Genomic DNA, 144179 nt, shown 5'->3' with positions numbered 1-144179 from the left:
CCAGGCGGCGGCGGCGGCGTGCTCCTGCAGTCGCCCGAGGTGGTCGAACAGAGAGGAAGAGCGAATGTTGAGGGTTAGGCTCGTGCGTGGGCTTCTATTGGGCTCTTGCCGTATCCCAGCCGTGTCCACAACGTGTCCCAGCGTATTGGATTTACTTTCTCTTTATTTTAAATGAAAAACTATGATACTTCCAAGATACGCGTATCGAAGCCGTATCATGCGTATCGGAGTATCGGACGCGTATGGTACGCTGATACAGCGATTTTTGAAGTATCGGTGCTTCATAGGTAGCCACACTCGATTCAACTCAAGTTGGAGAAACTGACACCCGCCAGCCACCTGTGTGCAAAGCACGCCGGTAGAACCAGTCTCGCGTAAGCGTACGCGTAATGTCGGTCCGGGCCGCTTTATCCAACAATACCGCCGAACTAAAGTATGACATGCTGGTAAGCAGTATGACTTGTATCGCCCACAACTCACTTGTGTTCTACTCGTGCATATGACATCTACGCATAAAACCTGGCTCTGATACCACTGTTTGGGAAGTAGTAATTTCAAAAAAAATCCTACGCACACGCAGGAGCATGGTGATGCATAGCAACGAGAGGGGAGAGTGTTGTCTACGTACCCTCGTAGACCGTAAGAGGAAGCATTTATCAATGCTGTTGATGTAGTTGTACACCTTCACGATCCGTCCCGATCAAGTACCGAACGTATGACACCTTCACGTTCAGCACACGTTCAACTCGATAACGTCCTCGCCTTCTCGATCCAGCAAGAGGGGTGAAGTAGTAGATGAGTTCTGGCAGCACGACGGCGTGGTGACGGTGTTGGTGAAGAACAATCTCCGCAGGGCTTCGCCTAAGCACTACGAAAACTATGACGGAGGATAAACTAGAGGGGACGGGTAGCCGGCACACGGCTTGGTGTTTCTTGATGTGTCTTGGGTGCTAGCCCTGCCCCTCTATTTATATGTTGAGCCTTGGGGTCGAAACTTGGAGTAAAAGCCTCCACAAAGTCGGTTTCACCCGAAAGGCAAGAGTCCTTCTCGGACTCCAGGGCCAGACGCCAGGGTTCCCGGCGTCTGGACCCATACGCCAGGGACCCTGGCGTCTGGCCCCTGGACTCCGCAAAACTTCCTTTTGCGCTTTTCAAAAACCTTGTGGGCTTTCCCCTTTGGCCCAAATAAAGTGTTCTCATACCCAAAAATTTCGGGAAACATCCGGAACCCCTTCCGGTGAATTCCGGAACCCTTCTGAAGACCAAACACTATTATCCCATATATCAAACTTTATCTCCGGACCATTCCGGAGTTCCTCGTCATGTCCGTGATCTTATCCAGAACTCCCAACAACATTCAGTTACCAACATACATAACTCATAAATACTATATCGTCAACGAACGTTAAGTGTGCGGACCCTACGGGTTAGAGAACTATGTAGACATGACCGAGACATTTCTCTGGTTAATAACCAATAGCGGAACCTGGATGCCCATATTGGCTCCTACATATTCTACGAAGATCTTTATCGGTCGAACCGCATAACAACATACGTTGTTCCCTTTTTCATCGGTATGTTACTTGCCCGAGATTCGATCGTCGGTATCTCAATCCCTAGTTCAATCTCGGTACCGGCAAGTCTCTTTACTCGTTCTGTAACACATCATCCCACAACTAACTAATTAGTTGCAATGCTTGCAAGGCTTAAGTGATGTGTATTACCAAGTGGGCCCAGAGATACCTCTCCGACAATCGGAGTGACAAATCCTAATCTCGAAATACGCCAACCCAACTAGTACCTTCGGAGACACCTGTAGAGCACCTTTATAATCACCCAGTTACGTTGTCATGTTGCTCCTTTCGGAGTGACAAATCCTAATCTCGAAATCCTGTCTTTGAGATCTGCTCCTTTCGGACGCCATCATGCGAATGTTCTCGCAAACGTAGAATGCACACAGATCAGTCCCCTACGCCTGCTTCAGGGCCTTTATTACGAGAATGGAATTTAATTTGATCAGATAATAGTTAATCAAGCATGATAATTAAAGAGATGGCAGCTAGCTAGCTAGCTAGTACTACTTAATTACTTACCTTGGGTCGAAACCATTTCAGCTGTCGTTTCCATTCGCCTTCCGTGACGCTGATGAACCTTGCCCAAGCCCTGCCCGCCGACAAAGAAAATAAATAAAGAGGTTATTAAATAGTTCATATCATGAAATGACGAACTAAATAGGCCGAGATATATAGTTAATAATGATTGAAATTACCTGTTGACTATCCCAAACAAGATGTTATAGTCACTATTTGCTTTGAGTAGTGAGTCCAGTATTTGAACTGTTCCGGCGTCAACTTTAATGATACACAAGATCCAGTGAAATCTGCATGCACACACGTTTGCATGTCTTAATTAAGCGGGCATATGTAAGCAAAAACATGTAGCTAGCTAGTAGGCAAAAATAGAGAATTTGTAGTAAAAGAAAGTGTGACTCACTGGAAGTTGTAAGGAAGTAGTATATCTTCATTGTATTTGAGGCGCTTCAAGAACTCTAGCATGCTATCCTCTACCTGCTTTTCATAATGCTTGTTTATTTTCCATGTGTATTATTAACGGTGTTTGGGTCAATGAACCCAATGCCATAGTGTCCACCTTTTCTCATTTCATACATCTTCATCCTGCATAATACCACAGAAAAGAATATAGTGAGGATAATTACAGGTAATGATTGATCAAAAGGATCACTACAGCTAGCTTGAGACTTAAATTACAGAAAGAAATCACTTACAGACAATAGCAACTGACGATAGATTTGTCGAGTGCGTCTTGATTGTATAACTGAAACCGTTCAGAATACTCAACGGTCACAGCATTCTCATGGTAGTAATGATCCTTCTTGAGTTGCACCATGAGGGACTCTCGATCGGATCTCTTGGTAATGTCCATGTACCATTGATGCAATTCATACATTCTCGTTGGGAGCTTCTTGACCTCTTCTGGCTTGACCAAAGGTTGGCCCCGGGCATATTTCCGTTTTATTGCCTCCTCTATAAGCACAGGCATGTCCTCGATCTCGAGGAGTTGTCCAACAGTGATTTTGAGAGTTTCAGCCTGCATTATATGCTCCTGGGTTATAACCACATCGCCCACCTCGGGAACGTAAACTATTTGCCCACAATAATATTGGGCGCGCGTACTGCCACGTGTTGTTCGCGGCACAACAAGCGGGGGGATCGATTGCGCCGCCTGTTCTCCCAGCTGGGCAACGGTTTTTCCGCATTTTTTGACAGCTGCTTGTTGTTTGCTCGAGCTCGAGCTCACCTTCTTCTGTAGACGTTGTCGATGTAACTTCCTGATTGGCGCTCATAGTCTGTGTCAACAGGCTTAGGAGCTGGTGGTTGAGCCATACGAATGAAGTGGTCAACTACTTCCACAGGCACTTTCTCCCTTGGCGGCGGTGGCGGTTTCGGTCCAAAATGGGTGTCGATTTCTGCTCGCACTATGGCATTGATTTGCTCCTCGGTCCTGTTGTAAGCCCTCTCAGGAAGAGGAGTAGTGAGGTTTGGACCATATTTATATCGCTTGCCTCCGCCTGTACTTCCTGTACTATGACCTCGACTCGTACCGCTACGCACCATAGCTGCGGGGTGTCTCTTCTGCGATTGCTGAGGCGGCGGAGACGGCTGACGGGGCTGATGAGTTGGACGAGGAGGAGTGGCCTGAAGCTGTGCCGGACTTGCAATGGCCTGAGGTTGTGCCGGACTTGGAGGAGGAGTGGACGTCTGACGCTGTGTCGGACTTGGAGGAGGAGTGGCCTGACACTTTGCCGGACTTGGAGGAGGAGGAGTGGCCTCACGCGTTGGTGGACTTGGAGGAGCGGGAGTCTGCTGACTCGGTGGCGGACTTCGACGAGGAGTCGGGTGACGCGGTGTCGGTGGCCTTCGAAAGATGATGCAATCCTTTCTCCATAGGATGATATGATGTTTGGCATCTCTGAGTGTGTGCTCCTCGTCACCTCCAGGAATGTCAAGCTCTAGCCCCGAATATTGGTCCACCACCTCATCAACCACGACACGAGCATAGGCTGCCGGAATCGGGTTGCAATGGAAGGTTGCATCGGGGGAATTTGTATAAGCAACGCCGTCCGCCACCTTCAAGGATATGTTCTTAATTTTGAAGTGTAGCTCGCAGTTAGTGTTCTCCGCGATATCATCCACGGGGTATCTATCCAGCATTGCGTCAAACGGGGCGGAACCCATACTGCTTCTCGGCATGGATGGGGCGGTGGTATCCAATGCTGGATCATCCGCTAGCTGCTGCAGCTGCTGAGACCCCCTTTGCTGGCTAAGTGAGTCGATCTGCTCTTGCTGCCACTGTAATTTGATTGCCAAGTCCACGTGCGCTAATTCTAGGCCTTGAAGGCGTTCATAGTCGAGCTTCCTCTGCTCCTCCTCCTGTTGGGTTTCGTAGTAAATTCAAAAAATTTCCTACGCACACGCAAGATCATGTGACGCATAGCAACGAGGGGGGGAGTGTGATCTACATACCTAGTAGATCAACAACGGAAGCGTTTGGTTGATGTAGTCGTACGTCTTCACGATCCGACCGATCAAGCACCGAAACTACGGCACCTCCGAGTTCGAGCACACGTTCAGCTCAATGACGATCCCCGGACTCCGATCCAACAAAGTGTCGGGGAAGAGTTCCGTCAGCACGACGGCGTGGTGACGATCTTGATGTACTACAGTAGCAGGGCTTCGCCTAAACTCCGCTACAGTATTATCGAGGATTATGGTGGCTGGGGGCACCGCACACGGCTAAGGAATAGATCACGTGGATCAACTTCTCTCTCTGGGGTGCCCCTTGCCTCAGTATATAAAGGAGCCAAGGAGAGGGGGCGGCCGGCCAAGGTGGGCGCGCCAAGGGGGAGTCCTACTCCCATCGGGAGTAGGACTCCTAGTTGGACAAGGAGAGAGGGGAAAGAGGTGGAAGAGAGGAAGGAAAGGGGGGGCGCCGCCCCCCTTCCCTTGTCCTATTCGGACTAGGAAGGGGAGGGGCGCGCGGCCACCTCTTGCCTCCTTCTCTCTTCTCCCTCAAGGCCCATGTAGGCCCAATAAACCCCCGGGGGGGGGGGGGTTCCGGTAACCCCCCGGTACTCTGGAAAAATGCCGATTTCACCCGGAACGATTCCGATGTCCAAATATAGGCTTCCAATATATCAATCTTTACGTCTCGACCATTTCAAGACTCCTCGTCATGTCCGGGATCACATCCGGGACTCCGAATAACCTTCGGTACATCAAAATGCATAAACTCATAATATAACTGTCATCGTAACCTTAAGCGTGCGGACCCTACGGGTTCGAGAACAATGTAGACATGACCGAGACACGTCTCCGGTTAATAACCAATAGCGGGACCTGGATGCCCATATTGGCTCCTACATATTCTACGAAGATCTTTATCGGTCAGACCGCATAACAACATACGTTGTTCCCTTTGTCATCGGTATGTTACTTGCCCGAGATTCGATCGTCGGTATTCCAATACCTAGTTCAATCTTGTTGCCAGCAAGTCTCTTTACTCGTTCCGTAATACATCATCTCACAACTAACATATTAGTTGTAATGCTTGCAAGGCTTATGTGATGTGCATTACCGAGAGGGCCCAGAGATACCTCTCCGACAATCGGAGTGACAAATCCTAATCTCGAAATACGCCAACCCAACATCTACCTTTGGAGACACCTGTAGTACTCCTTTATAATCACCCAGTTACGTTGTGATGTTTGGTAGTACCCAAAGTGTTCCTCCGGTAAACGGGAGTTGCATAATCTCATAGTCATAGGAACATGTATAAGTCATGGAGAAAGCAATAGCAACATAGTAAACGATCGGGTGCTAAGCTAATGGAATGGGTCATGTCAATCAGATCATTCAACTAATGATGTGATCCCATTAATCAAATAACAACTACTTTGTCTATGGTTAGGAAACATAACCATCTTTGATTAATGAGCTAGTCAAGTAGAGGCATACTAGTGACACTCTGTTTGTCTATGTATTCACACATGTATTATGTTTCCGGTTAATACAATTCTAGCATGAATAATAAACATTTATCATGATTATAAGGAAATAAATAATAACTTTATTATTGCCTCTAGGGCATATTTCCTTCAGTCTCCCACTTGCACTAGAGTCAATAATCTAGATTACACAGTAATGATTCTAACACCCATGGAGCCTTGGTGCTGATCATGTTTTGCTCGTGGAAGAGGCTTAGTCAATGGGTCTGCAATATTCAGATCCGTATGTATCTTGCAAATCTCTATGTCTCCCACCTGGACTAGATCCCGGATGGAATTGAAGCGTCTCTTGATGTGCTTGGTTCTCTTGTGAAATCTGGATTCCTTTGCCAAGGCAATTGCACCAGTATTGTCACAAAAGATTTTCATTGGACCCGATGCACTAGGTATGACACCTAGATCGGATATGAACTCCTTCATCCAGACTCCTTCATTTGCTGCTTCCGAAGCAGCTATGTTCTCCGCTTCACTTGTAGATCCCGCTACAACGCTTTGTTTGGAACTGCACCAACTGACAGCTCCACCGTTTAATGTAAACACGTATCCGGTTTGCGATTTAGAATCGTCCGGATCAGTGTCAAAGCTTGCATCAACGTAACCTTTTACGATGAGCTCTTTGTCACCTCCATATATGAGAAGCATATCCTTAGTCCTTTTTAGGTATTTCAGGATGTTCTTGACCGCTGTCCAGTGATCCATTCCTGGATTACTTTGGTACCTCCCTGCTAGACTTATAGCAAGGCACACATCAGGTCTGGTACACAGCATTGCATACATGATAGATCCTATGGCTGATGCATAGGGAACATCTTTCATATTCTCTCTATCTTCTGCAGTGGTCGGGCATTGAGTCTTACTCAACTTCACACCTTGTAACACAGGAAAGAACCCTTTCTTTGCTTGATCCATTTTGAACTTCTTCAAAATTTTGTCAAGGTATGTGGTTTGTGAAAGTCCAATTAAGCGTTTTGATCTATCTCTATAGATCTTAATGCCTAATATGTAAGAAGCTTCACCGAGGTCTTTCATTGAAAAACTTTTATTCAAGTATCCCTTTATGCTATCCAGAAATTCTACATCATTTCCAATTAGTAATATGTCATCCACATATAATATCAGAAATGCTACAGAGCTCCCACTCACTTTCTTGTAAATACAGGCTTCTCCAAAAGTCTGTGTAAAACCAAATGCTTTGATCACACTATCAAAACGTTTATTCCAACTCCGAGAGGCTTGCACCAGTCCATAAATGGATCGCTGGAGCTTGCACACTTTGTTAGCTCCCTTTGGATCGACAAAACCTTCTGGTTGCATCATATACAACTCTTCTTCCAGAAATCCATTCAGGAATGCAGTTTTGACATCCATCTGCCAAATTTCATAATCATAAAATGCGGCAATTGCTAACATGATTCGGACAGACTTAAGCATCGCTACAGGTGAGAAGGTCTCATCGTAGTCAATCCCTTGAACTTGCCGAAAACCTTTTGCGACAAGTCGAGCTTTGTAGACAGTAATATTACCGTCAGCGTCAGTCTTCTTCTTGAAGATCCATTTATTCTCAATTGCTTGCCGATCATCGGGCAAGTCAACCAAAGTCCATACTTTGTTCTCATACATGGATCCCATCTCAGATTTCATGGCTTCAAGCCACTTTGCAGAATCTGGGCTCACCATCGCTTCTTCATAGTTTGTAGGTTCATCATGATCTAGTAGCATGACTTCCAGAACGGGATTACCATACCACTCTGGTGCGGATCTTACTCTGGTTGATCTACGAGGTTCAGTAGTATCTTGTTCTGAAGTTTCATGATCATTATCATTAGCTTCCTCACTAACTGGTGTAGGTGTCACAGAAACAGTTTTCTGTGATGTACTACTTTCCAATAAGGGAGCAGGTACAGTTACCTCGTCAAGTTCTACTTTCCTCCCACTTACTTCTTTCGAGAGAAACTCCTTCTCTAGAAAATTTCCGAACTTAGCAACAAAAGTCTTGCCTTCGGATCTGTGATAGAAGGTGTATCCAATAGTCTCCTTTGGATATCCTATGAAGACACATTTATCCGATTTGGGTTCGAGCTTATCAGGTTGAAGTTTTTTCACATAAGCATCGCAGCCCCAAACTTTTAGAAACGACAACTTTGGTTTCTTGCCAAACCATAGTTCATAAGGCGTCGTCTCAACGGATTTTGATGGTGCCCTATTTAACGTGAATGCGGCCGTCTCTAGAGCGTATCCCCAAAACGATAGCGGTAAATCAGTAAGAGACATCATTGATCGCACCATATCTAGTAAAGTACGATTACGACGTTCGGACACACCATTACGCTGTGGTGTTCCGGGTGGCGTGAGTTGCGAAACTATTCCACAATTTTTCAAATGTACACCAAAGTCGTAACTCAAATATTCTCCTCCACGATCAGATCGTAGAAACTTTATTTTCTTGTTACGATGATTTTCAACTTCACTCTGAAATTCTTTGAACTTTTCAAATGTTTCAGACTTATGTTTCATTAAGTAGATATACCCATATCTGCTCAAATCATCTGTGAAGGTGAGAAAATAACGATATCCGCCACGAGCCTCAATATTCATCGGACCACATACATCTGTATGTATGATTTCCAACAAATCTGTTGCTCTCTCCATAGAACCAGAGAACGGTGTTTTGGTCATCTTGCCCATGAGGCACGGTTCGCAAGTACCAAGTGATTCATAATCAAGTGGTTCCAAAAGTCCATCAGTATGGAGTTTCTTCATGCGCTTTACACCGATATGACCTAAACGGCAGTGCCACAAATAAGTTGCACTATCATTATCAACTCTGCATCTTTTGGCTTCAACATTATGAATATGTGTGTTACTACTATCGAGATTCAACAAGAATAGACCACTCTTCAAGGGTGCATGACCATAAAAGATATTACTCATATAAATAGAACAACCATTATTCTCTGATTTAAATGAATAACCGTCTCGCATCAAACAAGATCCAGATATAATGTTCATGCTTAACACTGGCACCAAATAACAATTATTTAGGTCTAATATTAATCCCGAAGGTAGATGTAGAGGTAGCGTGCCGACTGCGATCACATCGACTTTGGAACCGTTTCCCACGCGCATCGTTACCTCGTCCTTAGCTAATCTTCGCTTAATCCGTAGTCCCTGTTTCGAGTTGCAAATATTAGCAACAGAACCAGTATCAAATACCCAGGTGCTACTGCGAGCATTAGTAAGGTACACATCAATAACATGTATATCACATATACCTTTGTTCACCTTGCCATCCTTCTTATCCGCCAAATACTTGGGGCAGTTCCGCTTCCAGTGACCAGTCTGCTTGCAATAGAAGCACTCAGTTTCAGGCTTAGGTCCAGGTTTGGGTTTTTTTCTCTTGAGTAGCAACTTGCTTGCCGTTCTTTTTGAAGTTCCCCTTCTTCTTTCCTTTGCCCTTTTTCTTGAAACTAGTGGTCTTGTTGACCATCAACACCTGATGCTCCTTCTTGATTTCTACCTCCGCAGCTTTCAGCATCGCGAAGAGCTCGGGAATAGTCTTATTCATCCCTTGCATATTATAGTTCATCACGAAGCTCTTGTAGCTTGGTGGCAGTGATTGGAGAATTCTGTCAATGACGCAATCATCTGGAAGATTAACTCCCAATTGAATCAAGTGATTATTATACCCAGACATTTTGAGTATATGCTCACTAACATAACTGTTCTCCTCCATCTTGCAGCTATAGAACTTATTGGAGACTTCATATCTCTCAATCCAGGCATTTGCTTGAAATATTAAATTCAACTCCTGGAACATCTCATATGCTCCATGACGTTCAAAACATCGTTGAAGTCCCGATTCTAAGCCATAAAGCATGGCACACTGAACTATCGAGTAGTCATCAGCTTTGCTCTGCCAGACGTTCATAACATCCGGCGTTGCTCCAGCAGCAGGCCTGGCACCCAGCGGTGCTTCTAGGACGTAATTCTTCTGTGCAGCAATGAGAATAATCCTCAAGTTATGGACCCAGTCCGTGTAATTGCTACTATCATCTTTCAACTTTGCTTTCTCAAGGAACGCATTAAAATTCAACGGAACAACAACACGAGCCATGTATCTACAATCAAACATACACAAGCAAGATACTACCAGGTACTAAGTTTCATGATAAATTTAAGTTCAGTTAATTTACTTAAAGAACTCCCACTTAGATAGACATCCCTCTAATCCTCTAAGTGATTACGTGATCCAAATCAACTAAACCATGTCCGATCATCACGTGAGATGGAGTAGTTTCATTGGTGAACATCATTATGTTGATCATATCTACTATATGATTCACGCTCGACCTTTCGGTCTCCGTGTTCCGAGGCCATATCTGTATATGCTTGGCTCGTCAAGTATAACCTGAGTATTCCGCGTGTGCAACTGTTTTGCACCCGTTGTATTTGAACGTAGAACCTATCACACCCGATCATCACGTGGTGTCTCAGCACGAAGAACTTTCGCAACGGTGCATACTCAGGGAGAACACTACTTGATAATTTAGTGAGAGATCATCTTATAATGCTACCGTCAATCAAAGCAAGATAAGATGCATAAAAGATAAACATTACATGCAATCAATATAAGTGATATGATATGGCCATCATCATCTTGTGCTTGTGATCTCCATCTCCGAAGCACCGTCGTGATCACCATCGTCATCGGCGTGACACCTTGATCTCCATCGTAGCATCGTTGTCGTCTCGCCAAGCTTGTGCTTCTACGACTATCGCTACCGTTTAGTGATAAAGTAAAGCATTACATTGCGATTGCATTGCATACAATAAAGCGACAACCATATGGCTCCTGCCGGTTGCCGATAACTCGGTTACAAAACATGATCATCTGATACAATAAAATTCAGCATCATGTCTTGACCATATCACATCACAACATGCCCTGCAAAAACAAGTTAGACGTCCTCTACTTTGTTGTTGCAAGTTTTACGTGGCTGCTACGGGCTTAAGTAAGAACCAATCTCACCTACGCATCAAAACCACAACGATAGTTTGTCAATTTGACTCTGTTTTAACCTTCGCAAGGACCGGGCGTAGCCATACTTGGTTCAACTAAAGTTGGAGAAACTGTCACCCACAAGCCACCTTTGTGCAAAGCACGTCGGGAGAACCGGTCTCGCGTAAGCGTACGCGTAATGTTGGTCTAGGCCGCTTCATCCAACAATACCGCCGAACCAAAATATGACATGCTGGTAGGTAGTATGACTTATATCGCCCACAACTCACTTGTGTTCTACTCGTGCATATAACATCAACATATAAAACCTAGGCTCTGATACCACTGTTGGGTTTCGTAGTAATTTCAAAAAATTTCCTACGCACACGCAAGATCATGTGATGCATAGCAACGAGGGGGGGAGTGTGATCTACATACCTAGTAGATCAACAACGGAAGCGTTTGGTTGATGTAGTCGTACGTCTTCACGATTCGACCGATCAAGCACCGAAACTACGGCACCTCCGAGTTCGAGCACACGTTCAGCTCAATGACGATCCCCGGACTCCGATCCAACAAAGTGTCGGGGAAGAGTTCCGTCAGCACGACGGCGTGGTGACGATCTTGATGTACTACAGTAGTAGGGCTTCGCCTAAACTCCGCTACAGTATTATCGAGGATTATGGTGGCTGGGGGCACCGCACACGGCTAAGGAATAGATCACGTGGATCAACTTCTCTCTCTGGGGTGCCCCTTGCCTCAGTATATAAAGGAGCCAAGGAGAGGGGGCGGCCGGCCAAGGTGGGCGCGCCAAGGGGGAGTCCTACTTCCATCGGGAGTAGGACTCCTAGGTGGACAAGGAGAGAGGGGAAAGAGGTGGAAGAGAGGAAGGAAAGGGGGGGCGCCGCCCCCCTTCCCTTGTCCTATTCGGACTAGGAAGGGGAGGGGCGCGCGGCCACCTCTTGCCTCCTTCTCTCTTCTCCCTCAAGGCCCATGTAGGCCCAATAAACCCCCGGGGGGGGGGGGTTCCGGTAACCCCCCAGTACTCTGGAAAAATGCCGATTTCACCCGGAACGATTCCGATGTCCAAATATAGGCTTCCAATATATCAATCTTTACGTCTCGACCATTTCAAGACTCCTCGTCATGTCCGTGATCACATCCGGGACTCCGAACAACCTTCGGTACATCAAAATGCATAAACTCATAATATAACTGTCATCGTAACCTTAAGCGTGCGGACCCTACGGGTTCGAGAACAATGTAGACATGACCGAGACACGTCTCCGGTTAATAACCAATAGCGGGACCTGGATGCCCATATTGGCTCCTACATATTCTACGAAGATCTTTATCGGTCAGACCGCATAACAACATACGTTGTTCCCTTTGTCATCGGTATGTTACTTGCCCGAGATTCGATCGTCGGTATTCCAATACCTAGTTCAATCTTGTTGCCAGCAAGTCTCTTTACTCGTTCCGTAATACATCATCTCACAACTAACATATTAGTTGTAATGCTTGCAAGGCTTATGTGATGTGCATTACCGAGAGGGCCCAGAGATACCTCTCCGACAATCGGAGTGACAAATCCTAATCTCGAAATACGCCAACCCAACATCTACCTTTGGAGACACCTGTAGTACTCCTTTATAATCACCCAGTTACGTTGTGACGTTTGGTAGTACCCAAAGTGTTCCTCCGGTAAACGGGAGTTGCATAATCTCATAGTCATAGGAACATGTATAAGTCATGGAGAAAGCAATAGCAACATACTAAACAATCGGGTGCTAAGCTAATGGAATGGGTCATGTCAATCAGATCATTCAACTAATGATGTGATCCCATTAATCAAATAACAACTACTTTGTCTATGGTTAGGAAACATAACCATCTTTGATTAATGAGCTAGTCAAGTAGAGGCATACTAGTGACACTCTGTTTGTCTATGTATTCACACATGTATTATGTTTCCGGTTAATACAATTCTAGCATGAATAATAAACAATTATCATGATTATAAGTAAATAAATAATAACTTTATTATTGCCTCTAGGGCATATTTCCTTCACCTCCATGTTCCTCTTCTTCTCCTCCGCAATCTTCTTTCTCGCACGGGTTCTGTAGTCGGCGTTCTAGTCCGAAAACCCCTCATACCACGGAATAGCGCCCATGCCTCGTGTTCTTCCCGGGTGTTCAGGATTTCCCAGGGCACGCGTAAGCTCATCATTCTCTCTCTTGGGATCGAACAACCCGGATCGAGCCTCTTCTATTGCAACAAGTAGCTTATCTTCGGCTCCGTCCAGACATGCCTTCTTGGAAACTTTGCCTGTCTTCGGGTCCAACTCCCCCCCATGCGCATAGAACCAAGTCCTGCACCTGGGGGGCCAGCTCAATGTTTCTGGAGTGACACTTGCATCTAGCATCTCTTTCTTAGACTTATCCCACTTAGGCATTCCCACCGCATAGCCACCTGGCCCCAGCTTATGGAACTTATCCTTTTTGCGGCATTGGCCTTGTTTATTCTTGACCGTTCCTTAGATAATTCTGAATCCTTGAATTTCACGAAATCGTCCCAATGAGCACTTTGATTCTCTAGTGTTCCCTCGAATACTGGAGTCTTCCTTCCTCCCTTGACGTACTTGTCCCATTCACGATTCTTGTGGTTCTTGAATGCAACCGCCATCTTCCTAAGAGCAGCGTCCTTGACTTTCTGCACATCTGCTTATGTGAAATGATCTGGTAGGGTGAAATGTTCCATGAGAGTATCCCAAAGCAGACTTTTTTGTCTGTCGTCGACAAAAGTAAGATCTGGACGTGGCTTTGCTGGCTTTCTCCATTCTTGAAGGGAGATCGGGAGTTGGTCCTTCACAAGAACTGCGCACTGACGAATGAACTTGTCCGCAATCTTCTTAGGCGCTAATGGTTCGCCATTAGGTTTGATTGCCTCGATATTATACTTTACGCCCTCCTTCAACTTTTTGTTCGGGCCTCGTTTCGTCCTGTTGCCTGAAGATTTGCTCGATCCGGATGGCTGAAAGAAGAAAGATCGATTCGTTAATATATCTTCAACTCATTTAAAACATGTGATGATCACCAGATGCCTACTTATATAAATATATATACCTCTCCGGTGTTGTCATAATCGTAGTTCATGACTTCATCAATTCGGTCGTCGCGATCGAATATCATATCACCCTCTCTGGTGTTGTTTATAAATTCGGAGCCGTCATAATCTTCTTCATTCTGATCATCATATGGCCCGCGTATTATATCAAACATGGTCTGTTCTCCCTCTCTGTTGGTATTGTCTGCCATAGCTTTTATTTAACTATGCAAAAAGAAATATAAAACAATTTAGTATTCAAATTACATCGTCTCAAATAATAGATATAATCTCGAATACATCGTCTCGAATAATAGATATAATCTCGAATACATCGTCTCGAATAATAGATATAATCTCGAATACAACGTCTCGAATAATAGATATAATCTCGAATACATCGTCTCGAATAATATATAATCTCGAATACATCATCTTGAATATTATATATCGAGTACATCACTGGCTAGGTAGCTAATAAAGATCGAATACTACAGAAGAATCTAGGACACTCGCGGTTCCTGCGGCGCGGGCGGTGGACACCCAAAGAGAAGGAACCCTCACAGGATCATAGCTGAAGTGAGATCCCTGAAGAAACTGCCAGGTATTGGAGAACCTGCCGCCCTCTAACGCAACCATGTAGCGATGGACGTGCTCGTCCTCCTCCCTGACACGGCGACGTACCACCTCCAGCGGGGCCGGCTCCCTCCGCACCGAAACTGGCCCACGCGAACGCCACCAAATGAGATCAGGGTCGACGACGGGACCCGGGGCCGGGTTCCTCATCAAGCGGCGCGCCCCTCCAGGCAGCACCTGGGCCAGTCGGACGTCGTCGCGGATGGGTCGACGGCGAGGATGCGGGCCGGGCATCGTCGAGAACAAATACTAGCTATATGCCCGCAAAAAGTAACATTTTTTTAATGATTGGATTTTGATAACTAAAATTTCTAACATTTCTATAACATTTCTAATATTTATAGAACTAAAAAAAAAATTTCTAACTCTTTTATAACTATTTCTATAACTAAAAAACAGAAAAATTTCTAACAATTCTAACTTTTTTATAACTATTTCTATAACTAAAAAACAGAAAAATTTCTAACAATTCTAACATTTCTAACTATTCTAACAATTCTAACATTTCTAACTATTTCTAAAAAACAGAAAAATTTCTAACAATTCTAACTTTTTTATAACTATTTCTATAACTAAAAAACAGAAAAATTTCTAACAATTCTAACATTTCTAACTGTTCTAACAATTCTAACATTTCTAACAATTCTAACTATTTCTAAAAAACAGAAAAATTTCTAACAATTTCTAAAAAACAGAAAAAATTCTAACTATTTGTATAACTAAAAAACAAAAAATGTATGTGTGACTGTGTGTGCGCTCACCGGCGAGGCGAGAGGCGACGGGGGGGGCGGCGATGGGGACGGCGACGGGCGCGGCGACGACGGGGATGACGACGACGGGGACAGGGACGGGGCGGCGATGACGGGGACGGGGACGTACGGGCCGGGGCAGCAACGACGAGGGGGACGTACGGGGCGGCGACGACGGGGACGGGGACAACGCGGGACGGGCCGGGACGGGGCGGCGGTGACGACGGGGACGACGGGGACGGGGACGATGGGGCGGCGACGACGGGGACGGGGCGGCGACGGGGGCGGCGACGAGGGATGGAGACGTACGGGGGGCGCGGCGGGCGACGGTGCAGAGGAGAAGCAGATGAGAAACTGAAATTTCGTAAGTGTTGTTTATATAGGAGGGGCCTTTAGTACCGGTTGGAGCCACCAACCGGTACTAAAGGCCTGTTTTGGCCAGGCCAAGCGGCGGGAAGCGACGCCCTTTAGTACCGGGTGGTGGCTCCAACCGGTACTAAAGGCCCCCCCTTTAGTACCGGTTGGTGCCACGACCCGGTACTAAAGGGGGTGCGCTGGCGCAGGTGCGGTGCGGCAAGTTTAGTCCCACCTCGCTAGCCGAGGGGCGACCGCACTGGTTTATAAACCCCCGTGCGGTAGCTCTCTCGAGCTCCTCTCCAAAGCAGGCCTACTGGGCCTACATGTTCTGTGCTGCCCTGTTGGCCTACTGGGCCTTTGCGGGCCTGCATCCTGGCCCAACAACAGGTTGGGTTTCTAGTCATATGTCGGCCGCTTTGGCCTAGTAGGCGGGCTTTTTTTTAATTTTTTTTGCTTTATTTATTTTTGAGTTTTTTTGTGTATTTAGAGTTTCTTTGTGAATATTTTTGCTTTAGGTACAAAAAATTACAAACTTTCTGTTAGTGCATGCGCGGTATCCCTTGTTTGTCTGTCCTGAAAGGTTATTGAGAGCAGGCCAATCATTGATGGTCACGAACAGCAACGCCTTTAGGTCAAATTCTTCCCCCATGTGCTCATCCCACGCACGTACACCTGTTCCATTCCACAGTTGTAAGAGTTCTTCAACTAATGGCCTTAGGTACAAATCAATGTCGTTGCCGGGTTGCTTAGGGCCTTGGATGAGCACTGGCATCATAATGAACTTCCACTTCATGCACAACCAAGGAGGAAGGTTATACAAACATAGAGTCACAGGCCAGGTGCTATGGTTGCTACTCTGCTCCCAAAAAGGATTAATGCCATCTGCGCTTAGACCAAACCATACGCTCCTTGCGTCATCTGCAAACTCCTTCCCGTACTTTCTTTCGATTTTTCTCCACTGCGACCCGTCAGCGGGTACTCTCAACTTTCCGTATTTCTTACGGTCTTCTCTGTGCCATCGCATCGCCTTGGCATGCTCTTTGTTTTGGAACAAATGTTTCAACCGTGGTATTATAGGAGCATACCACATCACCTTGGCAGGAATCTTCTTCCTGGGGCGCTCGCCCTCGACATCACCAGGGTCATCGCGGCTGATCTTATAGCGCAATGCACCACATACCGGGCAAGCGTTCAAATACTCGTACTCACCGCGGTAGAGGATGCAATCATTAGGGCATGCATGTATCTTCTGCACCTCTAACCCTAGAGGGCAGACAGCCTTCTTTGCTTCGTACGTACTCTCGGGCAATTCGTTGTCCTTTGGAAGCATATCCTTTATCATTACCAGCAACTTTCCAAATCCCTTGTCAGATACACCATTCTCTGCCTTCCATTGCAGCAATTCCAGTGTGGTGCCCAGCTTTTTCTTGTCACCTACGCAATTCGGGTACAACAATTTTTTGTGATCCTCTAACATGCACTGCAACTTCTTCTTCTCCAAATCACTTGCGCAGTTTCTCTTTGCATCGGCAATGGCCCGACCTAGATCATCAACGGGCTCATCTGATGCCTCTTCTTCAGCTTCTTCCCGCATTGCCGGCTCAGCTTCTTCCCCCATTGTTGTATCATCGTATTCAGGGAACCCATGGCCAGGATAGCTGTCGTTGTCCTCTTCTTCTTCATTGTCTTCCATCATAACCCCTCTTTCTCCGTGCTTGGTCCAAACATTATAGTGGGGCATGAAACCGGACTTAAACAGGTGGACGTGAATGGTTCTTGACGTAGAGTAATTGTGACCATTCTTACAGCGAGCACATGGACAAGGCATAAAACCATCCGCCCGCTTGTTTGCCTCAGCCGCAAGCAGAAAAGTATGCACGCCCTCAACGAACTGGGGAGAGCATCGGTCATCGTACATCCATTGCCGGCTCATCTTCATTACACAACACCGAATAGACCAAATTAATACAAGTTCATACATAAAGTTCATACAACACTTAAATGCAACAAACAAATAACTCTCTAGCTAAAGCATTTAAATGCAACAACAAATACAATCAAGATCGCAACTAAGGTAACAATGGATCCAACAGCATAATGATACCAAGCCTCACTATCGATGGCATATTTTCTAATCTTTCTAATCTTCAAGCGCATTTTCTCCATCTTGATCTTGTGATCATCGACGACATCGGCAACATGCAACTCCAATTCCATCTTCTCCCCCTCAATTCTTTTCAATTTTTCTTTCAAGTACTTGTTTTCTCTTTCAACTAAATTTAACCTCTCGAAAATAGGGTCGGTTGGAATTTCCGGTTCACATACCTCCTAGAAAAAATTTCTATGTCAACTTGATGGGCATAATTTGTCATAAACATGAAATGCAACTAGTTTTAAAAGAGAATATATATACCACATCCGAATCATAACAAGGACGAGGGCCGACGGGGACGGATATCAAAACCATGGCACTATATGTATAACAAACAACGTACGGGTAAGATAATTATACGAGTAACTATATATCCAAATCACACAAACATCAATTTTTATATAAAATTTCATGAACAAGAGGCTCACCACAAGGTGGTGCCGGCGACGGGACGGTGCGGGCGATCGACGGTGGTTACGACGGAGATTTAGAAGGCACTAAGTAAACCACACCTACATATGCAAACTAAGTGTTATTTTTGACCTCAAATTGCATATAAATCAAATACTAGCACATATATATATATATCCTCCCAAATTACTAAACTCACAAATTAATCACTATATAAAGCATTGCAAGAGCTAATCTAGCAATGAGAGATGAAAGGACAAAGTTGCTAACCTTTGTGATCATTTGAATGGATGGGGGCCTTCAAATCTTGAGAAATTTTGGGCAAAATGTGTGATGAGCTCGAGAGGAAGAGGGGAAGAACAGAGAGGAGAGGGGAAAGGGGAAGAACAGAGCGAGCTCGGGTGGACGAAGGGTTTATGTAGGACGACCTTTAGTACCGGTTCGTGTCAAGAACCGGTACTAAAGGGGCTGGAGGGGCCCCAGTCTGACAACATCCTGCCACCACTCTCATTAGTACCGGTTCGTGGCACGAACCGGTGCTAAAGGTTCGCCACGAACCGGTACTAATGAAAGCGGCCTGGCTAGCCGTTGGAACCGGCACTAATGTATACATTAGTGCCGGCTCAAATACAAACCGGCACTAATGTGCTTCACGTTTGACCCTTTTTCTACTAGTGTAGCACACAAAGTGTTCCTCCGGTAAACGGGAGTTGCATAATTTCATAGTCATAGGAACATGTATAAGTCATGAAGAAAGCAATATCAACAAACTAAACGATCAAATGCTAAGCTAACGGAATGGGTCAAGTCAATCACATCATTCTCCTAATAATGTGATCCCGTTAATCAAATGACAACTCTTTGTCTATGGCTAGGAAACATAACCATCTTTGATTAACGAGCTAGTCAAGTAGAGGCATACTAGTGACACTCTGTTTGTCTATGTATTCACACATGTATCATGTTTCCGTTTAATACAATTCTAGCATGAATAATAAACATTTATCATGATATAAGGAAATAAATAATAACTTTATTATTGCCTCTAGGGCATATTTCCTTCACAGAACAGTACCTAAGTGGTGATTTATTTTCTTATACTAACGGAGCTTACGAGTTTTCTGTTAAGTTTTGTGTTGTGAAGTTTTCAAGTTTTGGGTAAAGATTCGATGGATTATGGAACAAGGAGTGGCAAGAGCCTAAGCTTGGGGATGCCCAAGGCACCCCAAGGTAATATTCAAGGACAACCAAAAGCCTAAGCTTGGGGATGCCCCGGAAGGCATCCCCTCTTTCGTCTTCGTTCATCGGTAACTTTACTTGGAGCTATATTTTTATTCACCACATGATATGTGTTTTGCTAGGAGAGTCATTTCATTTTATTTTGTTTTGCTTGCTGTTTGAATAATATCCCAAGATCTGAAATTCTTAAATGTTAGAGAGTCTTCACATAGTTGCATAATTATTCGACTACTCATTGATCTTCACTTATATTTTTTGGAGTAGTTTGTTGTTGCTCTAGTGCTTCACTTATATCCTTTTAGAGCATGTTGGTTGTTTTATTTTATAAAAATAATTGATCTCTCATGCTTCACTAATATTATTTTGAGAGTCTTTTAGAACAGCATGGTAGTTTGCTTTGGTTATGAATTTAGTCCTAATATGATGGGCATCCAAGAGGGATATAATAAAAACTTTCATATGAAGTGCATTGAATACTAAGAGAAGTTTGACACTTGATAATTGTTTTGAGATATGGAGATGGTGATATTAGATTCATGCTAGTCGAGTAGTTGTGAATTCGAGAAATACTTGTGTTGAAGTTTGTGATTCCCGTAGAATGCACACATGGTGAACCGTTATGTGACGAAGTCGGAGAATGATTTATTTATTGATTGTCTTCCTTATGAGTGGCGGTCAGGGACGAGCGATGGTCTTTTCCTACCAATCTATCCCCCTAGGAGCATGTGCGTAGTACTTTATTTCGATAACTAATAGATTTTTGCTATAAGTATGTGAGTTCTTTATGACTAATGTTGAGTCCATGGATTATATGCACTCTCACCCTTCCACCATTGCTAGCCTCTCTAGTACCGCGCAACTTTCGCCGGTACCATAAACCCACCATTTACCTTCCTCAAAACAGCCACCATACCTACCTATCATGGCATTTCCATAGCCATTCCGAGATATATTGCCATGCAACTTTCCACCGTTCCATTTACTATGATACGCTCCATAATTGTCATATTGCTTTGCATGATCATGTAGTTGACATTGTATTTGTGGCAAAGCCACCATTCATAATTCTTTCATACATGTCACTCATGCATCATTGCTATCCTGGTACACTGCCGGAGGCATTCATATAGAGTCATACTTTGTTCTAGTATCGAGTTGTAATCTTTGAAGTTGTAAATAAATAGAAGTGTGATGATCATCATTAATAGAGCATTGTCCCAAAAAAGGCAAAAAAAAGAGAAAGGCCAAAAAAAGAAAGAAAAGAAAGGCCAAATAAAAAAAGGGCAATGCTACTATCCTTTTTCCACACTTGTGCTTCAAAGTAGCACCATGATCTTCATGACAGAGAGTCTCCTATGATATCACTTTCATATACTAGTGGGAAATTTTCATTATAGAACTTGGCTTGTATATTCCAACAATGGGCCTCCTCAAGTGCCCTAGGTCTTCGTGAGCAAACAAGTTGGATGCACACCCACTTAGTTTCTTTTGTTGAGCTTTCATACATTTATAGCTCTAGTGCATCCGTTGCATGGCAATCCCTACTCACTCACATTGATATCTATTAATGGGCATCTCCATAGCCCGTTGATACGCCTAGCTGATGTGAGACTATCTTCTCCTTTTTGTCTTCTCCACAACCACCATTCTATTCCACCTATAGTGCTATGTCCATGGCTCACGTTCATGTATTGCGTGAAGATTGAAAAAGTTTGAGAACATCAAAAGTATGAAACAATTGCTTGGCTTGTCATCGGGGTTGTGCATGATTTAAATACTTTGTGTGGTGAAGATGGAGCATAGCCAGACTATATGATTTTGTAGGGATAGCTTTCTTTAGCCATGTTATTTTGAGAAGACATGATTGCTTAGTTAGTATGCTTGAAGTATTATTATTTTTATGTCAATATTAAAATTTTGTCTTGAATCTTATGGATCTGAACATTCATGCCAAAATGAAGATAATTGCTTAGAGAAATATGTTAGGTAGCATTCCACATCAAAAATTCTGTTTTTATCATTTACCTACTCGAGGACGAGCAGGAATTAAGCTTGGGGATGCTGATACGTCTCCAAGGTATCTATAATTTTTGATTGTTCCATGCTATTATATTATCTGTTTTGGATGTTTATGGGCTTTATTATGCACTTTTATATTATTTTTGGGACTAACCTATTAACCCAGAGCCCAGTGCTAGTTTTGGTTTTTTCCTTGTTTTAGAGTATCGCAGAAAAGGAAAATCAAACGGAGTCCAATTGACCTGAAACTTCATGGAACTTATTTTTGGAACAGAAGCAATCCAGAAGACTTGGGGTGTACGTAAGGGAAGCAACGAGGAAGGCACGAGGCAGGGTGCGCGCCCACCCCCTGGGCGCGCCCTCCACCCTCGTGGGCCCCTCGTGCCCCCCCTGACGTATTTCTTCCTCCTATATATACCAATATACCCTAAAACCATCGAGGAGCACAATAGATCGGGAGTTCCGCCGCCAGAAGCCTGCGTAGCCACAGAAAACCAATCTAGACCCATTCCGGCACCCTTCCGGAGGGGGGAATCCCTCTCCGGTGGCCACCTTCATCATCCCGGCGCTCTCCATGGCGAGGAGGGAGTAGTTCTCCCTCGGGGCTGAGGGTATGTACCAGTAGCTATGTGTTTGATCTCTCTCTCTCTCTTGTGTTCTTGAGGTGATACGATCTTGATGTATCGCGAGCTTTGCTATTATAATTGGATTGTATGATGTTTCTCCCCCTCTACTCTCTTGTAATGGATTGAGTTTTCCCTTTGAAGTTATCCTATCGGATTGTGTCTTTAAGGATTTGAGAACACTTGATGTATGTCTTGCACGTGCTTATCTGTGGTGACAATGGGATATCATGTGATCCACTTGATGTATGTTTTGGTGATCAACTTGCGGGTTCCTCCCATGAACCTATGCATAGGGGTTGGCACACGTTTTCGCCTTGACTCTCCGGTAGAAACTTTGGGGCACTCTTTGAAGTACTTTGTGTTGGTTTGAATAGATGAAACTGAGATTGTGTGATGCATATCGTATAATCATACCCACGGTTACTTGAGGTGACATTGGAGTATCTAGGTGACATTAGGGTTTTGGTTGATTTGTGTCTTAAGGTGTTATTCTAGTACGAACTCTATGATAGATGAACGGAAAGAATAGCTTCATGTTATTTTACTATGGACTCTTGAATAGATTGATCAGAAAGGATAACTTTGAGGTGGTTTCGTACCCTACCATAATCTCTTCGTTTGTTCTCCGCTATTAGTGACTTGGGAGTGACTCTTTGTTGCATGTTGAGGGATAGTTATATGATCCAATTATGTTATTATTGTTGAGGGAACTTGCACTAGTGAAAATATGAACCCTAGGTCTTGTTTCAACGCATTGCAATACCGTTTATGCTCACTTTTATCATTCGTTACCTTGCTGTTTTTATATTTTCAGATTACAAAAACCATTCTGTACTATCCATATTGCACTTGTATCACCATCTCTTCACCAAACTAGTGCACCTATACAATTTACCATTGTATTGGGTGTGTTGGGGACACAAGAGAGTCTTTGTTATTTGGTTGCAGGGTTGCTTGAGAGAGACCATCTTCATCCTACGCCTCCTACGGATTGATAAACCTTAGGTCATCCACTTGAGGGAAATTTGCTACTGTCCTACAAACCTATGTACTTGGAGGCCCAACAACGTCTACAAGAAAAAGGTTGTGTAGTAGACATCAGCCCGACACCCACCACATCGGTCATCTCTGGCGCCATGGACGACCAGCTCCACCTCTAGCCTACCAAGCGCGGTGTCGCTGTGAAATCCGGCAAATCTCGGGGTAGGGGGTCCCGAGCTGTGGATCTCGGATTTGTGGTAACAGGAACAAGGGAGATGATGTTTACCCAGGTTCGGGGCCTCTTGATGGAGGTAAAACCCTACATCCTGGTCTTATTTATATTGATGGAGATGTATCGAGTACAAGCTTGATCTACCTCGAGACCGTAAGTTGTGTTCTAACTCTAGGGCTAGGTGAATGCAGTTGTGATTCGGTCCCCTCTATGGGCTAAATCCCTTGGCTTATATACATGCCAGGTGGGGCATCTAGGGTTACATAGTCGGTATCCAGGGGATCGCATGGAGGCGGCAGGAGATGTCTTGGAGTATATGTCAAGTCTTCGACAGAGGTAGTCTTGGTCGCATTCACGCGTGCAGCTTCCGGAGTCCACCTTGATAGGAATGAGGGTCCACTGGCCCATCCCGAGGACTACGGGCCGATTAGGTTAGTACCCCTTAGTCTAGAACACCGTCAGTAGCCCCCGAACTGGTCTTCTACGCCAAGGATGACCTCCTTGGTGTAAATAACTTCCGACCCGGAGTCCTTGGCTCGACAAACGAGTTCGCCTTCTCTGGTAATTCAAGATTCCTTCCCTTTAAAGGATACTATAAACCATTTTTCAAAGGAATGGCGTTCTTCGATCACTGCTTAGCCGAACTCGCCCAACTCCCGAAGGCGTGGGGTTACTTAGCCTCGAAGGCCGGTCGCATATGTGTGAATAGTGCTTTTCTAGCCTGACAACCTTATCGAAGCGGCACTACCCACGACTGGTCAAGCAGTTACTGCTCATCCAAATCGTGGCCCGTGGCAATCTTTTTATTTGCGTGTCCCATCAAAGTGAAGACCGTGCCCGTTTTTCTAGGGATATAATTAAGATTTTGTTTCTCCTCCGTTTGAAAATAACTGACGTGATTTCAGTTAAAATTGTTTTTGTCTCGATATTACACTACTAGAGTAAATGCTTGTGCAACAGCGCGGAACAGTTCGAGGTGCCGACTTGACGCTCCTGCCATTCGGCGTCGGCCGTAGGATGTTCCTGGGGATGGTGTTGGGCCTTGCCAGCCTAGGGCTCCCGCTTGCCAGCCTGCTTTTCCACTTCGACTGCGACCGGCCAGGTCCAAGCAGCTCGGTGAATTTCGACATGACCAAAGCATTCGGCCTCACCACATGACGGAGGGACCGACCATTCAAGTGCCCATTCTCGGAGTCTGGTCGACTCAGCAACAACGGAGATCATTAGGTCAGTTGCTCTGTTTGTAGCCAGTGCCATGTGTTAGTTGAAAGTGACCATGGGCCTGAATACTGACATCCAAACGTGGTCTTAGTGAATTATTTCACTTCGAGCAAAGTCCCGTCTTGCTCTTGCACACAATGTCCACGTGATATGTCCTGTTCAAAGATCACTATTTTTCTTTTTTGCCAAACCAAGTCAGTTTAGTACTCATATTATCCATAATGACTTTGTCTCTCAACGTCATCCATTGTTACATGGATGAGAATGGGGGCGCACACCCCAGTACAACTCTGTTAAGCATGAGCTGCACTCCGTGGCCCCATCGAACCATGGTGGCTGGTAGGTGTATAAAGATTGAACAACAAAGAGAAGGAGGCATCTTCTGTGATATTCCAACATTCTGTTAAACTATGTAAAAACACATTGTTCGATGTATGGTACAATAATTTTTCGCATATACTAATAATTAGGAAGACATCCTCAAGGCAAATAAACTCATGGTTTATTCGGTCGAGATGATGGATAGTCTAATTAACACGGTGGAAGTACTGGCAATTCGAGTGAGAAGATGCTAACAACTGGGTAAGTCTGGTTCTACTTGCCCAACTCGCTTTTTCTCATCGAGGATGGAGGGTTAGCCCTTTTATGCTGGCTGGCTGTGTCTGTGTAGAAATTGAAGGTCAATGCTTTATAAAAAAGTTTAGGAAATTTATTGTTTGTTTAAAGCTTTCCCAGTTGAATAGGCTAGCCTACCGAAGGACAAACAAATCCAGAAATTTAATTGTTTTTAAAGTTCTCGTTGTCTCTAGCCTACCGAGGAGGACCATTCACAACTAATTCATCTTTTGTTTTAAGATCTCACATACTCGTACCTACCCAAGGACAAAGAAGCTCGAAAAACCCATCATTTGTTTAAAGTTCTCTTCTCTCTAACGTATAAAGGTGAAAAAAGCACAACAAACCAAGCCTTTGTTTTAATATCTCATAAGCTGTTACCTACCATGAATCAAGCTCATAACCAAGGAAATCTTAGCTATTTACCAAACAAAGAACCAGTGAATTCATGTCACTACCACTACCATGTATCCACGTCTTTTATAAGAAACGAGGCTTCCCTAAGCTATGCATGAACATATTGTTCATCATCTCATTTCCTTATAGTGGACCTATTCATTTAAAAAATCGTGCTTTTTGATGTATGCACACCACGGGTTTGAGGCACAAGGAACTACCAGTGGTAGCTACACACTAGGGATTTGAAATGATAGGTGTAGGCATATGAGGCGCCAGGAACTACCGATGATCAGCGAATTACAAGAATCGCTACACGATATAGCTCGCGTGCCTATCCCTCCTACTTTACCACATTGGTTATTTTCCTGGCGGTCGTTGTTCAGTGATAAATCGATGAGCTGGATCAAGTTGGTGCATCATTTAATGACCGTCAGTCACGGCGATGAGAAAGAAAGGTATCAGTGAAATCTAGGTATGTAGACTTGATGAATGTTAACTATAGCTTTCTCAGAGTAGCATAACCAAAGGGCCTCTTGCAGCTTAGGCAGGCGGTTGTCAAATTCAAACAATCTGCTTTTGAGGTTAGTTGTTCATGTGTGTCACGTATTTGTTAAGTGCAAATAAATGCACAATCTTTGTTGGAAAAAAGCACTATAGTCAAATGCAAGATGTACACTTCATCCAAATAGACTCATGCAAGAATCGGTCGATCACCTACTAAGATACAACCGTGCCTCTATAGTCTATGGCAACTATACAAAGAGACATAGTGAAAGCAGAAGCGGCGTCCTCCTTCCTTGTGTCTGTCACACAAACAAAATCATAGTTGTTCATGATCATGTTACAGTCAGAAACGCTTTACATAACAACAACTTGCAATAGATCTCTCTACTTGATTCAGACACTGTAAACATGTTATGTTTCATCACAAGAATTTTTGATTAACCACGACACGTCTGCCAAGCGGCGGTGCATCACTGTTGCGTACGAGCTTTAGTAGCACTTGGTTGCCTTATTTGCAGAAGTCAAAGCGTATTTAATGATTCTTGACATTGGTCCGGTAACCCTCCTCAAAGTCCTTGGGGAGCATATATAGCATGCGATTTTTGCGGACAACATGCATGCCAGCTTACACGCAAAATAGCAGCGATCTGAAAAGAAATTACGCTATGAATAAAAGAATATTAAAAAGGAGGCACAAAATGAGGGTGCCTAAGGGCATCTCCAATGCAGACACTCAAACAGCCCGCAATCGTCTGAACCGCGTGGTCCGGGCGTATTTTGTCATCCAACGCGGTCTTGTATCGGGTGGCCTGGCCTCGAGGAGGTGCTCCAGCTCTCAATGGCGGGGGAGGGGGAGGGTGGACTATGTCTACCCTCCACCGCCACCGTCACTGACTGCACCCCTGACGCCCAAGCACGAGCCCACGGAGCCCATGACAGCACCACTCGCCCCAACGGAGAGGTACCAGTGGGATTTGCGTCGTGCGGGAGTGGGTTAACACGCCGCCCATCTGGCTGGGCGCGATCGAGGAGCAGGAGACGACCTACTTCCAACAATGGAAGGCCCGCTGGCAAAGGAGCGGGCCGAAGCGAAGCGACACTTGCAGCTGGAGCGTAAGTAGGAGGAGCACGTGCCACACAGCAGACGCCGGAGCAGGAGGCGCTGGCCAAGTACCAACAGGCCTTCCGGTGGGCTCCGCCACCGTCACCCTTCTTCGACCTAGCCGGCCCGACGATGAGGGCGACGCCTAGGGCTGCGGGCTGGGGTGGCTGGAAGGTGGATTTTTTAGTTTTTATTAATGTTTAATTATGTGTGAAGTGGACTCTGGCCGTCGTCGATTTAAATTTTAACATTTAATTATGTTTTAAATTTAAATATTTTATGGGTGCTTCATTTCCTTAAGACCACACGGACTATGCGTCTATTATGTTGGGTGCACGGTCGACCCAAATAAAAAACCGGACATGTGCTTCTGGTCGGCTAACCATTACGAACAAAAGAGCAGACAAATTTCGCGTCCGTCTGAGTCGGCGTGTTAGAATTGCCCTTACATAAATCCTGTAAGACTTAATAGTCATATGCGTAGCATTGCTCATTTGCATGTGTTAGTTGAACGTCAACACCGTGAAAGGGTCTTCAAATCAGTTCTCAATTCTAAGAACATGTAAACAATAGAATTCACAAAAAAAGGGGGAGGGGGGGCTATGTCTACCCTCCACCGCCACCGTCACTGACTACACCCATGATGCCCAAGCACGCTCGTCCCAACGGAGAGGTACTAGTGGGATTTGCGTCGTGCGGGAGTGGGTCAACACGCCGCCCATCTGGCTGGGCGCGATCGAGGAGCAGGAGATGGCCTACTTCCAACAGTGGAAGGCCCGCTGGCAAAGGAGCGGGCTGAAGCGAAGCGACACTTGTAGCTGGAGCGTAAGTAGGAGGAGCGCGTGCCACACAGCAAACGCCGGAGCAGGAGGCGCTGGCCAAGTACCAACAGGCCTTCCGGCGGGCTCCGCCACCGTCGCCCTTCTTCGACCTAGCCGGCCCCGACGATGAGGGCGACGCCTAGGGCTGCGGGCTGGGGTGGCTAGAAGGTGGATTTTTTAGTTTTTATTAATGTTTATTTATGTGTGAAGAGGACATTGGCCGTCGTTGATTTAAATTTTAACATTTAATTATGTTTTAAATTTAAATATTTTATGGGTGCTTCATTTCCTTAAGACCACACGGACTATGCGTCTGTCGTGTTGGGTGCACGGTCGACCCAAATAAAAAACCGGACATGTGCTTCTGGTCGGCTAAGCATTAAGAACAAAAGAGCAGACAAATTTCGCGTCCGTCTGAGTCGGCGTGTTGGAATTGCCCTTACATAAATCCTGTAGGACTTAACAGTCATAGGTGTAGCATTGCTCATTTGCATGTGTTAGTTGAACGTCAACACCGTGAAAGGGTCTTCAAATCAGTTCTCAATTCTAAGAACATCTGAACAATAGAATTCACAAAAAAAAAACCTCAACTTCAATTCTAAATATGAAGCCTGAATACTGACATTCAAACGAGGACTTAGCGAATTATTTCACTTCGAGCAAAGTCCCGTCTTTCATACAATGTCCAACATGACATGTCCTGTTCACACATCGCTCGTTCTCTTTTCTGCAAAACAGTCATATTATCCACAATGACTTGACTATCATCGTAATTCACGGTTAAATAGATCAGAGTCGGGGCGCACACCCCGAGTACGACTCTGTTAAAAAAAAGCGTGAGCTGCACGCCGTGGCCCCATCGAACCATGGTAGCTGGTAGGTGTATCGAGATTGAACAACAACGAGAAGGAGGCATCTTCTGAGGTATTTTCTAAAGTTGAACAACATTCTGTTAAACTATGTAGAAACACATTGTTCGATGTATGGTACAATATTTTTTCGCATATAGTAATAAAAAAGAAGACATCCCCAAGGCAAGTAAACTCGTGACTTATTTATTGGTCGAGACAATGGATAGAATAATTAACACTCTGGGAGCACTGTCGATTCGAGTCAGAAGATGTTGATAACTGGGCAAGTTCGGTTGTACTTACTCATCTCGCTTTTTCTCACCTATGATGGAGGGATTTAATTTCTTTACAATTCTTATTGTCTCTAGTCTACGAGTAAAATACATAAAACCACCATTTTAGCATCATAACTCTCATAAAATCACCACTTTATAAAAATGGCACTTTGCACTGCACCGAAAAATGACAGTGGCGAAAAACACTGAACGAAAAAATGAGTGTGTTTTGACGTGGCCGATCACTCGCGGGCCGACAACGGTGACGGCGAGGCGCTAATGGGCATTGATGGCTGTCTTTTTCTTTGCTCGGGCGAAGCTGCTGGGCTAGGCGCGTGCGATCGTTTGCTGGGCTGGGCTGGGCACGTCCGATCATTTGCTGGGCTGGGCTGCTGGGCCAGGCTCTGCTCGTTCGATTCTTCTAAAAAAACGCAGCGCTAGTTTGATCGATTGACTGTGCCGTTAGTTTTCTCTAGAAAACCCCAGTCTTCACACATATACAGTGCATTCGTTCACATTCACCCTCCTTGCATAGATAACCACCACTCTCCATCGCTCTTCTCCATCCAACTTCCTCCTTTCCACCCAAACCAAAGAAAACCTCCATTGCGCCATGGCATTTGGCATCGGATAGGACGAGGCGCTATAGGAGATCTTCGACGGCGACAACACCAAGCTCTCCTACGCGTGCGAGGTTAGCACCTGGTACGCCAGCGTTGCCATCCTCAAGAATCATGCACGCGCAGTGAGGGCGGCCCCCAACCATGAGTATGCCCGATTGCCAGACCTCCACCGCCCATTGATCGAGAACCTGGTCTGGGCGATGGGGGAGGCCAGGGATTTCTCGGATCCATTCCAAAGGGCACGTTGGTACATGTACCAGAACCGTGACCAACTCCGCGTGGACTACGCGCTCGACAGGGTGGTGCCAGTGCTACCCCTCGCTCCTCTGATGGAGATGGAGCCGCCATAGATGGAGCAGAAGGTGCATGTGGAGGCGCCCCAGATGGAGCAGCAACAGGTGGAGGTGGAGACAGACTCAAGCAACATGAGGAGGAAGAATAAGCAGCTCCGCATCATGGGGCCAGTCTGTCGATCACTCCGTCTTCTGAAGCTGTGGCAAGAGTGAGTTTGATGCGAGTAGCACTTAGGTCTTACTTAATTTCTACAGCAAGATCTGAACCATATATTGGGTTCAGTTAGTTTCTGAACTTAGTGTCTGAAGAACTTAGTTTTTGAACTTAATTTCTGCAGCAGGCAGATCACTGGGTGTGCTTTCTGAATGTCTATGGTCATGGTTTCTTACTTAGCTACTATGCTATCTATCTATTTATCTATCTGAATGTCTATGGTCATGGTTTCTGAACTTGGCTACTATGATATCTATCCATTTATCCGAATGTTTGTGGTCATGGTTTCTAGATGTTTGTTCTCATAGTAGCTGAATCTTTGTGATCATTATGGTGTTGTAGGTGTCAATGCAAAGAACTATAGTTGTGTTGTAGGTGCCAATGCAAAGATAAAATGTCAAAAAAATCTAAGTCGCAAACTTTTTCCAGTCAGCTTACTATAGTTCTTTCCTACCAGTATAGTTTGATTGAATAAAATCTGAACATTGCAAGTCTGAATATTGCAAGTTCTCTCCTAGCTAGGGACACTTGCTGCCTTTAATCAACATAGTTTGAACATTAAATTGAGCACACCTACTGACACTTCACATCAGTCAAATCACTTAAACCCATGTACGCTAATTCACTCCTTCCGTGGTCAACTTGTCCACTGCACCACTCAACCCAAAATTAACTCATGTACGAACTGCAGAACACTCTGCAAATTTCAGTAGTCGCATTTAGTGTTAGTTTCATTCAGTCCACAAGAATAATTCAACTACATCTATCAATCAGTGAAGTAACTACCCCTAGAATAATTAACCATTTGCAAACTCTAAAATTCTGGAATGAGAGGCCATGAAAATTCAGTGACAACAGTAAAGATTCAGTTCTTGTTGTGATTTGATTCAGTTTACTGCATTCATTCAGTTAACTGAATTTTGCTGTGATCTGATTCAGTTAACTGAATCTTGTTGTGAACCTAGTTGTTAATTGCATTCATTTAGCTAATTGAATCTTGCGGTGATCTGATTCAGTTCATTGCATTCATATCCAGTTAACTGAATCTTGTTGTTATTTGATTAAGTTAACTGCATTCATTCAGTTAATTGAATCTTGTTGTGAACCTAGTTGTTAACTGCGTTCATTTAGCTAACTAAATCTGTTGTGAACCGATTCAGTTAACCGCATGCATTCACTTAACACCTAGGCTCAGTGATAGGCAACAATAATCCACTAAAGACCTAGGTTCAGTGACATGCAACAATGATTCACTCAACTCCTAGGTTCAGTGACAGGAAACAATGATTCACTTAACACCTAGATTCTGTCAACAACTAGGTTCGGTCACAAACATTAAGATTCAATTAATACCTAGGTTCAGTGACAGGCAGCAAGATTCAGTTAATTGCATAATTTCACAACAAGATTCAGTTAACAACAAAATCTTCTAGAATTCCAGCAAAACCTTGTTTCCAGATCTGGAACCCTAGAATTCCACAAAAAAATTGGTACTAGAGAGAGGGAGACAACTCACCAAGGGATGGATCAGCACCACTTAACAATAGCTCAACGAATTTTGCTCCAAATGTAGCGACGATAAAACCTCTGTAATGGATGAATATGTTGTGGCCGCACAATCTTCCTCCTCAACGCGGTTGCTCCCTGCCACGCCGACCAGCCAAGGTGAGTGGCTATGTTCACCATGCCTTGATCCACCACTCCCTCACTGATGGATCAGGAGCCACCACCACCGCCATGCCAGCGAGAGAGAGAAGAGGGATAGAGGGAGATGAATGGGAGTGAGGGATGGGAGTGAGTGATGGGAGTGAGGGCCTGCCCAATCGCTTCAGACACGAGAGTTAATGGACATTAGTGGTGCTCCGTCCACCGCTGTCGGCTTGCTCACAATCGGCCACGTCAAAACACGCTCACAAAACGGATTAGTGCTTTTTGCCACTGTCATTTTTTCAGTGGGGTGCAAAGTGTCACATTTTGTAAAGTGGTGGTTTTCCGAGAGCTATGACACTAAAGTGGTGGTTTTATGCATTTTACTCCTAGCCTACCGACAACAACATCCACAACATATTCATCTTTTGTTTTAAGATCACACTTCTTACCCACCCAAGGACAAATAAGCTAAAAAAACTCTCGTTTCTCATTATCTCTGACCTATGAAGGATAAAAGGGCACAACAAATCAAGTGTTTGGTTTAATATCACATGGGCTTTTACCTACCAAGGATCAAGCTCATAACCAAGGAAATCTTACCTATTGACCAAACAAAGAAGCAATGACTTCATGTCACTACCACTACCATGTACCCCAAGTCTTCTATAAAACGAGCCTTCCCTAAGCCAAACATGAACAAATTGTTTATCATCTCATTTCCTTATAATGGAATTACAAACTAGGGATTTGAAAGGATAGGTGTAGGCATATGAGGCACCAGGAACTACCGACAATCCACAAATAGCAAGAATCACTACACGACATAGCTCGTGTGCATTTCCCTCCTACTCTACCACATTGGTTATTTTCCTGGCTGTCACTAACCAGTGATAAGTTGATTAGTTGGATCTAGTTGGTGCATCATTTAGTAACCATCAGTCAAAGGCAAAAACTAGAAGTGTATCAGTGAAATCTAGATTTGTCGACTTGATGAATGTTAACTATTGCTCTCTCAAAGTAGCATGACCATATGGAATCCTACGGCAGAGGGAGGCGGTTGTCAAATACATGTAACCCAGTTTTGAGGTTAGTCTAAATAAATGCATGGTCTTTGGTGGAAAAAAGCATTGTAGTCAAATGCATGATCTACACTTCATCTAAATCTACTCATGTAAGAATCAGCAGATCACCTGCTAAGATTCAACTGTGCCTCTATAGTCTATGGAAACTATACAAGGAAACATAGTGAAAGTATAAGCGACCTCTTCCTTCCTTGTGTCTATCACACAAACAAAACCATAGTGTTTTTCATGCTCATGTTGCAGTCAGCAATACTTAATGTAACAACTTGTAAAAGATGTCTCTCTACTTGATCCAGATTCTTTAAACATGTTATGATTCATCATAAGAATGTTTAATTAACCACAACACATCGACCAACCCAACACTAATACTGTGGAAATGCATCACTATAGCATATGAGCTTTCTCCTCTATCTCCTCCATCACTTGGCACCACGTGTGTTAGTTGTTGGGGTGCCATGATATCCCCAGTTTGGCATCTCGCATTGCAATTGGTTGTGGACGTGAGCTGCACACCGTGGCCAGCCGAACCGTGGTAGCTGGTAGGTGTATCAGGATTGAACAACAAAGGGAATGAGACATCTTTCGAGATCCTCTTGAAAGTTGAACAACATTCAGTTAAATTCATAGTATGAACACATTGTTCGGTGCATGGTATAATAATTTTCCATGTATAATATATAGTTAAGAAGACACCCTCGAGGCAAGAAATCTTATGACTTACTTATCGACCGAGAATTAACATGGTGGAAGCATTGTTGATTCGAGTCAAGATGCTGACAACTGGGCAAGCTTGCTTCTACTTACTCGACTCACCTTTCTCGTTGGGACAGAGGGTTAGCCCATTTATATTGGCTACCCACGTCTGTCTAGAAATTGAAAATAAATACTTTATAATCTTTTTAGGAATATTTCTCAAAGTTATTGTAGTCAAATGGATTGGCCCACCCAAGGTCAAACAAGCTTAGGAAATTTAATTGTTGTTTAAAGTTTCACTGTCTCTAATATACTATTGAGATACAAGGACAAAAAAACCATCTTTTTGTAGATCTAATAGGCTCACCTACCCAAGGACAAATAAGGTGAAAAAACATCAATTGTTTAAACTTCTAACCGTCTCTAACCTACCAAGGAGAAAAGAGCACAACAAATCAAGTGTTGTTTTGGAATGTCAAGTCCATGTATATCTTCAACATGCGGTAAATTATTTACATCCTTGGCTTTACTAGTTTCATAGCTTCTTGCATATCTTCATGACCGAGGAATATAATATCCCACTTCTTTGGAGTTGACTTAGGTGGTGGTATGGGAAGTGTCTAATCATCGACATTCTAGTAAGTTAATCGATAATTGCTGAGCTTTCTCTACAACCAGCACAACTATCTAGGTAGTCCATAGATTCAACAGTTAGTCCATTATAAAAGATATCAAGAATTTCATTCTTTTTGACAGGATAATCTGGCAAAGCATTAAGTAATGTGACAAGCCTCCCCCAAACTTGAGAGAGACCTTCTTCTTCAAGTTTCTTAAAGTTGTATATATCCTGCAAGGCAACTTGTTTCATATGAGCAGGATAATATTTTTTATTAAAGTAATGGATCATATCCTGGGGACTACGTACACAGTCAGGAGCAAGATTATTAAACCACACTTTAGCATCACCCTTTAATGAGAAAGAAAATAACTTTAGGATATAATAGTATCGAATCTTTTCCGCTTGAGCAAACAGGGTGGCAATATCATTCAATTTAGTCAAGCGTGCAATAACCTTTTCAGACTCATAACCATGAAAAGTAATCCCTCCGTAAAGAAATATAAGAGCGTTTAAATCACTGCTTTAGTGATCTAAATGATCTTATATTTCTTTATAGAGGGAGTATCAGACTCTACTAAAGTAATAAGTTTAGGATCAATAGATAATTCATAATCGTTATAAATGACAAAAATAGGAAATGTAGCAAACTTAGGATCAAATTTCACCATCTTATTCATAGCTTTCTCCTTAAGTATAGCAATCAAGCCCTCTATACCACTATTAGTATCATAAGCCATAAACCCCCTAGTTATCCCCTCATCAAACACATAATCAAGATTAGGCACATCATATATTCTTTCTCTAATAGGAGCACTAGGAGTAACAGGCGATTCATAATTTTTAGAAGTTTCCATTTCTTTATCTTTAGCAATATGAGCATCAAGTAAATCACCAAGTGGCGCAGTATTATCAAGCAAGCTAGAAGGATCATCACAAGTATCATGCATAAGTGAAGAAGTGCCTACTATGTGTGACATATCATAATGTAAAGCATGTGGTGCTGGTGTCACAAGTTGACCCAAAACAAAAGGCGAATCAAGCGTAGAGCTAGTTGACAGTTTCTTACCTCCTCTACTCTTAGAGGGTATGATCTTAGTTTTAGAATCTCTAAGGTTCTTCATAGAAAATATAAATTACAACAGATAATTGAGTCCCAAGTGAACTTAATAAATAGAGCTATGCTCTTCGGCAACGGCACCAAAAAATAGTCTTGATGACCTACAAGTATAGGAGATCGCAACAGTCTTCAAGAGTATTATTTTACTCAAATTTATTGATTCGAAACAAGAATATATATATATAAGCTTCAGCATTTGAGTTATCAATTCAACCATACATGAGAGATCACATCCTTGCAACAATTTATTTTTAGCACAATAATATGATAATAGTGATAGTAGACTAACAGTAACAACATCAACAATGGTAACAAGTTTGTAGCAAGCAGGGCAATACTAACTTTATCAAAGGCAATAGCAGAAAAGCATAGGCATGAAGTAGCGATGGGATGTTCATATGAGATTCAATATGCAATGGTTACAACCTAGAGCGATACAAACCTAGAGCATGTATTTCATATATAGTCATATGTGCTTGCGATAATAACTTGCATAGCTTCTTTTTTCCTACCCTCCCATGGCATCGGGGTCCTAATGGAAACTAAGGGTAATTAAGACACTCCTTTTAATAGAGAACTGACACAGAGCATTAACACATAGTGAACACATGAACTCCTCAAATTACAGTCTTCCCAGGAGAGTATCCTAATTATTGTCACCTTGGGATCTACTGCTTCAGAACAATAACAGATGCACACAACTTGCAGATATGATCAAGAACTCACATATATTCATGGAAACATAATAGGTTCAAATCTGAGGGTTCCTAGTGACAAGTATTAAGCATATCAAAGTCATAGCAACATCAATCTTAAAACATAGTGGATATTAAGAATTAAGGACTAACAAATTGACACAATTACATAAGAAATCTTATCCAACCCAATCTACCTCCAGTATGCATACAATGGGATTACTCTTGCATTATTGTGAACATCATGAAATTGTTCATGGAGAAGAGTTAGTGATTACGACGACGACGATTCCCTCTCTTTGGAGCCATAAAAGGACTCCAGATTAGGGATCCCGACGAAGAACAGGAGGTGGCGACGACTCCATATCGTAAAACGTGATGAAACTTTTTATCTAATTTTTTCATGAGGAGGTGAATATATAGCATCGGAATTAGGTCAAGAGGATGCTCAGGGCCCCACATGGATACCTGGCATGGCCTGGGGGGTGCCCGCTCCACCTATCCATGCGGCCACCCTTGCCCCTCTCCGGTACTTTTTTCCTCCAGTATTTTTTATTATTTTCTAAAAATTCCCGTATAATTCCAAGAATTTTTATTTCTGCACAAACAACATGATAGTTCTGCTGAAAATATCGTTGGACCAGTTTATTTTCACTCAAATCATGCAAATTAGAGTCTAAAACAAAAACAAAAGTGTTTGAAAAAGTAGATATGTTGAAGACGTATCAGTGGTCGGGGTGGATGTGCACGTCAGTGTCAACGCACGGTCGTGGTGCCGCTCAGGGGAGGCAAGGAGAGGTGACGAAAACATGGATTTTGGGTAGGGTTGCGACGAAGGGGCCGCATGGAAGAGGAGGCTGAGAGGGTATTTGGGGAGAAATGAAAGAGGGCGCTGCAATTTTCTGCCGTAAAATAGCACACAATGAAAAGACTTTGGTGCTCGAACGGACTACCAACACCAATAATTTGTTGCAAATTAATGACGTTGGGACCATAGACGCCACTAGAACTTATGTCGTACTCCATCTGCCAGGGCCCACCAACTAGCGACGTTGTCAAATAGTTGCACGTCTACGGTACCTGTAAGTCGGTAGCGCTGGCGAAATTTGCGATGTCGCAGCTATTTCGCGAAAATAGCACCGACGTCCGAAAAGTGTGCGGCGCCGCTAACTAACTATCCCTATAAGGGTTTTTCTACAATTGATTACAAGCTCCATGTATATAAGATGTATGATTTGATGTTAAAAAAGCGGTGTGTGACTATTAATAAACGATTAGCTTTCTTAAGAAAAGGAAACTGGACGAGCAGAGGAGCCAGAGCCAGAATATGCCCAAATGCACCGAGTTGCAAGAGTTTTAGCGCTTCTGTGCAAGCCCAATTTGACCCATAAGTACAAAGGTATACTAAGGTACTAACCCTGTCCCCTAGCACAATAGAAATTAAGCCCAACCGGTGCTCCAGGAGGGGTCTGAAATCAGTAGTAGAGGGGTGAGTGTATGCGTGTTTATATCATTATATGAACACTTAGTCTATACTGTGTTAAAAAAAACTAGTACAGGGGTAGGAGCTCCTATACGGCGCCTTCCGCGCACTGGAACGAACCGGCGCTCACGTGCGCCTGAGTAGGCCGCGCCGAGCAACGCGCTTTGCTTCCCCTGTTCAGTTCGCTCGCTCGGCCATAGACCTTTTTCTTCATTTTTTTTGCTGTTGGCCTGGTAGAAATAAACTGGAAGGTTTTCTAATACTTATAGAAAAAATTGTGCAATCAAAAAAGTTTCACAAAAATTATATAAAAAGAGTTCATCCATTTGAAGAAAAACAAATTAAAAAACCATCAATTTAGAAAAAGGTTCAAAATTGAGAAAAGTTCAGCGCTATTAGAAAAAAGTTCATCGATTTTGAAAAAGAGTTTACAAAATTTGAAAACAGTTTATTTATTTTTGAAAAAAAGTTCGCAAATTTTTGAAAAATTTCGTCAAGTTGGAAAAAGTTCACAAAAAATTGAATGAAGTTCATCGATTTTGACAAAAAGTTCACAAAAAATGAAAAAAAATCATGGATTTTGGAAAATTGAACAAATTTGAAATAATATTCTTCAATTTTGAAAAATTTCATAATTTTTTTAAAAGGTCACAAATTCGAATGAAGTTCATCAAATTTGAGAAGAATTTCATTGACTTTGAAAAAGTTCATCAATTCTTCAAAAAGTTCATAAATTTTAAAAAAGTTCATTGATTTTGATAAAACAGTTTTCAATTTTTAAAAAAGTTCACGGATTTTCAAAAAGTTCACAAATTTAAGAAAACGAAAAAGAAAAAGAAAAAGAAAAGAGAAAAAAGAAAAAGAAAAGAAAGTTGAAATAGAATAAAAGGGGGTTGTTATTATAAAAGGGCGTTGTGGCCTGGTGATTAGTCAACTTAATTGAGTACAAGAGGTACCTGATTTGACTCACCATTCCCGCGTTTTTGCAGTTCTAACAGAAAAAAAATGCTAAAACGGGCCGGCCCAGCTCAGAGTGGGGGTGTGCGCCGGTTTGCGACAAATGGCGCACTTCATGTATGCCACTTGACGCAACATGGAAGATTTTTTTTCCTTTTTTCATAGTTTTTTTTAATATATTTTATCTCTTGAATCGTGCTTCGAATCGTCTTCATCGTTGGATTTCTCGCGCCAAGATTTTCGAAAGTAGATCCAACGTTAATAGATTTTGACCAACTTTTTTTACAACAAAACTTGGAAAAAATGGAGCTGGGCATAAATCAAAATTTTACTCCACTGGATGCAGATTTTTTTTTTCTAGAAAAAGAAAATTTCCCTCATTTTTTTCTCCAAAACCTAGCGAATACCAGGCGTAAATCGAGCAATCGGAAAACCCCAAAAAAACTCATCTAAACCCGAAAATGCATACAACAGTACAAAAAAAGAAATACGGAGGGAGCACCCAACACGTAACACATGGCCGCAGCTGGACCAAGCAGCTGACACGCTATCAGCCCATAAATGAGACCTTTGCAGGCTTCCGTAAGGGAATCCTTTAGTTAGTTGCGCTCGAAGAGGTTTCATGTCCGTTAGCAACTAACCAACGAGTACCTCTTGCGGCAGGCTCGCAAGGGTCATTTTTGGTGGGCTGACCGCCGCTACATGTCGCGTCTTGGGCACTTCTTCGGGAATTTTGTTTACTTTTTTGGACGCATTTTTTGGGTTTTAGATGATTTTTTTCTAGTTTTTCCGGCTATTCAGATTTTGCTCGGTTTTCCCTAGGTCTGGGACTGGGAAAAAGTTGAAAAATTATTACTTTTGTGTAAAATACACTTTTTTGGCTATTGTGAGAGGTAAAATTTTTCTTTTCGTGAAGACAAAGATTTGCTTTCACAAGCCATGTCTCTCGAAAAGAAAAAAACGTAGGATCAGGGCCCGTTGCGACAAGTGGCATACCATACATTGCGTCACTTGTCACAACTTGAAAAAGGTGGGAGTGTCTTTTGCAAATGGTAGTACACCTTAATAATTAGTGATTTCGCTCGAGTTCGAACCGCAGTTGAACAAATATATTTTGCTGCTACCCGTCGACCAGAAAATTGCGGATCAGGCCCAGCTCGGAAGACCCAACGAAGAAAAGCCCCGACGTAGAAAAGCTCGCTGCATGCCCAACTCCCCACGCAGTTAGGCCAACTACATCATGCGATCCTAAACGGACATCCATTTTATCCTGTTTTTGTCCTTTTGGATAGCCTGTTCTGGGATGCGGTGGCCGTGCGCCCACCGCGCGGACGCATCCCGGCCGTATCTTATCCGCGTATTATTTCTTTGCAAGTCCTTAACTTTATTTCATCATTCATTTTTGATACATGGAAAATGCATCATCACATTTTGACTAGTAAAGTAAGGCCAAAGAAAATAAGAACCACAAGAATACATTTTAGAAGATACCCAATTTCCATAACTGCTTCCTTGAGTTGGGTTAGGGCCTTCTCGATGCACTCGTTGTTGATCTGTGGAGGAGGGTCGATCTGGCATCCTCCTTTCTTCTTCAAGCCAGAAGGCTCGATCTGGCATCCTCCTTTCTTCTTCAAGCCGGAAGTCGATGTTGCTTCCTCCTCACACCTAGTCTCGTGTCTAGCCTCTAATCTAGCATCAAGAGTGGAGGGGGTGCGGCCGGAGGAAGGGAGGGGGGCGGATAGAAAAAGGCCCGTCTTGTGCCATTGACGGGCGGGCCAGGGGAGGACACGCGCAGACGACCCGCGTGTCCGCATGGTGTCCGTTTCACCCCAAAAGCGGCGCAAACTTGGACCACGGATGGGTCGAAAACGGAAACAAAGCGGACAAAAGTTCATTTGCTCCCGCGCGCTGGGCCGCCTTTTTTGCCCCTTTTACCCCAAACGGACGGGGCCGGACAGGATAGGGTCGCGCGGTGGAGTTGGCCTTATTTCTTTTACTGTACGTAGTTATATATGTTTGCATGGCATGTGCAAGAAAATCTGGCGTTAATTGATCCTAGGGATTCCATCCATGGAGATGGTCCGCCGCGTCTCCCGATCGTTTCGGAACTCCGAGATGGGATCCATGGCCACCGCCCTGTCGTCGGAAGACGTCCTGGTCCTCATCCTGTCGCGCGTCACGGATCCCCTCGACCTGCTCTGCTGTGCTGCCACATGCCCGCGATGGTTCCGCATCATCGCCGCTCCGCCCTTCACTCTCTGGCCGGAGCCGGACAGCAAGGCTTCCACCTTCCTCGGCGTTTTTTCTCAGAAGAGGTCCAACGAGGATGAGTCAGAGTACTTCCCCCCGCACTTTTCCAGGCTTGCAGCTGGAAAAGGTGGGACGGCGTCCTTTCCCTTCTTCCCCGACGACGGCGACGACCGGCCCTTCAACTACGCCATGCCTCTCACGTCCCGGCGGGGGCTTCTCCTCCTGCGGATGGACGACGACACCGGCGCCAATGAGCTCCGCCTGGCGGTATGCCACCCTCTCATAGGTACCAGATGCCTTGTTCCGCCGCCTCCCTTCCGCCCCGATCCCGATCTGGACGACCTGACCGGCTACGCACTTCTCACCCCCAGAGACCTCCGTCACCATCAGCATCAGCAGCAGCCGGCGTTCCAAGTGCTTCTCACCACCGCCGTCGTGGTCGACGACGAGGACGACACCTTGCTGCTGTACGCTTACTCCTACTCCTCGTGGACAGGGGCCTGGAGCCGGAGCGAGCCGATCCAAGTCGCCGGCAGCGTGACCATGTCCGGAGACTGCGCCGGCACGGTGGTCTCCGCCGCTGGGGACGGGGATGGCAGCGTCACCACCATACACTGGCTCTACAGGGACGGCATAAACTTCTACACACTTGACGTGACCGCCTCCCACATGGGGATGGCGCATGCCTGCTTGACCGGAATACGGGCCGGCGTCGTACAAATTAACCCTACGATGACATGGGGCCGGCCACTCCTATGCGTCGCCGCCGGAGAAGGACCAGGGACAGGGAGACTCTCACTCTTGACGATTTTCTCCAGTTTTGAAAAGCTAGAGCTTTGGAGCCGCGAGCACGGCGAGTGGGTGTGGACTAAGGCGTGTTGTCGGCAGAATCAAACACAGCTTGTTATGTTTGCGGAGAGCAGAGGCGCCATGCTGGTGGAGCAGGGCAATCGAATTGATGGCTCTTGACCTCCAGACCATGCACATGGAAACGGTGATGACAAGCAGCAGCAGCAGGCGGCCATGGAGATTCAACGCCTCGGTGCTCTATGAGATGGATTGGCCCTCCTACATTGCGCATGCTCCGCTGGCTTCCTTTCTTCTGCATCTAGCTAGCGGAAATAGAGGAAGTACGTGACGTGAGTGAGGGATATCAATAGACGAACAATCTTGCTAAGTCTTAGTCGACTGAGACTCGATACTACTATATCCATGAGATCTTATATTAAGATTCATGTAAAATATTCTTTTCAGTTTTTTTTCTCTTTTGCATGTTATGTTATTTGACTAACACCTAATATAATACATGCATGTGTTATCTATTCCCAACATATTGTAGTATATATACATGATTTTGGAACAGAAGAGAAGTGAAACTGAAACCTGGAGGGGAATCAAATACGTACCTTATTATGGGCTTCGATTATATTATATATATATGTGGAGTAACAGTCCAACTTAAATCATTATCATTAAACTCACTTGTTGATGATACCTAGCTCATGTATTGTATCGATTGTTTTTTGCTTCTTTGTTCCGGTGTATACGGAATCGTGGTCTTTTCTAATCTCCCGAAAGAAAGTGCGATTTTTATACAGTTTTGCTAAAGCACATCTAGATGTGCCATAAGTATTGCACATCTAAGTCATATGTCATTGATCTTACATTAAGATTCGTGTGAATATTTTCTTTCTCTTTTAATTTTTTCTCTTTATACTTGATTCACTCACTTAGATGTGCAATAAATAGGGCACATCTAGATGTGCCTTAGATACACCCATTTTTATACTTCATGGTAATTCAATTTTTTTTTTGAAGAAAAGGGCCCAGCCCCGATTCGATTGCAAAGCAAAGAAATCAACCAGTACATTACCGAAGAGCTACAACACCTACAGACTACAGCAAAATAAAAACATCAGGAGAAATAAAGCTCCTAGTTGTTAGCTATTACAAGGGAGACAGGCACAAACAGACTAGGAAATAAACCGGCCACAGCCCTTGACTAGCTATCAACATCAGAGCCACATGCTCAACTAAAACTCAGAACTCCTCAGCCTGGATCCGGCCACATCAGCGGTAACGGCGCTTTGATCTGGATCTCCAGCTCCCGCACCATGTCCTGGATTTGCTTCTTAACAGGGTCTGCAGACAGCGGTTCCCATCGTGCAGCGTACAAGGCAATCTTGCGCCACAGCCCCTGTATATTGATCCATTTGGCACGGTTAAAAAGCAAATCGTTTCTGGTATTCCAGATGGCCCAGAGACCGGCTGCATGCACAATATTAGTAACACTCAGTTTGGTCCCTCTAGACCAGCAGTTCGCAAAGGAAATCATGTTGGTTGTTCCTCTATAACCAGTAATTTTAGAGATGTTTCTCTAGAATTCAGTCGCAACATCGCAGCCAAAAAATAGATGGTGACAAGATTCACTGCATGAACAAAAGGGGCAAGAAATGTCAGGGACATTTTGCCTTTTGCCCAAGTTGTCCCTAGTTAAAATCTTGTTGTTAATCACCAACCAAAGAAAGATATGGATCCTGGCAGGGATCTTAATTTTCCACACAGCAGGAGTGTTATTAGGTAACACACCCCTAAAGTTAACTACGTTATACAAGGATTTAACAGAGTAAACCCCGCTGGAATTAAGATTCCAGATGAGAGAGTCATCAGTCTCAGAGAAAGTAATGGATTTAGCAATCTCTAAAAGCTCAAACCACAGAGACATAAGCTCACTGGAGAAACATCTCCTAAAAGAAATCTTAAGGTTAAGACCGTCCCACACTTGATCTAAGGTGCAATCATGTTCATTAGCAATATTATATAAGTCCCAGTAAAGAGTTGCTAGGGGGGCCGAGCCAAACCAATGGTCCTCCCAAAACCTAACTTTCTTACCATTGCCAACCTTCCAGGAGTAACCAAACTTAGTAGCTTGGGCAGCCCAAAGAACACCCTTCCAAAAAGGGGAAGCACCTAGAGAAGGACAACTAAAAATGTTCGGGGACTGGGTGTTGTACTTAGCATCAATGATGCTTTTCCAAATCTTCCCCTCATCTCTATTATATCTGCTGACCCAAGAAGCAAGCAGACATAAATTCATATCAGACAGGTCAGTAATCCCCAGCCCACCATGCACTTTCTTCATAGCCAAGGACCCCTAGCTAGCCAGGTGGTATTTGTGATGCCCTTCATAATCATCCCAAAATCAATGGGCTAGTTGGGAATTAATGAGCTTAATAGCCCACTTAGGGAATTTAATATAACCCATTAGATACGCAGGGATGCTGGCTAGGCAAGCTTGGACCAGAACCAGCCTTTTACCAAAGGATAGCAGCCTCCCTCTCTAGCCAGCAGCCCTTTTAATAATAGTGTCTACTAAAGGCTGGAGGTCCTCTCTTCTAATTTTAGGGTAATGGAGAGGAGCGCCAAGATACTTAATAGGAAAAGCACCAAGTTTACAGCCTAAAGACTGAGCAAAACTAGTAGCCTCATCTCTATCAATGTTAATAGGCACCAGATCACATTTATGAAAATTGATCCTCATACCAGATAGTTGCTCAAAACAAGAGAGGAGCCACTTCAAATTATTAGCATGTTCTAAATTATTGTCTAAAAACAAAAGGGTATCATCAGCATACTGCATGCTAATGACCCCAGCTGGGTTAGAAGGAGGAAAAACTCCAGCAATCATGCCCTGATCAGCTGCTTTGACTAGTATTCTAGTGAATACATCAGCTGCAAGGTTGAAAAGCAAAGGGGAGGCAGGGTCACCCTGCCTCACACCTTTGCCAGTGATAAAAAACTCACTATTAGTGTCATTGATCCTGATCCCAACAGAACCATTATGAAGAAGAGAGCCTAATTTATACATCCATTTAGGGCCAAAACCTCTTCTCTTAAGCATGTCTAATAGGAATTCTCTATTCACCATATCATAAGCTTTCTCACAATCAAGCTTAAAACAAAAACCCTGGAGGTGGTTGCTAGCTACAGCATGCACCACCTCATGGGCAGCAACAATACTCTCCAAAATAAATCTGCCTTTTATAAAAGCAGTTTGATTAGGAGAGATCAAGTCATTGCAAACTGGGCCTAGCTTATTAGCAGCACACTTAGCAAAAATCTTGAAACTACAATTAATCATAGCAAGGGGTCTGACCTGTCCAAAGAAACAACATTTGGTTCTTTAGGGACAAGGGTCAGCAGGGAGAAGTTGAGTCTAAATAAGTCCAACTCCCCTTTCTCCCAATCTCTAAAAAGTGCAAGCAAATCACTTTTAATGAGATCCCAGAAATGTTGATAAAACAAAAAGGGAAAACCATCAGGACCAGGAGCAGCTTCAGCATAGGAGCCAAAAACTGCATTCTTAATCTCTTCTTCAGAAAAAGGTTTTTCTAAGTACTCAATATGATCAGCAGTGGCCATGCTAGCCTGGTCCCAAAAATCATCAACTAACTTAAGATTCATAGCAGGAGAGAAGCCAAAAAGTTTCTTATAATAATCTACTGCATTAGCAACAATACCTTCAGTGTCTTCAACTGGGCCATCAGCAGTTTCTAGAACAGCAATATGCTTTTTCCTCCTCTTCTGATTGGCCAGGGCCTGAAAGTAGTCAGAGTTCAGATCCCCCTCTTTTATGTCTCTCTCCCTAGCTCTCTGTCTGGCCTTGATTTCCTCTTTCTTCCAAATCTCATTTAAATCACCTGCAATCACTTTCACTCTAGCTTTAGAATTAGGGGAAAGAGGTTGAGTTTCTACAAGAATGTCTAGACAATTATATTCAGCAACTAAAGCTTGCTTAGTTTTGTTTTGGGAGGCCTCATAATTAAGGCTCCACCCTTTGGTGGCTTTCCTAGTATTCCTGATCTTGAATTGCCAAATATCAATAGCAGAAGAGCATTGACATTTAGCATTCCAAGCCTTGTGTACAATCTCATCAAATCCAGGAACTTCTAGCCACCATTTTTCAAATCTAAAGATTTTATTCTTGGGAATAGCTATAGCATCAGAATAAAAAATAAGGGGGGTGTGATCGCTCCCAATTCTAGGAAGAGTTTTAACCTGACTAGCAGGAAAAAGTCTTTCCCAATTAGCAGAAACAAAAATTCTATCTAAAGCAGCCATGACTAGATTGTCGTGGTTATTGGCCCAAGTAAATTTTCTGCCAGCATTCTTAATCTCAATGAGGCCAAATTTATTTATCCAGTCATTAAAAAGACCAGCCCAGTGCTGGATAACTAGGCCGGTGTTCTTATCCTCAACAGCTCTAACCAAATTAAAGTCTCCACCCACAATAGTAGGTCCATTCCAGTTATTTAGAAGGTTATGGAGTTCATTAATAAAATCAAGCCTAAAGTTATCATAAGCAGAACCATAAACTGAGATTAGCCTCCAAACAGTGCTATTACACTTGTTCTTCAGCAAGCAGGAAATACTGAAAGTAAAAATATCACAAGCTAAGATCTCAAATTTATCTTCCTTGACTCCCACTAACAAACCTCCAGCAGTGTTATTAGCAGGCAACCAATTCCAGATAAAGCCATTTCTAGAGTCTAAGGCCTCTAGCTGATTAATACTAAACTCAGCCTTCTTAGTTTCAGATAAACAAATAAAGTCAGGGCAGTGAGATCTAATAATCTCTTGCACCTTGGAAATCTTTTGAGGGCCATTAAGACCTCTCACATTCCAAAAAAGTCCTATCATCTAAACCTAGTAGATTTTTTAGCTTGATACTTTTTAGACCTCTGATTTTTAACCTCCATCCATAAGGAGGCAACATCAGCCTCTTCCTCCATATTTGGATCAGAGTGATGGTCAGATTCAGTATCAAGAGGAGCATCAGAAGTATACAAATTACAGAAATCTTTCTTGGTGACTTCAATGTCTCCAGGAAGAAACATATCAGGATTATCCTGTTTAAATTTGTTTAATCTATCAAACTCTATTTTCTTAATAGCATCAACATTATTGCTAACTTGAGAGGGATTATCTCCCATAACAATGCCAGCATTGAGTGCTTTAGAAACTAGAGTTTCATTGTCCAGGCAAGCAAAAGAATTATGGAAGATTTTGGGGTTATTACCTCTGGGAATCTCCAAGTTCTTCTTCTGCTTAATCTCTTGAGCTTTGACCAAGGTTGGCTTCCCATCTCTCTTGATCCTGTTACTCATCCTAGTGGATATAATAGGGCCCCATTTGTCACCACCAGCTTTAAGGCTAGCAGCAAGAGTAGGGCAGGGAATTAACCCTCCAAGAGAACCAGGGATACAGTCCTTGCTGGACACTCCATCCTTAATAGCAGTTTCAAACTCAGGGAGAAGAATTGTCCCAAAATTCTCCATTGGGTTTTTCTTAACAGCTTGCAGGTAGCTTTTAGTCTGGAGAGCATCTTGGATCTTCAAGAAAACTGATCTCTCCAAAGGGCTGTTGTTATTCACATCCATCTTAGACAGATCAGTAGGAGAAATATCAGCCATATTGTGGGTTCTGTTTCTAGACCCACTAGGAGCAGAGGCAGGTCTTGGTCTGAAGTTGGAGTTCTTCCTGCTGTTGTCAAGATCATGTTCCATCTCTTCTCCCAATAGGTCATCATTACTGAACTCATCTTCTCCACCCTGTTTTTTGCTGTTGTCATTCTCATCATTCTTGTGGTCAGGGGGATCAGAAGGGTTATCAGAATCCACAGCAGTTTCCTCATCAACTTTAAAAGTGAGAAGATACAGTTCTTGCTGAATTTCAAACAGTCTGTCTCTAGGGATCAAACTAGAATCTCTAACAGCAACCTGAACTCTCACCACTTCATAAAAACTTCTGAAAATGCCGTGCCAGTCAATATTAGTAATGACACCCAAAGTAGCAGCAACTTGGGCAATCACAGACCAAGAGCACCAGGCAAGAGGCAGGCCTACAATATCCACCCAGACCTCAGTCAGGGAATCAAAGGCAGGCAGTTCTCCATGCCAATTCTTGAAAGATATGGAAACACCTTTCTTCTTGAGGTTAATGGAGTCATAAGCAACTAAGTCTGTGATTTTTTTGTTTGGAGGGAATCTGACAAGATATTGAGAAGCATCATAAGCTCTGATCTGCCAAGGCCAATTGGTTTTCCACATACTGGTGAAGCAAGCACCTAGCTCCTCAGCAGAAATTTCACCTTCTTCAATAACCACCAGACCCACATTTCCAAAGTTTAGCCAGTCACTGTTGCTTTTTTCTCCAGCCTCAAGATGAAAGAAGCCCAGGCCATTCCCAGCACTACCCCAGAATTGAGCAGCTGGGTAGGGTTTGTACCATAAGGGGCAGGCATCCATATGGTGACCAGGGACAGCACACATAAAGCAAGTTTTTGGAACCTGACACATACCAACATAGTGCCCAGGCAGTCCATAGTTGAAACAAATAGCCCCAATATATTTAGGGTCGACATTGAAAGCATCAGGCTCAACAGTAGTCAGAACAGCCTGAGGAGCAACAGGTCCAGCATCTGTTTTCTTCTTTCCAGCAGCGTTTCTCTGTTTCTTCTTGCTCTTACTCTAACCAGTTTGCCCATTTCCAGAACCAGGCCCACTACTAGCAGCTACAGGTTGATGGAACTGAGGATATTGCATATGAGCACATTGGTTGGGGGCAATGAAAGGGAATTGAACCTGTTGCTGATTCGGCCAAGGGTTAGTAGAATACTGATGGAATCCAGGGGGAGGATATCCTGGGAACATCGATCCCATCTGCGGATACATCATCTGCGAGCTAGAGGCCAAAGGGAAGATGGGAGGCTTAGCATAGATGGATATAGGAGGATTTTGCTGCTGTTGTTGCTGTTGGGCCAAAGGGGGGCGAACCGGGGGGATAACAGGGGGGACAGCGGTGACCTGGGAAGGGGGACGCAGCTTGTTCCGCCCCCGGCTACCATTGACTCTCCCACCTCCTCTAGCCCCCTGCCCCGCTCCAGCTCCAGCCATCTTGCGAGTCACCTCCGCGTAGGTCTCCCTTCCTTCTCTCTTCGACCAAAAATCAGCAGAGAAACTAAACTTAGTGGGGGCTTGGTGTTTGTCAGCGGCACCAACAGGGAAGCAATCGTCCGCCGTGAAGCACCTACTCCAGAACTTATCCTTCCTCACCCAGACTAAGGAAAAGGGAGGAGGGGGGCGACGCGGCCGCCGACGAACCCTAGCCGCCCCTGGATTAGGCACGCGATTGGGAGGAAGGAGAGAATTGGGGAAAGTGTTCCTTTTATCACCAAAGCGGCGGGCGCTGGTGTCATTCTCTCCACCACCTCTGACCATCCAAACCCTCCTAGGCCCATCGCCCACCACCGCGTTGACCAGTCTCACCGGAGGCAATACTTCAAACGGCGGTGGCGATGGCGATCTCCGGCGAGCAGCAACCTCTGAAATTGAATTAGCAACAGAAGGGGAATGGGGCTTACATCCAGAATCAGCCGATTTGAGCATCAGCTCGTCGCCCTTCGGAAAGGTCTCCATCTCCTCCTCTGCTGCCTCGATGTGGAAGTCGCCTCTCCCTCCGCCCACTGCAGAATCAAGGCGGGGGAGAGCTCCTGGCCCAACCCGAAGATGGAGGCTCGCTCGAGGTCTGTGGTGTTCGCCATTGCCCGCAGCGCGAGGTTCATCCTCGCCACAGCTAGAGCCTGCGACGCCTGCTCCGCCGCCCTTGCCGCCCGATCCGCCGCACGCTCCCGACGAGCCACGTCCGCGAGCAGCCGGCGAATCTCCGGATCCGCTGCAGCTCCTTCTCCTCCCTCCATCAACAGATCTGAGAATTTCCGCCCCAAAACACTCCGACTCGCCAGTTCGGATCGCCACCGCCAATCCCACACCAGCACGGGTCTTCTAGATGCGGCACAGCAAGAGCCCTCCGCCGCCGGAGCAGGGGTCAGCGGCGTTCAGCGAGCTCAGGCCGGCGTGGCTTGGGAGCACGGTGGGGGGCGCGGGGTGGAGCACGGTGGGGGGCGCGGGGCAGAGCGTGGGCATGGGAGAAGAATTTCATAATCAGGAGAAGAATGAGTGGTGCCATGTTGCGTTCTTAAGTCAATTGTCCAAACTCTCATCTTTACTCAGGATGGACATGGTCCGGACCGGTCCGGTCCCTCACTGAGCCGACGTTTGGACCGGCCGCCGGCGGGCCGGACCGGACCGGCCAGCCATGTGGGCCTGTTTTCAGGGACCGGACCGGCAGCGTCGAAGCCTGGGCCGGACCGAGCGGACCGGCCAAGCACCACCGGCGGCGACATGCGCAGGTATAGCAACGTGGTGGGTGACGTGGGCGGGTGCTATGGCGAGTGGACGAGGTGTGCGTGCGCCGGCGGCATCGTGGGCGACATGCCGTAGGAAGTGTGCTGGGTCGAGCCGGCAGGGGCGCAATTGTTAGCGATGATCCTGCGCATGTTTATTGCTCCCTCCGTAAACTAATATAAGAGCGTTTAGATTACTATTTTAGTTATCTAAACAGTCTTAGTGGTTGTTTGGATAGAGAATATTAGCGCCGAGTTTTAGGAAAACAAGTTTTAAGCAGATTTTTTGGTAAACCGGTATTACTTATTTTTTGATGTATAATCTGTTTAACGAAAACTTTGTTTGGGTTATGGAAGGTGTAAAAGCAGCGTACGCAGATCCTTGTTTGGAGACCGCTCGCCTATGGCTATTCCCTGGCTTCTAGAAAAAAAACTATTTTCTATTCTCCTACCCCTGAACTCGTGGCCTTCCCAAAGCTGGCCACTTTCCCCAAATTGGCCGGACGGCAGCCTCCAAATCGCCGATTCGTCGTCGCCATTGCCTCCTGCCACCACCACCACTTCTCGGCAGCTCGGCCTCTTTGTGTCAAGTTAATCACTGCTCGTCCCCAGCTCGTCCAAGCCACAGCTCGCCTCTGCTCTCCCATGGACGACACGGCGCACGCGCGACGCCGGCGGTCGATTTCCCTCGATGGCTAGGTCGCCGCCTCTACCTCCACTTCGTCGGCTCCTCCATAGGCTTTGTACGGATTTGGTAGTCAGCCCGCCGGAGCCCAAGAAGAAGCACAGGGACATCGGTCTCGCCTGCGTCGTCGTCAAGCGCAAGCTCGTGGTGGATGCTCTGCGCCGTCCTTGGCGCCTTCGTCCTCATTGATGTCTCTATCAGCATCAGCGTATTCCATGGCCCGCCATCAGTCAAGTACATCGACGCTGTCAACAAGGTGCTCCAATTCTTCAACTACAGAAATGTGAGTACTACTTCACTTCACAGAGCCAAAAAGATACCTGATTGCGTATGAATGATCTATTATCTTTGCACATTCAGGCGCATATAGGCTAGTCAATTGATTCATTCTTTAGCTTAGCCCAACACATGGACGTTCACGCGCATTTGTACGTTTTGATCTCACCAGAAATTATGTGCACAGAGTAGTTATCTATTTCAGATTTACAAGTTCATTTTTCAGATTGTTACTACCTTTACAAGGTTAGTAGCTTAGTCTTGTCCATTTAGTTCATCAATCTCACAAACTAGAGAAGGCATACAGAGCTTTTACTGATTGCTTCATTAGGTGATTGGCATAGAATTATTATTTCAGCAGTGCTATCATCTGTAGCTGTAGAGACAGAGTGTGCTTGAATATAAATAGAATAGAAAGTTCCTGGGCCTACTAAGGAATGAAAAGATATAATGATAACTATGCGGTGTATATGCATATAAAGATCGCAATAAAATATTGCAGTGTTTAATGATCATCATCTTCTTCTTCTTCTTGCGTGGTACGTCGTTGATGATTAGTCCACAACTGTTGAGCGATGCCTGCACGTAATCGCTCACCAGCAACTCGATCATCTTCTTGTAAATTTGCGTGCCCTCTAACTTGTTGGTCACCTGTGTCAACATTTCCTTCTATACCCTCTTGTTCGAAAAGCTGAAACAACTCATCATCCCTATCAACCTTCCTAATGAAGTTATGGATGATGCAACAAGCCATAACAATTTGGACCTGTTTTTTTGTAAGGATAAGGGATTCCTCCATTCCTGGTTAATATTGGAAATCGGGCTTTTAGAACACCAAAAGTGCGTTCTACAACATTCCACAGTTGTGCATGTAGATGGTTGAACAGATCTTTCTCACTACTATACCGACGATTAGTTCCACGGAAAGAACCAATGTGATAGCGATCTCCACGGTAGGGGGCAATAAATCTTGGAGTATTTGCGTATCCCGAGTCAACAAGATAAAATTTACCTGCATGTAAAGTTTGATATCACACTCAAATTTTCTATCATATAATCATATGTTTGAGACAATGAAGATAAACTTTACTTGCATGCATGTAAAATTCATGTATTTAAAATTTTACCTTCTGGAACAACAAAGCCACCATCAGTAACAGCCCACCGTAAAATGGCCTAATCCGATGCAGAACCTTCCCATCCAGCAGCCACATATAAAAATGACATGTCAAATGACACTACTGCCATAACATTTTGAGATGGATAACCATGCCTATTTCTGTACGGAGTTTGCTTATCAAGCTTGATCTTTGCATTAATATGTGTCCCATCAATTGCTCCGATGCAGTTCTGTTGGTAAAATTGTGAATTAGAATGTAAGGTTTAAACCATTATGCAAGTCATTTGGAAAAGGAACATGTTCTTGAGATAGGATATATACCTTGAAGTATGGGTAGTACCTTTCATCGGCCAATATTTTGGTTGGAACTTCATTGGCCGGATCAGTTATGCAAACATCACGCAAACCATTTATGGCTTTTAAAACTCTCTTGAAGTGTCGACTAATTGTTTCTCCTAAATGTTGAAATCTATCCTGGAGAACACGATTCCTAACATTATGCCCAATTGTATGTAGAAATATCACTAGTTGTTCATTCACATCCATCCGTTTTGTATCCTTAAGTAAATTCCTCTCGCACAATGCATCTCGCAGTAAGTAGAAGGTGTGCTTATCAACGCGAAGTTGTTCATAAAATCTAACTGGATGCCCTTCTAACCACTCTTTAGTTTTCTGAGCACCAGTTAATTTGGAAGTACTACGTGGTGTTTTGAATAGTCTTCCAAATAGCACATATTGAAACAGTGACACTGCCGAAATGTTATGAATAACCATCTGCTCAGAATCAGAATATTCTTCATTTGCCATATCTTCCATCACTCTCCTTTAACTGATCGATAGACTTTCTGTTAAATGGCAGGACAAAAATCATGTAATGAGCGAGAGAACACCATTGCATCATTGTTGTGTCAAACCAATCAACGTAAAGGAAATGTATGCCATCAATTTTATATATTCGGTTCTTTATTGATCTGAAGAACATAAATATATATAACTCCAAATACCAAGAGTAGAAATTTATAATTGGATCTTATAATTAGCAAGCAACAGCAACCAAATAAATATATAAAATTGCAACTGCCATTGATTGTTTGAACACAAAATTAGAGAAGGATTAATGAAAAATTGCAAATATGACTTAATCTCAAAGCTCAACGGTACATTACAAGAAAACAAAACTACGCATTGTCAACCCAAAGAGATCGAGTCTCTTCATCCATCTCCACCAAAATTGCCCTCTTATTGGCTTGTTCAAATGCTTCTGCAGCTTTCAATTTTTTATTTGCCTCAAGTCCAGGCATGCTATTTAATATCTTCATACATGCTTTCACTGAGTAAGCTTTTATCTGTTGTGCTGCATTTTTCTTTGATTCAGCGATGATGAGTGATGCGTCCGCTAGGCGATCAATTGCGTTTATAGCATCATCGGCTGATCGCTTCTGTCCCTTTGGAGGTTCTTGTGATCCACTTGCATTGCACTTCTTCTTTTTCTCTGCCTTGGTGCTATTAGGCTTTTTAGGACAAACAATAGTAGGATCATTTATTTCATCGGATTCTAGTTCTACCACCTCATTCAGATCAATTTGTGCTTTAGTTGTTTCACCTTTCCCTTTGCTAGATACAACACCGAGTCCGGATGCAGTAGAGCTCGCACATATGTCTTGCAGGTCTATCCAACTAGGCCACACTTTATCTTGGTATTCTTGAATATTCTTATCCTTCTGCGGTTTGTAAGTTCATTGTTAGTCTATTGGTCAAGTGTATGATATGGCAATTATATAAAAGTTACTATTCTTAAACTTACCAAAATGAGTTCTGCCCATTTTTCTTCTGGAGCTTTGATCATTTTGTCATCGTCATCCCAACCAAATCCTGTGTGATTTAGAAGTCTGTCCATGGTAGCATAACAACTCCTGTAGTACTTATGGCGATTTTTTATTTGTTGCAACTCAAGTTTGTCTACCTTGGACTCATTGAACTTTTCTAGGATTTCACGCCATGCTTTTTTTGTGTATCCTGTTCCTTCCTTCCCTCCATTTAAAGTTTGATCTTTTAGTATGTTCAGCAATACTTTGTCCTCTGAAGATTTCCATGTGTGGCGCTTTGTGACCTGCTTATCGGTCTTTTCCTTCTTAATGCTTTTGATTTGGTCATCCATATTTTCCTAAAGGGAAATAAAGCAACAAAATGATTACTAGTTAAATCATTTAAGTTACACAAATACTGCAATCTTTGTTACCTTTGGCACCAATTATGATATAAGGAAATTATCATGAAGGGTATTCCATCTACAAGGATTGCCTATATTGTAGTAAAAACTAAGACATGACAATTTACATATGTGACTAATCTATAGGGAATAATTGTCTATTCATCACTCAAGTAAACACACAGCTGCTACAGATTTAAATTTCAATTTCGTAGTTGCATTCATGTCCTGAAAGCATGAACCTTCTTCCTACAGATTTGAGTATGCTGATCAGTTTCTGATTATGGACCTTACCTGTAGGATGACGAATCTGCAGATTGATCTCTGGTGATGGAAACAAGTTGGGGAAGAGAGATCCCTTCTCTTCCCAGCAGCGGCCAGCTGCCAGTAATTGGTGATCCCAACCTAACACCGGCGGCCAGGGAATTGGCGATCACAGCAGGGGTTAGCGGCTAGCCATTGAACTAGGTTTCCAGATCTTTTTTTGCTGATGTTTGTTGTGCCGCCATCCAGTTTATATAGATGCGATGGAAAAAATGGCGCCTAGAACTGGCTGCGGGAGGGAAGAATTGGCGCCAATAAGTTTGTTGAGGAAGGAGCAGAGAGGAAAATGTCTGTTACGGAGAGTTTTGTGTAATCTTGTTTTCTCAAAAACGAGTATTAGTCATTTTTGATAAAACGTAGTTTCTTGGCTTTGTGGAAACAGAATTTAAGTTATCCACGGTTTTGTTGGAGGGCCCAAACATGGTTTTAGTTTGTTGGGCGGTTATATGGGTCCACGGAAAACTAGTTTGGCTAATCCATCGTATCCAAACAAGGCCTTAGGTTTCAAGAATACATATGTTTTTCGTGCGGATTGTTAACCTAAAAAATCCCATGTTTTGAGGATAGGACATATTAGGCGCAGGGAGTGAAACAGCAGCTACGACGCTGGAATGGGCCATGGCAGAGCTGGTCAAGAACCCGAGGGCCATGCACAAGGCGACGGCCGAGGTGCGGGGAGCCTTCCATGCTTGCGGCACTGTGTCCGAGCAAGATCTAAGAGAGCTCACATACCTACGCCTGGTCATTTGGGAGACATTGCGGCTGCACCCGCCCCTACCGCTATTGTTCCGCGAGTGCCAGGAAGCGTGCCAGGTGCTGGGGTACGATGTGCCGCGGGGCACCCAGGTGTTGGTCAATGCCTGGGCGCTGGGCCGAGACGAGCGCTACTGGCCCGACGCGCCCGAGGAGTTCTGGCCGGAGCGCTTCGAGGGGGAAGTGGGGGTGGACTTTGGGGGCGTCGACTTCGCCTTCCTGCATTTCGGCGCCGGCCGCAGGATGTGCCCTGGGATGGCATTCGGCCTCGCCAATGTAGAGCTCCCGCTCGCGAGTTTGCTCTTCCACTTCGATTGGCAGCGGCCAGGACCACGCTCGGCGAAGCTCAACATGACCGAGGCATTCGGCCTCACCGCGAGGCGGAAGGACCAACTCTTGTTGCAGCCTGTCCTTCGGGTACCTCTTCTCGGAGTCTAGTCGATATTAAATTGTAAGAATTGGATGTATATTGTAAAATTATAATTATTCCCACGCTAGAAATAAACTGCAAAATTTCACAACATGAGATTTCATGGATCGAGAGCCAGTTCCAATAGACTTGTGAAATGTTTCCGTTCGTGTGCATCCAGCTGGAATTGAACCCGCAAGTTTATCAATTATGAGTTGGGCGCTTTAATCATTCAGCCATGAATGTTTAAGAGGGATCATTGTAGATCATAAATACCAACTTTAAGCTGAATGATATATATATATATATATATATATATATATATATATATATATATATATATATTCGAAGATGACTATAGAAACACTTTTATGGATCCTCGAATTGAAAGAGAGATTGCAATGAATGACACAACAAACCAATGCTTGTAAACGCAGAAGCAGTGGTACATTCTACATATAGGATAAAGACCTATACATATATGTATGACATGTGGACGCCAATCAAGATGGAATTCAACATACAAAATAGCACTCCCTGCATCGCAAATTACTTGTTTTAAATTTGTCTAGATACAGATGTATAGAATACTAAAAGGGATTAAAGGAGTATGTCGTTATATTATCATATATTATCGTGTGTGTATCATGACATGGTCGTGACTATGATAATTTGACAGGGACGTGACTTACCAACCCCACACTGTCTAGCGATCAAATATACCAAATGTGGTACAGAGCCGGACCAGAGAGAATTAAACTTGGTGAAAAAATAGAGAGAGAAAACATTTGCGGGAATTAAATTAAACTCGTGCAACGGAACAATTCAGTAGTTTTGCAAAAAAAGGAACAATTTTATACACTAGTATAGTACAGAAGTACATGACGTACATACAACTGATAAAAATATTTATATATGGGAGTTAAATTAAATCTATAGAACGGAAGAGTTAAGAAAAGTAGTATCACCTGGTTGGCTCCGTGTATGGTAGTACTCCGGGTTTGCCACGACTTGGACTTGGCGTCAAATTCGCCAAACCTTTCCCCTGATCGAGAGACAGCGCTGGCCACGTACCGACGCGTGGCTTTTCTCCTCTCCCTTCTTCTGGTGATTAGGGTTTGTCTCTCGGTTCCACTGCCGCCACCGCTCATCCCAAAGACCACTAGCCCGCTCCCAGAGAGCCTCTTCGCAAATTGTTAGAAGTAATTCATAAGAAGATCGAGAAGTTGCAAGAACAACCTCCTGCAAAGCTTCGAAAACCACTTCCTATTCAAGACTCGGAGCCTAAAAAGAAGGGGGGGGGGTCGCCGCCATCGTAAAACGAAAGAAAGGTAAGTGTTTCTAAAAAGAACATATTGAACAGCCTCATGCTTAGTTTTGTCTTAACTACTTACTAATTGGCGTTCTATGCTGAAGCTTAATTCATCACATACACGGCATGGTATCTTGTCGTGATTTTTGGAACTTGGTTCTGCAGATATGCGATGACTGATATGAAGAAGCTTGCAAACCGAATGCAGTTTGGTATACCAGAGGAGAGCTCGTTAGGTCAGTTGGTTTTCGAAGGATGGTTTGAATAGCATTTTGTTAGTTACGTAGTTTAGTTTCACTATACCTTAATATTGACATGATCACCATCTTGGTATCACCAGGTGATGGTTTGGGGGAAGGCTATGGCATGCTTGGGCAGGCCGGAAGTGGGAAGCTACGTGTCTCAGCTGCGCAAAAACATACTTGCTGCTAAAGCGGCAAAAAAGTATCCTTTCTTTATTCTTCCCATAGTTTCTTATTTTCTTACTTCCTTTTCCTTGCCGTTCGATGTCAAAGATTGTACGGTGGTTCACTATTGTCATATCTGCAACAACCACAAGCATCCTATGCACCGCTGCCATGTTCTCAAGCAACCAAGGCCATGTGCTTTCCTCAGTGGTTGTGGTCTAGTAAACGCAATGTTCGTACAGCTACCAGACTCGCTCTTCAAGGAGCATCTTGCACCACCAACTTTGCCGACAGCTTTGGTTACGATCTCTGGTGGTTCTTTGTCTGCTGCTGTGGTCGAGGTTGAGGTTGCTAAGATCGCCTCGGTCCAGACTTCGTGGAAGTGGGAGGCCGTCCCTCATGAAGCCAATACTTTCTTAGTTTCCTTCCCCTCTGTCGAAATTTTGCAACGTGTTGCCACTTTTGAGTACAATGTGAAATCGCATGGCGTGAAGATTACTTTCAGTGAATGGAAAGCTGAGGAGCTTCCATCCGTTCTTCCTTTGCAGTCTGTATGGGTTCATGTCACGGGAGTCCCACCACCACTGCGCCATTTCCTTGGTCTATGGGCGGTTGGATCGGTTATAGGCGCCACTCAGGACGTTGACTTGGTTTGCTTGCGCCGACATGGTATAGTGCGAATCCAGGTGGCTGTTCATTCCTTGGATATTTTCAGCAAAAAGCATGGGTCTGATGAAGCCTCGTTCTCCTCTGATGTTTACGTCAAGCTTAATGGATATGCGTTTCGGTTTGTACTGGAGGATGATTTTGTCCCCGACGCTGACTTCATTCCGCGGATTTGGGAAAACCATGATGATGGACATAATGACGGTGCTAACGGGGATGAAGATATGCCAGATAGGGATGCGAACAAGAGAACAAAAAGTGTCCAGTCCGTTGGTGAAAATGCTGCGTCTGGAGCTTACACAGGTTCCAATGTTCCCATGCAGACTACTCATGCGGGCTTTCAGAATGCTACAATTCCAACCAAAGGCAGTTTAGTGCATAATGATCTGAGGCCTTCTTCGCTAAAGGTGCAGGCGTGAGTTGACTGCAAATATTGTGTCCACACAGAGGGCCTCAACTATGTCCGCACCAGGCCATGCAACGGCTTCTACTGCGCCCATGCAAAGGCCAGAACCTACGCCTACACTTGGCCATGCAGTGGCTCCTATGGCGCCCGGACAGCAAGCCGTGGATAGGGCTGCTGCGGGGCCCGTGGCTGCATGTGCACCCAAGCAGTCTTATGCAGAGGCTCCTGCTAATCATGTGCACGCCTCACCTGTGCACCCTGCCGTGGGAGGTGGGGTACTGCATGCTGTGCATGCGGCTGCTCCTGCCTCGGTGCTTGTGCAGCCGGGCGTGGGTGCGGGTGCGCCGTCACCCGTGCAGGCTACAGCTGCTGCTTCGGTGTATGCGCAAAGTTCAACGACGCCGTCCATTCAGACTTCTTCAGCTCCTGCTCCGGTTGCCGTGGTCCCCCTTGGCCCAGCTGCGGATCATCCGAGTGGATCAGCCACGACACCCCTTGCGTCCGTTTCAGTGGGACTTGGGGCGCATCCCTCTTCACCGACCTTTGGGACAGTTCAGACGCCGCCGAACTCGCAACAATCAACACCAACATCTCAACATAAGACACCGATGTGTACTATGTCTGGAGGGCAGGCTTCGCCCCTTCGACGTAGTAACCGTCACGCCGTCTCCGCGGATGGTTCCTCTCCGACCGATGAACATTCACTTGTAAAGGCAATGCGTCGACAGGCCTCGAGGAATTTGGACCCCACACCAGGTACCTCGTCTCCTCAATCTTTTCTTTCATTTTTGAATACCGGCATTTCCTCTATCTTAAATAATGTTGGTATATCTATGGGGAGAAATGATAATGAAATTAATATGTCGGTTGGGGCACTTAAACATATGGAGATTGACCGTTTAAAGGCTTCTCCAAAGTGTAATAGCACCCCACCTAACCCTGAGACCGAGGAGGAAGATGAAACGGATGCCAAATATGATGGTCCGCTTATCTTCCACTTGGTTGGTGAGGTTACCGAGGTTGGTTTAGATGATGCAAGACCTAGGTCCATGTTTTGTGACTTCACGGCGTCTTCACGGAAATCTAAATCGCATTCCTCGAAAAAGAAACAAAAACCGCCCAAGAAGGCGAAATGTTCCACATGGACCCGAGTTTCCACATGAGAGGCATGTTTTGGAATAGCAGAGGTCTCTCAGACTTGGCTAAACATAAACACGTCAATGATTGTATACGTGAACATGGGTTGGACTTTGTGGCAATTTCCGAGGCTGGTAAATGTGACTTCAGGCCAAATATCCTCGAGCACCTATCAGGTGGTTTCGACTACACATGGCACAGTCTACCAGCTCGTGGAAGGTCTGGAGGAATCCTTCTTGGGATACAGACCACGACCATGGACTTGTTGGCTTTTTCGACAGGTGAATTTCATATCAAATTTCACTTACAAAATAGAGCTGATAAGCTTACATGGAGCCTGGTCACAGTCTATGGGGCTGCCCAAGATGAACACAAATCGGCTTTCCTTCGTGAATTGGTGAACCTGGCTAAGGATAACCCGTATCCAATGATTATTGGAGGGGACTTTAATATCCTTAGGTACCAACAAGAGAAAAATAATGACCGCTTCGACACTCATTGACCCTTCCTATTCAATGCTGTGATAGACAGTTTGGATCTTCGGGAGGTCAGTATGTCGGGGCGGCAGTTCACCTGGGCTAATAACCGATCTGTGCCGACATACGAGAAGCTCGATAGGGTACTTGTGGACACCAAATGGGAACTAAAATTTCCTATGGTAACCGTGCGAGCCCTAGAGCGTATTGAGGCATTATCGGATCATGCACCCATCATTCTGGATTCTAACTCTACGAACCCAGCAGCCCGTCGCCCTTTCAAATTTGAATTGGGATGGCTTCATCGGGATGGATTTGTAGACATAATCAAGAATGTTTGGGAGAGGCCCGCCATTGGTCGCACACCTATTCAGAGATGGAACTTTAAAATAAGGGCCATGAGGCAACACCTCACTGGATGGGCGAAACACACCAATGGGATATATAAAAAAGAAAAACAACGGCTCTCTACCATTATTGACGACCTCGACAAGATTGCAGAGACACGCACCTTATCTCAACAAGAGATCGAATTAAAAAATCAATCTAATGAGAAGGTCGCCCGTCTTTTGCGAGAAGAGGAGATCAAATACTACCAGAGATCCAAAGCTGACCTAATATTGATGGGTGATAGTAATACAAGATACTTCCAATTGATCGCCAATGGGCGACATAGGAAGAAATGTATTTACAGTCTCCAACAAGATGAGGGGCTGATCGAAGGTCAGGAGGAGCTCAAAAAGTATATCGCCAAATACTATAAATCTTTGTTCGGCGCGCCAGCTGAGGGGAACTTCACCCTTGACGAGACCCGAACAGATGATATTCCACAAGTCACAGCAGAAGAAAATGATATCCTAACGGCACCATTCTCAGAAGAGGAGGTGAGAGCGGTGGTGTTCCAAATGGAACATAACAAAGCTCCAGGCCCAGATGGTTTCCCTGCAGAATTCTATCAGAATTTCTGGGATATCATCAAGACTGACCTTTTGGAGTTATTTAATTGTCTTCATGCCGACCGACTAGACCTATTTAGACTTAACTTTGGCGAGGTTGTCTTGTTGCCAAAGATTAAGAAGGCCGAATGGATCCAACAGTTCAGACCCATATGCCTCCTTAATGTTAGCTTCAAGATCTTTGCCAAAGTGGCTACGAATAGGTTAAACTCATTAGTTGACCATGTTGTCAGGCCATCTCAAACGGCGTTCATGCAAGGAAGGAATATACTCGATGGCGTAGTAATTTTGCATGAGACGATTCATGAGATGCACTGGAAAAACATGAGTGGAGTAGTATTTAAAATCGACTTTGAAAAGGTGTAACACCCCGGATATAACTTTCCCAATTTGTACTCCAACTCTTGCCGTTTCCGGCGTTAAGTTATTTTATTTTCTCGGGTTCGGGTCTTTGTCTCCGTGTGTTGTTATCGTTTTCATGCATCTCATATCATGTCATCATGTGCATTGCATTTGCATACGTATTCGTCTCATGCATTCGAGCATTTTCCCCGTTGTCCGTTTTGCATTCCGGCGCTTCGTTCTCCTCCGGTGGTCATTTCTACCTTTCTTTCGTGTGTGGGGATTAAACATTTCCGGATTGGACCGAGACTTGCCAAGCAGCCTTGGTTTACTACCGGTAGACCGCCTGTCAAGTTTCGTATCATTTGGACTTCGTTTGATACTCCAACGGTTAACCGAGGGACCGAAAAGGCCTCGTGTGTGTTGCAGCCCAACACCCCTCCAATTTGGCCCAAAAACCCACCTAACTCTGCTCCATCATTTAGAGCGTTCGATCACGATCGCGTGGCCGAAAACCGCACCTCATTTGGACTCTCCTAGCTCCCTCTATGCCTATAAATAGGTCCTCCTTAAAAATCTCGGATCCCCCTCCCCGAAACCCTAGATCCACCCTCACCGCGCCCGCCGGACATAATGCCACCGACGGATATTGTCCGGTCCGCCTCCCCGCTGCCACGTGGCACTCTGCCGTTGGTCCGTGCCCCGCGGGACCGCATCACCGCCACCTCCCACCGCGGCCCGCGGGAGCCCAGGGCAGGCCCCCCAGGCCCGCGCGCGCCGCCCGCCTCGTCTGGGTGCCCCGCCGCCCGATCCACCGCGTCGCCGCCACCGCGCCGCCTCCGCCGCCGTCGCCGACTTCGCCGGCCACCGCGCTGCCGCAGCGGCCCGGCCACCAACCGCGCCGCCCCGACGCGCCCGGCCGCCGCCGCCTTCGCCCATCGCCACCCCGTCCTCGCCCTCGCCTCCCGGAGCCAGATCCGGCCGCCCCCGCCGGAGTCCGACCACTCCCCGTCCTCCCTCGCCGCATCCGGGCATCGCCGTTGCCGGAGAAGACAGATCCGGCCGCCCCCGTCGGAGTAGACTTTTTCCGCGAGGTTGATTTTTCCTCTAAGTCCCAGAAATTCCAGATCCAAGTGCTCCTGTTCTTGGCCTCATAACTTTGCATCCGTAGCTCCGATTCATGCATATAGCATATCAAATGTTCATCTCAGAGAGTACATCATTTCATTCCATTGCATCATTTTCATTTGAGTTCATCTTGATGCCCGAAATGCTGTTAGAAGAGGGCTACTTGAGTTAATTGTCAGATCTGCTACTCCATTTAGGTTTTTGTCATTTTTGCCATGATTATTGTGTGCTTGATATGCCCTGATGCTCTACATATGTTTTGTTAAGGGTTTTGTCATCTTTCCAGAGGTGCAACCCATGTATTTTTGTGATGTGTGTGGTGCCTAGTTCAATCTTGCAAAGTGGTGCACTTGGTAATTCTGATTTCAGGGACTTAGCATTTCCACTAAGTCCTTGAGCTGTTTATCTCATGATGCCATATGTTCATGTTGTTTCCTAGTGATCCGTGCCTCTTTTGAGGATGGTCAGTAAGGGAGTTTTGTTAATATTGTAGTGCTATATCCATATATGTCTTTGTTTGCAATTATGGAGCACCCTAGCTTGAGTCAATCGAGCTCTACTTTTGCTACTTTGTGAATCTGGGCAGATTGTCAACTTGTTTGCAATTTTGCCGATGATGTTGTAGTTGATCCGTGCATGCTATGCTATTGTTCTTGCCATGTCTAGTTTGCATTTTGTGTGTTCTTGATATATGTGTGCTTATCTTATCATGACTTGCACCGTAGTGAGTGCATCGAGCTCGTAAACATGCCTACTTGAGTTCTGTTTTCAGCATGCTCCAGTTTTCACTAAGTCTGAGAACTGATTATGTTTTTGCCATGTTCACATGCGTGTTAGTATATTTTCTGATCCCTTTTGGCTCAAGGTCACTAAGGGACTTTTGTTAAGCTCTTTGAGTAGCTCCATGCCATGCTTTACTTTGCCATGTTCAGGTCCTGTAGCATGTAGTTTTGTTGCTCCGAAGAGGGCTACCTAATCTGAAATTCCAGACAAGTGTTAATTTCACTGTCTGAAATCGGTTTGCCATATGCATTTTTGCCATGCTTGTTTGAACCTGTTAATGGATGAATTGGCTGTAGCTCAGTGCTAGAATTTTGTTAAGAATCTTGAGTGCATCCCTGCCATGTATTTTGTTGTCATGTTTGGGTGTTGTAGCTTGTTCATCTCTTTGCATTTAGATGTGTACTTGCTGTAAATCGCAGACCGATGTCATATTTGAATCGCTTGCCATTTCCAAACCGTAACTCTGATTCCGGCGTTCTTTATATCGTTTTCAAGAGATTTCATCTCATCTTTCCAGTGTCACACTTGGATTCCCAAGTTGAGGACAGGTTCATGCATCCCTTGTCACATCTTGCATATGCACCCCGCATCGCATCCCGCATAGTATATCATCTTTGCATCATATTGTTTGATCCTTGCACGTGGTTGCTTGTATCCTGTTGCTTGTTGTCTTGTTTGGGTAGAGCCGGGAGACGAGTTCGCTAACGAGGAGCCCGTTGAGTTTGCTCTCGAGGATCCAGTCAACTCTGACAACTTTGCAGGCAAGATGATCATACCCTCGAAATCACTACTATCTTTGCTATGCTAGTTTGCTCGCTCTTTTGCTATGCCAATGCTACGATGCCTACAATTTGCTTTCAAGCCTCCCAAACTGCCATGTCAAACCCCTAACCCACCATGTCCTAGCAAACCGTTGATTGGCTATGTTACCGCTTTGCTCAGCCCCTCTTATAGCGTTGCTAGTGGCAGGTGAAGATTGAAGGCCGTTCCTTGTTGGAACATTTATTTACTTGTTGGGATATCATTATATTGCTATGTTATCTTAATGCATCTATATACTTGGTAAAGGGTGGAAGGCTCGGCCTCTCGCCTAGTGTTTTGTTCCACTCTTGCCGCCCTAGTTTCCGTCATATCGGTGTTATGTTCCCGGATTTTGCGTTCCTTACGTGGTTGGGTTATAATGGGAACCCCTTGATAGTTCGCCTTGATTAAAGCTTTTCCAGCAATGCCCAACCTTGGTTTTACCATTTGCCACCTAGCCTATTTTTCCCTTGGGTTTTCGGAGCCCGAGGGTCATCTTATTTAACCCCCCCGGGCCAGTGCTCCTCTGAGTGTTGGTCCGAACCGGGCAGCCTGCGGGGCCACCTCGAGGAAACTTGAGGGTTGGTTTTACTCGTAGCTTGACCTATCTGAGTGTGCCCTGAGAACGAGATATGTGCAGCTCCTATCGGGATTTGTCGGCACATTCGGGCAGTGTTGCTGGTCTTGTTTTAACCTGTCGAAGTGTCTTGAAGAACCGAGATACCGAGTCTGATCGAAACGTCTTGGGAGAAGGTCCATTCCTTCGTTGACCGTGAGAGCTTATCATGGGCTAAGTTGGGACTCCCCTGCAGGGATTTGAACTTTCGAAAGCCGTGCCCATGGTTATGGGCAGATGGGAATTTGTTAATGTCCGGTTGTAGATAACTTGAACCTTAATTTAATTTAAATGAATCAACTGAGTGTGTTACCGTGATGGCCTCTTCTCGGCGGAGTCCGGGAAGTGGACACGGTGTTGGAGTAATGTATGCGCAGGTTGTCCTCTAGTTTCTCGCTCGCGCTTTGCCTTCTCTTCTCGCTCTCTTTTGCGAATAAGTTAGCCACCATATATGCTAGTCGCTTGCTGCAGCTCCACCTATATTTACCTTACCTTACCTTTAAGCTTAAATAGTCTTGATCGCGAGGGTGCGAGATTGCTGAGTCCCTGTGGCTCACAGATTACTATTGCACCAGATGCAGGGCCTGATGATTCCGCTCCAGGTGACGCGCTCGAGCTCAAGTGGGAGTTCGACGAGGACTCTCAACTTTACTATGTTTCTTTTCCTGATGATCAGTAGTGGTGCCCTGTTGGGGGTGATCGGGACCATGTCGCATGTTGGGTTATCTTTTATTTTGGCGCCGTAGTCGGGCCATGAGTGTTTGGATGATGTATGTTATTTATGTACTTGATTGACGTAGCGAGTGTAAGCCAACTATTTTATCCCTTTTCATTATCTATATTACATGGGATGTTTGTGATGATTGCCTGACTTGCGACATATGCCTTAAATGCGATTATGCCTCTAAGTCGTGCCTCGACACGTGGGAGCTATAGTCGCATCGAGGGTGTTACAAAAGGCCTATGACAAGGTCAAATGGTCTTTCCTCCAACAGGCCCTAAGAATGAAAGGTTTCTCTGATAAATGGCGCCAATGGATCCAAAATTTTGTAACTGGAGGTAGTGTGGCCATCAAAGACAATGATGATTTAGGCCATTACTTTCAGACAAAAAAAGGACTACGGCAGGGTGACCCCATGTCCCCAATGTTATTTAACATTGTTGTTGACATGTTGGCTATTCTGATTGAGCGCGCCAAGCAGGACGGCCAGATTGCAGGAGTAGTGCCACACCTTGTGGATGGTGGTCTCTCTATTCTGCAATATGCCGATGACACAATTCTTTTTATGGAACATGACCTGGACAAGGCTCGAAACCTGAAACTCTTGCTTTCAGCATTTGAGAAAATGTCGGGTCTCAAAATTAACTTCCATAAAAGTGAACTATTCTGCTTTGGAGAAGCCGTTGAGGCGGCTGCAGATTACGCTGACCTGTTTGGTTGTGCACATGGTCAATTCCCAATTAAATATCTGGGAATACCAGTTCACTATCGGCGTCTCACCTTTGCAGAGTGGAAGCATGTTGAGGAGCGTCTAGAGAAACGACTGAGCAGTTGGAAAGGCAAGTTGCTCTCAGTTGGAGGACGGTTGGTTTTAATTAACTCTGTCCTCACAAATATGGTTCTGTATATGCTTTATTTCTTCCAACTCCCAAAAGGGGTCCTCCAAAGATTGGTCTATTTTAGATCCAGATTCTTTTGGCAGGGAGACGGTGAAAAGAAAAAATATAGGCTGGCAAAATGGAGCGTGGTTTGTAGGCCGAAAGACCAAGGTGGCCTTGGAATTCATGACCTGCAGGTCAAGAATGAGGCCCTACTTAGTAAATGGTTGTTCAAACTTCTTACTGAGGATGGTGTTTGGCAAACCATATTGCGCAACAAGTACCTAGGCCAAAAGGCGGTGTCTCAGGCTTATTGGATACCTGGTGACTCACACTTTTGGGCCGGCCTAATGGTGGCAAAGAAACATCTTTTTTGCTTTGGGTCTTTCGCGATAAAGGATGGGTCAGAGGTTCGTTTCTGGGAAGACACATGGCTAGGAAATGCCAGTCTCCGAGAGCAATACCCAGCCTTATACGCCATTGCTCGCGATAAGAGTAATACTATTGAGCAAGTGCTTAGTTCATCCCCACCGAATATTTCGTTCAGGCGCAATTTGATTGGCCCCCAACTTTTGTCATGGCATAATCTTTTATCCCGTCTGGATTCGATTAATCTGACACAAGGTCGGGATGTGTTTCACTGGAAACTCACAACATCAGGGTCTTACACAGTAGACTCGATGTACCGTGCGCTTATGCATTCCGAGGTGCCAGTGAATAATAACAAGAAAATCTGGAAGTCAAAGATTCCACTAAAAGTTAAAATCTTTATGTGGTATCTTCGTAGGGGAGTTGTGCTAACCAAAGACAACCTTGCACGACGCAACTGGCCAGGAAGTAAGAAGTGTAGCTTTTGTGCTCATGACGAGACAATCAAACACCTCTTTTTCCAATGCAAGTTTGCACGGTCTACATGGTCAGTCATCCAAATAGCGTCAAATTTGTATCCGCCAACGAGTATTGCCAATATATTTGGTCATTGGTTGGACGGAATTTCAAATAGTTTCAAAACGCTAATAAGGGTGGGGGCGTATGCCTTACTATGGTCGCTTTGGCTATGTAGAAATGATTTGATTTTTAATGACAAAAATGCTTCTCCTCTGCAGGTTATTTTCTGTTGTACGCACTCGCTTCGTACGTGGTCTACGCTACAACAGGCGGAGCACCAACCGCTGTTCAAGGCGGTGTGTACGCGGTTGGAGCGGGCGGCTATGGAGGTTTTTTCCCAACATGGGTGGCAGCATAACCTCCGGATCCATCCACCGCCGAGTTCGACATAGGCAAAGTGTCGGTCCATAGGACTCTATTGTTGTCGTATTGTCGGTTTTCTTACCTTTTCTAGTGTCAGACTTTGGTGTTTGGTTGTGTGCATCCTAGTTATGCAGAGGCCGGGTGTTACTCATAATGTTTTGTATCCGCTTGATGCTACATTTGAGATAATAAAATCGCCCTTTATCGAAAAAAACAGATAAAGCACATTACTACTACTTAGCCCCTTCTGCCCTTTACTCCCCAGAGCATAGTAAAACTTGTAGTGTAATGTGTTCTTTCTGACTGTTTCCAAATTCAACACGAGCTGGTTCAAAACTTCAAATTATTGGAGGAAAAAGCATAACACATTGGAACTTAGATGATCCTCAATTTTAATCTGTCAAGGCATACAACTAGAACTAGTTTGCACAGCCTTCTCGTCATTGTGTTATACCACCTTGATTCCCAGAGCATAATATTTAAATGTAGTGCTTTATGCCTATGCTTACCTGCACAAATCTTAGGTCACGTGCATTTTGTATGTTAGGGAGTATTTGCACCCTGTACCAGTTCTCTTAGTTATCCTCACATTGTTGTTTCTATTTCTATTTGTACCTCTTTCATGATATCATGCACTGCTATATCTCTTTGATTCCTATTACTTTCTTATGTCAGATTTAAGGAGAGGCGTTATGGTAGCAGTGGTGCAACATCTGGAATGACATCTAGTTTGGCCTTTACACCAGTTCTGGTGAGTTTACTTTTCTCTGGTTCACTTCAAAGCTAGGTAATCGGGGTTATGCATGATCTTAAGCCGGTCCAGTTGTTTAACATGGGATTATGGCTGCTACTCTTGATCGCTATATAATTTTTATCTTGTACATGGGATCATGGCTTAGTTGTTGCTTGACCTGCACATGTGGAGGAGTCAGAAAAGGCAGTGCATCCATTGTTTTTTTGTTTTTGTCTTTTTGCTGCACTAGAAGGCCCTAGATTTTGCTTGTGTGAAATCATCGAACAAGATACTTTTGTTATGTTGTTAGTTTTACCCGTGCTACGATACAAGACTAGTTTGATGTTAGTTTGTATGTTAGGAGTTAGGGTTCTACCGGTTCTAGGGCGTAGACTGTAGGGAAAAGATGGAGGAAGACGAGGCCGAGGGCGCGGCGGCCGGCGGCTGGGCGCCATCCTTGCGTGGTGGAGAAGAGGCGACGGCGGCGCAAGGGGCGGCTAGGGTTAGGTTTCCCGGCTCCCTAAGGGAAGCCGAACAAATACTGATTGCTTCTTGCTTGATTAGATTGATACATCTCCTCTCCTTATATAGAGAGGTTTACTTGACTCCTAGGCAAACGACCCTAATAACGATAAAATAATTAGGCTAAGCCCCTAATAACGATAAGATAACTTGGGCCACAACCCACTGGGCTAAGCTCCGCCAGCCGGCTCCCACGTATTGGTAGTCCGAATCGAAGGAGGCAGAACTTGCGAAAACGCTCCCATGGGGGCATGCCGCCCTCGTCCTGCTCGAGGGCGTAGTACCACATCTGTGCAGTGCCACGGGGGTGATAAGAGGCAAGCCAGGTGCGGTCCGACGCGAGCGTCCATTGTCCCCGGAAGAACTGCTCGCAGTGGTTGAGCCAGTTGAGGGGGTCCTCGGTGCCGTCGTAGGTGGCGAAGGTGAGCTTGGCGAAGCGCGGCGGTGTCTGAGCATGACCGCCGTGAGTGTACGGCTCGGCGGTTCGGAGCAGCGAAGAGGATGGCGTTGGTCCGGTGTGCACAGGTGGTCCGCAGGGATGCGGTGGTCCGTCGAAGCCAGCGTGGGAACCCGCGGAGCCGGAGGGCCCGTCGTACGGCAGGGAGGGCGCTGGCTGGTCCGCGACCATGGTGTAGACTGGCGGCGGTGACGTCCCGGCCAACCAGGCCGGAAGCTGGGACGGCGAGGGTGGGAACCGCACTTGCTGAATCGGCACGCCCGCCGCCGCGGTTGTAGTCAGCCCGGTGCTGGGCAGCGGAGGCGGCAGCCTGGAAACGGCAGAGGCGGCAGGCACGGCGATGGCCGTGGCCGACCATTGTGGCCAGATTAGGGCGGTGGCAGGGGCTGGCTGTAGATGCAGCGAGGGCTGCAGCGGCCTGACCAGCGTCGTGGTGGCCCCGGGGTACGGCGGCTGCCAAGGCTGCCAGGGCGGTGCCGACGAGGACCCGGGTGGCGTGGGTGATGCGGCGTGGGCCGGCACCGGCCACTACGGCCATTGGGGCGCGACAGCGGGCGGCGGCTGAAGTGGCCAGTGGTGGTGTAGAGGCCCGGTCAGCGCCGCGGGTGTCGAATACCACGACAGGGCGGCTGGCCCAGACGAGGCGGCTGGCGGCCCGTAGTGGCCGGCTAGGTATAGCCGTATCCCCTGGACGGCGGTGATGGGATCGTTGAGGACCCCGGTGATCTCCGCCGGGGAGTAGACGGTGGCCGGTGGTGCGGTGGAGGGCGCCGTCATCTGGGTGGTGGCGTGCTACCTCTTGATCACTGTGTTGGTTTTCCCTTGAAGAGGAAAGGGTGATGCAGCAAAGTAGCGTAAGTATTTCCCTCGGTTTTTGAGAACCGAGGTATCAATCCAGTAGGAGACTACACGCAAGTCCCTCGTACCAACACAAACAAATAAGAACCTCACAACCAATGCGATAAAGGGGTTGTCAATCCCTTCAGGTCACTTACGAGAGTGAGATCTGATAGAGATACTAAGATAAATATTTTTGGTATTTTTATGATATAGATTAAAAGTAAAGATTGCAAAATAAAAACAGATTGCAAAATAAAAATAGATTGGAAACTTATATGATAAAAGATAGACCCGGGGGCCATAGGTTTCACTAGTGGCTTCTTTCAAGATAGCATAAGTATTACGGTGGGTGTACAAATTACTGTCGAGCAATTGATAGAAAAGTGCATAATTATGAGAATATCTAGGCATGATCATGTATATAGGCATCACGTCCACGACAAGTAGACCAAAACGATTCTGCATCTACTATTATTACTCCACACATTGACCGATATCCAGCATGCATCTAGAGTATTAAGTTCATAAGAACAGAGTAATGCATTAGGCAAGATGACATGATGTAGAGGGATAAACTCAAGCAATATGATATAAACTCCATCTTTTTATCCTTGATGGCAACAATACAATACGTGCCTTGTTACCGCTGCTGTCACTGGGAAAGGACACCACAAGACTGAACCCAAAGCTAAGCAATTCTCCCATTAAAAGAAAGATCAATCTAGTAGGCCAAACCAAACTGATAATTCGAAGAGAATTGCAAAGATAACCAATTATACATAAAAGATTTCAGAGAAGACTCAAATATTGTTCATAGATAAACTTGATCATAAACCCACAATTCATCGGATCTCGACAAACACACCGCAAAAAGAATTACGTCGAATAGATCTCCAAGAAGATCGAGGATAACTTTGTATTGAGATCCAAAGAGAGAGAAGAAGCCATCTAGCTAATAACTATGGACCTGAAGGTCTGTGGTAAACTACTCACACATCATCAGAGAGGCTATGGTGTTGATGTAGAAGCCCTCCATGATCGATCCCTCCTCCGGCGGAGCTCCGGAAAAGGCCCCAAGATGGGATCTCTTGGATACAGAAGGTTGCGGTGGTGGAAATAGGGTTTCGTGGTGCTCCTGGATGTTTTTAGGGTATATATATATATATGAGGAAGAAATAGGTCGGTGGAGCCGCGAGGGGCCCACGAGGATGGGGGCGCGCCCAGGGGGCAGGCGCGCCTCCCTGGCTCGTGGCCGCCTCGCTTATTTCTTAACGTCTACTCCAAGTCCCCTGGATCACGTTTGTTCCAAAAATAACTCTCCCGAAGGTTTCATTCCGTTTGGATTCCGTTTGATATTCCTTTTCTGCGAAACACTGAAATAGGGAAAAAAACAGCAATTTGCACTGGGCCTTGAGTTAGTAGGTTAGTCCCAAAAAAATATAAAAGTGTATAATAAAGCTAATTAAACATCCAAAATAGATAATATAATAACATGGAACAATCAAAAATTATAGATATGTTGGAGACGTAGCAAGCATCCCCAAGCTTAATTCCTGCTCGTCCTTGAGTAGATAAATGATAAAAACAGAATTTTTGATGTGGAATGCTACCTAGCATAATTCTCAATGTAATTTTATTTATTCTAGAATGAATATTCAGATCCGAAAGATTCAAGACAAAAGTTTAATATTGACATAAAAATAATAATACTTCAAGCATACTAACTAAGCAATCATGTCTTCTCAAAATAACATGGCAAAAGAAAGTTCATCCCTACAAAATCATATAGTTTGGTAATGCTCCATTTTTGTCACACAAGAATGCTCTCATCATGTACAACCCCGATGACAAGCCAAGCAATTGTTTCATACTTTAGTTATCTCAAACTTTTTTCAACTTTCACGCAATACATGAGCGTGAGCCATGAATATAGCAATATGATGGAATAGAATAATATGATGGAGGTTATGTGGAGAAGACAAAAAAAAGAAAGTCTCACATTGACATGGCTAATTAGCGGGCTAAGGAGATACCCATCAATTTATGTCAATGTAAGGAGTAGGGATTGCCATGCAACGGATGCACTAGAGCTATAAATGTGTGAAAGCTCAACAAAAGAAACTAAGTGGGGGTGCATCCAACTTTCTTGCTCACGAAGACCTAGGGCATTTGAGGAAGCCCATTGTTCGAATATACAATCCAAGTTCTATAATGAAAAATTCTCACTAGTATATGAAAGTGACAAAAGAAGAGACTCTCTATCATAAAGATCATGGTGCTACTTTGAAGCACAAGTGTGGAAAAAGAGGATAGTAGCATTGTCCCTTTTTATTTATTCTTTTTTTCCCTTTTGGGTTTTTTATTTGGCCTTTCTTTTTTTGAGACAATGCTCTATTAATGATGATCACCACACTTCTATTTATTTACAACTCAATGATTACAACTCGATACTAGAACAAAATATGACTCTATATGAATGCCTCCGACGGTGTACTGGGAAGGACAATGAATCAAGAGTGACATGTATGATAAATTATGCATGGTGGCTTTGCCATGAATATGATGTCAACTACATCATAATGCAAAGCAATATGACAATGATGAGGCGTGTCATAAATGAAACGGTGGAATGTTGCATGGCAATATTTCTCGGAATGGCTATGGAAATGTCATAATAGGTAGGTATGGTGGCTGTTTTGATTAAGATATAAAGAGGTTTATGTGTCATAGAGCGTATAATATCACGGGATTTGGATGCACCGGCGAATCCGTGGCGCCGTCAGGGGGCAGGGAGAGTGGTGGTGGGAGTGGCGGAGGTGGAGAGGCAGTGATGGAGAAGGAGTTGCCGCCGTCGCCCGGCGGGTCGCCAGGCAGGTCACGAGAGCCCTCCTCCTCCATGACCATCTTTGTTTCGCTGAGCTCTATATCAATATACTTTGTTATATGTTAGTTTTACCCATGCTACCGAACAAGATTGGTTTGATGTTAGTTTGTACCATCTTTGCATACATTTAGCACCTTCTGTATAGATGGTAATCAGTAGCTAGGATGTACCCATCTTTGACACCATTATATCGTTTCAGTTAGTCTGATTGCCCTATTTTGTATTTTTAAACAGGTTAACTCATAAAATGGTTGGCATCGCTCCCATGTTTCTAACATACCATTAATTGTTTTCACTTGCAGGGAATAGAGCTGTCAAACCCACAGGCCCACGGTAACCTTCTTCGAAGTGGAACCCAGAGCACCTACTTCTCCGAGACGGGCACATTTTCTCGGATCAATAGAGGTTAGAATCTGAAAATGAAAGGACCCGATGATTGAGATCAGAAGAGAGGATTGTTTCTTGGTCCCAGCGATTTCATCCCATTCTGCACACAACTCTCAAGAACTCTTGGGATGCACTTGCACACAACCTTCTCAGTTGTATCGCGTGGTTTGTAGTGTAAGTACATTTAGCGCACTACAACACCACAATGTATGAAGTGAGGCAGTACACAACATTTACCAATGCTTCGAGTGTGGACAATTTTTTTTAGAAAACCTACTGGAATTACCTTGTCTGAAACTGTTGCATTCCAAACATTTGGCATTACGTGTTACACGTTACACTGATGGATCCTTCCATACCATTCAACCGTGTTGAGCTCCACACAAGATGGATAATTGTGATTTACTACATTTTTGAGGGAAATAGTTATTCTTCCTGTTCATCATCATGATGTTGTGATCTAGATAAAACCATGAAGACTTAATGGTGCTCTTACGTTGTGGTATTTTGGTAATGGTAGATCACGAAACCTCCTAGTTGTGTCGTAGCTGAGATACGACAAAATGCTACTGCATCGCCATAGACACTACATGAAGTTGTCATCACTATTATCATTAGCCTCCTTCCCAGCTAGATCTTGATGATTATTGGGTCTAGATGTGACCAACAATGTTTGTTGGACATTAAGTCCTCATCATTATGGTACCATTTGTTAGAGGTTGCAACACCCATAGATGATTCATCACTCTTATCAGATCTAGTATTCTTTGAGCTACCACGAGTAGAGTCTAGATGTGACATGCAATAGTTTGCTGGGCATTAAGGTCATCAACCTCATCGTCGTTTGCAGAACCCTTACCTGAGCTTGCACTACCCTTTCGATGATGTACTGCCCTTCGATCCATGCCATAGTGTATGCATCCACCCAGAGTTATGGATAGTGTCATGAACTCTGCATCTGATGGGTGCCGCTACACAATTAGAACTATGACACGACCTTCTAACTGAATGAATATGTAATATCTCATTTACATTAACATGGGACCAACAAAAAAATAGCGCTCTACAAAATATAGTGAGGTCCTTCAAATGCTACACAAGTTATAGCACGCTAATAGCATGCTATATTTCAGAATAGCGTTTACAGAAAAAAAGCCAAATATATGCGAAAATAGCGGCTCGGTCCCATTCATACCAAGATTCTTCGAGTCCATGCCCGTTCCTCCATTCAGATCACTACCATCTCCCACATCTCCCAAAATATTCTTCCGGGGACTAGATGTTGTGTTGTATCATTAAAATCTTCCTCGTAGAGACCGGCATTGTCGGATGACCTCTTCTTTAGAACACTTTCACCGCCTCCTCGCCCCATTCCTTGAGATGGCCCACGACGGTGCCTACCTGGACCTCCAAGACCTGGTTTCACCGATGAATGTTTTTTTAGAACATGGAACGGGCGCTTTCGAGTTGTTGTTTATCTTTTTTTAGACAAGGCTCTTGTTTATCTTTTTTTAGAGAAAGGCTCTTGTGTATCTTTTTTTAGTGGTAAACCAAAACTTTATTGGGAAGTAAAAGCTCGGTTTATAGGAATAACAAACTGGTCATGGGGTAAACCCAGCCACAAATGGCGACCAGCATCTAATGAAGTAGAAAATTTATCTCTTTTATTAGCAAAAGAAAATTTATCTAAAGACAGACAAGGAAGGCATCCTGGACTCAGCCCAAGACCAGTCCAGGCCCAAGAGGGAGAGGCTACCCAAGCAAGCAATCACACGTGTCCGAATTTTGGGCCGAGTCCAGGCTGGACTCGGATCAAGTGATGCGGCCGGCCGAGCCCAAGCCCTTATAAGCCGGAAGCCGGCGAAGGAGCACGCAACCGTCGGCCCTTCCACAGCTCCACTGACGAAAAAAAAGAAGCAATCACATTCGTCACCTTCATCTCCTAGCTCGGCTCTCCATCCCCTTCCCCTCTTTCTTCTCCGTCAAGTCTCGCACCCCAGCCCGTCCCCAGCGCCGCCAGCGATGTCGGCCGCGGCCGTCGTGAGCCCGCCGGCATCTCTCCCTTCGCTGTCCCACGCCGCCGCCGATGTGATACGAAGCTCGATCTAGGATATATTGTTCACTCAAACGCTATGAATCTGGGATACAAGATACAGGTAGTAGCAGCAAGAAGGGGGTTCGGGGAATCGAGAGCCAGGGGGTGGGAGAGGGGAAACGCCCAACGGCGGCCGGTTCAGTCTTCAGTTCTTCGATGTCCCTCTCTCAGAGATGAAGTGTAGTTTATATAGGCAGGTCACTCTCCCTTGGGCCTTGTGGGCTGGTCTTGGGCTCCTCATGGCAAGTTATTCCCGTGACATTCCTTCCTCCTTTAAAAATCGGCTTGACCACAAGCCGACGCCGACGCTGGAGAGTTTTTTCCCAGGGTCCCATGGCACTGCTAGAGTGGTGGTAGCCTTCACGGTAGTAGCCAAGGTCGAGGTAGATTTGATCTTGGTACAAAGTGTGCATGATGTGAATCTTGTCCATGATGGCATTGAGGTAGTAGTGGTGCTGGGCGGAGGTGGGCACCATGATACTCCTACCTGTCGTTGCACAATTTTTGTGCTGATGTGGCTGAACTAGAAGCTTGCGTGGATTCCATTGCTTCAAAGAATGGGTTTCTGGACTTGTAAGCATCAGCAGAAAAGTGTACCATTACAGCTGTAGAGCATTCTAGCAGAAGGCACAAGCGCCACTGACATTGGTGAGAACCCCAAGGATAGATCCTTCCAGGAGTGCAAAATAGAATTGTGTGACACAAGAACCAGGAAAGCTTCCATTGGTGTCTCGTGCAAGTATAGTTCAGTTGAGATCGCATGAGTAGCAGCATAAAAGCATCATCCTCCAGACCAAATGTTTCACGAGCTTCAACAATGCATGTGGACCATGCTAGTTCATGACCTGTTACAAGCTTGCCCTTTGTTATGAACATTTGTAGCTGTAGATAGATGTTAATCATTCTTATGGCTGATGGTTGGATACACTACTTGCACATCTCCCCCTGCTGAAACAATATTCCCCTGTCAAAAGGAGTTGACAACTGAAACCATGCATTATAGAGCTCCATTGACACAATGAGAACTCCCCACAGATGCTCAGACCGAAGAATTCCATAGCAGATGGACCAGGAATGTTTTGTACTCTGGACTGAAAGTTGTTTGAGACAAATAACAAGGATATATCGAGCACATATAACTGCCGCTGAGGCAATGCTCTCTCGACACTTGTGACAATTATTTGCTTGTTGTCCCGGCTTCATGGCAATGCCAAAAATTCATAACGTGTAACACACTGAGATATCACCACGATATTCGACAACCCGATCTTGCTATCCCCTGGATTCCATGGTGATGTGTCACACAGAGCTCTTGGAACAAAATTTGGCAACCTAAAATTTTCTTCCAAAGAGGAGCATTTCCAAGCAAGCCAAGGCTTCAGGACCACTAATGTCCCCATCAATTCCAATAGTTTATCTTCCTGTATAGCCCCATGCCTGGCATTTTCTTGATGTGACAGAGGACACGGCTGCAGCAGCTCATGTTGCAAGAATTGCCTGGACCCAACCGACTGTAGCAGTACTATACTACCCCGTAACAGTTCATCTCCAGGAATAAGTCCTACAAGCTTGATCAATAAAGGGCTTCCAGGAACAACTTCATGGACCTGTAGCATTCTTTTATACATAGAACAAAGTGCTAATTCACTAGTTGCAAGAAGACTATGGCTCCCTTCACTCTCTTGTTTGTGAACTTTATATATCCCAACTTGAGTGAAATATTTTATCGGCATCGGCAGTCGAAGTAGTGCCACTAGGTAACATTCATGTAGGTGATAGAACAGCCAGGCTACCTTCCATTGAAACCGAGCAGAGCAACAAAGAAAGATACAGAATGCACTTGTCCGCCAAAGGAGTGATGTGTGCCGAAGCTCATATCCACTTTCAAGAGATGTAACAGGAACGTTGTACTTTGGCTTCTCATTCAAGTCCTCCTGTAGTAAATTGGTCATTAGAAAACTGGGTGCAACACCACTCCAAAATATCCTAATTCTGTGTCGTTCCCAGCAAGGAGGAGCTTCAAATACTGCATTTGTTAGCTGCACACATTGAAGACAGAAAACCAGTGGCAGATGGAAATTGTCCTGCATAGAACCTATCATGTATGGAATGCGAGATTGCGCGGTCAGCAAGGAAGTTCCAGGGTCCCATGGCTTCTCATGATGGAAACCACTAATCAGGTCCCACCCAAGCACTTGAACAGCAGGCAAGAATTCTGCCTTGTTCGCCTCATAGCCTTGAGCATAGATTAATGCAGATAAATATATTGCTGGTTGTCCAGGATCCCATGGCAATGTCAGGAAATCATGTAACATCGGAAGGTAGGATTCTGACTGTCACTACTAATGATGGGCTTGTGTCACAAGGATACTCCAAAGTGGGCAGGAGCTTGAGCAAGGCTGTTGAGTCCATCTCCGTCATGGCCGCTGGTAGGTTGCACATCACAGGAGACATAGATTTCAGAAACTGCAGATCGAATGGGAGCACGACCGCCATGTAAAGGGGTACCACGGTAGCCTGGATTGTGCCGACGGTGGTGCCCAGACCTGAGGTCGAGCAGGTGTTGTGCGCTGTGGCGGAGCAGACACTTGTTGCAGGGAGGGTGTCTTCACGCACAACAACGACATCACTTGTTGTAGGTATAACCGCCGTAATGGCTGGGGGACTGCTCGTCGAACCCATGGTGGGCAGAGAAGCAATGAGATCAACGACAGTGCTGTCGACTCCTACAACAGGGGTGATGCTGGATGATACGTCTCCAACGTATCTATAATTTTTGATTGCTCCATGCTATACTATCTACTGTTTTGGGCAATATTGGGCTTTATTTTCCACTTTTATATTATTTTTGGGACTAACCTATTAACCGGAGGCCCAGCCCAGATTTGCTGTTTTATGCCTATTTCAGTGTTTCGAAGAAAAGGAATATCAAACGGAGTTGAAACGGAACGAAATCAACTAGAGAAGTTATTTTTGGAACGAAAGCCACCAGATAGACTTGGACTCCACGTCAGGAGATACGGGAGGTGCTCAGGAGGGTGGGGGCGCGCCCCCCCTAGGGCGCGCCCCCTGCCTCGTGGGGCCCACGTGGCTCCTTCGACGTACTTCCTGCACCCATATATATCGTCGTACCCTAAAACTTCCATAACACAGAATAGATCGGGAGTTCCGCCGCCAGAAGCTTTCGTAGCCACCAAAAACCAATCTAGACCCGTTCCGGCACCCTACCGGAGGGGACAATCCTTCTTCGGTGGCCATCTTCATCATCCCGGTGCTCTCCATAACGAGGAGGGAGTAGTTCTACCTCGGGGCTGAGGGTATGTACTAGTAGCTATGTGTTTGATCTCTCTCTCTCTCTCTCGTGTTCTTGATTTGGCATGATCTTGATGTATCGCGAGCTTTGCTATTATAGTTGGATCTTATGTTTCTCCTCCCCCTCTTCTCTCTTGTAATGAATTGAGTTTCCCCTTTGAAGTAATCTTATCGGATTGAGTCTTTAAAGATTTGAGAACACTTGATGTACGTCTTGCCGTGCATATCTGTGGTGACAATGGGATATCACGTGATTCACTTGATGTATGTTTTGGTGATCAACTTGCGGGTTCCGCCCATGAACCTATGCATAGGGGTTGGCACACGTTTTCGTCGTGATTCTCCGGTAGAACTTTGGGGCACTCTTTGAGGTCCTTTGTGTTGGTTGAATAGATGAATCTGAGATTGTGTGATGCATATCGTATAATCATACCCACGGATACTTGAGGTTGTCGGAAATATGCCCTAGAGGCAATAATAAAATGGTTATTATTATATTTCTTTGTTCATGATAATTGTCTATTGTTCATGCTATAATTGTATTATCCGGAAATCGTAATACATGTGTGAATACATAGACCACAACACGTCCCTAGTGAGCCTCTAGTTGACTAGCTCGTTGATCAAAAGATAGTCATGGTTTCCTGACTATGGACATTGGATGTCATTGATAACGGGATCACATCATTAGGAGAATGATGTGATGGACACGATCCAATCCTAAGCATAGCTCAAAGATCGTGTAGTTCATTTGCTGTAGCTTTTCTGAATGTCAAGTATCATTTCCTTAGACCATGAGATTGTGCAACTCCTAGATACCGTAGGAGTGCCTTGGGTGTGCCAAACGTCACAATGTATCTGGGTGACTATAAAGGTACATTACAAATATCTCCGAAAGTGTCTGTTGGGTTGGCACGAATCGAGACTGGCATTTGTCACTCCGTATGACGGAGAGGTATCTCTGGGCCCACTCGGTAATTCATCATCATAATGAGCTCAATGTGATCAAGTGGTTGATCATGGGATCATGCATTACGGTACGAGTAAAGTGACTTGCCGGTAACGAGACTGAACAAGGTATTGGGATACTGACGATCGAGTCTCGGGCAAGTAACGTACCGATTGACAAAGGGAATTGTATACAGATTGATTGAATCCTCGACGTCGTGGTTCATCCGATGAGATCATCGAGGAGCATGTGGGAGCCAACATGGGTATCCAGATCCCGCTGTTGGTTATTGACCGGAGAGTCGTCTCGGTCATGTCTGCATGTCTCCCGAACCCGTAGGGTCTACACACTTAAGGTTCGGTGACGCTAGGGTTGTTAGGAAGACTTGTATGTGATTACCGAATGTTGTTCGGAGTCCCGGATGAGATCCCGGACGTCACGAGGAGTTCCGGAATGGTCCGGAGGTGAAGATTTATATGTAGGAAGTTGTCATACGGTCACCGGAAAGGTTCGGGGGCATATCGGTATTGTACCGGGGCCACCGGAGGGGTTCCGGGGGTCCACCGGGAGGGGCCACCTCTCTCGGAGGGCCTAATGGGCTGTAGAGGAAAGGGAACCAGCCCTACATGGGCTGGCCGCATCCCCCCCTTGGGCCCATGCGCCTAGGGTTGGGGGGACCCTAAAGGGGCGCCCCCTTGCTTGGGGGGCAAGCCCCCTCCCCTTGGCCGCCCCCCCTCTAGATCTCATCTAGAGGGGGCCGCCCTCTTCCTCCTTCCCCTATAAATAGAGGGGCAAGGGGAGGGCCGCACACAACATCCAAGGCGCCGCCCCTCCCCTCCCCAACACCTCTCCTCCTCCGTAAGAGCTTGGCGAAGCCCTGCCGGAGTACTGCAACTTCACCACCACCACGCCGTCGTGCTACTGTTGGAGCCCTCTTCCTCAACCTCTCCCTCCTCCTTGCTGGATCAAGGCTCAAGATATGTCCCCACTCCGTACGTGTGTTGAACGCGGAGGTGCCGTCCGCTCGACGCTAGGATCTTCCGTGATTTGGATCGCGACGAGTACGACTCCATCAACCCCGTTCTCTTGAACGCTTCCGCTCGTGATCTACAGATGCACTCCTCTCTCCCTCGTTGCTAGATGACTCCATAGATTGATCTTGGTGATGCGTAGAAAATTTGAAAATTCTGCTACGTTCCCCAATAGTGGCATCATGAGCTAGGTCTATGCGTGGTTACTATGCACGAGTAGAACACAAAGCAGTTGTGGGCGTCGATATTGTCAATTTACTTGCCTTTACTAGTCTTATCTTGATTCAGCGGCATCATGGGATGAAGCGGCCCGGACCGACCTTACACTTATGCTTACGTGAGACTTGTTCCATCGATTGACATGCACTAGTTGCATAAGGTGGCTGGCGGGTGTCTGTCTCTCCCACTTTAGTCGGATCGGATTCGATGAACAGGGTCCTTATGAAGGGTAAATAGAAATTGGCAATTCACGTTGTGGTTTTGGCGTAGGTAAGAAACGTTCTTGCTAGAATCCTATAGCATCCACGTAAAAACTTGCAACAACAATTAGAGGACGTCTAACTTGTTTTTGCAGCAAGTGTTTTGTGATGTGATATGGCCAAAGGATGTGATGAATGATATATGTGATGTATGAGATGATCATGCTCTTGTAATAGGAATCACGACTTGCATGTTGATGAGTATGACAACCGGCAGGAGCCATAGGAGTTGTCTTTATTTATTTATGACCTGCGTGTCAACATAAATGTCATGTAATTACTTTACTTTATTGCTGAAGCGTTAGCCATAGTAGTAGAAGTAATAGATGACGAGACAACTTCAAGAAGACACGATGATGGAGATCATGGTGTCATGCCGGTGACAACGATGATCATGGAGCCCCGAAGATGGAGATCAAAAGGAGCAAATGATATTGGCCATATCATGTCACTATTTGATTGCATGTGATGTTTATCATGTTTTGCATCTTATTTGCTTAGAACGACGGTAGCTTAAATAAGATGATCCCTCGAAATAATTTCAAGAAAGTGTTCCCCCTAACTGTGCACCGTTGCGAAGGTTTGTTGTTTCGAAGCACCACGTGATGATCGGGTGTGATAGATTCTAACGTTCGAATACAACGGGTGTAAGCCAGATTTACACACGCAATACACTTAGGTTGACTTGACGAACCTAGCATGTACAGACATGGCCTCGGAACACAGAAGACCGAAAGGTCGAGCATGAGTCGTATAGAAGATACGATCAACATGAAGATGTTCACCGATGTTGACTAGTCCGTCTCACGTGATGATCGGACACGGCCTAGTTAACTCGGATCATGTTATACTTAGATGAGTGGAGGGATGTCTATCTGAGTGGGAGTTCATTGAATAATTTGATTAGATGAACTTAACTATCATGAACTTAGTCTAAAATCTTTACAATATGTCTTGTAGATCATATGGCCCATGTTGTCCTCAACTTCAACGCGTTCCTAGAGAAAACCAAGTTGAAAGACGATGGCAGCAACTATACGGACTGGGTCCAGAACCTGAGGATCATCCTCATAGCTGCCAAGAAAGATTATGTCCTAGAAGCACCCCTAGGTGACGCACCCGTCCCACAGAACCAAGACGTCATGAACGCTTGGCAGTCACGTGCTGATGATTACTCCCTCGTTCAGTGTGGCATGCTTTACAGCTTAGAACCGGGGCTCCAAAAGCGTTTTGAGAGACACGGAGCATATGAGATGTTCGAAGAGCTGAAAATGGTTTTTCAAGCTCATGCCCGGGTCGAGAGATATGAAGTCTTCGACAAGTTCTTCAGCTGTAAGATGGAGGAAAATAGTTCTGTCAGTGAGCACATACTCAAAATGTCTGGGTTGCATAACCGCTTGACTCAGCTGGGAGTTAATATAACACCCTCGATGCGACTATAGCTCCCACGTGTTGAGGCACGACTTAGAGGCATAATCGCATTGAAGGCATATGTCGCAAGTAAGGTAATCTTTACAACAACCCATGTAATATAATAATAAAGGGGAGATAACATAGTTGGCTTACACTCGCCACGTCAATCAAGGTACATAAATAACATTACAACATTCAAACACTCATGGCCCGACTACGGCGCCAAAATGAAAGATAACCCAACATGCGACACGGTCCCGATCACCCCCAACTTGGCACCACTACTGATCATCAGGAAAGGAAACATAGTAACGTTGAGAGTCCTCGTCGAACTCCCACTTGAGCTCGAGCGCGTCACCTGCAGCAGAATCATCAGGCCCTGCATCTAGTGTAATAGTAATCTGTGAGCCACAGGGACTCAGCAATCTCGCACCCTCGCGATCAAGACTATTTAAGCTTATAGGTAAGGCAAGGTAAAAGTATATGTGGAGCTGCAGCAAGCGACTAGCATATATGGTGGCTCACTTATTCGCAAAAGAGAGCGAGAAGAGGAGGCAAAGCGCGAGCGAGAAACTAGAGGACAACCTGTGCAAACATTACTCCAACACCGTGTCCACTTCCCGGACTCCGTCGAGAAGAGGCCATCACGGTAACACACACGGTTGATTCATTTTAATTAAGTTAAGGTTCAATTTATCTACAACCGGACATTAACAAATTCCCATCTGCCCATAACCGCGGGCACGGCTTTCGAAAGTTCAAATCCCTGCAGGGGAGTCCCAACTTAGCCCATGACAAGCTCTCACGGTCAACGAAGGAATAGACCTCCTCCCGAGACGTTCCGATCAGACTCGGTATCTCGGTTCTTCAAGACACTTCGACAGGTTAAAACAAGACCAGCAACACCGCCCGAATGTGCCGACAAATCCCGATCGGAGCTGCACATATCTCGTTCTCAGGGCACACTCAGATAAGCAATCTGTACAAATAAAACCAGCCCTTGAGTTTCCCCGAGGTGGCGCTACAAGGGGCTCTAGGTTGGACCAACACTCAGAGGAGCACTGGCCCGGGGGGGGGGGTTTAAAATAAGATGACCCTCGGGCTCCGGAAACCCAAGGGAAAAAAGGGGCTAGGTGGCAAATGGTAAAACCAAGGTTGGGCATTGCTGGAAAAGCTTTAATCAAGACGAACTATCAAGGGGTTCCCATTATAACCCAACCGCGTAAGGAACGCAAAATCCGGGAACATAACACCGATATGACGGAAACTAAGGCGGCAAGAGTGGAACAAAACACTAGGCGAGAGGCTGAGCCTTCCACCCTTCACCAAGTATATAGATGCATTAAGATAACATGGCAATATAATGATATCCCAACAAGTAAATAAATGTTCCAACAAGGAACGGTCTCCAATCTTCACCTGCAACTAGCAACGCTATAAGAGGGGCTGAGCAAAGCGGTAACGTAGCCAATCAACGGTTTGCTAGGACATGGTGGGTTAGAGGTTTGACATGGCAATTTGGGAGGCTTGAAAGCAAGTGGTAGGCATCGTAGCATTGGCATAGCAAAAGAGCGAGCAAACTAGCATAGTAAAGATAGTAGTGATTTCGAGGGTATGATCATCTTGCCTGCAAAGTTGTCAGAGTTGACCGGATCCTCGAAAGCAAACTCAATGGGCTCCTCGTTAGCGAACTCGTCTCCCGGCTCTACCCAAACAAGACAAACAAGCAACAAGGACACAATCAACCACGTGCAAGGATCAACCAATATGATGCAAACATGGTATGCTATGCGGGATGCGATGCAGGATGCATATGCAAGATGTGACAAGGAATGCATGAACCTGGTCTCAACTTGGAAAACCAAGTGTGCCACTGGAAAGATGAGATGAAATCGCTTGAAAACGATATAAAGGTCAGCGGAATCGGAGATACGGTTTGGAAATGGCAAGCGAAACAAATATGACACCGGTCTGCGATTTACAGCAAGTAGCCATCTAAATGCAATGAGATGAACATGCTACAGCACCCAAACATGACAACAAAATACATGGCAGGGATGCATTCAAGATGCTTAACAAAAGTCTAGCACTGAGCTACGGCCAATTCATCCATTAATAGGTTGAAACAAGCATGGCAAAAATGCATATGGCAAACAGATCTCAGAGTTAGTGAAATTAACACTTGTCTGGAATTTCAGATCAGGTAGCACTCTTTGGAGCAACAAAACTACATGCTACAGGACCTGAACATGACAAAGTAAAACATGGCATGGATCTACTCAAATAGCTTAACAAAAGTCCCTTAGTGACCTTGAGCCAAAAGGGATCATAAAATACAATTGCAAGCATGTGAACATGGCAAAAACATAATCAGTTTTCAGACTTAGTGAAAACTGGAGCATGCTGAAAACAGATATCAAGTAGGCATGTTTACGAGCTCGATGCACTCACTACGGTGCAAGTCATGGAAAGCTAAGCATACATCTATCAAGAACACACAAAATGAAATCTAGACATGGCAAGAGCAATAGCATAGCATGCACGGATCAACTACAACATCATCGGCAAAATTGCAAACAAGTTGACAATCTGCCCAGATTCACAAAGTAGCAAAAGTAGAGCTCGATTGACTCAAGCTAGGCTGCTCCATAATTGCAAACAAAGACATGGATGGATAGAGCACTACAAGATTAATAAAACATCCTTACTGATCATCCTTAAAAGAGGCACAGATCACTCGGAAACAACATGAACATATGACAACATGAGATAAACAGGTCAAGGACTTAGTGGAATTGCTAAGTCCCTGAAATCAGCACTACCAAGTGCCTCACTTTGCAAGCTTGCACTAGTCACCACACACATCACAAAAATACATGGGTTGCACCTATGGTAAGATGGCAAAACCCTTAACAAAACATATATAGAACTCAGGGGCATATCATGCACACAATAATCATGGCAAAAATGACAAATATGCAAAAGGAGTGGCAGATCTGACAATTATCTCAAGTAGCCCTCTTCTAACAGCATTTCGGGCATCAAGGTGAACTCAAATGAAAAAGATGCAATGGAATGAAGTGATGTACTCTCTGAGATGAACATTTTGATATGCTATATGCATGAATTGGAGCTACGGATGCAAAGTTACGAGGCTAAAAACATGGGCACATGGATCTGGGATTTTGGGGACTTTGAAGCAATTTGACCTAGGGTTTACTGTTCACGGCCAGATCTGGATCGCGGCACGCAATCCGAGGTGGCGGCGCTGCTCGCCGGAGATGGCGAGGACGGTGGCCGGATCTTTGCCGGAGTGGACGGAGGTGGTGTCCGGACTTGGAGAACCGGGGAGGCGCGGCTGGGCGCGGGAACCGAGGGCGGCGAGGGGCGCGGGCCCGGGCGGCGGTGGTGCGGCGTCCTGTGGCGGCACGGTGGCGCCCGGTGCGGCAGCGGGGCGGCGTCGACGAATCGGGATGGCGGTGGCGGACGGCTGGGCGGCGCCGGCGGATCTGCAGAGGAGGGGCGCGGGGCGCGCGGCCCGGTAGGCGGCTCGGGCGGGCCCTCCACGGGCCGCTGCGGGCTTCGGCGGCGGTGGGTTTGGCAGCTGTGACGTGGCAGGCGGCGAATGGCTGGCGGCGGTCTCCCGCGCGGTGCGGACAATGTCCGGCCGCGCGGAAACGATCTTTAGGGTTTCGGGTAGGGGGATCCGGAATTTCGGGGAGAGACCTTTATATAGGCCTAGAGGGAGCTAGGAGAGTCCAAATGAGGTGCGGTTTTCGGCCACGCAATCGTGATCGAACACTCTAGATGATGGAGCAGGTTTAGGTGGGTTTGGGGCCAAATTGGAGGGGTGTTGGGCTGCAACACACACAAGGCCTTTACGGTCCCTCGGTTAACCGTTGGAGTATCAAACGAAGTCCAAATGATACGAAACTTGACATGCGGTCTACCGGTAGTAAACCAAGGCCGCTTGGCAAGTCTCAGTCCAATCCGGAAATGTTTAATCCTCACACACGAAAGAAAGGTAGAAATGACCACCGGAGGAGAACGAAGCGCCGGAATGCAAAACGGACGACGGGGAAAAATCTCGAATGCATGAGATGAACACGTATGCAAATGCGATGCACATGATGACATGATATGAGATGCATGACATCGATAACAACACACGGAGACAAAGACCTGAACCCGAGAAAATAAAATAACTTAACGCCAAAAACAACAAGAGTTGGAGTACAAATAGGGAAAGTTACATCCGGGGTGTTACAGTTAATCTCCCGGATGACGCGGTCATTGACAGAATCCTTCAGTCGCTTCCACCGAGCTACAAGAGCTTTGTGATGAACTTCAATATGCAGGGGATGGAAAAGACCATTCCTGAGGTATATTCAATGCTGAAATCAGCAGAGGTAGAAGTCAAAAAGGAACATCAAGTGTTGATGGTGAATAAAACCACTAAGTTCAAGAAAGGCAAGGGTAAGAAGAACTTCAAGAAGGACGTCAAGGGAGTTGCCGCGCCTGGTAAGCAAGCTGCCGGGAAGAAGCCAAAGAATGGACCCAAGCCCGAGACTGAGTGTTTTTATTGCAAGGGAAGTGGTCACTGGAAGCGGAACTGCCCCAAACACTTAGCGGACAAGAAGGCCGGCAACACGAAAGGTATATGTGATATACATGTAATTGATGTGTACCTTACCAGTACTCGTAGTAGCTCCTGGGTATTTGATACCGGTGCGGTTGCTCACATTTGTAACTCAAAGTAGGAGCTGCGGAATAAGTGGAGACCGGCGAATGACGAGGTGACGATGCGCGTCGGGAATGGTTCCAAGGTCGATGTGATCGCCGTCGGCACGCTACCTCTACATTTACCTACGATAATTGTTATTTAGTGCCAGCTTTGAGCATGAACATTGTATCAGGATCTCGTTTAATTCGAGATGGCTACTCATTTAAATCCGAGAATAATGGTTGTTCTATTTATATGAGAGATATGTTTTATGGTCATGCTCCGATGGTGAATGGTTTATTCTTAATGAATCTCAAGCGTAATGCTACACATATTCATAGTGTGAATACCAAAAGATGTAAGCTTGATAATGATAGTCCCACATACTTGTGGCACTGCCGCCTTGGTCACATAGGTGTCAAACGCATGAAGAAGCTCCATGCAGATGGACTTTTAGAGTCTCTTGATTACGAATCATTTGACACGTGCGAACCATGCCTCATGGGTAAAATGACCAAGACTCCGTTCTCAGGAACAATGGAGCGAGCAACCAACTTATTGGAAATCATACATACTGATGTGTGCGGTCCAATGAGTGTTGAGGCTCGCGGTGGCTATCGTTATGTTCTCACCCTCACTGATGACTTGAGTAGATATGGGTATGTCTACTTAATGAAACACAAGTCCGAGACCTTTGAAAAGTTCAAGGAATTTCAGAGTGAGGTTGAGAATCAACGTGACAGGAAAATCAAGTTCTTGCGATCAGATCGTGGGGGGGAATACTTGAGTCACGAATTTGGCACACACTTAAGAAAATGTGGAATAGTTTCACAACTCACGCCGCCTGGAACACCTCAACGTAATGGTGTGTCCGAACATCGTAATCGCACTCTATTAAATATAGTGCGATCTATGATGTCTCTTACCGATTTACCGCGGTCATTTTGGGGCTATGCTTTAGAGACTGCCGCATTCACTTTAAATAGGGCTCCGTCAAAATCCGTTGAGACGACACCATATGAATTATGGTTTGGGAAGAAACCTAAGCTGTCGTTCCTAAAAGTTTGGGGATGCGATGCTTATGTCAAGAAACTTCAACCTGAAAAGCTCAAACCCAAGTCGGAAAAATGCGTCTTCATAGGATACCCTAAAGAAACTGTTGGGTATACCTTCTACCTCAGATCCGAAGGCAAGATCTTTGTTGCCAAGAATGGGTCCTTTCTAGAGAAAGAGTTTCTCTCGAAGGAAATAAGTGGGAGGAAGGTAGAACTTGATGAAGTATTACCTCTTGAACCGGTAAGTGGCGCAGCTCAAGAAAATGTTCCTGAGGTGCCTGCACCGACTAGAGAGGAAGTTGATGATGATGATCATGAAGCTTCAGATCAAGTTGCTACTGAACTTCATAGGTCCACAAGGACACATTCCGCACCAGAGTGGTACGGCAACCCTGTCTTGGAAATCATGTTGTTAGACAATGGTGAACCTTCGAACTATGAAGAAGCGATGGCGGGCCCGGATTCCGACAAATGGCTGGAAGCCATGAAATCCGAGATAGGATCCATGTATGAAAACGAAGTATGGACTTTGACTGACTTGCCCATTGATCAGCGAGCCATAGAAAATAAATGGATCTTTAAGAAGAAGACAGACGCGCATGGTAATGTGACCATCTATAAAGCTCGGCTTGTCGCTAAGGGTTATCGACAAGTTCAAGGGGTTGACTATGATGAGACTTTCTCACCCGTAGCGAAGCTGAAGTCCGTCCGAATCATGTTAGAAATTGCCACATTCTATGATTATGAGATATGGCAAATGGACGTCAAAACGGCATTCCTTAATGGTTTCCTTAAGGAAGAATTGTATATGATGCAGCCGGAAGGTTTTGTCGATCCTAAGAATGCTGACAAGGTATGCAACCTCCAACGCTCGATTTATGGGCTAGTGCAATCATCTCAGAGTTGGAACATTCATTTTGATGAGATGATCAAAGCGTTTGGGTTTATGCAGACTTATGGAGAAGCCTGCATTTACAAGAAAGTGAGTGGGAGCTCTGTAGCATTTCTCATATTGTATGTGGATGACATACTGTTGATGGGAAATGATACAGAATTCTTGGAAAGCATAAAGGCCTACTTGAACAAGTGTTTTTCAATGAAGGACCTTGGAGAAGCTACTTATATATTAGGCATCAAGATCAATAGAGATAGATCGAGACGCCTCATTGGTCTTTCACAGAGTACATACCTTGACAAGATACTGAAGAAGTTCAAAATGAATCAGTCAAAGAAGGGGTTCTTGCCTGTATTGCAAGGTACGAGATTGAGCCCGGCTCAATGCCCGACCACGGCAGAAGATAGAGAAAAGATGAGTGTCGTCCCCTATGCCTCGGCCATAGGGTCTATCTGTTGGGGAACGTAGCAGAAATTCAAAATTTTCCTACGTGTCACCAAGATCTATCTATGGAGAAACCAGCAACGAGGGGAAGGAGAGTGCATCTACATACCCTTGTAGATCGCTAAGCGGAAGCGTTCAAGTGAACGGGGTCGATGAAGTCGTACTCGTCGTGATTCAAATCACCGATGATCCTAGTGCCGAACGGACAGCATCTCCGCGTTCAACACACGTACGGAACGGAGACGTCTCCCATGCCTTGATCCAACAATGGAGGAGGGAGAGGTTGATGGAGATCCAGCAGCACGACAGCGTGGTGGAAGTAGCGGGATTCCAACAGGGCTTCGCTAAGCGCTGCGGGAGGAGGAAGATGTGTCATGGGAGGGAGAGGGAGGCGCCAGGCCTTAGATTGGTTTGCTCCTCCTTTTTCCCCACTATATATAGGGCCAAGGGAGAGGGGGAGGCACAGCCCTTGCCCCTTCCTCCAAGGAAGGGTGCGGCCAAGGGTGCGGAGGAGTCCATCCTCCCCAAGGCACCTCGGAGGTGCCTTCCCCTTGTAGGACTCTCCCCCTTTTTTCTCTCTTGGTGCATGGGCCTCTTGGGGCTGGTGCCCTTGGCCTATATAGGCCAAGGCACAACCCCTAAAGCCCATGTGGCCCCCCGGGGCAGGTGGCCCCACCCGGTGGGCCCCCGGGACCCTTCCGATGGTCCCGGTACAATACCGATAACCCCGAAACTCGTCCCGATGGCCGAAACAGCACTTCCTATATATAATTCTTTACCTCCGGACCATTCCGGAACTCCTCGTGACGTCCGGGATCTCATCCGAGACTCCGAACAACTTTCGGGTTACCGCATACTAATATCTCTATAACCCTAGCGTCACCGAACCTTAAGTGTGTAGACCCTACGGGTTCGGGAGACATGCAGACATGACCGAGACGTTCTCCGGTCAATAACCAACAGCGGGATCTGGATACCCATGTTGGCTCCCACATGTTCCACGATGATCTCATCGGATGAACCACGATGTCAAGGACTTAATCAATCCCGTATACAATTCCCTTTGTCTAGCGGTATGTTACTTGCCCGAGATTCGATCGTCGGTATCCCTATACCTTGTTCAATCTCGTTACCGGCAAGTCTCTTTACTCGTTCCGTAACACATCATCCCGTGATCAACTCCTTGGTCACATTGCGCATATGATGATGTCCTACCGAGTGGGCCCAGAGATACCTCTCCGCTTACACGGAGTGACAAATCCCAGTCTCGATTCGTGCCAACCCAACAGACACTTTCGGAGATACCTGTAGTGCACCTTTATAGTCACCCAGTTACGTTGTGACGTTTGATACACCCAAAGCATTCCTACGGTATCCGGGAGTTGCACAATCTCATGGTCTAAGGAAATGATACTTCACATTAGAAAAGCTTTAGCATACGAACTATACGATCTTTGTGCTAGGCTTAGGATTGGGTCTTGTCCATCACATCATTCTCCTAATGATGTGATCCCGTTATCAACGACATCCAATGTCCATGGTCAGGAAACCGTAACCATCTATTGATCAACGAGCTAGTCAACTAGAGGCTTACTAGGGACATGGTGTTCTCTATGTATCCACACATGTATCTGAGTTTCCTATCAATACAATTATAGCATGGATAATAAACGATTATCATGAACAAGGAAATATAATAATAACTAATTTATTATTGCCTCTAGGGCATATTTCCAACAGTCTCCCACTTGCACTAGAGTCAATAATCTAGTTCACATCGCCATGTGATTAACACTCACAGGTCACATCGCCATGTAACCAACATCCAAAGAGTTTACTAGAGTCAATAATCTAGTTCACATCACTATGTGATTAACACTCAATGAGTTCTGGGTTTGATCATGTTGCTTGTGAGAGAGGTTTTAGTCAATGGGTCTGAACCTTTCAGATCCGTGTGTGCTTTACAAATCTTTATGTCATCTCCTAGATGCAGCTACCACGCTCTATTTGGAGCCATTTCAAATAACTGTTCTACTTGGAGCTATTCTAAATTGTTGCTCCATTATACGTATCCGGTATCTCTACTCAGAGCTATCCGGACAGGTGTTAAGCTTGCATCGACGTAACCCTTTACGACGAACTCTTTTACCACCTCCATAACCGAGAAAATTCCTTAGCCCACTAGTTACTAAGGATAACTTTGACCGCTGTCCTGTGATCCATTTCATGGATCACTCTTGTACCCCTTGACTGACTCATGGCAAGGCACACTTCAGGTGCGGTACACAACATAGCATACTGTAGAGCCTACGTCTTAAGCATAGGGGACGACCTTCGTCCTTTCTCTCTATTCTGCCGTGGTCGAGCTTTAAGTCTTAACTTCATACCTTACAACTCAGGCAAGAACTCCTTCTTTGACTGATCCATCTTGAACACCTTCAAGATCATGTCAAGGTATGTGCTCATTTGAAAGTACCATTAAGCATTTTGATCTATTCTTATAGATCTTGATGCTCAATGTTCAAGTAGCTTAATCCAGGCTTTCCATTGAAAAACACTTTCCAAATAACCCTATATGCTTTCCAGAAATTCTACGTCATTTCTGATCAACAATGTGTCAACAACATATACTCATCAGAAATTCTATAGTGCTCCCACTCACTTCTTTGGAAATACCAGTTTCTCATAAACTTTGTATACACCCAAAATCTTTGATCATCTCATCAAAGCATACATTCCAACTCCAAGATGCTTACTCCAGTCCTTAGAAGGATTGCTGGAGCTTTGCATACTTATTAGCATCTTTCAGGATTGACAAAACCTTCCGGTTGTATCACATACAACCCTTCCTCAAGAAAATGTCGTCGAGGAAACAATGTTTTGACATCCTATCTGCAAGATTTCATAAATAATGCAGTAATCGCTAATATAATTCCAACAGACTCTTAGCATCGCTACGAGTGAGAAAGTCTCACCGTAGTCAACTCCTTGAACTTGTCGGGAAACTTCTTAACGACAAGTCGAGCTTTCTTAATGGTGACATTTACCATCATTGTCCGTCTTCCTTTTAAATCCATCTGTACTCAACAGCCTTACGACCATCAAGTAGTTCTTCCAAAGTCTACACTTTGTTTTCATACATGGATCCTCTCTCGGATTATATGGCCTCGAGCCATTTATCGGAATCCGGGTCCACCATCGCTTCTCCACAGCTCGTAGGTTCATTGTTGTCTAGCAACATGACTTTCAAGACATGATTACGTACCACTCTGAAGTAGTACACATCCTTGTCATCCCACGAGGTTTGTTAATGACTTGATCTGAAGTTTCATGATCACTATCATAAGCTTCCACTTCAATTGGTGTAGGTGCCACAGGAACAACCTCCTGTGCCCTGCCACACACTAGTTGAAGAGACGGTTCAATAACCTCATCAAGTCTCCACCATCCTCCCACTCAATTCTTTCGAGAGAAACTTTTCTCGAGAAAGGACCCGATTCTAGAAACAATTGCTTTCGGATCTGAGACAGGAGGTATACCCAACTGTTTTTGGGTTGTCCTATGAAGATGCATTTATCCGCTTTGGGTTCGAGCTTATCAGCCTGAAACTTTTTCACATAAGCGTTGTAGTCCCAAACTTTTAAGAAATGACAGCTTAGGTTTCTCTAAACCATAGTTCAAACGGTGTCATATCATCGGAATTACGTGGTGCCCTATTTAAAGTGAATGTGGTTGTCTCTAATGCCTAACCCATAAACTATCGTGGTAATTTGATAAGAGACATCATGGTATGCATCATATCCAATAGGGTGCAGTTATGATGTTCGGACACACCATCACACTATGGTGTTCCAGGCTGTATTAGTTGTGAAACAATTTCCACAATGTCTTAATTCTGTGCCAAACTCGTAATTCAGATATTCATCTCTATGATCATATCATAGATATCTTATCCTCTTGTCACGACGATCTTTCAACTTCACCCTGAAATTACTTGAACCTTTCAATAATTCAGACTCGTGATTCATCAAGTAAATGTACTCAACATCTACTCAAATCATCTGTGAAGAAAGAACATAACGATATCCACTACATGCCTCAGCACTCATTGGCTGCACACATCAAAATGTATTACTTCCAACAATTTGCTTTCTAGTTCCATTTTACTGAAACCGAGGCTTTCAATCATCGTGCCCATGTGGTATGATTTGCATGTCTCAAGTGATTCAAGATCAAGTGAGTTCAAACGGTCCATTTGCATGGAGTTTTCTTCATGCATACACACCAATAGACATGGTTCGCATGTCTCAAACTTTTCAAAAATGAGTGAGTCCAAAGATCCATCAACATGGAGCTTCTTCATGCGTTTTATACCGATATGACTTACGTGGCAGTGCCACAAGTAGGTGGTACTATCATTACTATATTTTGGCATGAACATGTGTATCACTACGATCGAGATTCAATAAACCATTCATTTCAGGTGTAAGACCATTTGAAGGTATTATTCAAATAAACAGAGTAACCATTATTCTCCTTAAATGAATAACCGTATTGCGATAGACATAATCCAATCATGTCTATGCTCAACACAAACACCAATCTTGATGGTAGAAGGGAGCGTGCGATGCTTGATCATATCAACATTGAGAACACTTCCAACACATATCGTCAGCTCACCTTTAGCTAGTCTCCGTTTATTCCGTAGCTTTTATTTCGAGTTACTAACACTTAGCAACCGAACCGGTATCTAATACCCTGGTGCTACTAGGAGTACTAGTAAAGTACACATCAACACAATGTATATCCAATATACTTCTATCGACCTTGCCAGCCTTCTTATCTACCAAGTATCTAGGGTAATTCTGCTCCAGTGGTTGTTCCCTTTATTACAGAAGCTCTTAGTCTCGGGTTTGGGTTCAACCTTGGGTTTCTTCACTAGAGCAGCAGCTGAATTGCCGTTTCATGAAGTATCCCTTCTTGCCCTTGCCCTTCTTGAAACTAGTGGTTTCACCAACCATCAACAATTGATGCTCCTTCTTGATTTCTACTTTCGCGGTGTCAAACATCGCGGATATCTCAAGGATCATCATATATGTCCCTGATATATTATAGTTCATCACGAAGCTCTAGCAGCTTGGTGGTAATGACTTCGGAGAAACATCATTATCTTATCTGGAAGATCAACTCCTACTTGATTCAAATGATTGTTGTACTCAGACAATCCGAGCACAAGCTCAACAATTGAGATTTTCTCCCTTAGTTTGTAGGCTAAGAAAATCGTCGGAGGTCTTATACCTCTTGACGTCGGCACGAGCCTGAAATCCCAATTTCAGCCCTCGAAACATCTCATATGTTTCGCGACGTTTCAAAAACGTCTTTGGTGCCTCAACTCTAAGCCGTTTAACTGAACTATCACGTAGTTATCAAAATGTGTATGTCAGATGTTCGCAACATCCACAGACAAAGTTCGAGGTTCAACACACCGAGCGGTGCGTTAAGGACATAAGCCTTCTATGAAGCAATGAGGACAATCCTCAGTTTTATGGACCTAGTCCGCATAATTGCTACTATCAACTTTCAACTAAATTTTCTCTAGGAACATAACTAAACAGTAGAACTATAGCGTGAGCTACAACATAATTTGTAAAATCCTTTTGACTATGTTCAGGATAATTAAGTTCATCTTTATGAACTCCCACTCAGATAGACATCCCTCTAGTCATCTAAGTGATTACATGATCCGAGTCAACTAGGCCGTGTCCGATCATCACGTGAGACGGACTAGTCAACGTCGGTGAACATATTCATGTTGATCGTATCTACCATACGACTCATGCTCGACCTTTCGGTCTTCTGTGTTCCGAGGCCATGTCTATGCACATGCTAGGCTCGTCAAGTTAACCCTAAGTGTTTTGCATGTGTAAAACTGTCTTACACCCGTTGTATGTGAACGTAAGGATCTATCACACCCGATCATCACGTGGTGCTTCGAAACGACGAACTGTAGCAACGGTGCACAGTTAGGGGAGAACACTTCTTGAAATTTTAATGAGGGATCATCTTATTTACTACCGTCGTTCTAAGAAAATAAGATGTATAAACATGATAAACATCACATGCAATCAAATAATAGTGACATGATATGGCCAATATCATATAGCTCCTTTGATCTCCATCTTGGGGCTCCATGATCATCTATTACAAGAACATGATCAATCTCATACATCACATATATCATTCATCACATCCTTTGGCCATATCACATCACATAGCATACCCTGCAAAAACAAGTTAGATGTCCTCTAATTGTTGTTTGCATGTTTTACGTGGCTGCTATGGGTTTCTAGCAAGAACGTTTCTTACCTACGCAAAACCACAACGTGATATGCCAATTGCTATTTACCCTTCATAAGGACCCTTTTCATCGAATCCGATCCGACTAAAGTAGGAGAGACAGACACCCGCTAGCCACCTTATGCAACTAGTGCATGTCAGTCGGTGGAACCAGTCTCACGTAAGAATACGTGTAAGGTCGGTCCGGGCCGCTTCATCCCACGATGCCGCCGAATCAAGATAATACTAGTAACGGCAAGCATATTGAACAAAATCAACGCCCACAACTACTTTGTGTTCTACTCGTGCATAGAAACTACGCATAGACCTAGCTCATGATGCCACTGTTGGGGAACGTAGCAGAAATTCAAAATTTTCCTACGTGTCACCAAGATCTATCTATGGAGAAACCAGCAACGAGGGGAAGGAGAGTGCATCTACATACCCTTGTAGATCGCTAAGCGGAAGCGTTCAAGTGAACGGGGTCGATGAAGTCGTACTCGTCGTGATTCAAATCACCGATGATCCTAGTGCCGAACGGACAGCACCTCCGCGTTCAACACACGTACGGAACGGAGACGTCTCCCATGCCTTGATCCAGCAAGGAGGAGGGAGAGGTTGATGGAGATCCAGCAGCACGACGGCGTAGTGGAAGTAGCGGGATTCCAACAGGGCTTCGCTAAGCGCTGCGGGAGGAGGAAGATGTGTCACGGGAGGGAGAGGGAGGCGCCAGGCCTTAGATTGGTTTGCTCCTCCTTTTTCCCCACTATATATAGGGCCAAGGGAGAGGGGGAGGCGCAGCCCTTGCCCCTTCCTCCAAGGAAGGGTGCGGCCAAGGGTGGGGAGGAGTCCATCCTCCCCAAGGCACCTCGGAGGTGCCTTCCCCTTGTAGGACTCTCCCCCTTTTTTCTCTCTTGGCGCATGGGCCTCTTGGGGCTGGTGCCCTTGGCCCATTTAGGCCAAGGCACAACCCCTACAGCCCATGTGGCCCCCCGGGGCAGGTGGCCCCACCCGGTGGGCCCCCGGGACCCTTCCGGTGGTCCCGGTACAATACCGATAACCCCGAAACTCGTCCCGATGGCCGAAACAGCACTTCCTATATATAATTCTTTACCTCCGGACCATTCCGGAACTCCTCGTGACGTCCGGGATCTCATCCGGGACTCCGAACAACTTTCGGGTTACCGCATACTAATATCTCTATAACCCTAGCGTCACCGAACCTTAAGTGTGTAGACCCTACGGGTTCGGGAGACATGCAGACATGACCGAGACGTTCTCCGGTCAATAACCAACAGCGGGATCTGGATACCCATGTTGGCTCCCACATGTTCCACGATGATCTCATCGGATGAACCACGATGTCAAGGACTTAATCAATCCCGTATACAATTCCCTTTGTCTAGCGGTATGTTACTTGCCCGAGATTCGATCGTCGGTATCCCTATACCTTGTTCAATCTCGTTACCGGCAAGTCTCTTTACTCGTTCCGTAACACATCATCCCGTGATCAACTCCTTGGTCACATTGCGCATATGATGATGTCCTACCGAGTGGGCCCAGAGATACCTCTCCGCTTACACGGAGTGACAAATCCCAGTCTCGATTCGTGCCAACCCAACAGACACTTTCGGAGATACCTGTAGTGCACCTTTATAGTCACCCAGTTACGTTGTGACGTTTGATACACCCAAAGCATTCCTACGGTATTCGGGAGTTGCACAATCTCATGGTCTAAGGAAATGATACTTCACATTAGAAAAGCTTTAGCATACGAACTATACGATCTTTGTGCTAGGCTTAGGATTGGGTCTTGTCCATCACATCATTCTCCTAATGATGTGATCCCGTTATCAACGACATCCAATGTCCATGGTCAGGAAACCGTAACCATCTATTGATCAACGAGCTAGTCAACTAGAGGCATACTAGGGACATGGTGTTGTCTATGTATCCACACATGTATCTGAGTTTCCTATCAATACAATTATAGCATGGATAATAAACGATTATCATGAACAAGGAAATATAATAATAACTAATTTATTATTGCCTCTAGGGCATATTTCCAACACTATCATGTATGCTATGCTGTGTACCAGACCTGATGTAAACCTTGCCGTAAGTTTGGTAGGAAGGTACCAAAGTAATCCCGGCATGGAACACTGGACAACGGTCAAGAATATCCTGAAGTACCTGAAAAGGACTAAGGAAATGTTTCTCGTTTATGGAGGTGACGAAGAGCTCGTCGTAAAGGGTTACGTCGATGCTAGCTTCGACACAGATCTGGATGACTCTAAGTCACAAACCGGATACGTGTATATTTTGAATGGTGGGGCAGTAAGCTGGTGCAGTTGCAAGCAAAGCGTTGTGGTGGGATCTACATGTGAAGCCGAGTACATGGCAGCCTCGGAGGCAGCACAAGAAGCAGTCTGGGTGAAGGAGTTCATTACCGACCTAGGAGTCATACCCAATGCGTCAGGCCCGATGACTCTCTTCTGTGACAACACTGGAGCTATTGCCCTTGCCAAGGAGCCCAGGTTTCATAGGAATACCAGGCATATCAAGCGTCGCTTCAACTCCATTCGTGAAAGTGTTCAAAATGGAGACATAGAGATTTTTAAAGTACATATGGACCTGAATGTGGCAGATCCGTTGACTAAACCTCTCCCTAGAGCAAAACATGATCAACACCAGAACTGCATGGGTGTTCGATTCATCACAATGTAACTAGAATATTGACTCTAGTGCAAGTGGGAGACTGTTGGAAATATGCCCTAGAGGCAATAATAAAATGGTTATTGTTATATTTCTTTGTTCACGATAATTGTCTATTGTTCATGCTATAATTGTGTTATCCGGAAATCGTAATACATGTGTGAATACATAGACCACAACACGTCCCTAGTGAGCCTCTAGTTGACTAGCTCATTGATCAAAAGATAGTCATGGTTTCCTGACTATGGACATTGGATGTCATTGATAACGGGATCACATCATTAGGAGAATGATGTGATGGACAAGACCCAATCCTAAGCATAGCTCAAAGATCGTGTAGTTCGTTTGCTGTAGCTTTTCTGAATGTCAAGTATCATTTCCTTAGACCATGAGATTGTGCAACTCCCGGATACCGTACGAGTGCCTTGGGTGTGCCAAACATCACAACGTAACTGGGTGACTATAAAGGTACATTACAGGTATCTCCGAGAGTGTTTGTTGGGTTGGCACAAATCGAGACTGGGATTTGTCACTCCGTATGACGGAGAGGTATCTCTGGGCCCACTCGGTAATGCATCATCATAATGAGCTCAATGTGATCAAGTGGTTGATCACGGGATCATGCATTACGGTACGAGTAAAGTGACTTGCCGGTAACGGGACTGAACAAGGTATTGGGATACCGACGATCGAGTCTCGGGCAAGTAACGTACCGATTGACAAAGGGAATTGTATACGGATTGATTGAATCCTCGACATCGTGGTTCATCCGATGGGATCATCGAGGAGCATGTGGGAGCCAACATGGGTATCCAGATCCCGTTGTTGGTTATTGACTGGAGAGTCGTCTCGGTCATGTCTGCATGTCTCCCGAACCCGAAGGGTCTACACACTTAAGGTTCGGTGACGCTAGGGTTGTTAGGAAGACTTGTATGTGATTACCGAATGTTGTTCAGAGTCCCGGATGAGATCCCGGACGTCACGAGGAGTTCCAGAATGGTCCGGAGGTGAAAATTTATATGTAGGAAGTTGTCATACGGTCACCGGAAAGGTTCGGGGGCATATCGGTATTGTACCGGGGCCACCGGAGGGGTTCCGGGGGTCCACCGGGAGGGCCACCTCTCTCGGAGGGCCTAATGGGCTGTAGAGGAAAGGGAACCAGCCCTACATGGGCTGGGCATATCCCCCCCTTGGGCCCATGCACCTAGGGTTGGGGGGGAAACCCTAAAGGGGCGCCCCCCTTGCTTGGGGGGCAAGCCCCCTCCCCTTGGCCGCCCCCCCTCTAGATCTCATCTAGAGGGGGCCGGCCCTCTTCCTCCTTCCCTATAAATAGAGGGGCAAGGGGAGGGCTGCACACAACATCCAAGGCGCAGCCCCTCCCCTCCCCAATACCTCTCCTCCTCCGTACGAGCTTGGCGAAGCCCTGCCGGAGTACTGCAGCTTCACCACCACCACGCCGTCGTGCTGTTGTTGGAGCCCTCTTCCTAATCCTCTCCCTCCTCCTTGCTGGATCAAGGCGCGGGAGACGTCCTCGCTCCGTACGTGTGTTGAACGCGGAGGTGCCATCCGTTCGGCGCTAGGATCTTCGGTGATTTGGATCACGACGAGTACGACTCCATCAACCCCGTTCTCTTGAACGCTTCCGCTCGTGATCTACAAGGGTATGTAGATGCACTCCTCTCTCCCTCGTTGCTAGATGACTCCATAGATTGATCTTGGTGATGCGTAGAAAATTTTTAAATTCTGCTACGTTCCCCAACAAAGGTGACATTGGAGTATCTAGGTGACATTAGGGTTTTGATTGATTTGTGTCTTAAGGTGTTATTCTAGTACGAACTCTAGGGCTGTTTGTGACGCTTATAGGAATAGCCCAACGGATTGATTAGAAAGAATAACTTTGAGGTGGTTTCGTACCCTACCATAATCTCTTCGTTCGTTCTCCGCTATTAGTGACTTTGGAGTGACTCTTTGTTGCATGTTGAGGGATAGTTATGTGATCCAATTATGTTATTATTGTTGAGAGGACTTACACTAGTGAAAGTATGAACCCTAGGCCTTGTTTCAACGCATTGCAATACGGTTTACGCTCACTTTTATCATTAGTTACCTCGCTGTTTTTATATTTTCAGATTACAAATACTATTGTCTACCATCCATATACCACTTGTATCACCATCTCTTCACCGAACTAGTGCACCTATACAATTTACCATTGTATTGGGTGTGTTGGGGACACAAGAGACTCTTTGTTATTTGGTTGCAGGGTTGCTTGAGAGAGACCATCTTCATCCTACGCCTCCCATGGATTGATAAACCTTAGGTCATCCACTTGAGGGAAATTTGCTACTGTCCTACAAACCTCTGCACTTGGAGGCCCAACAACGTCTACAAGAAGAAGGTTGTGTAGTAGACATCAAGCTCTTTTCTGGCGCCGTTGCTAGGGAGGTGAGTGCTTGAAGGTATATCTTTAGATCTTGCAATTGAGTCTTTTAGTTTCTTGTTTTATCACTAGTTTAGTTTATAAAAGAAAATTACAAAAAAATGGAATTAAGTTTGTCTCATACGCTTCATATTTTTAATATCTTTCGTGAGTATGGTGGAAAGGAAAATTGTGCTCAAGTGCTAGAAGAAGAAATCTATAAAATGTTTGGCACTAAATATTTGAATGATGAGCATGATTGCAAGGTTATTAGTATGACTTCTTTGAATATCCATGATGCTAATGATGATTGCACTAGTTATGATGAAAATGCCTCCTATAAACATGTCAATTTTTGTGGAGTAGACTGCGTTTGTAAGTACACACCAAATAGGGAAGATAGATATTGCATGAGGCATAAGTACTTAGAAACTAAATTGTTGCAAGAAAGGCTAGATGATTGTGCTGAAAATTTAAATTTTCTTGGCCGTACTTGTGGACTTTGCAACAAAAGTGGTCATTTAGCTATCTGATGCAAATTGTTTCATGATATAATCGTGTCCAAAAATTGTGATGACTTGATTTCCCTTGCACACTATAATGAACTTAGTTTGCTTATGGGCTATGAAGAAATGAAACGTATAACTAACTATCTTCCGGAATTTGCCCGTTATAAACTTCTTGGTTTTGATCTAGAGGAAATTTATATGTATTGTGCGGTGAATTGTATTGAAAATCCTTATATTGCCAACTACATAAAGAAAAGAAAACAAATAGAAGATGAAGAGAATACTAATGAAAGGGAAGATACTTCCCAATATCCTCCTATTATTTCCTATGATGAATCAGGTAACGAGGAGGAGCCTCCTATTCAACCAATCTCATTAATAAGGAGCTCCAAAAAGAGGATTGAACCCACACATGATGTGGTGAAGAAGAATAAAAGAAAAAGGAAGAGAGGTAAAAAGATATCTCTCCCAAATAATGCTGCTCCTATTACTATTGTGCCTCATGAAAATATAATTGTGGAAGGTAATGATACTTCTTATGATCTTGGAAATCTTTTTGGCACTTTCTTGGAAGAATATGATAATTGCTATACTATTGGTGCTATCCATACTATTGATGATGAAAGTGATTATGCTTATGATATGAAAAGGCCCAATCTTGGGGATGCTATGTTTGATGAATATGATGTTTTTGAGAATATATTTGCTGCAATTAATGTTTGTCCCAAGCTTGGGGAAGCTGTGATTAATGAAGATGATATTTTTAGTCTCTCAAGGTTTGATATGCAAGTTTATAATGATGATAGCATGCCTCCTACTTATGATGATCATTGTGATGATACTTATGCCATAAAAAGTAGTGATTATATTTATAAAACTTGTCATGGTTATGATTACCCCTTCTCTGAACATTACTCTTTTAATGTGGAAACAATTTATAGTATTCAAGTTTCCTATGATACTCCCACTATTCCGAATAAGAAGAATTTTGCTTATGTGGAGAGTAATAAAAATTCTATGCTTGTTGACCATGAAAAGAATGCTTTAGGTGCTGGTTATATTGTTGAATTCATTCATTATGCTACTGAAAATTATTATGAGGGAGGAATATATGCTTGTAGGAATTGCAATAATATCAAGTTTCCTCTCTATGTGCTTAAATTTTTGAAGTTATGCTTGTTTTGCCCTCCTATGCTAGTTGATTATTGTTCCCATAAGTTGTTTGCTCACAAAATCCCTATGAATAGGAATTTAGTTAGACTTAAATGTTATAGTCATATTCTTCATGATGCTCTCTTTATGTTACAATTTTTATCCTTTATGTGAGCATCATTGAAATCATCATGCCTAGCTAGGGGCTTTAAACGATAGCGCTTGTTGGGAGGCAACCCAAATTTATTTTTATTCCTTGCTTTTTGTTCCTGTTTAGTAATAAATAATTCATCTAGCCTCTGTTTAGATGTGGTTTTATGCTTTTAATTAGTGTTTGTGCCAAGTAGAACCTTTGGGAAGACTTGGGTGAAGTCTAGTTGATCATGCTGTAAAAAACAGAAACTTTAGCGCTCACGAGAATTGCTGCCATTTTTATTTGGAGAGTGTTATTTAGTTAATTATTTTTTCAGATGATTAATAGATAAATTCCTCAGGTCCACCAATTTATTTGAGAATTTTATGAGTTCCAGAAGTATACGTTTGATCCAGATTACTACAGACTGTTCTGTTTTTGACAGATTCTGTTTTTCGTGTGTTGTTTGCTTATTTTGATGAATCTATGGCTATTAAAATAGTTTATAAACCATGGAGAAGTTGGAATACAGTAGGTTTAACACAAATATAAATAAATAATGAGTTCATTACAGTACCTTGAAGTGGTCTTTTGTTTTCTTATACTAACGGAGCTTACGAGTTTTCTGTTAAGTTTTGTGTTGTGAAGTTTTCAAGTTTTGGGTAAGGATTCGATGGACTATGGAATAAGGAGTGGCAAGAGCCTAAGCTTGGGGATGCCCAAGGCACCCCAAGGTAATATTCAAGGACAACCAAGAGCCTAAGCTTGGGGATGCCCCAGAAGGCATCCCCTCTTTCGTCTTCGTTCATCGGTAACTTTACTTGGAGCTATATTTTTATTCACCGCATGATATGTATTTTGCTTGGAGCATCAATTTATTTTGTTAAGATTTGCTTTCTGTTATTTATAACAATGTTTTACATCTTTTATTTCAATAAAAGTGGCATTGATAGCCTTTACTATGCCTATTTTAGAAGCCCACATGTTGCTGTTTGAAAACAGAAAGTTTACTGTTGTTGCAATAATTCCCTAGAAAAGTCAGAATATGATAAAATGTTGAAATCTTTTGCATATTAAGATCTGATAAACTTACTACAGTGGAAATTTTCTTTCATAATTTTTGGAGCTAGCGAAGTATGGATGTTGCAGCATTCTTTACAGACTATCCTATTTAGGCAGATTGCTGTTATGTTTGCATTGTTTGCATATGTTTGCTTCTTTAATGATTCTATTTGAGGATAGGACTATTAAATATGCAGAGGCATTTAGTATGCAATGTTGAATACTAATTTTAGTGATTTTCTACAGTAGAGTATGATAAGGTTTTGCAGTGGTTTATACTAACTTATCTCACGAGTCCTTGTTGAGTTTTGTGTGGATGAAGCTTTTGAGATTTAGGGAGACCGTGATATGAGAGGAATTAAGGAGACACAAAAGCTCAAGCTTGGGGATGCCCAAGGCACCCCAAGATAATATTTCAAGAAGTCTCAAGCATCTAAGCTTGGGGATGCCCTGGTTGGCATCCCACCTTTCTTCTTCAACAATTATCGGTTAGTTTCGGTTGATCCTAAGTTTTTTGCTTCTTCACCTAATGTTTGCTATTCGTAGATGCCATTTTGTTTTGCTTTGATTGCTGTTTGAATAAAATACCAAGATCTGAAATTATTAAATGTTAGAGAGTCTTCACATGGTTGCATAATTATTCGACTACTCATTGATCTTCACTTATATCTTTCGGAGTAGTTTGTCATTTGCTCTAGTGCTTCACTTATATCTTTTAGAGCATGGTGGTAGTTTTATTTTGAATAAATAGATGAACTCTCATGATTCACTTAGATTATTTTGAGAGTCTTAAATATCATGGTAATTTGCTTAAAATCCTAATATGCTAGGTATACAAGATTAATAATAAAATTCTCTTATGAGTGTGTTGAATACTAAGAGAAGTTTGATACTTGATGATTGTTTTGAGATATGAGGATGGTAATATTAGAGTCATGCTGGTTGAGTAGTTGTGAATTTGAGAAATACTTGTGTTGAAGCTTGTGATTCCCGTAGCATGCACGTATGGTGAACCGTTATGTGATGAAGTCGGAGCATGATTTATTTATTGATTGTCTTCCTTATGAGTGGCGGTCGGGGACGAGCGATGGTCTTTTCCTACCAATCTATCCCCCTAGGGGCATGCGCGTAGTACTTTGTTTCGATAACTAATAGATTTTTGCAATAAGTATGTGAGTTCTTTATGACTAATGTTGAGTCCATGGATTATACGCACTCTCACCCTTCCACCATTGCTAGCCTCTCTAATACCGCGCAACTTTCGCCGGTACCATAAACCCACCATATACCTTCCTCAAAACAGCCACCATACCTACCTATTATGGCATTTCCATAGCCATTCCGAGATATATTGCCATGCAACTTTCCACCGTTCCGTTTATTATGACACACTTCATCATTGTCATATTGCTTAGCATGATCACGTAGTTGACATTGTATTTGTGGCACAGCCACCATTGATAATTCTTTCATACATGTCACTCATGAGTCATTGCACATCCCGGTACACCGCCGGAGGCATTCATATAGAGTCATATCTTGTTCTAAGTATCGAGTTGTAATTATTGAGTTGTAAGTAAATAAAAGTGTGATGATCATCATTATTAGAGCATTGTCCCAATGAGGAAAGGATGATGGAGACTATGATTCCCCCACAAGTCGGGATGAGACTCCGGACGAAAATAAATAAAAGAGGCCAAAGAAGCCCAAATAAAAAAAAGAAAGAAAAGAGGCCATAAAAGAGAAAAGGCCCAAATAAAAAAATAAAAAAATGAGAGAAAAAGAGAGAAGGGACAATGCTACTATCCTTTTACCACACTTGTGCTTCAAAGTAGCACCATGATGTTCATGATAGAGAGTCTCCTATGTTGTCACTTTCATATACTAGTGGGAATCTTTCATTATAGAACTTGGCTTGTATATTCCGATGATGGGCTTCCTCAAAATGCCATAGGTCTTCGTGAGCAAGCGAGTTGGATGCACACCCACTTAGTTTCTTTTGTTGAGCTTTCATACACTTATAGCTCTAGTGCATCCGTTGCATGGCAATCCCTACTCACTCACATTGATATCTATTGATGGCCATCTCCATAGCCCGTTGATACGCCTAGTTGATGTGAGACTATCTTCTCCCTTTTTGTCTTCTCCACAACCACCTTCTACTCCATCTATAGTGCTATGTCCATGGCACTAAGGACATCTGCCGTGACAATTCCACGACAGAACCCATCATGTATGTAATGCGAGATTGCGCGGTCAACAAGGAAGTTCCAGGGTCCCATGGCTTCTCATGATGGAAACCACTAATCAGGTCCCACCCAAGCACTTGAACAGCAGGCAAGAATTCTGCCTTGTTCGCCTCATAGCCTTGAGCATGGATTAATGCAGATAAATATATTGCTGGTTGTCCAGGATCCCATGGCAATGTCAAGAACTCATAACATGTAACATCGGAAGGTAGGATTCTGACTGTCACTACTAATGATTGGCTTGTGTCACAGGGATACTCCAAAGTGGGCAGGAGCTTGAGCAAGGCTGTTGAGTCCATCTCCGTCATGGCCGCTGGCAGGTTGCACATCACAGGAGACACAGATTTCAGAAACTGCGGATCGAACGGGAGCACGACCGCCATGTAAAGGGGTACCACGGTAGCCTGGATGGTGCCGACGGCGGTGCCCAGACCTGAGGTCGAGCAGGTGTTGTGCGCTGTGGCGGAGCAGACACTTGTTGCAGGGAGGGTGTCTTCACGCACAACATCGACATCACTTGTTGTAGGTATAACCGCCGTAATGGCTGGGGGACTGCTCGTCGAACCCCTAGTGGGCAGAGAAGCAATGAGATCAACGACAGTGTTGTCGACTCCTACAATAGGGGTGATGCTGGATTGGTTGCTTTTGGTATTGATCCTCCAAGAGGGGTGCTGCTCTATGGTCCTCCAGGCACTGGTAAGACCATGCTTGCTAAAGTTGTGGCACATCACACTACTGTTGCTTTTATCAGAGTGGTTGGCTCGGAGTTTGTGTAGAAGTACTTGGGTGAGGTAAGATGCGGATAGTTGTAACCTTGTTTCTGCATTCGGTTGTCCTTATACTATCACAAAAACTATTGCATGCATTAAGCTTTGACCATGCAATAGATTCCTAGTTTGTTATGTGTTGCTTAGATTTCCTTTATTATGCGCAAGATTCCCAGTTCGTTAAAAAATAGCACTTGTTTGAACTGAAGCATACTGTGAACATCTGACACATGTTCCTTTTTGTTTATATTATTATGATGCATCTTATATGCAAACCATATTTAGTTACTGTATGCATTACCAACGCAAATAAACTACTATGTGATGCATCCAGAAACATATTTAGCGTATTATTCATGTTGTCAGTGATGTTATGTGATGCTTCTTAATATTCTGGTATTTAAGTCTTTCATACATTCCTCTTAGGGTTTACACAAGAATTTGCTACTATGTGAAGTTTTTCTTTGGTTTGCTACTTATCAGGTCTTTTGTTGATGCATTGTATCATTTATCTCATCTTAGGGCCCAAGGATGGTTCAGGATGTATTCCGCTTGGCTAAAGAGAATGCCCCGGCTATAATATTCATTGATGAGGTTGACGCCATAGCCACTGCTCGATTCGATTCTCAGACCGGGGCTGACCGAGAAGTTCAGCGAATTCTGATGGAGCTACTCAATCAAGTAGGTTTGCTGGAACTCAAGTTGTTTGCCACTTCTAACCCTAGAAAATAATGCATTTGGAACATGCATATAGATGTAAATAAATAAAATAGCTGTGACTTAGATTGTAAAGCTCAAGCTCTTTAGTGTCCAATTTTACAAAATGTATACATGCTCTTAGAATTGGTATCTGTAGTTTTTTTAAGGATAGGAAGTAACTTTCTGAAAAGGCTATTGTTAAGATTATTGTGTGCAACTTTCTCATGCATTGACTGGTCCGAGTATTTATCATTGTGAATGTTGTATGCAATGCAGATGGATGGATTTGATCGGACAGTGAATGTGAAGGTTATAATGGCGACCAATCGGGCGGATACTCTAGATCCTGCTCTGTTGCGTCCAGGAAGGTTGGACAGGAAAATTGAGTTCCCTCTGCCGGACCGGAGGCAGAAGAGGCTTGTTTTCCAAGTAAGTTATGCACTTGCATTCATTGTCTTTGTTTGGAAAGATGTTATTGATAGTCCTTGTTTGGAAAGCCTTTAAAAGAAATTGATAGTTCTTGCACTTGCAGTCATTATCTTTAGAGCAGTACATGGCTCTCAAACACTAATCTTTAAAAGAAATTGGTGTTTAACAAGGCACACATTTTTTGTGGCATGTATTATGGATAAATTGACCTATAGCTCCAATTAAGACAATTAAGTAATTAGTTGTAAGCTTGCACTTATGAACTAATGGAAATCTTTGTTTATTGATCCTTTTTTAAATTATTGCACCTTATAATTATGACGGCTTCCTTTCTTTCAGGTTTGTACTGCTAAAATGAACTTGAGCGACAAGGTTGATTTGGAAGATTATGTCTCCAGGCCGGATAAAATCACTGCTGCTGATGTGAGTGCCATCTCACTGTGTTAAACGGTCTTTTGATCTTTGCTCGTACTACTGCAGCATAAGAAATTTCATCTCCTCAGATTAGTTAGTCCATGATAATTTCCTTAAATCATTTAGTCTTGAAACTTATCCATAACAAGTTTCAAAGAGTAACATTGTGTCAAGTCTTTTACAGATCGCTGCCATTTGCCAGGAAGCTGGCATGCATGCTGTCCGCAAGAATCGGTATGTTATCCTCCCAAAGGACTTTGAGAAGGGTTACCGAACGAACGTCAAGAAGCCTGAAACAGACTTTGACTTCTACAAATGAGGCAACTAAGTGTTAAAAAGAGAATGCTTTGTTTTCAATCAAGTCCTCTGTATATGCTAGTACTAATGTAAATTTTAACCCTACATGTTCCTTCAATGCTCACTCATGTTGAGATTTGTTGTCAGTTTGATTTTCGGTGCTCCGGTCCGGCTTGCTTACTACTCCCTCTGTCCCATAATGTAAGACGTTTTTTGACACTGGATGGAGGGAGTATTGGGTTTTGGTCTGTTTGATCGCTCTGGTCAGCGAGGTTATGAGCATGCCGTTATACACGTGACAGAGAATATCGATCGAGACGAATAGAGCTCCACCCTAAGAGCCAAGACAGTGCCTCCCAGCAAGGAAGATATGTGGTTCCAATCTCAGTTGGCGATGGTGTCTGTACTCTACTGATGCTTCTATCTATGTTTACAAGAAGGCCATTGATAGGCGCCAATTGGCCGGCCAAAATTTTGGCCGGTCACCGCGGTGGCCGTATTTGCAAATTGTCTTCCTGTCCAGAGAAAAAACAGGGCCGCGCGTCTCTGCCGCAGATCGCCTGTGACGCTCCACCCCCACCAAGCTGCGGTTGCCAGCTCCAGCAGCTTGCCCCTTTCCCCGTCACAGCACCAGCATGGCCTCACAGTTACGGTTGCAGCACGGCATTGCTTTCTTCGTCGCTGCTGCCCGCAGTTGTATCAATTGCCGGTTCCAGCAAAATTGACCCATGGTTCCAGCATCGTCGCTGACGGTTGCAGCACGGCGTTGTTTGTCTGCGACGCTGACGCCCCACGGGTTGCAACTCTGCAAATCACCGGTCCCAGCATCCCGGTGAGTCGATTCCAGCCCATGTATTGCCGGTTGCAACACCATGCTCGTCGATCACAGCACCAGAGCTCGTCGTCGTTGCCGTGGGCACTTCCAGCGCGACGAACGACCCTATGTGCTTCCAGGTGAGCGCTTGACCTCGGCTTGCAGCGGCCCTCGTCATCCTTTGCAGCTGTGATGTGTGACTCCCGCGGCAAGTGGTCGGGCAGGGAAGATTGGCTCGGATTTGACGACGGCCATCTCCGGCGAGATGCTGTACGGTGGTCGACTGGTCGGGCAAAGGAGGAGGAGAACGTGCGGTTGGTCACAGGAATTTGTTTGTTGTACAAGTTATTATATGCTACACTAGTTGGCTATGCAAGGATAATTACAGTTTTTACAATATACATCCAATTCTTACAGTTATATATCAACTAGACTCCGGGAACAGGCACCCGGAGAACAGGGCGCAACATGAGCTTGTCCCTCCGCCGCGCGGTGATCCCGAATGCCTCGGTCATGTCGAGCTCCGCCGACTCTGGCCCCGACCACTCCCAGTCAAAGTGGAAGAGCAGGCTCGCGAGCGCCAGCTCGACGTTGGCGAGGCCGAACGCCATCCCGGGGCACATCCTCCGGCCGGCACCAAACGGCAGGAACGCAAAGTCGCCACCTCCGAAGTCGGCCGCCGCCGCCTCCCCCTTGAACCTTTCCGGCCGGAACTCCTCGGGCGCGTCGGGCCAGTAGCGCTCGTCGCGGCCCAGTGCCCAGGCGTTGACTAGCACCTGCGTACCACGCGGCACATCGTATCCCAGCACCTGGCATGGTTCCTGGCACTCGCGCGGGAGCAACAACGGTAGGGGAGTGTGCAGCCGCAGGGTCTCCCGGATGACCAGGTGTAGGTAAGTGAGCTCACTTAGAGCATGCTCGGCCACGGTGCCGCGGGCATGGAAGGCTTGCCGCACCTCCGTCGTCGCCTTTTGCATGACCCTCGGGTTCTTGATCAGCTCTGCCATGGCCCACTCCAACGTGGTCGCCGCCGTCTCGCTGCCGGCGCCAAATATGTCCTGCATGCAAAACATGGAATTTCTAAGGTGACCGGTCTGCACGGGAAAGTATGCCTTTTTCGATGAACGGCGAATTTATTAGCTAGTAACAGAGAATACTCCTTGAAGCATAGGCGAATTCTATTTCGAAATGAAAGAAAGCATAAAAATGGCGGAAGCGAAATCAATCCTTAGATTACACTAATATTTTTCCACTAAAAAAAAGAAAGATTACACTAACATTTTGATACAGGCTTACACGTTTCAACTACTTTGGATAGATAGTTCGTCAACAAAAGATGATAGATAGCACCGCTGCATGGTTCGAAAAAGTCAACAAAAAAGTCACATGGTCACGAGTTCACGATAGCAAAATTAACCATTTCTAGATCATAGTAACATTTTGATAAAACCGTACACGTCTCAACCACTTTGAATGGATAGTTCGTCAACAAAATACGTCACATGATCACGATAGCACGGAAGCCACTGGACGAGAATTCTTACGAAGATGACGGACTTGATGGCGTCCATGTCGAGCGGAAACTGGAGCGCGCCCTCCTTCTGGATCCTCAGCAGCACGTAGAGCAGGTCCTCGTCGTGGCCTCCGCCGCCGCCCATCCTCTCCAGGTGCTCCCGGACGACGCCGTCGAGGATGCCGTACACGGTGTCGCGGCACTCCTGAGCGCGGCGCACGGCGCTGCTGAGCCGCGCGGCGAGCCGCGAGGATGGCCACAGGTCGGCCGGGTTGAACCCGGCCGCCAGCTGCATGGAGCGGTCGAGCGCCCGGAGGAACGCGTCGCGCTCCCGGCACCGGTCGCCCAGCACGGCGCGCACCGTGCTGTCCGCCACGAGCGCGGCCAGCAGCACGCGCATGTCCACGTGCCGCGCGGCCGCCGCGGCCTCGGCGACGCCCCGGAGCGCGGCGGCGACCTCCTCCTCGCGGATGGCCCGGAACGAGAGGACGCGGCGCGCGGTGAGGAGCTCCGCGACGGCGATCTTCCGGAGCTGGCGCCAGTAGTCCCCGTAGGGCGCGAAGATGATGTCCCGGCCGCCGTTGGTGAGCACGCGCATGGTGGCGCTCAGCGGCCGCGTCGCGAACGCCGTGTCGTGGGTCCTCATCACCTCGCGCGCGCCCTCCCGGGACGACACCACCAGCGTGGGCACCTCGCCGAGCCGGAGCAGCATGGCCGGCCCGTGGCGCCGCGCCAGGTCGCGCATCGCGCGGTGAGGGAGCTGCCCGGCGAGGAGGAGGTGGTGCAGGCTCCCGATCACCGGCAGCTGCCACGGCCCCGGCGGCAGGCGCAGGCCGTCGGCGGCCCCATCACCGCGCGCGCCCCGGCGCCTGCGGCCCGCGAGTACGATGAGCAGTGACACGAGAGCTAGGCCGAGGTAGACGACCACATAGGCGCCCTCCATTCGTGATGTGGGGTCCGAGCACGACGAGGAGCCAGCGTTGCTTCCGGATTTAGTCATGTAAGTTACGTACCGAATTTCTCTTCCGGAGTACACGTGATGACAGTGATGTGGATAACGAAGTGCTTGGAACTACCGACAGATAAATCTTGTCTCAACAGATTTGTGGAAATTTGTGCACCTCATGGACGGATGAAATTGAGTATACTAACTTGCACTGCATAGACAACACGGACGCGACTAGGGAGCACACGTGTGCTCCTTAGTGTTTCCGGGCAATCAGCCAAAAATGGAAGTTTTTGTCTTAATGTTATGATGCAAAATCCATTTCAAGGAAAGAAAGATCTTCTCCCATGTTGAAATTAAGCTTTGTTTTCACAGTTAGGTTTTTGGTTATGAGCTCTTCAAAACTAGATCCCATATGGATATGTTTCGATGAACTTTTTTTTCTCAGGCAACTTTGGTGCCACGGCGAGGCAAGTTTTGTACTACAGCAATCAACTTTAGTTTAGCCTGCATATCATGGTCACGTATCATCCCGATGTTCTTTTGAGTTGGCTACGATGACTACCAAATTGCGTGGCATCATCTGTAAATTGCCTATATTTGGTTGGTGGGTGAGGGTGTGGGTCTGGGTGTTTTTCCTCCTGCGCGGCGCTATCTAAATCGAACGACGCTCGTGGGTGTGTGCTCGCAACTGCCAAAAGTGCAGCTGCACTAATTAGAATTTGGGTTGATTCAAAGTTTTTTTATAAGAATTTTGGAGGATTAAAAATCTTTGTAACTTTCTATATTTGGTTGGAATTCTCTTGAGAAATCCATTGCACTAGATTTCATATAGAATTTTTTTTCATCCGCACAAACAGTTCTTTGTTTTTCCTGCTGTGCAATCAAACACGCTTTGGCGTAAACAAAATCTTGTAGGACTTGTGTGGACATGCTACTGCAATTTTCCCTATTCCCACTTTTTGCATGATAAGATTACTTAGATCATGATAAGAATTCCTTAAATCAGTATTGCCATGACAGTTGTTGAACAGATGAAAAGTTTTTCCTGCAAAAAAAGCCTTATTAGGCCATGTTTGGCCATTTCTCAGCGCTTATCTCTTAGCACATTACCATATGCAAAATATTGTTGTATTTTAAGAGGAGAAAGGGGAGCTGTATGTTAATGAAAATACGGCTCTTAGCTCAGTTTCTCTATGAATTATAATTAATAATTTGACCCCGTGTGGCTTATTTTTTTATATTCCATGTGTTGATTTTTTAATATTAATTTTTTTATATCAAATTCTGAAAATATATAACCTAATTCCAAACTTTCACTTGTATGACCAGGTCATCCTCATGTAGAAGGAAGAGGGACTCTTCCTCAGTGCATTGGCCGAAGAGGAAGTCTTCGTTCTTGTGTTGGCCGAAGACAACTCTTCGGTCGCCTTTGGAACGAAGATCAGCGGGTCTTGGCCGAAGAGGCGTCTTTGTTGTGTAGTGGGCTGAAGAGATGATCTTCGCCAACGTCCTGACCAAAGAGGATGTCTTCGTTCACCACACGGACGAAGAGTTCAGGATAAGGATCCTGACCGTCTTCTTCCTCCCAATCGTGCTATTCCTCTTTCTCCCTGTTCCCTTCGCCATTTTTACCGGTTCCAGCTCCTTTTCGTACCATATACACTGCTAACCACCAGATCATGGCAATTGAGAGGCTTGCAAACAAGTGGAAGGTAGCGAGACCAAACGATAGCATGAAGGCATATATCAAGCAAAGCTAGTATATCCAAGGTAATGATGATCCTTGCCTCAAATCCTACTTTGAAGAAGACCGAACCGACAAAGTGTAGTCAAACAAAAAGTACGTAGTCAAACGAATCCTCGCACTCCATGTCTCCGTATCATTACCGAAGCTAACGAGAAGAGGCAAAACCTGATTCGGAAGGAGCGGCTCTCCTATGTAGGGTGGGATCTATGGCAGTTTTTGGAGCCTTCGATTTTGATCGGATGGCTCCAGGTCAGTCGGGTGGTCTACTGAAGAAACTGAAGATGTTTAGGGTAGTTTGGGGTTGATTCGAACTATCTAATAACGATCAGTCGGTTCGGGTTGGGGAAAGTTTTTGGACTAGGTTGCGTGTGGGTTTAAATAGGTGGGCTATGTTAGAGAAGAGAGGGAAAATGAAAGGCCCGGTTGGGATCTACCAAACGATTTATGAGTTTATTTTATAAAAACACCCGAATAAAATCCGGTATAGCGTCAATGGATTGTCGATACAACGTGGATAATGCAATAATGAATGCAACGAATAAATAATTACAGCACACATATAATAATATATTACGCCAAAGAATCCGGGGAACCGGTCTCTGTCTGTTACATGATGACTTCGCACCATGTTGCACAAGACGTACGGGAAGGAGCTGAGGAGCCCAACAGTACATCCTTTCCGCCGAGGAGGTGGAGGAGGAAGTGACGAACCAACCGCTGTTGGAGCCTCGGATGGGGGAGGCTGTGACGAGCACACGTCGGGGCAGAGCTTAGTATCAAGCGAGCATCGATTTGCGTCGCATCAAAAGGTCGCTGGCGACACAATGGTCAGGAGCCATCGAAGAGATGGAACATCACCTCCACACTCATCGAGCCGTTGAGGGATCTGGGTGACCACCGCCACCGACATGGGAATTTCAGACCGTGCGTGTGCCGGTGTGTTGGGGAATTGGGTTTGGGTTTGACCTGGTTAGGACGACGGGAGCAAATTGGCTCTCAGGCAGGGACTGGTTTGCAAATTGTGCGTATAGATCTCTCCACCTGAATCTGGGCCATCAATCTGCCATCCGATGGTCCAGATCAGTTTTTCTATTCTTTCATGGTAAGATCAAATTCTTTTTTATATAACAGATCATATTCTATTTGCAGTCTATCAGAACTGTACGTGCAACCATGCAGCCAGAAAATACTACTCCCTCCGTCCCATAATATAAGAACGTTTTTTATACTAGTATAATGTTAAAAACGTTCTTATATTTTGAGACAGAGGGAGTAGGACGGAAGAGCCACGTGAGACGGACGGCGTAGTACGAACATTTAGGAGGAAGAAACCTTCCTCCCTTTATTGTTGGGAAGGAACTTAGATTTTTTTGTCTTTCTGCATCGATCCAATCTGGCATACAATCTGGTAGCGATCTGGCTGCTTCGTCTTTTTTCCCTATAATTACTCCTATCCGGGTGACCAAGCCCTCAGGCTACGCCGACGGCGGCGACAAGAGTTGATCGGCGGCAATGCGCAACTGCTACACGAGAGACGAGTTGTACATGAAGTTGCTACTCGAGACACCACATGGCTTCGCCATCTTCATCGTGCGCAAGCCCGACTGCCTCCACGAGGACGAGGACAAGGCCCTCAAGGCACGTCTTCTCAATAGTTTCCTTTTCTTCCTTCCTTCGTTCCAACTAATTCATACTACTCAACAATGATGATGATGCAGTACCTTTGGACATACTTCGTGTGGCGTTCGTCTGTCAATTCCATTGTAAGTACTACTTACATTACTCTAGTATACAGTAGAACTTGAAGACAGTAGTAGCCGCGTCTGTCTATTCTTATAGAAAATAAAGATATATATTGAACATGTTAGGAGCATATGATAAGATTTGGATCAGAGCATATTTTTAAAAAGTTTGAGCATTGCATCAGGTAGAAATGAAGTCAAACCTAACAAAAATGGAACAACAGTGATGTTCTAATCGTCCGAAGTGTCGGCCACAAATATTAGACTGAAATTTCATTTCTCCAATCATGTTGCACTGTATTGTGGCTAGGAAATTCTGCAATCTAGATCTTTCTTGTCTTCTGTTGGAATCAACATTTCATATGAACCATCTCCTAATCAAATGTCCTTTTGCTTGGGCGGTCTGGTTCTGGTTGATGCAACCATTGCCTCTCAACATTGCGTGCCCACGGCAAGTCTTGATCATCGTCACATGGCGAGAACAGGCCTGCGACACAGATGAAGGAGTTTAATGCTCTCATCTACCTCGTGATGTTTTCCACATGGAAGGAGCGGAATGACCGCACATTCGAGAAATAGAAACGCAACGGAATAGGCCCTGCCGCCGCCGTTCGCTGAGCGGCCTTTGCCCATCGGCGAGGGGGGGGGGGGCTAGGTTATTGCTCGTGCCGGGCCCTGGGAGCGTCGCGAGTGGGATGCGTGTAAGTGATTCTCTTAGGACTTTTTGACATATAACACATATTCACTAGTCAAACTGAAGACTCTTTGCATATACCGATTGGAGGGAGTAGTAATACAATTTGTGCATGCGTGCGTGCGGGATTAACTAATCAATTTTCGATGGATCAGGTCCAAAGTCGGGATGACTATGAAAGGTTTGATGATAAATCACTTGCCATCGACGTTGTTACAGGACATGTTGACAAGCACCTGGGCAACAAGCTCAAGACCGTTTGCATGCATGGCAAGACGCTAGCAGCTGGTACTACTTACTACGTACTACTCCCTCCGTTCCTCAATATAAGTCTTTTTATACATTTAAATAGACTACAACATACAGATGTACGTAGACATATTATAGAATGTATGTTCACTCATTTTGCTCCGTATGTAGTCATTTGTTGAAATCTCTAAAAAGACTTATATTTACGAACGGGGGGAGTAGTATTTATGTTTGTTGTTATAGGAGACCACCGGTACTACCATGAGTCTTGAATCTTTGTGTAGTTCATAATTCAGTGTCGTCTACTTCGGCCTAGGTTTTGGATCAAAAACACATGACCATTGGTGGATGTCTAATATGACTATTGGAGTAACAAGCTTGCTCCTACCCAGCGCTCACAACTATTTAGACGGTGTTGTAATCAATTATTTAGTTACTTAATTGTAGGGAATCAGGTGCCTCCACAACGATGTTGTGATGGAGCTCATGTGGGGTCTCAAGCATCTCTTGAAATACTTTGTGCCTGAAGAGAAAGAGTCTGATCTCACCGGGGAACACAACATCCACATGAGCAAGGGACTGGATATCCTGCTACGGCGTAATGGATTCCATCATGTCCAACCAAACATGGTACGTCGTATTATTAGGTTTGTTCCGTAACGGATTCCATCATGTCCAACCAAGCATGGTATGTCGTATTATTAGGTTTGTTCCGTACTCCTTCATTTCTAATATATTTTCCTTCATCTGTTTCTAACAAATTTTATCTATTCATGTATGCGTGCAGGTTACGAAGCGCGTTGTCGATCTGGCCCTCACATTGTTCCATTGTGATTATGATGCTGATTACTACTCCGACCACGCGAGCTATCTTACTAACCTCCTTATGGAGGTTTCTGACATCGACTGTCGTGGTTGGGATCACCTGAAACGTGCAACAGCTTTCAAAATTATCGACGCGTTTGGTTGGACGCAGGTAATGTATTCAATACTGTAATGAGAATACGCTGTATTAGATCACAGACTGAGCGATTACACGATGTGTTTGGTTCAAGCAACGGAAAAGGAAACCGTGGTCTGCCGCCGGCGGTCTTGTAGAAGATACTCGGCTGCTGGGGATGACTTGCGGCCAAATCAGAGAGCGCTAGCTGTTCATGGTGGCGCCGCTGCTCACGGTAGAGAAAGGAAATCGGCCGCGCTGCTGCCCGTGGCGGAGATCAGCGGCGCTGCTCACGGCGGAGGGAGATCGCTGGCGCGCTGCTTACGGCGACGACTCACGGCGGCGAATGGAGATCCGGTGTTGTTTTTGAAGGGGAGGAAAATCTCCGGTCCTGCAGGCTGCTACTCGATCGGTGCTCGTGGTGAAGAAAAGATCGCGCGAGCAGAGAATAGAGAGAGGGGATCGATACCGGACGAATGGCGTTATTCCATGCCACGGGGTATCTGCTGTTTTTGCTTTTACGAAGAACTTTTTCCGATTACAGGGGACCCGAAACCGGTCTGACTCAAACAAACACAGGTAACGTATTCCTAAGCCGGTGTAATCGGAAGACGGCGGAAAAATCATCAACCAAACGCGTCGTATATGTTTGCCACGGGAAAGAAAACATCTACTTACTCAACCAGATATGGTATGTATGTCTCACTCTTTATATTTATACTTACCAAGGTAAGTAACTTTTCTTTTGTTTAGATGTTCACACCGGATGAGGCGTCAAGGCTGCAGGCTGCTCAGCCAGCTCAATATGACGGTCGGATGAATGTGCCAACTATCTTATATCTCTACAAGACCGCCCTATCTCTGATGCAAGCGCGGAGAGACTTGGGGGTTTCCCTTGGGGTATCCATCGAGAAGCCAGTCGGCTGGTGTGAGTCGGCAGACAAGTGAAATTTTAATTAGGACAATATAACAAAATATATGTTTGAAATTTACTGGTATTGTTTTGAAATTTTCTGAATTGGCACACGAAGTTTAGTAATTCATGTAAACTTGGTTATACGTCTCCTTGAGTTGAGTAAATTACAAAAAACCATCACATTTGGGACCCCAAATAAAAAACCACAACCTTCCATTTTTTTTGCAAAAAATCACCAATATTGTTAGGCGGTGCCAGACAAGACCCTAACCTGTCAAACCCAATCGGCCATTCCCAAAAACGCTGATCGGGGTTCGACCGGTTAGGGTTTTGTTTGGCCCCCAAGAGTTAATATGCAGTAGACGCACCGCATATACATACGCAACGTGATCATTATTCTTTTCCGCTTCATAATTTGCGGCAAGTTTACTATGATGTGCAGAACTTAGAAATGATAGTTGTTAAGACAAATATGAAAAATAATCCATGTAATACATGAAAATACAAAAAGGGGGAGGCTGCTAAAAGGAGATATAGATATAGACGACCAGAAGAAGGCACGATGTCTGTTTGTCCAGGGGTCTCCCATCTTCCAAATAATGCAGCTCAGAGGAGTTTGAAGAAGAAAAATATATGGTCAGTACAAAGTTTGGCAAAAAGCAACTATAGTAAAGATAGTGTGGGGTTGGTAAGTCACGTCCCTGTCAAATTATCATAGTCACGACCATGTCATGATACACACACGATAATATATGATAATATAACGACATACTCCTTTAATCCCTTTTAGTATCACTACCGGAATCGCACCCTATGCCGACGGCCAGGGCCGTCGGCATAGCCCTGAATGGCCGTCGGGACAGGCCTATGCCGACGGCCCCCGTCGGCATAGGGCCGTCGGCAAAATATCCGTCGGCGTAGCCAGAAAGGCCGTCAGCATAGAAAGGCTGTCGGCATAAGACCTATCTCGACGGTGTCCGTACATCTATGCCGACGGCCAAGGCCGTCGGCAACGTTATCGCCTAACGGCGGCCGCCGTCAAGTCTGCCCAACGACTTGTCTCCACGTGGCACCCCTATGCCGACGGCCTAGCCGTCGGCTTAGTAGAAAACTGTGCCGACGGCCAGACCGTCGGCATAGATGTGCCACGTGCCGACCGTCCGCTGCTCGTGGGCCAGGGCTATGCCGACGGCCCAGCCGTCAGCATAGTCTGAGATTAAGCCGACGGCCAGGCCGTCGGCATAGTACTTCAAACAGAGATCCCAGTTGCTGACATGTGGGCACCTATGCCGACGGCCGGACCGTCGGCTTAATTTCAAACTATGCCGACGGCTGAGCCATCGGCATAGGTGCCCACGTGTCAGCAACTGGGAGCTCACGCTGGCCCTATGCCGACGGCCTAGCCGTCGGCATAGTTTGCTTTTAATTTTTTTTCTTTTTTCTGTTTGTTTTCAAATCAGTTCAATTCAGATAACATCACATATATAACAGCACATATCAGCAGCACATATCAACGAACGTAAGCATAAGCATCATGACAACAATAGATCATCATCACACAAGCACAAGCATATCAACGAATGTAAGCATAAGCATCATCACACAAGTCAACTAAATGATCATCAGCACACACAAGTCATCTCAAGCATCATCATCACATCTCAAGCATCATCGAGCACCGCGGAGGTCGTCATCGCCAAGACGGCCAAAGTCCAGGTCATCAGTGCTAGCGGCAGCGCTACCGCCTCCGCCTCCGTGGATCGGAGTGGTCGGGCTCCGTGTCTCCGGAGTGCTGCGAAGACCACCGCCAACGGTAGATCCACCTGTTCCCTGCATGTTGAAAAGACATATGCACGGGATCTATGACTGTGTTGAAAGGCATGACATGCTTTGGGTGAATAGATTGGGGATGAACTAACCGGCGAGGGGCCAGCGTTCTGTGCCACAAACTCCTCAAAGCTCATTAGCATTGGTTGTGCTGGAGGGCATTGTGCTGTAGGGAACTGAGGACACCTGCCGGCCGCCATATCCTGAAAAGCCTGCTGCATCTGGCTATCCCTCTGCACTTGGTGTTCATAAAGCCTCTGATGCCACGCCATGGTCTCCTGGCGTGTGTACTCCATGTAGGCCTACGGTATGACATGATGGAACTCATAAAACTACTAAATGCGGAAAATGAAGTGAGAAATGAAGATAAGAGGGAAAATACTTACAGATTGTTGCTCCTGAAAGAGGGACTGTGTACTAGTCACTGGCTGGCTCGTGCGTTGGCTCAGGCTCGGGTCGATCCGACGAAGCTGTGTGTAGGAGATACTAGGAGTGATCACAGCATCGAGAACCGCATCCCGACCGTGCTCCTTGGGCCCCATCCTCACCACCGCCATGTCGTCAGAGGCGCCGCAATGGGGTCAGGTGTGTCAGGATGTAACTCCAGATACGCTTCGGAGTAGGCCTTCTTCCTCCCTTCGGTCTTCTTGCCGTAGTACTTGGGCTCGCCAGGCTTGGGGTCCTTCCGCGTATGGGCGATCTCCCACGCCTGCATGTGTGAGAGCGGCCGCTTCAGTTTCTCCTCCTGCACCACCAAACAGAGGTTAGTCATACATAAGAAAGTGATGGTAAATAGAAGAAGAAGAATGTTTAATGGGGTTAGTCATACATTAACTGCCTTGTGGAGATAGTGGTTTCGGTTTCCCTGAGCATGTACTCCCTCCGTCCCTCGGTTAGCCTTATTTTGGGTTCTCATAGCCGCCCAGGCTCCAGCCTCATCACACCAAAGATCCACCAATGCTGCCCAGGACTCGTCTTTTCCATAACACCAATTTGGACACACCTACATAATAAAAGCATAATGGCATGTAGGTGTGTCCAAATTGGTGTTATGGAAGCATAAAGCATAAAGAATAATGTACCACAAGGTAATGAAAGCATAATGAAAGCATAATGAAAAATCTTTTATACTTACCGCCAAGAACTCGGGCCTCTCCAAGGTAATGCCCATCCTCCGCGCTTCTTCCTTGGTCATCTTCACACCAAGATAGTCGTGGTAGTATGTGGAGATGGCCACATAGCGCACCTCGTACTGCATCTGGCGGGCCTTCTTCTTGCATTGGCGCAGCACGATCTGGTCCGCTCTAGCCCTGTGCTCCGGAAGAACTCGATAGAATTTCTACAATCATGCATGAAACAAGAATGGGAGAAGCCATGAGTTAAATCATTCATGAAACTAGAATGGACTTGTGCTTCTGAAGAGAACTCACCCAGAAAGTAGTGATCACGGCCTTGGCATGGGTCTCATGGTCCGCGTGGCGGGCCGCTTCCCAGTGGTCCCAGCTCGTGGCCAAAACCCGACGGTCCGGCTGCCTGACTGGATCAGGACAGTACAACCCCGGCCAATATAACTTCAGCAAGACGGTGATGAGGCCGTTGGGAATACAGACCCCTTTAGAATATATCCAGTTGCTGCAAAAGAATGAACTATTAGCATGTGACAAGAAAAATAAATAACAACCGGAATAAGCATGTGACAAGCAACATAATGAACCACTTACTCTTTTCCCGTGGGCTCAATGAGCCACTTCTGCTCCTCAGTAGCAGGAACCTGCTTTGGTAGCTTTGCGTTGCCACGCAGCCACCCCTTCGTGTCAACCCCCTTCCCGTCACCACCATCATCCCCGCCACCACCCTCCTCCTCGCCTGCCTCCCCCTCCCCAACCTCCTCCTCCTCCTCCTCCTCGCCTGCCTCCTCCTCCTCCTCCTCCTCCTCGCCTGCCTCCTCCTCCTCCTCCTCCTCCTCGCCTGCCTCACTAGAGGAGGGTACCTCACTAGAGGAGGGCCTCGAAGACAACACGCCTAAGTCGGTGAGGGTGCGCTCTTTCTGGCCGCGACCCCCTGTAGTGGATCTCCCCCCAGCACCTCGTCCTCTAGAGGCTCTCCCCCCGCCCCCTCCTCCTCTAGGGGCACCTCTCCCTCGACCTCCCTGTGAGGAGTCATCGTCAAGTAGCCGAGGGGGAGGATTACATGCTCGACCACTCCGACTAGGCAGGCCGACGACCTTGCGTAGGAAACCCACGCCGTCGGCCTTCCCCTTGCCCATGTTCCACGAACCTGCATTGAAAAGAGAAAAATCAATTAGTAAATTAATGAAATGAAGGAAAGGCATGATAATAAACACATTAATAAAAATGCATAAAAAGGCATATTCCTAAACTATAGAAAAAAATACTTGAAACGTACATCTGCTAGAACCCATATGAATCATCACTGTTGTAACCTCTTTCTCGGTCTGTCTCATCATCACTATCAATCATATCATCTTCGTTGTCCGACGGAGGTGGAGGCTCTTCCTCGTCGTCAGCGTTTTCGTTTAACTTTTCTAGCATAAGTATGTCATTTTCATTGACAATGGTCTCACCATCATTCCGTGCATCGTCGACGTTTGGGTCCACATCATCATCACCCAATGGTCTAGCGTCATCGTTTCTAACCACATCATCATCATCATCATCAGGTTGCTCTTGATAGAACACTCCCTCGTATGTCATGGGGTTAATGTTGTAGTAATCGTCTTCATTCGGGTCTGGTAGCTTACCATGTGGCGACACCTTGAACACAACTTCCCAACCCTTTAGATACACTTTCTGGCATGGGTAAGGCAGATAATATACTTGTGTAGCTTGGGTAGCCGCAATGAAGAGATCGGCTCCGGCATAGACGGTTGATGGTTTAACTTCGACCAAACCAATGGAAGGCGTATGTTTTACCCCCTCCTGCGGATCGAACCATCGGCATTTGAACACAGGCAGACTTAGGGTCTCACGCCCCTGGCGGAATTTAACCTCGTATATATTTTGTACCCTTCCGTAGTAGTCTACTGAATTTTGACCGGGGGTGTACACTCCAGTATTTATAGTTTTGGGATCGGGGCGGCTGTTTTGGTGCTCCTCTGTATGGAAGCGATACCCATTCACATCATACTTTTTACATGTCACGACGGCAGGGTCAAAACCCATGGAAACCCATCTCAATTCATCATCCATAGATATGTTCGAATCTTTTCCCTACAAGTATAATGGAAATTGTTGCGTGCATTAGTTCGGTTAACTAATAAATGTTGAAGTAGGTATTTAACAGGGGATTGTGGAAAATTACTTTCTCCATGAACCAAGCAACAAAATTTTTACGTCCAGGGTTTCCATGACGGAGAAGAGTAAGTGCCTCCGCCTCAGTAGGAGGATTCACTCCCGTCCATTCCTCTTGAACGAAATCACTAAAAAGATAAGCGGTGTTAGACCGGGACTAAGTGAACATGAAACATGATGATGTGGAAGACATAAAGGAATGGTGTAGTGGTATTACCTCATCCACACTTCCTCAACTTCCTTGATGTTGTGCAAGATATAGAACATGAGGTCCTCCCACTCTTGTCGTGGCATGTTATAAGATTTCGAGGCCCCAGCCCTCCCACCTTGCGCGTTGAATAGATCGAGCCTGGGTTGATACTTGGGCTCTTCTATATTGTATCGAGGCACCTTGTTATGCAGATGGGGAACATGGTCTGGATAGTATGATGTCCTGAGGTCTGACACCTCCTCTAGGATAACTGCCTCAGCTATGGAAGCTTCAATCTTAGCTTTGTTTCCACATTTCCGTCGGAGATGCTTGTTCTGCCTCTCAGGGCCGTACTACCAGCGATTTTGCACAGAGCCCCCCAACAATACCTCGTTCGCGAGGTGCAGAATGAGATGTGTCATCGGAGTAAAGAAGCCTGGCGGAAAGATCTTCTCTAGCTTGACTATCAACTCCGGTGCCTTCTTATGCAATTTTTCAATCACCTCTTTACTTACTTCTTTAGCACAGAGCGTGCGAAAGAAATGGCTAAGCTCGGCAAGCACTCGCCAGACATGCTCGGGGACATAGCCTCGAACCATCACCGGCATTATCCGCTCAATCCATACATGGTAGTCATGACTCTTCAGGCCGGTCACTTTGCCCGTTGAAAGATTGACTCCCTTACTTATATTCGATGCATAACCATCGGTGAACTTCAAAATTTGTTTCAGCCAGATAAGTACTTCTTTTTTTTCTGGCGGTTTAAGGACAAAGTCAGCATCTGGCTTGAACCAGTTTTTACGACCGCCTGTGGGAGGCTTCATGTTCAGGCGTGGTCTATCACAAATTCTCTGTTGATCGGCTCTAGCTTTTACGTTATCCTTCGTCTTATCAGGAATGTTGAGGATCGTGTGGAAAAGTGACTCTGCCACATTCTTTTCGGTGTGCATCACATCAATATTGTAAGGAAGTTTGAGGTCCTTGAAATAGGGAAGCTGCGAGAAGGGGGTAATGTGCGTCCAGTTGTGCGTCTCGCCATATCCCTCGAAGCCTTTGGCTTTGGCTTTGGCTTTGCCTTCGACTTTAGGCTTCAGAGCTTTTAGCTGAGCAAGAACATCTGCCCCCGAAAATGTTGGAATCTCGGTTACTTCATGAACAACCTGGCCTTTCGTGAAGTTCTTCTTGTCTTCCCTGTCTGGATGGTCTGGAGGGAGGAACTGTCGATGCAGGTCAAAGGCTACATACTTGCCACCCTTACTCAGCCAAATCATTCGCAGAGCCTGCATGCACACTGGGCATGGCATCTTACCACTTGTACACCATCCGCAGAATAGAGCATAGCCGGGAAAGTCATGCATGCAATAGTGCAACCAAACTTTCATCAAGAAATTTCTCTGCAAATCCCGGTCGTATGTCAACCTCGGAAAATACCAAGAATGGTGCAAAGCATCCACAAGCGGCTGCATAAACACACCCAACTGCTTCCCCGGGTAGTCAGGCCCCGGAATGATGAGCGACAAGAACATGGTCTTCCGTTGCATTAGGGCACTAGGAGGAAGATTGAGCGGAATTACAAACACAGGCCAGCAGCTGTATGGATTGGACGACATACCATATGGATTCAACCCATCACCTGATATGGCTATTCTGACATTCCCAGCCTCGGCTGCTTCCTCGGGGTATTCTTCATCGAATGACTTCCATGCTTCCCCTCCCGATGGATGTATGATTTTTTTTGGATTGTACCTTATACCTTCCTTGTGCCACTTCATCATTTTGGCAGACTCCTTCATGATGAAAAGGCGCTGCAGTCTTTTTATAAAATCAAGATATTGAAGAACCTTAACGGGGATGGTTAGCTGCTTTTTCTCACCATCCTCACCGACCACCTCAATGTACCGAGACGAACCGCACTTCCTACAGTACTTGTCATCCGCATACTCGTGCCTAAACAAAAGGCAATTCTTCGGGCAAACATCTATTTTCTCATAATCCATAGAGAGTGCCTTCATGATTTTCTTTGTATCGTACATGCTTTTCGGCAGTTCATGACCCTCAGGGAGGCTGTTAGCCCATACTCCCAGGAATGCTTCGAAGCATTTCTGGCTACAGCCATACTCAGCCTTGACTGCAATCAGTTGCGAGATGGCATCCAGCTGAGATATTTTCGCACCCGCATAAAGAGGTTTCTTCGACGAGGCCAAGACCTCCAAGAAGGCCTTTGCGGTTGCCTCCGGCTCCTCTGGTTCATTCTCTGAAGGTGTCGCATTTGCCGTTTCTGCAACAATGACATCATCTAGCATGTCCCTGACCCCGTCGTCCTCATATCCATCGATGCGTTGTCGCATCACCTCCTCTCTACCACGGTCCTGCTCGGCTATGTTTATCGGCGGCATGTCAAAGTTTGGCATATATCCGTGCGTGCGAAGATGCTCACTCATGTCCGTCTGATTTCTACGGTGATGTCTCGCACATCTCGCACAGGGGCATGGTGGGATAATTCTCATTGGACGACGGAATATCTCCTTCAAATACACATCGGTTTTCGCGATCCACTCTGATGTTACTCGATTCCGACGGATAAAACCACTGTACATCCACTGATTATCTGCCATCCTCTGCTTTTTTGCAACCCACACAACATAATTAAGGATTCACTTAAATTAATCACATCAAATTTTCAGTTTCTACCGCGTTTAATCCACCTACATCTCTAATAGGTAAAGATGGGTCCTAATCCCACCCGAGAATGTGTAGATTGAGTACGTTGTCCACGCTCTACCCCGTTCCGAGACAAAATTTCGGTAGCACCTCCCCGCTGTTCTCCAGATACACGTCTCGGCAAAATGCCGAGAGAATGTGCATCCGGAGAACAACAGGGAGGCACCGCCGAAATCCTGTCTCGGAACGGGGTAGAGCATGAACAACGTACCCAATCTACACATCCTCGGGCTGTCCGTGGAAAGCGCTGGACAATCTGAAAGAGCTGCGGTGATAAATATGCAATTGAATGCATATTTATCGATGCAACCCTTTCGGACGGGAGACGCCTAGGTTACATCAGTTGACTTGAGAATGAAATCTAGTGATATGAAAAAATTGGAGGAGATGGACTTGTAGCTCACCCTCGGCTGTAGAGGAAGTAGTCGAACAGAGGAGGGACGATCCTTGACCAACAACTCCGATGACGATCACTCCACCGACATGAAACTCTACAAAACCTGCAAATTCCAACGCGACAAAAATTTAGAACATCACAACTCATAAAGCATATTCATCATCAACTCACAAATTTAGGTGCATTCATTTATTCTTGAATCATGTAGGGTTATTTCATCACATATTCATCATCATCATCACAACTAACAATATTAAATAAATATTCATCATCATCATCATCACAACTAACAATATCAACAATATATTCATCATCATTGTCTATTCATCATCATCATCGATTCATCTCATCGAACAAAAAATTTGTCTATCTCTATCTATATATCTAACAATCTATCTATCTAACAATCTATCTATCTATTGATCTATCTATCGATCTATCTATCTATATATCTAACAATCTATCTATCTAAAAACAGAAAAAAAAAGGTGGAGGTCTCACCGGAGCGGCAGGGCCGGGGCGAGGCGGAGCCAGGCAGGGCCGGGGCGAGGAGGACATCGGGGCGGGGAGGACGTCGGGCCGGGGCGGGGAGGCGCGGGGCGGGGAGGCGCGGGGCGGGGAGGACGTCGGGGCGGGCGCGGATGGGGCGGCGCGGGGCGGGGAGGACGGCGGGGCCCGGCGGCGTCGACGGCGGTCTTGGGGCGGTGCGGTGGCGGTGGGGGAGGGGATGGGGGCGGCGCGGGCAGTGGGTGCGGTGCAGCGGCGGTGGGGGAGGGGATGGGGGCGGCGTGGCGGCGGTGGGGGATGGGATGGGGGCGGGGCGGGGCAGCACCGGAGTTGGGGGAGGGGATGGGGTGGCGGCGCGGCGAGGGTGGGGCAGCGGCGAGGGTCAGGATAGCGCGACGGCGGCGGCGCGAGTGGGGATCGGGGTCGGGCGAGGAGGAGACGGTGGGGGAGATGGATGGCGAATGGGTGGCGGGGGTGAACCGCAAGGGGATAAGGTCGGCCCTATGCCGACGGCCTGGCCATCGGCATAGGCCCACCACTTTGCCACGTCACCGATCCGTGGACATGTGCGTCTCTATGCCGACGGCCAGGCCGTCGGCATAGATAGGAGGCCTATGCCGACGGCTATACCGTAGGCATAGATGGCAACTGCTTTTTTAAAAAAAATAGTCCCACCTCGCCCAAAGACAAGCAACATGACCTGTTTAAATAGTTGGCTAATCCATAGTGGCCTGAGCATGCCACTATGCTTCCACAAGCGTAGGAGGGCCCACGCGTCCGTTTCCCCCCTCCAGGTGCCGGCGGCGGCGCCGTCCGTGAGGGGGGCACACCCCGGACACGCGTCCCGCCTCTTCGGACATGCCACCACACCACCCCGCATGTATGAGGGCCCGGTGCCACGCTCCGGTGGCATTGCTACCCCCCAGGGCCCCCGTCCCGCCTAACCCTGTAGCGTTTGACCACGCGATCTAGCCCTTTGACTTTGCACGGACGGGCTTTGACCAGTGGGCCTCCCCACCCGGTTGTGTTAGGTCAGCCCATAGGAACACTCTGGAGCAACATCCGGGCCAGACCCACAGCAAGATCCCCTCCGTGTAGACCCCACGCGTCCGTTTCCCCCCTCCAGGTGCCGGCGGCGGCGCCGTCCGTGTGGGGGGGCACACCCCGGACACGCGTGCAGCCTCTTCAGACATGCCACCACACCACCCCGCATGTATGAGGGCCCGGTGCCACGCTCCGGTGGCATTGCTACCCCCCAGGGCCCCCGTCCCGCCTAACCCTGTAGCGTTTGACCACGCGATCTAGCCCTTTGACTTTGCATGGACGGGCTTTGACCAGTGGACCTCCCCACCCGGTTGTGTTAGGTCAGCCCATAGGAACACTCTGGAGCAACATCCGGGCCAGACCCACAGCAAGATCCCCTTCGTGTAGACCCCACGCGTCCGTTTCCCCCCTCCAGGTGCCGGCGGCGGCGCCGTTCGTAACGGGGGGCGGCAATCGATATACCATCGGGAATGTTTTTTTAGATAAGGCATAATTATCTTATGCAAAAACAAAAACTAAAATAAAGTAAAAATAACAGAACAAAGTAAAAATAAAAAAATAAAGTAAAATATATGTATGCCGACGGCAAGGCCGTCGGCATATCTGTGCACACACGCAGGTTATCCCGCGGATCGATGACGGGGCGTGGCACACGGATCGATGACGTGGCGAAGGGGCCTATGCCGACGGCCGTGCCGTAGGCATACCTCTGCCACAGATAATATAGAAAATTAAGTAAAGTAAACATATGCCGACGGCGGGGCCGTCGGCATATCTGTGCACACACGGTTCGATGACGTGGTGTGTCATACGTATCGTTGACGTGGCAGAGGGGCCTATGCCGACGGCTACGCCGTAGGCATACCTCTGCCACAGATATGCCGACGGCCGCCGTTACCGCCCGTCGGCGTAGGATAAACGCCGTCAAGCGTCAGCACTGACCAGGGAGTTGGGCCCGGGATATGCCGACGGCCTGTCCTATGCCGAGGGGAGCCGTAGGCTTATCTCGGGCGGTCCCGACGGCCACGTCTATGCCGACGGCCCCGTCGGCATAGATCAATGTATGCCGACGGCTTTTCTACGCCTACGGCCCATCCTTGGCCGTCGGCATAGGCGCGGCGATGCCGACGGGGCCCGTCGGCATAGATTTGGTCGTCGGCAAACCCTGTTTTTCTGGTAGTGTATTCTATACATCTGTATCTAGATAAATTTAAAACAAGTAATTTGCGATGCAGGGAGTGCTATTTTGTATGTTGAATTCCATCTTGATTGGCGTCCACATGTCATACATATATGTATAGGTCTTTGTCCTATATGTAGAATGTACCACTGCTTCTGCGTTTACAAGCATTGGTTTGTTGTGTCATTCATTGCAATCTCTCTTTCAATTCGAGGATCCATAAAAGTGTTTCTATAGTCATCTTCGAATATATATATATATATATATATATATATATATATATATATATCATTCAGCTTAAAGTTGGTATTTATGATCTACAATGATCCCTCTTAAACATTCATGGCTGAATGATTAAAGCGCCCAACTCATAATTGATAAACTTGCGGGTTCAATTCCAGCTGGATGCATACGAACGGAAACATTTCACAAGTCTATTGGAACTGGCTCTCGATCCATGAAATCTCATGTTGTGAAATTTTGCAGTTTATTTCTAGCGTGGGAATAATTATAATTTTACAATATACATCTAATTCTTACAATTTATATCGACTAGACTCCGAGAAGAGGTACCCGAAGGACAGGCTGCAACAAGAGTTGGTCCTTCCGCCTCGCGGTGAGGCCGAATGCCTCGGTCATGTTGAGCTTCGCCGAGCGTGGTCCTGGCCGCTGCCAATCGAAGTGGAAGAGCAAACTCGCGAGCGGGAGCTCTACATTGGCGAGGCCGAATGCCATCCCAGGGCACATCCTGCGGCCGGCGCCGAAAGGCAGGAAGGCGAAGTCGACGCCCCCAAAGTCCACCCCCACTTCCCCCTCGAAGCGCTCCGGCCAGAACTCCTCGGGCGCGTCGGGCCAGTAGTGCTCGTCTCGGCCCAGCGCCCAGGCATTGACCAACACCTGGGTGCCCCGCGGCACATCGTACCCCAGCACCTGGCACGCTTCCTGGCACTCGCGGAACAATAGCGGTAGGGGCGGGTGCAGCCGCAATGTCTCCCAAATGACCAGGCGTAGGTATGTGAGCTCTCTTAGATCTTGCTCGGACACAGTGCCGCAAGCATGGAAGGCTCCCCGCACCTCGGCCGTCGCCTTGTGCATGGCCCTCGGGTTCTTGACCAGCTCTGCCATGGCCCATTCCAGCGTCGTAGCTGCTGTTTCACTCCCTGCGCCTAATATGTCCTATCCTCAAAACATGGGATTTTTTAGGTTAACAATCCGCACGAAAAACATATGTATTCTTGAAACCTAAAACTGTGCACGGTTAATTTCTTGTACGATCCATATTTGGACCGAAAAATCAGTTTGAAATAGATAGTTCGTCCAGAACAAAACAAGAACATCACATGACCACGATAGGCGATAGCACTGCTACGCACTGATGCAAAGAGCCAAAGAGACTACTTAATTACCATGATGACGGATTTGATGGCGTCCATGTCGAGCGGAAACTGGAGGCCACCTTCCTTCCGGATACTCAGCAGCACGTCAAGCAGGTCCTCGCCGCCGTCCATCCTCTCCAGGTGCTCCTTGACGATGCCGTCGAGAATGCGGTGCACGGTGTCGTGGCACTCCTTGGCGCCGCCGAGCCGCGCGGCGAGCCGCCACGAAGGCCACAGGTCGGCCGGGTTGAACCCCGCCGCGAGCTGCATGGAGCGGTCGAGCTCCCGGAGGAGCGCGTCGCGCTCCCTGCACCGGTCGCCAATCACGGCGCGCACCGTGCTGTCCGCCACGAGCGCGGCCAGCAGCGCGCGCATCTCCACGGGGCGCGCGGCCGCCGCGGCCTCGCCGACGCCGCGGAGCGCTGCGGCGACCTCCTCCTCGCGGATGGCGCGGAAGGAGCGGACGCGGCGCGCGGTGAAGAGCTCCACGACGGCGATCTTCCGGAGCTGGCGCCAGTAGTCCCCGTAGGGCGCGAACACGATGTCGCGGCCGCCGCTGGTGAGCACGCGCATGGTGGCGCTCACGGGCCGCATCGCGAACGCCTTGTCGTGGGTCTTCATCACCTCGCGCGCCCCCTCCCGGGAGGACACCACCACCGTGGGCACCTCGCCGAGCCGGAGCAGCATGGCCGGCCCGTGGCGTCGCGCCAGGTCACACATCGCGCGGTGAGGTAGCTGCCCGGCCAGGACGAGGTGGTGCAGGCTCCCGATCACCGGCAGCTGCCACGGCCCCGGCGGGAGGCGCAGGCCGTGGCCACCATCACCCCGCGCCCCCCAGCGCCTGCGGCCCGCAAGCACGGCGAGCAGCGACAAGAGAGCTATGCCGAGGTAGACGACGACGTAGGCGTCCTCCATTTGCGCTATGGGGCCTGACCAATGCTTCCTTCCATTATATGAAGTGTCGACACCTACATATTGAAATTGAAATTGATGACAAAATTGTGTATGGGCGCCGCAACCGCCGGCCTACAAAATTAGTTGTAGCAGCCTTTTTTATGTCACATATGTGGACGCATGCAACGTTAGCAGACTGTAGCCGACTGAACTGAACATTGCACATGCCCTTATACGATTAGCGGGTTGTGGCGGTCTCGCCGCTTGCAGCCCTAGCGGCACGTGTGTGCTCGTAAGCTGGACGTGCATGCCCATGAAATCTCAAGCTTTATCATCGCACCTGTCGTGCTCTGGGGAGCTACTGTGATGAAGCGGTGGCTGAATTCTAGCCTCCCAGAGTTTCTAAGCTGACACAAATTCCTGCCTTGTGGTAGCTCTCTCTTCAACTGCCTATCGTTAGCTCGTTTCCATAAGATATTAGGCATCGCTAACTAGAGTAATTCTGAACTTTTCATGGATGATCAATGAATACATAGTATAGATGCGTAGATGATACCAACGAGTTATAACCTGCTCATCGTAGAGACCAAGTGCGTTTACAAATCACTAAAGTAGTAATCTACATCTCTTTATATTTCTTTACAGAGAGAGTATGAATTATGGCGGCTTCTGAATCCGGCAAGTTTGTTGACGGCCACATATGTTGATCTTCTTTTTTACTTTCTTTTGCCAATACACAAAGGTCACATGGGCAGAAGAAGTTGGAATGAGTACAAGGGTACAGGGACAATACAACACATGTCACAGTCAAGTATAGTCACTGCAATTTTTGTGTTTAGATTTTGAATCAAATAAATTATGCTCATGTCAAACGTAATATTTAATGAATAGTGTATAACTTTTTAGGAAATTAGTTGGAGATGCTGTATGTTGTGAAACTAAACACATACTACTAAAAATTGTTTCTATGATTTTCATTGTAGGAATATGTTAACATAAAACAATACTTTGGATGGAAGTAATTAACATGTATCAATTGAAACAAAACGTCCAACTATGGTATTATTTCAAGTAGGTTTACAATATATTCAGGAACCACATATTGATCTAGCCCCACTACGCTAGTTATTGCATAATACTAATGATGTTATGCAACAGTAGAACTTTGCAATTTATTTTCTATGTGGGTACAATTATAGTTTTACGTTATACGTCCATTTCTTATAGTTTATATATTGACTAGACTCCGGGAATAGGTACGCGAAGGACAGGGCGCAACAGGAGCTGGTCCGTCCGCCGTGCGGTGAGGCCGAATGTCTCTGTCATGTCGAGCTCCGCCGAGCCTGGCCCTGGTGGCTTCCAGTCAAAGTGGAAGAGCATGCTTGCAAGCGGGAGCTCGACGCCGGCGAGGCCAAACGCCATCCCAGGGCACATCCTGCGGCCGGCGCCAAACGGCAAGAACGCAAAGTCACCACCCCCAAAGTCTGCCTTTGCTGCTTCTTCCTCGAACCGTTCCGGTCGAAACTCCTCAGGCGCGTCGGGCCAATAGCGCTCGTCGCGGCCTAGCGCCCAAGCATTGACCAACACCTGCGTGCCCTGCTGCACGTCGTATCCCTGCACTTGGCACGGTTCCTGGCACTCGCGGAACAACAACGGCAGGGGCGGGTGCAGTCGCAACGTCTCTCGAATGACGAAGCGTAGGTATGGGAGCTCGCTTAGGGCGTGCTCGGCCACGGTTCCACTGGCTTGGAAGGCTTGTCGCACCTCAGTTGTCGCCTTCTGCATGGCCATCGGGTTGTTGATCAGCTCTGATATGGCCCACTCAATTGTCGTAGTTGTTGTTTCACTGCCCGCGGAGAATACGTCCTGTCCATAAAACATGAGATTTTTAGATGAATATAATGACCCGCATGAGATAACATGCGTTTTACGATAACTCTGTTCATTTTAACTTAGCAAGCAGTGTTAGCTAGCTTTTACGGAGATGCATTGCGTATATTTTGTTAATACTAAATGTGCAAGTAAGACCGGCCGCTATGCGAAGAGAATACTGTACTTACCAAGATGATGGCTTTGACGGCGTCCATGTGGATGGGAAACTTGAGACCACCCTCCTTCTGGATCTTGAGCAGCACGTCGAGCAGGTCCTCGGCGTGGTCTCCGCCGCCGTCCATCCTCTGCAGGTGCTCCTCAACGATGCCGTCGAGCATGGTGTACAGGGTGTGGCGGCACTCCTCGGCTCCACTGAGCCACGCAGCAAGCCGTGACGACGGCCACATGTCGGCCAGGTTGAACCCCGACGCGAGCTGCACGATGCGGTCGAGCTCCCGGAGGAACGCGTCGCGCTCCTTGCACCGGTCGCCTATGACGGCGCGCGCCGTGCTGTCCGTCACGAGCGTGGACAGCACCGCCCGCATCTCCACGGGGCGCGCGGCCGCAGCGGCCTCGCCGACGGCGCGGAGCGCCGTGGCGACCTCCTCCTCGCGGATGGCGCGGAACGAGAGGACGCGGCGCGCGGTGAAGAGCTCGGACACGGCGATCTTGCGGAGCTGGCGCCAGTACTCCCCGTAGGGCGCGAAGACGATGTCCTGGCCGCCGTAGGAGAGCACGCGCATGGTGGTGCTGAGGGGCCGCGTGGCGAACATGGTGTCGTGGTTCTTGAGCACCTCGCGCGCCCCCTCCCTGGAGGACACCACCAGCGTGGGAACCTGGCCGAGCTGGAGCATCATGGCCGGCCCGTGGCGCCGCGCCAGGTCGCTCATCGCGCGGTGAGGGAGCTGCCCGGCCAGGAGGAGGTGGTGCAGGCTGCCGATCACCGGCAGCTGCCACGGCCCAGGCGCCATGCGCAGGCCGTCGCCACGCGCCCCCCAGCGCCGGCGGCCCGCAATCACGATGAGCAGCGACACGAGCGCTACAACGAGGCAGGCCGTGATGTAGGCATCCTCCATTTGCGCTCTCCCTGGCGACTCTGGGTCCGAGCTAAGGAATGTAGTGTCACCTAAGGAATTTCGCTTCGTGTGTTTGCAAGTTGTGAGTTGTGACAGATGAATCCGATCTCAACTGAAATTTATAAGATGATCACAACCTGCGCGTGCATGTGGTGGGCTTCAAGCTTGGACTGCATGGTCATGGGTCAACATTTCACGGCTCTTTTCCGGCCACGGTGACGCCAGCACTAGACACGCGTCATCCATTTAGACATCTTAACCGAAAATTTCCACGTGCATGGGCGGTACGTACATGCATGCTTGACTTGTACACTGAAGGTGCCCAAGAAATCTCAAGCTTTATGGTGACATGTACGTCGGCACGTACGACGGTACGAGGCCTGAATCCCGCGTGCATGCATGCAACATGGGCCGGATAGAGCCAAGTCTACCGTCTCCAGCACGCCTCACCTGACCAGAACCAAATATCTTCCCGCAGCAAGTGCGTGCGCATCACCGCAAAAATCAAGTCTACCGTCTCCAGCACGCCTCACCTGACCAGATGCAACTATCTTTCCACAGCAAGTACGTTCGCACCACCATTGTTGACCGAGAACAAAGAGAAGCTCCAAGGAAGCAGATCAACTGTGTGATGTGGTACAAAGTAGAAGCTGCTTCTCTGATGAATTTTTTCTAGAATAAAACGAACACGAGCCATCGAATATCTGATGGACGACACAAATTTATCACGTGGCAGCTAGTAGAGAGCCAATATCTGGCGATAGAACGTCGGGGAGGCGGTCCTGCGATCGATTAGTTTCCCACAAGGGGTGCAACAACTCCAGCGAACGAACGTTCGCTGGAAAACCCCTCCCACGACGAACCCCTCTGCCTGTACGACAAAACACGTGTCCTTGAGTTGGGCCAAAAATGTCCCAGTTTAGGATAAAATGCCGTTATGTTTAAAAAGAAATGCCTTGAAAAAATAATTGAAAATTACATGCCTTACGAATACAAAAACAACCAAGATAGTAGGGTATGTTTATACACACTTGCCCATATGTGATATGTCTAAAATAGTGCCCTGTGATGTGTGTACCTAAACTGTCATGCAAGAAAAGTTACCATGATATGCTGAAAAAATGCCATGCTATACAAAAAATAGAAATGGCATGTACTTAGCAATAAAAAAAGACATGCTCTTTCAAGTAAACTAACCATGCTCTAAAACAATGTCATGTTCTTTAATAATAAGAATGGCATGCTCTTACTAACAAAAATGTCATGATCTACAGAAAATAAAAACGGCAAGCTCTTTATAATAAATGCAATGCTCGTTAAAATAGAAGTACCATGATTGCACAATAAAAATGCCAGGATCTACAAAAAAAATGCCATGCTCGTAAAAATAGAAGTGTCATGATTATACGATAAAAATGCCGTGGGTCTGGGGCTGCCCACGGCCCGCTCTGACACTCCCGTGGGTGACCCCAAGGGTCGTCCCTCTCTTCGCCCGTCTCCATCTCCGCCCATTGCCTCCCGCCAGAGTGTGTGCCTTGGCCGATCCAGGGTCGCGTCGGGCAGGCGCGTGCTGACGATCCCAGAGAAGGCGGGCATTCGGTCCGCTGCCCGCAACCTCGAGACAACACTGGCACCCGCTAACTAGGCAGCGGGACCACGATCTGTTGGGGCAGATGTTGGATGCGCTACGCTATGTGCCTAGCGCTACGCTATGTGCCTATCTTCGTTGTGGACCGCCTGATGATGTGGCCAATTGGTGGTCCTTTTTCTATCGTTCCCTTATGCTTTCTTTGGGCGTGCTTGTGTTGTTGCCTCAGTAGACTCTTTTATCTCGGTGGTCTGGTACTCGTAGTATGGACATAATGGGTGCTTTATTTATAAAATGGGGGTGAAAGCCTATTTCGAGTAGCGCTTCTACTTCTGGTTCATGTAATGAATGTTCAGTATATATAGTTCGTTCTCTACACATATTTTTAGAGAATACATGTTTTTTTATATTTAAAACCTATATTTGTATGATAAAGAAGTCATCAGAATCTTCGTTGGACATGAAATGTGCTATTATAACTACGATGAAACTTGAATGCTTAGTATGTGTACATTGAGGTCTACATCTCAAGAAAAAAAACTTCAAATTAAAAGGTGCAAGGATTCTCCAAATGACATCTACGCATAGATGTGCTAAGTCATTAGGCACACAAATCACATGTTTTTATGAAGCTTCTATGTTATTATCATCCTCGCAACAAACATAATTTACCCTAAAAAATGTTTGATTTGTCATGCCTAAAAAATCTGACATCAGATTTATCGTGTTCCAAGTTTACAAGCTTATTAAGGTAATGAGAGCATCTACAACCAGGATCGGCTAATATCAAACCCCAAACATCCACGGACGTGCCCGATCACTAACCGGATGCGTTTGTTTTAACCCTCTATTTATGCATGCATGCAACCATGTCTCCACATCCTCCCTAAATTGTCCGGTCAAATGCATATAATTGGTGGGGAATGAGAGAGAAATAGAAAAGAAAGAATAAAGAAACAAAAGGTAGTCTGGGGTGGGCCGCATCCTACGCGGATACGGGGATTTGCGAACAACAAGGAAAAAGTGGGGGTCCTTTTGGGTGGTTTTTTCCTTCTTTTCTGTTCGCACAATGCTCGGGCTATCAGATTGGACGTTTGAGGGGTCCGGTTGCAGATGTTCTAAAATAATCAGTGCGGGCGAAGGGCATTCCCAATGCCGACCATCAAAACAAACACTCTATTTTTCCGCAGACACGCGGGTGCAGGAGTCGACCATCCAATCATGTCCCCTAAACGCTCGCCCTATTTTTTCTTTTAAGTTCGAACACTCAAAATAATTATTGTAAATAGCATAACTCATCCATGAATAAATATCCCTAAAACAACAATAGTTCAAATGTAAATATAGCAACCGAGATAACCAAATGTTCGATAAGTTTTTGGAATTCAACGATACTCGAATCAGTATCGGCACAAGTCCTCCCACACATTGTACACCTTGAGCTTCATCCAACATTGTATGAATCCAAATGGTCTACCCTCAGTCCAACACGGCAGTGCTTTCGGGCTATACAATGATGATTATCAAGTTGCGACATTGAGGGACTCAATGAATTGACCAGCATGTAGAGTAACAACAAGCAAAATTTATGATATCCATGATATCCATGGTTGACCAGCATGTAGAGTAACAACAAGCAAAATTTATGATATCCATGGTTGACGAGCACGGTGGCCGCATTGTCTCCACATTTGCGAAAGAGACCATGTAGCGAAACAGGCACCTCGTTGCTTGCCAGTCTGATCCGATGCCTCCAGTTAGTGATCGGGCACGTCCGTGACACGTGTCTTCCATACACCTGCATCGCCAGTGCCACAACACGCTCTCGTCAGTTGTTAGTCCCAAGTCATATCACATCTACATTGACCTCTACGTCTCTGTCTCATCCAAAAGTGAAAACCCATTGTTAACTGCAGTTGGGCCCATCAAAATTAAGCATGAGCAAAATAAGGTAGTAGATTGGTTGGCGTCGTATAGCCGCTCATAGAGTAGTACTGCTGTATGGTTATATAAAGAACCACCATATATAACCATGAATAGAAGAACTTCTGTCCCTCGTCCTATTAAATGGAATAAAACTCTTTTCCACTCGAAAAAGAAACTGCAGCCGGGCCCGGGCCCCGTACGCGTCAGGCGTGTCCCTCGACCAGAGAGGTCCACAGCACGCGCACGCACGCACGCTTGCACTCAACCAGGGAGAAAATATGTTCTCAAACAAAAAAAAACAAGGGAGAAAATTATCCTCAGCGTGGAGGTACGCCTCACCAGATCAGTAGCAAATATCTCCACCTCCCCGTGATAATATGTAACCGCATCCACGCCACCGCGAATCTCGCGCCCCATATAGCACCAAGAACAAGATCAAGAAAGCCAAGCGATCAAAGCAGACTCCCAAGGAAGCAGATCGATCGAGCGCGTGGCGTGACGCTCCGCTCATGGGAAAGGCCTACCACAAGAAGCTGGGCGTGAACAAGGCGGCCACCACCGGCGGGAAGGGCCAGGCCACACGTGGCGGGAGCGGTAAGCGCTCGGGAGGAGGCATAGCCGGAGTTGGCGTGGGCGGTGCCGGCCCGACAGAAGGCGCGAAGCGAGCAGGTGGTGCTGGCGGTGGGGGTTGGGGAGGCGCGTCGGCATTCTTTTCCACCGGCCATAGCACCTTCCAGACGGTAAGCCGGCTGGCCAACTTCACGACCACCATTATGCATATCTTATCTTAGTAATGTTACAGCTTATTCGTCTCCAGGCAGTGGCTGCCACCAATGAGTACTACGACCAGGAGGAGAACGACTGTTCCTCCGAGGAAGACTGCCCAACATTCACTCCCGCCAGCCATAGCACATTCCAGACGGTAAGCCGGCGAGCGAACTCAATAACCACCACACCATTATGCATTCTCTGGGTAGTTAATGTCACAGATTAACGCCACTATATATGCAATCGTCTCTAGGCTGTTCATTCCACGAATGAGTACTATGATGGTGAGGAGAACGACTGTTCGTCCCCATTTGCTCCCGCAGACCATGGCACCTTTGAAACGATAAGATCGATTAATTAGCTAGCAAACTCGACGACCACCACCATTATGCATTATTATTCTCTAAAGAATGTCACGGCTTAACACCGTACGTTATGTGTTCGTCTAGGCCGTGGAGACCATGAATGAGTACTACGATGAGGAGGAGAACCTTGGTTTGTCAATGGACGAGGAAGAGGGCGTGCAGGATGCTGAACTTGTGTCTGATGCAAACGGAGAGGCTGACCACGACAGTGGCGGGGGTGGTGATGACGACAATGCCGGGGCTGGGAGTGGTGATGACCTCTTCGACGGTGATGACTACTACGGCGACGACGTTGCCGGGGGTTTTGACGATGGCTACGATCCAGGTGATGCTGGGGATGGAGGTGATGACTGGTGGTAATGATCGAGGACCGAGGAACTTGACTACTTGAGGCATCTATAAAGCCTTGGTGTCAAGATGAAGTCTCTCTATCAGGTTTGCTAGTTCTTATGTTATAATCTTAGGTTCAGTTGTGAGCTTGCTTCTAGCTTAGCTTTTGTGTGTGTATGGGTTCCCCACCAGCAGATTTGGAGTCGTTATACCACTCTTGTGTATGATAACCTAGGTAAATCAGTCTTCAGTATGGGGGATCTTAACAATATCTTCCTAAATCCTTGTGATTGAGACCGCTGATGTAAATTATATCTGCTGCATATGTTGTTCCTTCAGTGCTCATGTTAAGCTTTATGACCTGTTCGATTTGGGGTTCTGTTCCGGCTTACGCTTGGCCTAAAAAAGATTTTCCCATCTTGTCCTGTAATGAACGATGTGAGGATCTCCATCCAAGTGCGATCACTTCTCTAATACTAATTTTTCAACTTATTTTTTTAGAACCAGAAAGCATCTAGGCATCGTCCCTATTCCATCTTCATTGAAATGAAACAAACTTCAGAAAGAAAATAGAACTCCAGGCTTACATACCATGAGAGCAACACTAAAGTAATCTCTTGGATGACAGAGAAGCAACTGCTGATTATGTGTGAATCTCACAAACTTCAGGCGTCCTAGGTCGTAGCACTTGAATGGAGATCCTCACCTTACCACGGGAGTTTTTCCCTTTTTCCTAAAGGCCGAAGGCCATATATTAAATTACGGTTTTAGTAAAGCAAATTTAGATATGCCTTAAGAATTACACATATAAATGTTAAAGAAAGCTGATGGATGGTGATCTCCGATTGGGAGATATCAATCATTTAACATCCAGATAGTAGAAAAATATTTGATGTTGATGATGAACATGCTGGGAGCCGTTATGTTGTTGAGATTGTAGACTTTTTGTTTAATTAGCTGTGTGTAGACAAGATAGAAATACAGGACCGCCTCAGGGAATGCGCCATTGGCGCACGCCAAACTGTGTACCTACACAAAGGTCGCACCCCAACCTGTTTAGAGGCTCATAACGTAGCTTGGCTGCTATTGGCACTATCTTGAATCTTGGTAAGTTGGAGGCCTGTGTTTCTCTCCTCCGGCGAACGCTTCGGCGACAGCGGTGGCTGGATTCTTCGGCGATGGTGATGTATATTTCCTTGCGTGCTGTCTCTCTGGACTTTTTCAGAGAAAAGCCATGTATGTTATATCTTGCTACTACTATGAATGAATACATGGTTCTCCTAAAAAACATATGTATTAGGGGAAACAAACGAACACGTTAACACCACGGTTTGTGGCATCTTCGTCCGGGGGCAAATGCTAGATCCTCTGGCGTTTCTATCACAGGGTAAACACCATGATCTCCTCGTCATTTCATGTGGTGGCACGTCGGACAGTCAGCGAATGGCAAAACCAGGTTGTCCACCAGGGAAAAACTTCATTGACCATGGCGTCTCTTGTGCAACGAAAACATCACGATGAGTAGCGTCATCAAAAGGGTCAGATTTAAAAAAAATCTAACTAGGTGCAAATAGTGCAGATGTGGTTACTTAATGACATGTTCTCGCGCAAAATATCCTCCACCTCCCCACTACATGCAAGTAACAACACACGCACCACCGCGGTTGTAGTGCCAACACCATTGTCACTAAGTTATCGGAAGTTTGCATCTCCAAGAAGCAATGTGTGGTACTCATGGGGAAGGGCTACCACAAGAGCCTCGATATGGACACGGAGGTCACCGCTGGAGGGAAGGGCATGGGCACCACTGACATCATGCCATGAGACTGTGGAAGCCAAATAAATTTTCTGTATGGAGGACCTAAGCACCATCCCAAGCCCTTGTGATGGAAATGCTGCTAATGTAGATTTTAATCGTTGGTGTTCCTTCAGTTCTCGTGTTAAGCTTCTATGTTGTCTGTTTGATTTGCGATGATAATGTTGAATGGGAACCCTTCATAACATTCACGAAGTTTATTAAACTAAGCATTCAACAGAGAACTTCATATCAAATATAACGCTTCAAATCCTATACATACCAAGGTTCATCCATATGCCCGAGAACTAAGGGGTTTACTTGTACATAGGGACAACAAGCATCATGAGAACGGTAATGATAAACATGGATGAATTACACAAGTAACACACAAGATGATTCACTAGGGCTCCTGATGTTACGTGAAGATGGATGTGGATGATGATGATGATGATGATGACAGTGGTGGTGATGATGATGACAACAGTGATGATGCTGGCATCCCCCTTGCACGCGCGGTGGTGAAGATGGCGATCTTCTCCTTGTCAATTCCCCCTTCGGATGACTCTAGAGGCTAGGGTTTTGCCTTCTGGATGTGTTTCTGGTGTGTATATCTGTCTATTCCCCGATCCAATTTCACTGGGTGGAAGTAGTGTAAGAGGAGGCGGCGTCGGCGCTTCATATGACCGCGCGGGCTAGCATGCTAGGATGTCTTTTGCTCTGGTTCGGCCGCACGGGCTCCCTCTTTCTCCCTTTGCTTTATTCCTTTTATGGTAGTCAATTATTACATTGAATGATGTGATTCCACCATAACTTCCTAGGATTCCCTCCATGGAACTCATTTAATCCAAAAGACGTTATCCGAGGAATACTGATATAAACAAGTGCGCGAACGCGACAAAATTTCATGAAACCTACCATGTAGACACGAAATAACTCTCAAAATTATCATACATTTTGGACTCATCAATTCAGCCAAGCTAAGTCTTTCTTGTCCTAGAGAAAGTACCGTAGCTTGTAAACTATGGGATATGGATATTCTAGAGGTATGAGTCCATTACTGTCTACCAATTTAGAGCATCTCTAGATTCCACGAAAACTCAATGGCCCATAAAACTCTTGTCATTTTGCGGGATCTTGCATTTTTTCGTCTCGAATAGATCCGCGAAATTTAGTCCGGCCCGTAAAAAATTTAGAGGCAGCCCTTAAAACCGTCTTTCTAGCGCTATATCTATGGGTCTGACCGGGATTTAGGGTTATCAAATAGTATCCCTTCGCCGCAAAATTGCCCGCCTCGCCGCTACTCGAATCCGCCGTTTATTCCTCCTCCTCCATGGTCGGTGCTGCTCACGACCGTGGTGGGTCGCCGCCGTTGCACAAGCTTGCCTGGCACGACGCTAAGGTTGGTAGCTCCAGACGGCCCGCCGTCGAGCCACGTCGGTCCAAGTAGGCGCCTCTCCCGTAGCTCCACCCATGGTCCGGCTTCAACGAGCTCCACGACGATCTTTTCCTACACATCAAGCAGTCAAGACACTGCTTAGGAGCTCGCCGCTGCAGGGCGCGCGGTGGAGGATGGACAAGAAGGCGCGGTTGGTGACGACCAGAGAAGAAGGCGCCGTCGTTTCCTCGCCGCCAAGGAGGTGCATGCCCGCACCAACGCTCCCCGCAAGACCGCCGAGGCCTACTACCTCGGCGTAGATTTGTGAGAGTCCATCAATTTAGTTTTGCTTTGGGTGTGCTATATATGAACTATGCTTTTATTTGTAGCACGATGAAGTTTTTAAAATTTCAAGTACGGTTCTGTTCTGCCAGAACCTCCGTGTTTCCGTAAAATCCTTTTAGAGGGAGCCATAAAACGATTTTGCACTACCGGTTTCTGCGGGAGGGATACTCTTAGTCAGTGCCTCCAGTAAGCGTCCCGCTCTGCACACACCTGTTGATCGATCCGATGCAGTCGGTGCTACGTGACACGTCCTGGTCAGTGATCAGTCCAAGTCATGTCACATCCATAGTGGCCTCTGCGTCCCTGCCAGAAATGAAGAGCCACTAGTAGGTGGGGCGCGCCCTGGGCGCGCCTCCTGTGCGT

The 144179-nt window shown here is 45.9% G+C and overlaps 7 protein-coding genes and 3 pseudogenes across 7 annotated transcripts; 4 read left to right on the top strand and 6 right to left on the bottom strand.

Moving 5' to 3' along the window:
- Positions 1-43191: 43191 nt before the first annotated feature.
- On the bottom strand, positions 43192-49817 carry LOC147992638 (uncharacterized). Its single transcript, XM_087539093.1, has 4 exons — positions 49569-49817; positions 47139-48588; positions 45580-45759; positions 43192-43256 (listed from the first exon to the last, which is right to left on the bottom strand). The coding sequence occupies exons 1-4, from the start codon at positions 49815-49817 to the stop codon at positions 43192-43194; spliced, it is 1944 nt and encodes a 647-aa protein (XP_087395219.1).
- Positions 49818-53562: 3745 nt separating this feature from the next.
- Positions 53563-54542, bottom strand: LOC147992637 (uncharacterized protein At2g29880-like). The gene is made up of 2 exons (XM_087540994.1): positions 54189-54542; positions 53563-54105 (listed from the first exon to the last, which is right to left on the bottom strand). Exons 1-2 carry the CDS (start codon positions 54540-54542, stop codon positions 53563-53565), a joined length of 897 nt encoding a protein of 298 aa, XP_087397120.1.
- A 909-nt stretch (positions 54543-55451) lies between these two features.
- LOC147992636 (alpha-humulene 10-hydroxylase pseudogene) lies at positions 55452-56165 on the top strand (annotated as a pseudogene).
- Positions 56166-57563: 1398 nt separating this feature from the next.
- On the top strand, positions 57564-67954 carry LOC147992635 (uncharacterized). Its single transcript, XM_087539092.1, has 5 exons — positions 57564-57627; positions 57732-57788; positions 57907-58830; positions 59003-59626; positions 67815-67954. The coding sequence occupies exons 1-5, from the start codon at positions 57564-57566 to the stop codon at positions 67952-67954; spliced, it is 1809 nt and encodes a 602-aa protein (XP_087395218.1).
- Positions 67955-69337: 1383 nt separating this feature from the next.
- On the bottom strand, positions 69338-70448 carry LOC147992634 (uncharacterized; annotated as a pseudogene).
- A 5356-nt stretch (positions 70449-75804) lies between these two features.
- Positions 75805-109384, top strand: LOC125533113 (26S proteasome regulatory subunit 6B homolog; annotated as a pseudogene).
- Positions 109385-110491: 1107 nt separating this feature from the next.
- Positions 110492-112801, bottom strand: LOC125528852 (dolabradiene monooxygenase). The gene is made up of 2 exons (XM_048693282.2): positions 111721-112801; positions 110492-111234 (listed from the first exon to the last, which is right to left on the bottom strand). Exons 1-2 carry the CDS (start codon positions 112687-112689, stop codon positions 110605-110607), a joined length of 1599 nt encoding a protein of 532 aa, XP_048549239.2. The 5' UTR covers positions 112690-112801; the 3' UTR covers positions 110492-110604.
- A 17772-nt stretch (positions 112802-130573) lies between these two features.
- LOC125538894 (desmethyl-deoxy-podophyllotoxin synthase-like) lies at positions 130574-132512 on the bottom strand. Its single transcript, XM_048702216.2, has 2 exons — positions 131510-132512; positions 130574-131279 (listed from the first exon to the last, which is right to left on the bottom strand). The coding sequence occupies exons 1-2, from the start codon at positions 132392-132394 to the stop codon at positions 130656-130658; spliced, it is 1509 nt and encodes a 502-aa protein (XP_048558173.2). The 5' UTR covers positions 132395-132512; the 3' UTR covers positions 130574-130655.
- Positions 132513-133403: 891 nt separating this feature from the next.
- Positions 133404-135349, bottom strand: LOC125538887 (zealexin A1 synthase-like). Its single transcript, XM_048702203.2, has 2 exons — positions 134434-135349; positions 133404-134239 (listed from the first exon to the last, which is right to left on the bottom strand). Exons 1-2 carry the CDS (start codon positions 135319-135321, stop codon positions 133613-133615), a joined length of 1515 nt encoding a protein of 504 aa, XP_048558160.1. The 5' UTR covers positions 135322-135349; the 3' UTR covers positions 133404-133612.
- Positions 135350-139344: 3995 nt separating this feature from the next.
- Positions 139345-140328, top strand: LOC147992633 (uncharacterized). The gene is made up of 4 exons (XM_087540985.1): positions 139345-139575; positions 139653-139757; positions 139857-139945; positions 140052-140328. The coding sequence occupies exons 1-4, from the start codon at positions 139345-139347 to the stop codon at positions 140326-140328; spliced, it is 702 nt and encodes a 233-aa protein (XP_087397111.1).
- Positions 140329-144179: the final 3851 nt, after the last annotated feature.

This window comes from Triticum urartu, chromosome 1A (genome assembly GCF_056163025.1).
Source record: "Triticum urartu cultivar PI428250 chromosome 1A, HENAU_Tu73, whole genome shotgun sequence".
NCBI lineage: Eukaryota > Viridiplantae > Streptophyta > Magnoliopsida > Poales > Poaceae > Triticum > Triticum urartu.
Note: the sequence above shows the minus strand (reverse complement) of the source record. Positions and strands in the feature narration are given on the sequence as shown.

Excerpts from the sequence above, each read along its gene's own strand:
- LOC147992638 (XM_087539093.1), bottom strand. The coding sequence starts at position 49,817 with ATGGAGGGAGGAGAAGGAGCTGCAGCGGATCCGGAGATTCGCCGGCTG. Across the intron at positions 48,589-49,568 it reads TGCAGTGGGCGGAGGGAGAG|AGTAAGAGCAAGAAGAAACA; the intron begins GCGACTTCCACA and ends CAAACTGGTTAG. Across the intron at positions 45,760-47,138 it reads GAACTTGGAGATTCCCAGAG|GTGATTTAAATGAGATTTGG; the intron begins GTAATAACCCCA and ends AAGTGATTGCAG.
- LOC147992637 (XM_087540994.1), bottom strand. The coding sequence starts at position 54,542 with ATGGATGACCAAATCAAAAGCATTAAGAAGGAAAAGACCGATAAGCAG. Across the intron at positions 54,106-54,188 it reads AATGGGCAGAACTCATTTTG|AAGGATAAGAATATTCAAGA; the intron begins GTAAGTTTAAGA and ends TACAAACCGCAG.
- LOC147992635 (XM_087539092.1), top strand. The coding sequence starts at position 57,564 with ATGACTGATATGAAGAAGCTTGCAAACCGAATGCAGTTTGGTATACCA. Across the intron at positions 57,628-57,731 it reads ACCAGAGGAGAGCTCGTTAG|GTGATGGTTTGGGGGAAGGC; the intron begins GTCAGTTGGTTT and ends TGGTATCACCAG. Across the intron at positions 57,789-57,906 it reads GGCCGGAAGTGGGAAGCTAC|ATTGTACGGTGGTTCACTAT; the intron begins GTGTCTCAGCTG and ends TCGATGTCAAAG.
- LOC125528852 (XM_048693282.2), bottom strand. The coding sequence starts at position 112,689 with ATGACTAAATCCGGAAGCAACGCTGGCTCCTCGTCGTGCTCGGACCCC. Across the intron at positions 111,235-111,720 it reads CCATCAAGTCCGTCATCTTC|GACATATTTGGCGCCGGCAG; the intron begins GTAAGAATTCTC and ends TTTTGCATGCAG.
- LOC125538894 (XM_048702216.2), bottom strand. The coding sequence starts at position 132,394 with ATGGAGGACGCCTACGTCGTCGTCTACCTCGGCATAGCTCTCTTGTCG. Across the intron at positions 131,280-131,509 it reads CCATCAAATCCGTCATCATG|GACATATTAGGCGCAGGGAG; the intron begins GTAATTAAGTAG and ends TTTTGAGGATAG.
- LOC125538887 (XM_048702203.2), bottom strand. The coding sequence starts at position 135,321 with ATGGAGGATGCCTACATCACGGCCTGCCTCGTTGTAGCGCTCGTGTCG. Across the intron at positions 134,240-134,433 it reads CCGTCAAAGCCATCATCTTG|GACGTATTCTCCGCGGGCAG; the intron begins GTAAGTACAGTA and ends TTTTATGGACAG.
- LOC147992633 (XM_087540985.1), top strand. The coding sequence starts at position 139,345 with ATGGGAAAGGCCTACCACAAGAAGCTGGGCGTGAACAAGGCGGCCACC. Across the intron at positions 139,576-139,652 it reads GCCATAGCACCTTCCAGACG|GCAGTGGCTGCCACCAATGA; the intron begins GTAAGCCGGCTG and ends ATTCGTCTCCAG. Across the intron at positions 139,946-140,051 it reads GACCATGGCACCTTTGAAAC|GGCCGTGGAGACCATGAATG; the intron begins GATAAGATCGAT and ends TGTGTTCGTCTA.